Source organism: Taurulus bubalis (genome assembly GCF_910589615.1).
Source record: "Taurulus bubalis genome assembly, chromosome: 14".
Lineage (NCBI taxonomy): Eukaryota > Metazoa > Chordata > Actinopteri > Perciformes > Cottidae > Taurulus > Taurulus bubalis.
The window spans coordinates 19960798-20061732 of record NC_136602.1 but is presented as its reverse complement, the minus strand read 5'-3'; the positions used below and the strand labels follow the sequence as shown (position 1 = coordinate 20061732).

At 42.9% G+C, this 100935-nt stretch overlaps 8 protein-coding genes across 8 annotated transcripts; 6 read left to right on the top strand and 2 right to left on the bottom strand.

Annotated features, from left to right (window-relative positions):
• Positions 1–5683: 5683 nt before the first annotated feature.
• mocos (molybdenum cofactor sulfurase) lies at positions 5684–11411 on the top strand. The gene is made up of 15 exons (XM_079230286.1): positions 5684–5854; positions 6047–6136; positions 6227–6293; positions 6408–7049; positions 7168–7244; positions 7396–7595; positions 7701–7817; positions 7916–8302; positions 8412–8574; positions 8717–8804; positions 9208–9332; positions 10597–10693; positions 10807–10948; positions 11048–11152; positions 11279–11411. Exons 1-15 carry the CDS (start codon positions 5743–5745, stop codon positions 11384–11386), a joined length of 2520 nt encoding a protein of 839 aa, XP_079086412.1. The 5' UTR covers positions 5684–5742; the 3' UTR covers positions 11387–11411.
• On the top strand, positions 11409–17441 carry LOC306747249 (lysophosphatidylserine lipase ABHD12-like). The gene is made up of 13 exons (XM_079230287.1): positions 11409–12554; positions 13734–13849; positions 13948–14053; positions 14217–14336; positions 14466–14496; positions 14602–14647; positions 14951–15080; positions 15502–15539; positions 15629–15708; positions 15812–15894; positions 16356–16434; positions 16553–16674; positions 16777–17441. The coding sequence occupies exons 1-13, from the start codon at positions 12463–12465 to the stop codon at positions 16796–16798; spliced, it is 1065 nt and encodes a 354-aa protein (XP_079086413.1). The 5' UTR covers positions 11409–12462; the 3' UTR covers positions 16799–17441.
• Positions 17442–18702: 1261 nt separating this feature from the next.
• tm9sf3 (transmembrane 9 superfamily member 3) lies at positions 18703–28955 on the top strand. The gene is made up of 15 exons (XM_079230126.1): positions 18703–18810; positions 19789–19984; positions 20152–20274; positions 22019–22179; positions 22284–22361; positions 22870–23001; positions 23120–23286; positions 23644–23738; positions 23866–23996; positions 24344–24483; positions 25325–25393; positions 25484–25630; positions 26298–26381; positions 26470–26546; positions 27510–28955. Exons 1-15 carry the CDS (start codon positions 18718–18720, stop codon positions 27575–27577), a joined length of 1761 nt encoding a protein of 586 aa, XP_079086252.1. The 5' UTR covers positions 18703–18717; the 3' UTR covers positions 27578–28955.
• A 4552-nt stretch (positions 28956–33507) lies between these two features.
• Positions 33508–39092, bottom strand: prdx3 (peroxiredoxin 3). The gene is made up of 7 exons (XM_079230131.1): positions 39051–39092; positions 36705–36807; positions 35927–36068; positions 35591–35726; positions 35268–35371; positions 33829–33994; positions 33508–33667 (listed from the first exon to the last, which is right to left on the bottom strand). The coding sequence occupies exons 1-7, from the start codon at positions 39084–39086 to the stop codon at positions 33617–33619; spliced, it is 738 nt and encodes a 245-aa protein (XP_079086257.1). The 5' UTR covers positions 39087–39092; the 3' UTR covers positions 33508–33616.
• A 572-nt stretch (positions 39093–39664) lies between these two features.
• Positions 39665–42616, top strand: sfxn4 (sideroflexin 4). The gene is made up of 14 exons (XM_079229445.1): positions 39665–39794; positions 39937–40002; positions 40091–40147; positions 40244–40270; positions 40574–40628; positions 40895–40920; positions 41056–41109; positions 41224–41286; positions 41425–41493; positions 41606–41696; positions 41855–41970; positions 42057–42142; positions 42219–42336; positions 42415–42616. Exons 1-14 carry the CDS (start codon positions 39756–39758, stop codon positions 42490–42492), a joined length of 945 nt encoding a protein of 314 aa, XP_079085571.1. The 5' UTR covers positions 39665–39755; the 3' UTR covers positions 42493–42616.
• A 348-nt stretch (positions 42617–42964) lies between these two features.
• dennd10 (DENN domain containing 10) lies at positions 42965–46638 on the bottom strand. Its single transcript, XM_079229444.1, has 10 exons — positions 46534–46638; positions 46395–46449; positions 45920–46116; positions 45753–45832; positions 45497–45645; positions 45087–45198; positions 44897–44997; positions 44667–44774; positions 44492–44586; positions 42965–44395 (listed from the first exon to the last, which is right to left on the bottom strand). Exons 2-10 carry the CDS (start codon positions 46438–46440, stop codon positions 44228–44230), a joined length of 1056 nt encoding a protein of 351 aa, XP_079085570.1. The 5' UTR covers positions 46441–46449; positions 46534–46638; the 3' UTR covers positions 42965–44227.
• Positions 46639–47774: 1136 nt separating this feature from the next.
• eif3s10 (eukaryotic translation initiation factor 3, subunit 10 (theta)) lies at positions 47775–56878 on the top strand. The gene is made up of 22 exons (XM_079230007.1): positions 47775–47915; positions 48456–48646; positions 48735–48871; positions 49380–49543; positions 49901–50100; positions 50301–50509; positions 50597–50768; positions 50945–51049; positions 51151–51249; positions 51368–51484; positions 51617–51802; positions 51990–52337; positions 52430–52534; positions 52613–52726; positions 52841–52963; positions 53230–53383; positions 53536–53717; positions 54245–54348; positions 54449–54804; positions 54928–55048; positions 55240–55550; positions 56019–56878. Exons 1-22 carry the CDS (start codon positions 47867–47869, stop codon positions 56177–56179), a joined length of 3708 nt encoding a protein of 1235 aa, XP_079086133.1. The 5' UTR covers positions 47775–47866; the 3' UTR covers positions 56180–56878.
• A 2472-nt stretch (positions 56879–59350) lies between these two features.
• On the top strand, positions 59351–63523 carry emx2 (empty spiracles homeobox 2; the record flags this gene model as incomplete). Its single annotated transcript, XM_079230016.1, has 3 exons — positions 59351–59735; positions 60830–61014; positions 62325–63523. The coding sequence occupies 3 exons, from the start codon at positions 59351–59353 to the stop codon at positions 62496–62498; spliced, it is 744 nt and encodes a 247-aa protein (XP_079086142.1). The 3' UTR covers positions 62499–63523.
• Between the last annotated feature and the right edge of the window lie 37412 nt (positions 63524–100935).

The following is a 100935-nucleotide window of genomic DNA, read 5'->3' as shown; positions in this document are numbered from 1 at the left end:
TGTGTACTTGTGTGTGTATGGGGGGGATAAGCCTATCGCTATGTGCAATCTTCACATGGGACCGCATCTTTATTTCCGGCTAAAGTTGTGTCCCTCGGATAAGATAAGATACAAAGGGAGCCACTTGGGCTGTGGAGGCCTGAGGATCAAGTGATGTGTGTGACCGGTTAGTCGCTTAATATCACACCACACAATGTCGGCTCTGTTGTGGCCACGTAACCAATTCGTTGTATTTGCAGGAAGAAAAAAAAAGAATGTCTTGATGCAGTTATAGGAATGGCAGCTTATTGCACCATAACTGACAGAGAGAAGACTTCAAGTCCACCAAGGACCACGGTCACTATGCACTATGCAATACTTTTGACATTTACCTTTCACACTGGGCTCAGTGTTTGAGAGACATTGTGCACAAAGAATTGACTCAGATGAAGAACTCATATCTAATAAACCAAATTATCTCAACTAAAGAGGGTCATTTAAGAAGGGAATGTTTATATGGACAGAGTAAGCGTGTTTTACATGTCAAACTTCATCTAAAACCTTTTGGCTCACTGCAAACGGTAGATCGAGGTTCCTTTCTGAGACCTTGATGATAAAGAGGAAGGAACATGGTGTGACTGCACATGATGTTAACCTAGTAAATCCACAGTTTGATTCCATCCTACTCCACTGATTTAACAGTGTCCACAATGACCTTTTTGAGAAATATGCGTATGTGCTTAGATTTCTGCAGAAGTGAGTAGATCGATACCTCTCTCTGTGCGGTACATATTGAGCTGCAGCCAAAAGGCAGTTTGCATAGCTTAGCATAAAGACTGAAACAGCTAACTCTGTCCGAAGGTTATTCGTCTACCAGCATGTCTTAAGCGCACTAATTACCAAGTTATATCTCACGGGTTTAATCCATTTAAGCGTAGAAAAGGTGTTGATGGTGGGTTAGTTGCTGGACTCTTTCCTGGCTCTGAACAGCATCCAAGCAAACAGCACAGACTCCTGGAAGTTATTGCTGCAGCTAAAATATAATCTGGCACATAACCAACATGAAACAGCAAATTGTCATTGTTTTCCCTTTTATACTTAATCTCTGAACGGACTACACAAACAAGATAAAATGTGTTTAATTAGTGAGCTTTAGAGAGGCTGGATTGTGTCCCCAGCGCCAGGCTGACTGTTTCCAGTCTTTGTGCTAAGCTAAGCTAACCGCCTGCTGTAGCTTCATATTTAAGAGACAGACATGAGGGCGGTATCGACCTGCTCATCTAACTCTCTGCAACTAAGCAAGTAAGCATATTTCCCATAATATCAACCTATCTCTCCTCCCTCAGACCCCTGCTTAGATACTCACACAAACCAATAAATACAGAACTCTCTGACGCCGCTCCACACCAAAAGAAAAAAGGTGGCAATATCAGTAACTAACAAGTAAATAATAAAAAATTGTTTTCCAGGAGCAGAGACAGATTTACAATAAGATATTGTTCAAGTACATTCCAATGTTGATAATACCAGTCGGAGCCGAAGGACTTACTCCGATCGGCACATGAATAAAAGGAGGGTGTCTTACTGCTAACAAGACTCGCAGCCATTCTTCCCGCCGTGTGTCATTATAAAGTTAGAGTGAATACATCAAATAAACAGCAACATCTCTGTCTAATCCTATAGGCCGGGATTTGTTTAGTTAATGCTAAGACCCCTTTGACCCATTTCTGTCACCTCTAGCACGTCAGCGCCCACTCAAGACTTACGAACAAAACACTGGTGCACAACAGCACCCTCCGAGTATACATGATAAAACAGATCATCTACAGGAACCAGCTCCCAGAGCACTGCAGGCAGAGATGTGCTTCAGACAATGAAAAAGTTTAAAAAAATAAAACCAGGGCATTAATCCTTGAGGGAAATGAAGAACAATGTCTAAGTGGATTACTTGAGGGGTTTCATGTACTCCAAATGTGAGGGTAAAACAAAGCGTATTTTTTCATTCTGAAGATTGTAATGCAACGATTTTTGTATTTTACGATATTATTACATACAATAGTGCTTCCAGTTTAGGGAGCAAAGCTTCTAAGTAAACAAGTATTCATAAACAATGTTCTATACATTTTTAAATAACGTGTTTAATTACATATCTTTATCATAATGAAAGAAAGCCAGAACTAATCACTTCTTAAATATCTCAAGTCACATTCTATTTATAACAATCGCATATCAGACTATAAGCATGGGTCCCGGCGGCATGGCGTTCCTCTCTCAACACAAAGGTTACACTATCAGAGATGCATGTCTGGTTTAATGTGATAATCCATCTCGCCCAAACTATCTCTGCCATCAAGAGTGCAACAAAATGCATTCACAACACAGCAGAGTACTGAAAAACCACCAGCACAAATCAACTAATGGGAGTCAGGAGATGCGCATTAGACTAAAGACGCGCATACTTAGCTCCCTGTAAGTGAAGAGAACAAAAAAAGGAGGGCTGGATTGAAAGCCCCCTTAACTTAAAACTTCAACTTTGCATCTGGTAAAACCCTCCAACATTACTGTAGTCTGCAACATTGTTACCCGAAGAAACTGAGCTGTGACGGAGTCGGACCCTTCAGTAAAGGGCCTGTATTCAAGAATGATAAGTTTAAAGTACTGACCGTATGTACAAAATATTCCTCTTCTGTATTTCTGGTATCTCCTAAATGAGCGGCCTTTTTGTCTGCGGTCCGTGTTCAATGTTTGCCCCCTTTGTTGTCAGTTATCCACAGAGTGGACAGATGGTTCCCTGTGCCCTCAGACCGGCTGGAGCGGAGGCTGGCTTTGCTATTAGTCCCTCAGCTTAGCCCAAGATAAGCCCCTACGCAGGGCAAGTGAACCCGCATCTCTTGCCTAATTCTCCCTGTCACAGCCACCAAAGAGGCGTTCCTCCGCACGGAGATCCACAAGCTGAAGGGGCCTGAGGGCAGGGCAAAGAGGCTCTTCGGCTGGACACTGTCCAGCGCAGATAGAGCAGGCTACAGTTACAGCCACCACAACAAACACAAATCGGAGAGCTCTGGTCTTTTTCAGTCATCTAAAAACCCACATAGAGATGCTGAAGAGAGGCTTTGTTAACCGGTGTTGCTCTCATACTAACAACCCTGCATGACTGCTGTGTTCCTCATTAGATTTTCAGAGCGCTTCCTGCCTGCACAGGGCCGGATTTTCTCTAAAAATAAATCACCCTGTATGAAATCGGTGCTTTGTACAAGGACCCCACTAATTGAGGGCTGGAGAGGACAATGCGGTGTTTGAGGTATTTAGTGATGTTAAGCACAATGTCTTCATGGGGCGCTTCTCCACCCCCATCACCGCCTCCGCCCTCCCCCACACCAAGCCCTTCTGCCCTTGTAATGAGGCCATACTGGATACAATACAGCCCCACACAGAAAGAAAAAAATGTATTCAGCTGAGCTTCAAAATTGTGAAGGAAATGAATCAGTGAAGCATAAGTGGCATATTTAATTACTACTCACTGCGTTGCACGGGGACAATGATGGCTGCTGTGAGCCTCACGGCAGCCTGTCAGACAGCTAAGCAGGCCATGTTACATTCACTTCCCAACTACGATTTCAAACTTCCTAGCTTTATTTCTGATTAAGAGGGTTCAATGTCCTTATGAGATCACAAAGATGCACACAGTCCTTTAAAGCAAAGTTGTTTTGCCATTCTTAACTTTGTAAGGGACTTTTTTCAGGGTGAGGTTCGGTGAGGTTACGATTAGGGGTTAAGCAAAGGTCAAATAAAGTCCAGAACAGTAGAATACAACTTGTACAATAATGTGTCTTTCTGTTTCCAGACTGCAAACTGAGTCAGAACCACAACAAAGCTATCAACGCTGTCAAGGGCATGGCGTCTGACAAAGTGGATATTTCTATCCTTTCAGAGACCGTGAGATGATCGGGCATTTCATGCCAATCACTTGTGACTAATTTCCCCTCCTTCGCGTACCTTGTGTGTCAATGAGATTAAGGAGTCGGGGATTATATGTAAAGGGATTGCTGTGAAGCGATTACTGAGACTTGTTGGTGTAATCAGTTACAGTTACTGACAACAGTGTATATATCAAATAAAGAATAGCTTGAAAATTAAAGGAAAGGGGTTCATAGCTGCACTAAGTTTACCTAAACTGAAAAAATGGCTAACGGATAAATATAATATAAACATGGTTATTTCATCATTAGCTTTAATAACACACAGCAGGTCAAGTAGCCTGACATTAAGTAATCATTACACTGGAATGATGTGCACTAATAATGTTTTATTTATTTTTTATTTGAATGCCACACTTTGAACTAATTCATTCCACCATGTGCTGTGTGTGACAATAAGATAAGAGTCAGGGGAGTTATATTTAATGAGCTTACTGAGACGTACTGGTGTAATCTATTACAAGCTGTAAACACTAGTACAATTGCCATGATTAAAAGAAACAAATGATTATGATTATTTTTATTTAAAAAAAAAATATATATATATATATATATATATATATATATATATATATATATATATATATATACTGTTTCAGGTTTGCGATTGGGTTTACTGTGAGAAAGGGTTAGACAATGAAGATCAATACAAGTTGACCCTGAAAGAAATGAGAGGGGGAAGGGTACATTGAATACATAAAGGATGCATTATAATACTTACATGGTTATTTCACCATCATTTGTGCTTACCTTTTCGGGCCTGGTAGCCTGACATAACGTAAAAATCTGATGTACAACCATGAAAGTAGTTTATATTGCGTATTTGTCAATGTATGCCTCTCATCAATATCTAAAGCATATACGTCATATATGTGTATATGTGTGCATATACCACAAGTATCTAAAAAAAGTATTTTTTTTAAGTTTCATGTATGTATCTTATCATAAGGAGACAAATATTCCAAATTATGGAAAAGTGTATGTATGAAATTTCTTTTCTGTTTATGGATTATATTATCTTTCTGTTTTGGAGTAAATAAATAAGTTTAAATGCCGAACATTTTTCATACCTCACCGTTTGGTTGAACTGCTGCAGCACCTTTTACCCGCCAGTGTATACAACATTACCATATTACATATAATATAGACCCAACACAGCAGATGCTTTGTCTTTTCAAACTTTTTTTGACCCATCATTACCCCGATGCTGAACATGCCTATGTAAAGTGATGCATGACTACATTTTCACAATACATATGGCAAATACATGTGGGATATTTAAAAGGTATATATAATCAGGTGTATTAGAAAAACAAGTATATATATATAAAGACATATTAAACATAATACACATACGTTATAGTTGGTTAATGTGGGGGGGGAAACATGTTTATCAAATCATAAATGGCCATATCTCAACGTATACATTGGATTTTATTATATATTAATTTAATATAACGTCACACTAACATGTGAAATAAGCAACAACTTCGTGTGTTTGCAAAGTTAGCAGTTGTTGGTATTCCAGTTAATGTTAGCTGACGTGAAAGCAAATATGTGTGTGTGCGCGTCAAAACTAGCTTGTCACGTGATTGCAAAGTGGTTTTTAAAACCAGTACTGACAAACCAGTTTGGCAAAACTAAGAGGCACGTGCCTCTTAGTTTTGCCAAACTTCTCTTTTTTTTCCTTTGAGACGGTTTTCGCGAGGGCAGTGAAGGGAGGAGGACTTGGGACTTCGACCCTGGAACTTCGAGCCACTGTGAGCCCACGCGCTCTTTGCAGTCCATGGATTTCCAAACACTTTGCACGTTTGACACTTTCAAGTCGGCGTGGAGCCATTACGGTTACGGGGGAGACTTCCGGGACGTGGTCGAGAAGGAGTTCACGCGGATTAAAGGTAATAATGGTCGTGTTTCGGTAATGACATGCGCAGTGACAAAGGCAAGGCGTCGCTTGTTTTGACAGTTTACATACACGCGCACGCAAACAAACATGCGCGCGCGCACACACACACACACACACACACACACACACACACACACACACACACACACACACACACACACACTCACTTTCTCGTTGTTAACAGGAATAACGTATCTGGACCATGCAGCAACTACTCTGTACCCAGAGTCTCTGGTCAGGGACTACTTCCAGGACGTTTCAAGGAACATGTACGGTGAGAGAAGTCCCATGAAACGTGTTTAAACGTGTTCTTTATTCAGTCATAAAACTCAGAACTGTTATGGGTCATTATGTGTCCCAATAGGAAACCCTCACAGCCACCACCCGAGCAGCAGACTGACACAAGACACAGTGGACAGGGTCAGATACAGGTAAAGGCTGTTCATGCCCTCAAAGGGCCCCTGTGACTCTTTTTGAATAGTGCTTTCCTGGATGAGATGAGTTAAAAAATATATATATAAAAATACGGAAAATATTTCTTACAGGGTATTGCAGCATTTTAACGCCACCCCCGAGGACTACTCCGTGATTTTCACTTCTGGTTGTACAGCCGCACTCAAACTAGTGGCTGAGAGCTTTCCCTGGAGGCCGCCGTCTGAGAATGAGGCAGGAAGCCACTTCTGCTACCTCACCGACAGCCACACCTCCGTGGTTGGCATAAGAGGGCTGGCGTGCGGCCGCGGGGTGGTCGCCCTGCCCGTCTCACTGCTGGACGTGGAGGGCCAGGCGGAGCCTGCGAAAGGTGAAGGCGCCGCTTGCCAGACACCGCACCTCTTCAGCTACCCGGCGCAGAGCAACTTCTCGGGGAGGAAGTATCCCCTCAAGCTCGTGAGGGGCATCCAGGCGAGACGCCTTTACCCGGCGTGTGACCACCCGGGTCGCTGGTTTGTGCTGCTTGACGCGGCCTGTCATGTCAGCTGCTCCCCTCTGAACCTGCAGGAGTGCCCCGCTGACTTCATCCCCATCTCCTTCCATAAGATGTTTGGCTTCCCTACGGGGCTGGGGGCCCTTCTTGTCCGTAATGACGCGGCCGGCATACTAAAGAAGACTTACTTCGGAGGAGGCACAGCGGCAGCTTACCTTTCCGGGGAAGATTATTATGTGCAGGCGGCCAACATTTCTGACAGGTAAATAAAGCACACCAGCCTGCTAAGCCCTAGATATTCTCTGAGAGCCCCCAGTTGTTCTGTAGCTGCTCCCTCCTTCATTGTAAGATGCAATGTTTTTCTTTCTCCCTGATGAAAGATTTGAAGATGGGACCGTTTCCTTCTTGGACGTCATTGCTGTAAATCACGGTTTTGAAGCTCTTTACAGGATCACAGGTACCGTAACAGAGCATGTTAATAGAAGGAAGAAAAAAAACATGAAAGCACTAATTTAATAACAGAATAATAATACACACGCAAGTTATTTACGATTCGCTAAAGGTTACCGCGAACAGCCTCCCTGTCTTCATCCCCCTTTTGTCTTCAGGGGGCATGCACAACATCCAACAGCACACCTATGGCTTGGCACGCTACACTTACATGCTGCTGTCGGGCCTTTGCCATGGCAACGGGCGACCGGTGGCTCAGATTTACACAGAAGGCCAGTTTGAGAGTCCGAGCACACAGGGCGCAATCCTGAATTTCAACCTCAAGGATTCTCATGGGCAGATAATTGGATATTCTCAGGTGCATTCAATAGTTTTCGGTTTTCACAACAATTTAATTACCGCATGTTTTATGCATGGACAGTGTTGGCGCCTATTAAAACAGCTCCTCTGTTTTTTACCTCAGGTTGACAGAATGGCCAGTCTGTACAATATCCATGTGCGCACGGGCTGCTTCTGCAACACCGGAGCCTGTCAGTCCTTCCTTGGGATCACCAATCAGCAGATGCGAAGAAACCTGCAGGTGAGAGATTCAGTAATAGGAAAAATGTCAAACATCTGTGAAAGGCTTGTGCAGGGAGAATAAAAGGTGCTGTGTTTGTTTTTTTTCTTCTCTTCGAGGCCGGCCACGTCTGCGGAGACAGCATCGACCTGGTGGACGGCCAGCCGACCGGATCTGTGCGCGTCTCCTTTGGCTACATGTCGACATTCGACGACTGTCAAAAGTTCCTGAACTTTGTTGCCGAGTGCTTCGTGGAGAAGCCAGTCACAGTGGACCGGGAGAGACTGGAGAAGCTCATGACCGCCACAGCGGCATGCGAAGAAGGCTCGCGCGAAGAGCCTCCAAGCGACATCACTCCAGGAGGTAGAGTTGGAGTCGACGAGGGGGCGAGGCCTTTGGAGACATCGCCGAGGGGATTTGGACGCAGAGACTCAAGCGGCCACACGGAGGCGTATACTCTGACCAACATCTACATATATCCCATCAAATCATGTGGCGCCTATGAGGTTTGAGGACGACCCAAACTATCTTTTTTCCTTTCAATTTTGTTCTGTCCCTGTCTTTCCAATTTCTTTCCCGTATCCATCATTCGGTTTTGTGCTGTTCTTAATGCAGGTCCACGACTGGCCGGTGGGACCGCTGGGTTTGCTGTATGACCGAGGCTGGATGGTGGTGAATGGAAACGGCGTGTGCCTGAGCCAGAAGAGAGAGCCGCGTTTGTGCCTCGTTCACCCACAAGTCCACCTGCACTCGAACAAATTGTTCTTGCAGGCATCAGGTCAGGCCGTCTATCAGCGGCTCACTGGGGGGGAGAAAGAAAAGCAAACTGCCTAACAAAAATACATTTCAGTCCGTCGGATGTTCTGCTATAAATGATCTTAGTTTGAGGATTTATATATATTTTTCCCACTGGCCTGCAGGCACGGATACCATTTCAGTTCCCCTGAAAAACAACACTCAAATGCACGCAAGCTATCGAGTGTGTCAGAGTAAAGTTTGTGGTGACAGGTGAGCTGGCAATGTTGAAACATCTGAATGCAGCAGCTGCAGGAAATACTGTGACACATACCATTTGTGCCGCTCTTTTTTCCCCTCGTATCAGTGCCGTCTCTCGCTCCACTGTTCTTGACGCTATCTGTCGACACTGGATCGGCATTAGAAAGTCTCCTTGCTCTCAATTTCGTATGAAAGTCCACTTATTTACCACTCTTAATGGAAAAAAACTACTGTAATAATAAGCATGAGATGATATTGATCTCCTTGGATCCCTTCATGAAAAGTCATAAATTTAAAAATCTACTTATCTACTGATTCTTGGATTAATGTCGATGTTACCCAAAATGATAAGCAGCATCAAACTGTAAATTTCCCTCGTGGGCCTTCAGAAAATAATCCGCCTCCTTCTCCCCAGGGTGGAGGCTGTGGACTGTGGGGACGAGGCTGCATCGTGGCTCTCTGACTTCCTTGGACAGCCATGCCGCCTGATAAGACAAAGTGCTGACTTTACGCGTGACATGAAGAAGAGGCCGAGCGACGGTACATATTTAAGCATTCCACCTGTTCTGCCTGGCTCTTTTTATTTCTTTACGCTGGATTTAACTGTAAAAGTCTACATGTGCAATCCAGAGTCACATATCCTGCTGATACCACCTGGTTGTGGCTGTGACCTTGCATTCCCTTCAGCGGTTCACTTGGATTAAAAAAATAATAAATTATCCTTATCTGCTTTTGCAAGTTACTCCGTTTAAAAGAATCAGTTTATCGTGTAACACTTTATGTGTCAATTAATAGCTAAATAGTATCCACTTTATTACATTCAGAGGAACATATAGATGGGTGCTGTCCATGAAGATTCATCTGTCATACATACCATCAGACAATGAGGATTTGTAAAAGGGGATTGGTACCTCATCAGTTTGATACATCTAGTTCAGTTTTGGTGTGATGGTTCGTAGTATTCCGTCTGTGAAGGAGCTCTGTCAAGTCTGGGAAAATTATCCCGATGATGATTGAGCTTAGGCTTTTCATCTGAAAGCCTGCGTTACAATCTGGCTGTTGGAAAGACGTGGGTGTTAATCAGCCAGGGAAGATCTAACACAGATATCCTACCCAGTTGCATTATGGGAAGTGTGGGCTCCAATGTTTTTGGAGTTTGACTCAAACTAAGGAATAGAAATTAGGATATATCGACCATTGCTGCAGAAATTTTGTTCAGTCTTTTTGGAGAAATCTGCCTCTTGGGAGTCTCGTCTCTGCTTTATGGCATTATTTAATTCCTTTTTGCATTAATATGACAAATCATCTTTGTTGTTCAGGTCCTTCGTTCACTGGATGAGCCCGTTTGACTTTTTAATATATTAACAACTTCTCAATTGAATTTCTTCTTCATCACAAGCTGTATTGCTGTTTGAACAAAACAATCTTTTCACACGGTCCATGTAGCTGTGCTGGAGCTTTTGATCGTATCACAGTCTTTGTCAGCAGATGGAGTTTGCCCGGTTGTCATTGAATTGCAGATGTTAAAATTTACATTTTCAGAGCATTTCAAGGACATCTTGTTGCCTTTAAAGTTTAGATTGATGTTGCTGTATAAAATTACACTCGAACGTTTTATAAAAATCGCCAAAATGTAATTGAGGAGTGCACGTTTCAATTAGTTGCACCTCTTTCACTCTCTGTGTTGCAGCAGAACCCTCAGTCTTCAGGCTCTGTGAGGATGTGGGCTGCGCAAACCAGAGATCAGAATGTTTTCTCCATATTGAATAAGTCATTGGGGTAATATATAGTCTCTCCCTTCTAGCTGCCACCTCCGCGTCCCTCTCCCTGGTGAATGAAGCTCAGTATCTCATGATCAACCGTGCCAGCGTGGAGCTCATTCAGAAGCTAATGAGCAGCAGGTTTGAGCGCGCGATGTGAACGACGTCAGGATCCGTCGACGCATTGTACATTTACATGACGGGGGCGGATTTGACAAAATAACATGCAATTTCCACATTTCCCTTTTTCGCAGGCAGGGCGACACTGAGGGCGATCAGCTCCTTGACACACAGAACGTCATTAGCCGCTTCCGAGCCAATTTAGTCATCGCTGGAGTAGAACCATTTGAGGAAGATAATTGGTCACACTTGATTATTGGCAACACTCGATTTGTGGTGAGCTGACGCTTTGAGACACATGACGGAATGTTCAAATGTGTTGCAAACGGATCCCTTCAGAAATGAATATGCTTCCCTTTTGTGATTTACCCAAAGGTCGCAGGTCAGTGTGGGAGGTGCCAGATGGTCGGAGTGGACCAGGAGACTGGGAACAAAACAAAAGAGCCGCTAATGTCTCTGTCGGCCTACCGCAATGGAAAGGTCAGTCTAAAATGACTACTGCTCATTCATGTAGATGCTATCTGTGTGTGAGTTTTGTGGCAGTGACGGGTGGGTGAAATGCATGTGCATAAAAAGATCTCTTTCATGTTCCTAATATATTTGTAGGTCACTTTTGGAGTGTACCTGACCCATCAGCTACCAGAGGGCTCCAGTAACGCAGTCCGTGTCCTCTCTGCTGGGTCCCTGATACAGCCTGAGTCACACAGTTCCTGAAGTAAACATCTGCATCGTCCTCTTGATTTATTTTGGTGACATCCAAGCGGTCATTTCGGCGATGCACGTCCTAAAGATCACATGTCAAACACAGCGGGGGAATAGCTTGATGCCGCTCTTCTATTCATCCATCGTAATGATGCCTTTTGTCCTCTCAAGTCTCCATTTCATACCACGGTATTCAGATTGAATTCCATACAAGTCTGCTTTGATGGGAAATGCTTGAGATTTCAAGCATTTTCAAGCATTTTTGCAAAATGTGTGCAATATAGTGGATGTGAAAAAATAATTGCATGACAAAACTTTGAATGCATTACCGCTAATGAGATCAGAACATGTCAGGCTTGACGCACTAATCGCTGCTCATCATGTTAACCTCCCAGACATTTCTTCTTCTGTTTATTCCCATGGAGAATTGCTATGTATTCCAAACACACCCCTTCTGTTACTGCTGCCACAAATCTATAACGCATTGCTCCCTGAAATGGAAAAATCTACCAGACACTCTCAGTATACACGCTCTGAACGGGGTGCTGACTTTGACAAGAGATGTTATGCAAGATAAAGTAATAATGTATTGGACAGCAGAAATTATGTGCTCAGAGTAACATGCTTATACATACAGAACACATGTTACATCAAGGTTTAGTATGAGGGGGCTGCAAGGTTTTGAAATATATATATAAATGGATGATAATAAAGAAAGTGCCTCCATAAAAAGTCCTAATATATGGAAAAACCTACCAGACGTATGTATGTATGTATGTATATTTATATACATTTTATGTCCTAATATTAGTCCTTTTGTAAAATGGCAGAACATATTGGTTGGTGAACAGTATACTGCGTGCCGCTTTTAAGGTGGCGCCATGTTCAACGTCATGTGCTTTGTCATTAACTAACTATTTAAATTAGCGCTACCTTAACAACCCCGGGTTCCTCCCCTTCCGATTATCCTGTACTTTGGTCGAACTTTTTGATAGCCGATGACCAAAAGAAAAGAAAAAAAATGTGTAACTAGGCCGAAGGGTTCGCATAAATATTTAATATAACTGTACTCGGATAATACTGACGTCATGCCGAGGAAGAGGGTCGTCAAACGCGACGGTTCTTCCTCCGCTGCTGGAAAAGTTCAGGGCTCTGCCAAAGTCCAGAAGGAGGCGAAACCGTGAGTTAACTTTAGTATCAATAGGGTTGTGTTGTTGATGTTGCACGAACGTCGAAACCACTAAATTCCCGATCATAAAAGACATGTATTTGTGTTGATGGTTTTCTGATTGCATCTTTATTACAGTGATCAAACCCCACCGGCGTCAAAACGTGTGACCCCTTCTGTGACAAGACGTGTGTACGTGTACGTGTGTGTGTGTGTGTGTGTGTGTGTGTGTGTGTGTGTGTGTGTGTGTGTGTGTGTGTGCGCGTGTGTGTTCAGGAATATATAGCTACAGATGATTGACAGGTTGATGTTTGCCTTTCCAGTTAGGCTGTACACATAAACCATGTGGCAATAGCGAGATATAAAAGTAGCAGAACACCTAGAATAGCAAAGAAAATGTGTTAAACAGGTTGAAAGGAGACTTTAAAGGACAGGCAAGTTCCCACTGCAAAGCCAGGAAGTGTTGAGGGATTTGAACCTCTGTGGTCAAGATTGGATTGTACATTTCTCTCTCTACTTAAGTAAAACTCGTGACTTATTATCTTCATATTCAGAGTGTTGGTAGTGAACATGAAAGGTATTTGCAGAACACTACAAAACGGTAGTTTTGCCGGACAGTGTCTGTCCGGCAAAAAAAGGATACATTTGTAGGACATGGCAGTTCATCAATATGGCATGAGGCTTTTGGACATCTTGGAGAAAGATTTTGGAGGTGAAAAAGTAAAGTTAAGGCGTCAACTCAGAACAGATGCGGCGACAGCTGGATGGCTGTGGAAATAAATGACCTCCTATATGTCCCCCTCGAGCAGTGTGGAGGAATCAGCCGTCGACTAAAAGGGCTCTTCTGGCTGATTAGAGTGTAAATGGAGGGGCTGGGATGCATTGTCCATTAATTAGCAATAGTCTGAATAGCATCCTCCTTTCTGCTGTTGCCTCTAGGGAGTCAAGGCCAACTCTAATACAGCCTGCCCTTTTGATTAGACTCAGTTCTCTGTCATATTAATGCTGCAACCACAGACTGGTGGGACATGTGCGGACCATCTCTGCACGCGCCAACTGGCTTGGCCGTTCATTCCCGTGTACATCTGCTGTTTGGAACGACGATGCGTTCCCTCACTGGCGTACACGCTGAGGCGCAACAGTGAAGGAGCTACAGTCAGTCAGTGACTATGACTCTCTCTCTGTTCTCAGGTCCCGATGGTGGCTGAAAAGAGGCGTGTTGGCCATCTTTGTCATCGTCTTTTTGTCGCCTTACTTGCAGACAAAAGTCCCAGAATTAATCCAGCACCTTGTATACTCTCACAGAAGTAAGTGAATTCCCTCTCTGCCTCTGGAAAGATCTCTAAAGATCTCTTCACGTTGCTTACATAAAAAGGGCCCACCTCTCTTCTTTCCCTGTTGGTAGTCAGGGTGCCTTTCTTTGTTGACCTCAGCCAACCTGCTGATCTCTCTCTTAATCACACCATCAACATGTACTTAACATCAGAGGAAGGAATCTCTCTTGGTGTATGGTGAGTAAGCCAAGTTCAACTTATATATATATATATATATATATATATATATATATATATATATATATATATATATATATATATATATATATATATATATATATAAAAAGCTCCAGTGATCGGTTGTGTCTGTAAGCGGGTGTATTGTTCTAAACTGTTCAAGGCACACTGTTCCTGAAAGACATGGGAAAGAGGCTCACGGGAAGGACTTGGCATGGTACCAGAACGCTTTCAGGGACGGGAGTCCAGTTTTCATATATCTTCATGGGAACACCGGCACAAGGTACGATAAATAATGCATTTGTATTGTAATTGGCTCCCCGAAGAAGCAGAGTGTAAAAGCTCCGCACTGCTCGACGTATCTGGGTTTGTTATTTTAAGACATTTGTGTGACTTTGAATCATTCCAACAGGGCAGAAACCCATCGGGTGGGAGTGGCCAAAGTGAGTGATCGCCCCCCACAAACGCACTCATCTTTTGAAGGTCTAATAAAGACGTGCACGTCTCAGTAGCCAGTCTGATGACAAACAAGCGTTATGTGTCAACAGGTGCTGAGTGCGCTGGGTTACCACGTGCTGGTGCCCGACTACAGAGGTTGGTGAAAATGAAGACGAATGACTCCTCTTTGAAACACATTTTCCCATCGCTGGCCTTCTTTGCCTTCTTACTGATTGTGATACACAACCTTCTCGCATTGATTGAATATAATCTGGAGGCATAAGCTTCCTGTAGCGTAATGCACTTGTGCCTAATGAGCGGTTTGTTGCAAGGCAGTCAAAAGACCGGCGGTTCAATTTCAGGTCAGTGTCTAGTGCAGGTTTCCCTCTGAGTGGCTGCCACCTGGTGGCCACGAAGAGGCCCCTATGGGATATGTTAGTGAGCATTGCTTCATGGCAGGGTTCGGAGATTCTACCGGGGAGCCGACTGAAGCCGGCCTGACGACCGATGCCCTCTACTTATACAACTGGGTCAAAGCACGCAGCGGAAACAGCCGGGTCATCGTCTGGGGACACTCTCTTGGCACCGGGTCAGTAACGAAAGACTCCCGGTCCACAGCATTTTCCTCAAGTAGAGAGACACTCTTCACACGAGTCAAAATTATTCATGCCACTGTTGTAATATCTGTTTTGGATGTGCTTTGCGTGCTCGCTGGAAATATGAGACTTTTAAAACCTTGATGTAAGAGCTTGCAACACTTACACATTTTACCAGAGCAAGAGCTCCACACTCAGGAACACAAAATGCATCAACAGGAAGTCAGCGCATTGCTAAATACATCGGCAATCATTTAGTTTACATGGTAGGCCTGCGTTTATGACCGAGATGATTGAAATTAGCCCACAGCTACAATAAAACTGTTCCTGTCAGGAATAGTTGAAGAGGAAACTGTTTTTTCAAATGTATGCACAAAATGGAGAAACTGAGGATGCTGCTGCTTTTCTGTGCAGAGTGGCCACAAACACTGCAGTGAAACTGAGGGAGCAAGGTAGGTTTCACTACCAGTACATTTTTGCAAATAGAAACGAGAGGAAAGAAGTCCAACTTCTCGGTTTGACTAGTTTCTCTTGTTTCCAGGGGAGGATATTGACGGTGTGATGCTGGAGGGCGCATTCAATACTGCTCGACAGCATATACCGGCCCATCCTTTTACCTGGGTAGACCAACTCGTCACTTGGAATATTTGCTTTTATTCACTTCACGCTGCTGCTGCTACATAACGCGAAACCTTTCCATGTTTTATTTTCTTTCTGTTGAAAGTATTACTGGAAGTTCCCGGGCATTGGGTACTTTCTCCGCGAGCCATGGGCCGAAAACAAGATTGTCTTTCCGACTGAAGAAAAGTATGTTTTCATAGGACTCTAAACATGCTGCTCATACAAAACAGTTTATTATTAAATGATTCATCGAACATTTGACCAGCTATTCATTTTGTTTTCACCTGAAAAGAAGACAACTTTAGAAGTTAATCCACAGCTTCTTTATCGACAGCCATTGTTCACGACAGACTTCATGCACCGCAACAACAGAAACACTTCCTGTTTCTTTCTCAACTAGAGCCCTACTCCCTTCCAATGTGCACACTCGCATACTATATATATATATATATATATATATATATATATATATATATATATATATATATATATATATATATATATATATATATATACACATACACACACACACACACACACACACACACACACAGTACAACTAGTACAACCAGTATGAAACTATAGGCATGTTAACAGTTATTATTACCAGTAAAATGCATTAACTTGTGTGTTTTCTTATTCTGCAGTTTGAAGAAGATGAGATGTCCAATCCTGTTCCTTCACGCAGAGGACGACCACTTAGTGCCCATTCATATTGCTCAACAGGTACTACCGGCACAGAAAGAAGCTTTTCATCTGATACAATGGAAACCGAGGTGGTATTTTCCGTATCAGTGTAACTAAATGAGTGTTTTCTCTTTATGTCTTTGCTTTCCTCTCCCAGCTGTACGAGGTCGCAGCGAGTGCCCAGAATGCAGAGCGAGTAAAGCTGGTGTCGTTTGACGGCTCTCTAGGGTATCTGCACAACGGCTTATACCGCGACGCCCTTCTGCCCGACATCGTAACGTGAGAGACTCTATAACGCTTAAAGTCATTCTCCTCTGGCTTGGTAAACTGTGTTAAACTTTATTTCTACAACATGTATATGTCATCATGTCTCCTCTGCAGGAAGTTTGTGCAGTCCTTATAATATTGGAAAGACGACTGAAGAAGGAAAAACTTCATCCTGCCAGACTTCATCTTTTGGTTTGATCACACACTCCATTCAAATGTTTCACTTTTTATGAATCAAAAATCAAACCATGTGTCGAACCATGTTATCTTTGGAGCACCTCGGTAGCCGAATGGTTACGGTGCACGCCCAATGGCTGCAACTTCACACTGTTATCAGTCTGTCTCAGAAAAATGTAAAAGAAACACCATGATTTGAGAATCAATACAAAAGTTGATCAGGCAAACTGATTGTACAATGATTATTGTGGGTGATTTTATTATCAATTATCAGAACAAGAAATAGCAATTACTATTGTAAATGTGATTTGGGTGAGCCATTGTTGCAGCAGGTGCCCTCTACTGGGCATTGCTGTGTTGTGATAATGCTCGTCTGTAATACTGAATAATGAGTTTTGTAATCCAAGGCTTAAGATGCCTTGTTGTCAGTGACATCTTCTCAGAAAAATACAAGGAGAGCAGGAAATGTCTGTGGCTTTATAAAACAAATGTTTTAACCACAGAGTATACAGCACTGCATTGTGCATTCTAATGTGTGTCGGGATCTCGGTTCCAATTTCATTGCTGTTTCATTCCAATAAACTTGGTGACTCCCTGTGTTAACCAGCAGTGCATTGGGTCTGTCGGTCTTTTCACTTTTGTTCCAAGAAAGCACACATTAATATACTGGTCTCATGAGAAAACACTCGGGAGGAGATATCCACCTTGCAGAGCTGATGTAACTCATCTTTACCTCTCGTAAATTCACAATGCATTGACGAGGATTAATTCAGGTACATGCAGCAACGTTTCAAGTTGCCTTAAAGCAACTGTTCAACAACCCGGGTTCTTCTAGAACCGAGCACTCCTATAGTGAGTAAAGAGTAGTTAAACTCTCTGCATTGCAAATGTCACGGTTCTTTTAAATCTACTTGGTTATTATACAGACATTATATAGATTTTCATTTTCTTTGATGTATTAAAAATCTCTTTAGAATTTAAAATTCAGTTCTACATCCCATTTCTTGAGATGTTGAGTGACATGTTTTAAACTCAAGAGCATGTGTAAACAAGGAAGCTGGATCCGTCTCCTTCTGAAGACACGGTTTGACCACAGCTGTCCCACAGTCGCAGAATGGTATCTTGATAGACAAATACAATTGGATCACCTTTGATCCCTGCTGGAGACAGAGCATTAAATACAGCTCTTTTTTTATTATGCTTTGGCGTTGTAGTTCCGATAAGAAAAGTACAACCAACTTTATTAATGACTTACAAGGTGACACCTGCAAATGTCCCCATGGTAGATATAGATATATGTAACATATGTGTTATCAATAGTCAATGTATTCATCTGAAGGTCTTAACCGTGTGGTAGGTATTAAGTTATCAGCACAATCCTCAGAGGAGCATAGGAATGTGATCCAACACATACAATGAATGGCTGAGGTTGTCGTGAATGCTTTTCAACTGCACGTCAAATGCATGAAAAGTGAGATATTGTTCGGATAACTTCGGGCCCATTACGAGGCCTCCTCGGTGAATAGAGCCGTTTGTTGTGCGCGCGGTCATGTTGCACCCGATCTGTCAAAAGGTGAGTTGAAGCTCCGAGTCTTGGCAGTCGGATGACGTGGCTGAAGGTTGCGGACGATGCGCCGACAGAGTTTTTTTACTCACCGTTTGATCCATCGCCTTCTCCCTGTGACTGGAGGACGGGAGCCACGTGACTCAATTCAGCCAATCCGATGCGCGCGCGATGTGCGCGCTCGTGAACCGCTTACGCCATATGCGTACGAAGAGCATCCCTAAAATTGCCTCTGTCATACAACCAGGAAGAAGGTGGGATAGCCCTACAAAGCTAACATCCCCAGTCTTTCTGCACACTTTCTCCGAAAAATAATGGGATCCTCCAGGTGGAAGGTAGCAGCGGCTGCTTTTCTCGCCATAGTGGTCTCTTTATTACCTGTGAACGCAGATGAACACGAGCACACGGTAAGACGGCGTTTGGAGAGGCCGATTGAAAAAGGGGGAGCCTTGAAAATAATGGACGTTTGTGCTTCAGTGTAACCTGCTAGCTTTAGCTGCGACGGCTAACTTGCACACCAGAAAACAGCCTCGCGGACGCGACAGGGTGCACGGCTCGGCCTGTTGGGCTTGTGTGTCGATGCCCTGCGGGCTAGCGGACAGATACAGCGGCCTGTAGCTCGCTCACTCGTCCTCACTTATCGGCCTAAGTGCTTATGGCGAACGTGAAGGTTTGCCTGTTAGCTTGTTAGCACGTCTCTCACTCTGCTCTTCGCAAGCTTCCCTTGGGCACCAGCGGAAACTCAAGTTAGGCTAGCTAGCTAGCTAGCGTTAGTTAGTTACGTAGGTAGGTAGTTTTTAAACAAGTTCGTCATACATTTGCAGTCAATCCAGACGAACAGGGTTTCCCCCGAAGTGAAGTGATTGCTAACGTTACATTATGTCGAAACACCGGTCAAACGTCGGGGCCTCTCGTGTTTTCCCGTCTGTTTTCTCGCTTGTATTAGACCCAGATGCCTTAATTATAGATGACAAGTTAATAAGGTGTATTGTCCACATTGTCTCCTTCGCGTAATGCAGCTGTCTCATGTGTGGAAGTTAGTTAAGTTTAGTTGGTGGAAAAGGACGTTGCGTAAAATGTAACTTCTATAACTGTATGCAAACGGTTTACGTTGGTCAAAGCACGGTTGTGCCACACTCTCGTACACTGTTTAATGTTTGCATGCATTTGAATGCAGTAGCTGATTAGTTTCAGTGTAAATGTGATAATGGCATCTCCTTTTAAACACTCGGCGTCTGACTCCAATGTATCTAACTTCAGCTGTTTTGTTACTATTATGAGGGTTAACATGTATTTCAAACATGTGAAATTACTAGAACGTGAACCCATAACTGGTTATGCATTGCTGGATTTCACATTAGCCCCCCACCCCCCTTTTTGTGCAGTACACAGATAAAGAGGAGGTAGTTTTATGGATGAACACAGTGGGGCCTTACCACAACCGACAGGAGACATACAAGTACTTCTCCTTGCCCTTCTGCGCGGGCTCCAAGAAGACCATCAGTCATTACCATGAAACACTGGGAGAAGCTCTGCAGGGAGTGGAGCTCGAATTCAGCGGCCTCGACATCAAGTTCAAAGGTAATCTTCTGTTTTCACTTGTTGTGTACATATGAGCTGATGGGAGCTCTGAAATGACAATGTGTCACTCGTCACTGCAGTCTGTGGATCTATTCTTATTCCACACCTGCCTTTCTAACAATGTCTTTTATTATTATTATTATTATTATTATTTATAATCCCTGCAGATGAAGTCATGCAGACAACATACTGTGAAATTGACCTGGACAAAGCCAAACGGGATGCCTTTGTCTATGCCATAAAGAATCACTACTGGTACCAAATGTACATAGACGACCTGCCCATCTGGGGTAAGTGATTATTCCTTTATTTATGTATTTAAAACAGACCTTAAGAGACCTCTAAGATGTTGGGGGATAGTGAATACATGCCTGTGTGCTGAGTTGTCCTGCGAATTGGAGTGTTACTGCATTGTTTTCTGATTCACTCCATCGGTGTCTTTATTACTGTGTCCGTTACGAGTTACTCTTACGCTTATTAGCTCATCGGCCTCTTCCCAAGGTTTGCCGTGACACTAGTTTCTCGCATATCGGTGTGTTTATCTTAATGTTGGAAAAGTTAAACAGGGTTGAGACTGTCCGTTCATTCCCGGCCAACCTGCGATGGGTGTAACAATACACTCAACGCCATACGTGGAGGGACTCATTTGGAGTTCAGCATTTTTGTTGTTGCTCCGAATCTGTTGAACAATGTGGCGCTCTTGTTGATTAGCTGCTGTCTTCAGTTACTGTCATCTTTTCTGTTTTTTGTTGTGTTGTAGAGAGCTGTATATGGTTTGATGTATGCTGCTGAGAAACCGCTGCCCAATGGAACCCATAAAACTACTGTTTTTTTTTTTTGTTTTTTTTAAAGAATGGAATCATACATGTATGTTTATCAACTGAAATGCTATACTCACTTAAAAATGTGATTCTGATGGGCAGTCCTCATTTACACTCTACTGATAAGGTTTTGTTATATGAATGCAGCTTGACATAACAAAGCACAGTTTTCGTGACTAATTTACAGCATATTAATGAGCCATGACTTCACAGACTCTTCCTAATGCGGTAACACCAGATAGTCAGGATGTGGGGTAACTTACATACTTGGTAAAGTTATGCCGCTCAAACATGAATATGATGATGTTTGTAGTGGGTGGGGCCCTGGCATTTGCTTTGACAAGTCTCCATGTTTGTATCGTACGTACTCATGCCTAAATTCCAATGAATAAATATAGACTTTAACCTCATGTCCGGTTTGACAGCGTGGTTACGGAACCAGTGCGCTTATCGTGTCTGAAACAAAGATGTTTGGTCGGGCTTCTTTCACAGAGAGCCTGGAGCAGCACATCTGTAGTTGAGCACTTTCTGTCAACAACACATTTGCAAGACGGCTAACTAATGTTCCCTCAAATTAGATTCAGTAGACTAAAAAAAATGCCTGGCAGGATTAATTTGTTATCCAGAATAATGTACATTTGTCATAAAAGTAGATGGCCATCGCTGCTACTAATGCTTTAATCAGAAACTGTGTGATAGAGCCAAACATATTTTTGGAGCTTTATGGAAAACCTTCTTATTAGTGTCACATCTGTTGCCACAAGGGAATAATGCTATTTCTAGATTAAGATTTGAATTATTTGTTGTTTCCATGCAGTGGAGAAAGCGGAGGAATAATGTGCAGTGTGCAGACCTAGAATAATGGGCAGCCAGTCGGCAGTATATTCAGAGCGACTGTTCTGCATCAAACTGATTTGCTCACAGTCTGGAGATTGGTTATGTGGCCATCAAGGGGCAAACTTTGAGAACATCTGAAGCCTAAAGACCGAATGCTACAGATGATGCTGTTACAGCATCATCTGCAAGTTAATCTTCTTACAAGTTAATGAGCTGCGTAGGAACTAGCAACTGACCTTTTTTATTTGGCATTTACACACCCTGATTATTAGTTTGCCATATCCAAAGGCTCATTATTCACACCTGTCTGTTTGACCACTTCTTTAAAGGGCCGTTCTCTAATTCAATGTTTGTCAATTTCTTTTTTTTTTTAAAGGTATTGTTGGTGAGGCGGATGAAAACGGAGAAGATCATTACCTGTGGACGTACAAGAAACTGGAGATTGGCTTCAATGGCAACCGAATCGTCGATGTTAATCTGACCAGTGAAGGCAAAGTCCGACTTGTGCCAAACACAAGAATTGCAATGTCTTACTCTGTGAGTCGTGAATGATCCCCTCACTGGTCCTTTTATAAATGCTCATGCCTTGATGTCTCAAGGGGTTCTGATCATCTAAACATGTAACCCTTTTCCTACCACAGGTGAAGTGGAAGAAGTCAGATGTGAAGTTTGAAGACCGATTTGACAAGTACCTTGATCCATCCTTCTTTCAGCACAGGGTGAGCTGAATATTATATGTTTGGTGTTCCGAGGACTGTGCTTCATCATGCGAGCCTCAGTGGCTTGTTGTAACCGCACACTTGCGTATGACTTTCTAGAAGCTACGAGTTGAGTCTCGTACTTTGGTAAATAAGATGTAATTGACTGGTCTGGTAACTTTTGGCTGACTATTTGACTTTACCTGCCATTTACCTTGCCGAACAAAAGGAAGTTTGGAATCCACACCTGCTTTGACTGCCGGTGGATGAAAATGTGTTTCCTGCCCCGACTAGTACAGTCAAGCTGAGAGCATGGATTTTACAAACCAGTGTTTATGTGGTTTCAAATATCTGGAAATATCCTTAGTAATGCATCTAGCATTTTTCTTTTACTCAAAATGTTTTCACACCACTAAATAGTTCATTTGGTCTATTGAGCCTTTTAGTATTTAATGTTGTGTTTTGATGTAATAACTTTATGACATAGTTACTAACTATACTAACTGAATTTTATTAATTATATTTTTAGATTCACTGGTTCTCCATCTTCAACTCCTTCATGATGGTCATTTTCTTGGTGGGTTTGGTGTCCATGATTCTGATGAGAACTCTAAGAAAGGATTACGCCAGATATAGCAAAGAGGAAGAAATGGATGACATGGTACGTTTATAAAATCCAAGTATTTACTTCGCATTTTGTGCTTGAACATGTTTTTATTTGCTTAATTTAATTTTTTTTAATTTCTTCTGATTTTTTATTTTCTCACTGTGCACATCAGGACCGAGACCTGGGAGATGAATATGGATGGAAGCAGGTACATGGAGATGTGTTTCGCCCATCAAGCCATCCGCTGATCTTCTCTTCGCTCATCGGCTCCGGTTGCCAGATCTTCTCCGTCTCCTTCATCGTCATCGTCGTTGCTATGGTCGAGGATCTGTATACCGAGTGAGTGGTTGGCGTTTAACTGCCTGGTTGTAACTTATTGTGTGTTCGTGGTCGGGTACCGGCTTCCATTTTGAATCCAAATTGTAAAATAGGTAGATTTGTTCCGAACAAATGAATCCTCAGAATGAATGGGTACTGCTTTTATTATCCCTAAGTTTACTGTGTGTATCAAGAACCATATTCATGTGTTTTTTCTTCGGGTATTGTCCGGTGAAATCTAAGTTCTCTAGCCAATTGTAGCTTAAAATATATAATTAGCCATAAGTGTAGGAAAAGACTGTTTCAGAGGAGTAAAGCCCAAACCCCGACTGTGTGCTGGACATCACAGGGCTCCACTCATATCATTTTTTTCTGCAGGAGAGGGTCCATGCTGAGCACAGCCATTTTTGTGTATGCTGCCACTTCCCCTGTTAATGGATACTTTGGGGGAAGCTTGTATGCAAAACAAGGAGGTAATAAAAACACATACAGTCCATATATCACATTCTCTCTTCTCTGTATATGTCCTACTGGCTTTATTTCCTTTCAAAATCGTAAAGGTCTCACACAATGCTGTTTTGATTTGTCTGAATAATACAGGCAGAAGATGGATTAAGCAGATGTTCATTGGAGCCTTCCTGATCCCAGCCATGGTGTGCGGCACTGCCTTTTTCATCAACTTCATCGCTATCTACTACCACGCCTCCAGAGCCATCCCATTTGGCACCATGGTGGGTTTGGCACAGCAACACCTCCTTAAAAACCACAGAGTTATGAAGCCCGTCCTCTAAGCAAAAACCACTTCAGTTTATCCGTGTGACTGTGCTGCACTGGGGTGGAAGTGATTATAGAGCGTATCAGTCATGGAGCTGATAGGCGGCGAAGTCATAAGAATAGTGTAGAAGGTATTCAGTCACAAGTGTTTGAACTGCATCTCGCATGGTTTAGGTTACTGAAAATTAGTTTCTATCGTTCAGGCCAGAAAACTATGCTACGCCTCATCTGAAGAACAAAAGTCTAAAGTCACCCTGGAATTTTGACCACCCAATAGTATATTAATAATGTTTGTTTTGTGCAGGTTGCTGTCTGCAGTATCTGCTTCTTTGTCATTCTGCCACTAAACCTCGTGGGAACAATTCTTGGGAGGAATCTGTCTGGCCAGCCGAACTTCCCCTGCCGAGTGAACGCTGTGCCGCGACCCATCCCTGAGAAGAAATGGTAAGTGTGATTATGTCCCCATTATGTGTGGAAAATGTTTAGGAATTTGTCTCGAGCCGAGTCGGAGAGTCTTATGGTACGGTGTACAAAAATGTCACTTAAAATGTACTAATCAAAACACACTTTCTGTACAATCTGTTTATATTCTCATTATTGACAAAATGCTCATTCATTTTGTTAATGTAAAAATAAATAAATCACGTATACCTGTCACAAATAAAGAAAAGCAAATATAACATCTTACATTTGTTTATTTTGTTTGATCAAAACCCAAATAATAGTAATCTGAAATGACATGGAACACAGAAAAAGAAATATCCAGCTAATTTAGGGGATTTTCACAAGATAAATAAATGAAATGCATACTTGATGTGTTTTTAGTAATCATCTTGTGTACTGCTGTGCGGCGTGTCCAAACATGGCATCTAGTGTTTGTACCGCAGTGGAAAGTGTAACGACTGATCAGTGGGCAGCGGTGACGCTGCTCTTAAAGCATGAAATGACTACGGAGTGTTGTAGGGTCCGTGTTCCACAACTAGAAAATGCCATTGCTGACTTCACAAAATCTTTGGGTGATGAAAAAAACATCAAAGCAACAGACTGAGTGTATTAACATTTACAACAGTCTGCCAAGCTCGGTGGGCAGCTGCCAACAGGAAATGATAGATGTGACTTAAGGCCATTGTCAGACTTTGTGAGTCGTCATTGTTTCTCCTCCTTCCTCCTTTTTCATACCGCAATAAGTCATGTACACTAGTCCTGCAGGAATGGGGGGGATGGGATGTGTTGTCTACAGTGTTCTGTATATAGTCGCATTCATGTGTTGAACCTTGTCTGTCAGGTTCATGGAGCCAGCCGTCATCGTCTGCCTCGGAGGAATCCTTCCTTTCGGCTCCATTTTCATTGAAATGTAAGTCTGGGCTGTGATACTGAGAGGTCGGTATGTCGCGAGATGATGTTTGCGGCCGGTGACGTGTTTTTTGTCCTCGTTCTTCTTCAGGTACTTCATCTTCACGTCCTTTTGGGCCTACAAAATCTACTACGTGTACGGCTTCATGATGCTGGTCCTGGTCATCCTGTGCATCGTCACCGTGTGTGTCACCATCGTGTGCACGTACTTCCTGCTCAACGCTGAGGACTACAGATGGTGAGCGTGGTCACGTTTTGCCATATTCTCGACACTGCCCCTTTCAGCACAGTTAAAGCAATGTCTTTTATAAGTATAGCCTGGGGATTTGTAATAATTGCCGGGGAAATTAATATTTCTATGATGTTTGGTGTGTGGGGTTTTCTGCAAAGTTGTTGGTATTCTCCGTGCCGTTTTTCTGCCTGAGTCGAGAATTATGAAGGCTGGGTTGAAAATTATAGATTACATTTTTGATTCATATTCAGGAGGCTCATCTCACTGCACAGCGTGGAGACTAGGGCTGTATCAAATATCAAAAAAACATTCCAAGCTTCTATTGAGGTTTTTGAATGATTGTTTTGTTATTGCAGTTGTGGAAATGTAATTTATGGGTTTGTTAGATTGCTGCTTGACGGTCTCTGCTAATACAGATGCGTGCGGGAGAGTAAAGTGTTTCTTTTGAAAGCCAACAGATATGGATTGGCGCAAAATATTGTGTTAAATAAAAAAACATGTTGTGATTCTTTTGGAAACGATTACATATACTGTTTTTAAATACATTTTGCCGTGTACCTCTTGTTCACCTGCTTCAGTCCCTCATCATTCAGAGAATGATTAATGATTCAAAATGTGACTTCAACTCGTTGGGTCTCTCACTGTTGATTCACTTTTTCCTTTTCTTTTCTAGGCAATGGACAAGCTTCCTCTCTGCAGCATCCACTGCTGTTTATGTTTACATGTACTCCTTTTACTACTACTTCTTCAAAACTAAGTAAGTCTTATACTTTGTTAACAAGTCTCACAATGGGCAAAAAATGTCTATTGCTTTGCTTACATGTTTTATCCCTATTGTATTTCAGGATGTACGGCCTTTTCCAAACGTCCTTCTACTTTGGCTACATGGCTGTGTTCAGCACTTCCCTAGGAATCATGTGTGGTGAGTCCCATGTCTCGTTTAAATGTGACTAATTAGCGAAGAGTCACAGCTCCTAAATACGTTGTTGCAGCTTCCAAAAAAGTGGGCCTAGTGCAAGGACATTTAAGTACCCGTATCTGATAGGACCAGTGTGTTTGATTGAGTGCCATCTGACGGTGAGACTCCCAGTCCCTTCCAAAGAGTATAGAAGAACCTATCAAATTGATAACGGCATCTCAAGTTACCAAAGGGTAAGAAGAACTTCATGCGGCTGTCAGACGTCAGATGGAAGATAAGTAACAGTTAATAGTCACAGGGGGAGAGATGGAGAGATGGAGAGATGGAGAGATGGAGAGATAGGGAGAGGGGGAGAGAAGGAGAGGGAGAGGGGGAGGGAGAGAGAGGGGGAGGGAGAGAGAGATGCTGAAAAGGCCTTGCTAAAAAGCAGCTCGTAATTTAGATGGGAGGTAATCAAAGGGACAGTCATGGAGACGGATGTAAGAATATTACAGAGCAGGTGGCGCTGCGCTGTCGGAGGCCATGCAGACTGATCCCCCTGGGCAGCAACTTGTATAAAGACCCAAACACTGAACAGAATATTCATTTTCTATTTGTGTGTGTATAGCAACTTGTGGAGAGAGGCAGACACCAATTATAAATACGAATGAATGCAACAAACCTGTATGTGCAAACACTTCTGTATTCCACATGGGTTCTCCTGCTTTAGTGCCGTTAAGTAGCTGCAAGCCAAACTCATCCTTCAGCTTTAAACTTTAGTGGAGCTTTCTCTCCTCCAGGATGCCTTCTGGGTTTGTTGGATGTTTTACTGCTCATTTTGTGGACAAAGGATATTTTGTATTTTGTCTTTCTCAAACCTTGAGACCTCCACCAGTAATAATTGTTTCCTCTTTTTAAAATGAGAGGGTGATAACTTTCAGCTGCCTGCCCGCCTCAAAGAAACTCACCGAACACGTTTATTTTCAGGTGCCGTGGGATACGTGGGAACAAGTGCCTTTGTGAGGAAGATCTACACAAATGTGAAAATTGACTAAAAGGCAAAGTAGCAACACAGGGATCTTAATGGATTTGCCTACGTGTATCCTGATGGACGACAGGCACAAGTCATTCTTTATTACTTTTCTTTCTTGCAAAGAGATTGTGAGAATCTCACTTTGTACAATGTAGTTTTTCCATTTTCTGAATGAATTTCAACGCAGCGTCTAAGAACAAGAGCAAATCTGCGGAAGAGATATCAAACAAGGTTCTGTTTTTATCAGTTGCTTTTCAAACAAACATTAGGGCAATGTTTAAGGCTGACCAGGCTTCTCTTCTCCGACCCGGTCCCATCTGAGACCAGAGAACACAAATGTGTATGGATGGAATAGTGTAGCTCTCTTCAGTGAAGAGGCCTAAGTGTATTGAAAGCCTTTTGTTCTACTGGGTCAAGATATTGGAGAGTTGGGTTTTATGCACGTGTTCTGACTTGATTTCTATTTTGTATTCTTGAACTCACTCGAAATATCGTTAATCCACAGTTCAGTCGTTTGTTCCTGATTTACTTCCCACTGCAAAGATGATATAAAAAAAAAAGCTGTCACTCAAGAATCATTCCCCCGTTTTGACGATTCTTAATTCCCTATTACAGTAGCAATCCATCCAGATGTTGAGGGAGATTTTAGTCCTGCTGTAGTTTACTGTACAGACGAGAACAGAGGGACTGATCAACGGTTGAGGTACAGTAAGAACCGATTTTTAAATGGATGTTGGATGTGATCCAATTTCCCCGTTTGGTCCGGGTTTTCTTAATGTTTGGGTTTGAATGAAGTCTACTTGTAAAGATAATATATGGATGGGTGGGAGTGTATATAACCTTAATGTACCTTTAGACGTAGATCCCAAATGTATTTTCGTTGTACAGATTTACTACAGGGTGTTTTTTTTTTATGAATCATTTTAGTTATTTTTCTCTTTTCTTTGTTTGGTGCTTGGGATGGGGCTGGTGGCGCTGTTACATCTTGCCTGAAATTGCATGAAGTTTTCACCCAATCGGCTCATCAAATTCCACGTCAGTCAGCGCTGTCAGTTTTTTGTTTAGTTTTTTCTTCTTTTTTCAGTCATCAAAATGTAAAGGTACATTTTGATGACTAGTAGGCCTGCTTATGGCCACTCTTCTATTGATTTCATATATTATTTAAAGCTTTAAAAGGCTCCACATCTTCTGGTAAGCCATTCTCCTCGTGTTCTTTCATTTGCCTAACCTGAAACATAATTTGTGAATGTCGGATGGAATGAGGCGATTTCCGCAAACATACTGTACAAAGTGAAGTTTATGTACACTTAAAAACTAGATGTTTTCATAACCACACAGTGCTGCGGAGTGATTCAAACGCTTTCCTCCATTTTGTGTAAATACAGTATGTACCCTACTTGTATGAGAAGTGGCAATGCCTTTTTTCCTTCTTTTCCGTTCTCTAATTTCTAGTTTTCCCCCACTGAAGTTGATTTTGGCACCTCATGTTGTGTACCAATGTCTGATTAGACATTTTGAAAACCTGCATAATAACTTGCTGTAAAAAGAGAAAATAAACATGTTTATGTACAGGGGTTATTAAGTGTGGTTTTGACCTTAAAGGTAAATATTTAGAACTGAATTATTAGATCATGTTCTGTAGGCAGAATTTGATGTGAAAGGTGTGTTGGTGAGAGGACTGTTATTAATACAGGCACAAATCCTCACCTGAGGTCGCACAAAACACAAAGTGATTTAAATTATAATCTTTTTTTTAAATAATTTTGATGATGGTTGTAATAAAAATATAAATAAAAGATATTTTTAATACAAAACTCAATTTTCACACAGACAAGTTACTTCACTGAAGGTAGTGTATGTTGGCAGAGTTCAGGCCCTCACAAGAAACATTAGCGGGGGTGCAGTAAAGCTTCACGTGTAAAGTGAGGAGTAAAACTGATTTATTTTGTGTTAAGATATAAAAAAAATGCAGAAATCCCCTGTCTTTACAGCTTTCATACTTTGAGAGATATAGGATCAGTAAAATGGTGACCATTTAAATTAAGCATATAGGCTCTCGAACAACATCGGGGCCCTGAACTAGAAGCAGGATTTGGGCTTAACTTAACCCTCCCTGGTTTTCAGCCCTACGACATCGGAGGTTCACTTCTTACCTTGGTAGATCGCCATAGTAACTTATTCTGCACAACCAACCTGTTCTGGAGCAGGCTATGTCCGAGTTAAGAGGTCAAGTCGCTTAAAAAAAAAAAAGGCACCGCCTACCGACCAATTAAGGTGAGGCGTTAAACTCGTACGCTGATAATACACCAGCATGAAGAGGATCGTCGGGATCCAGGCTAAAAGCAACGCGCACTGAAGGGTTTATTGTGTAAATCACAAAAGAAAAAGTTTGTTTGAATGTGTAAAGGAATATCTTGTAATATCAATAACCATCGAGTGCAGAAATAGAGCCGACTATAATTACGTGTGTATTTCGTTAAGTTAATCTGTTGCAGATTGACAGCGGTAAGTATACTGTAATGTCTTAGTAGGGCTGAATAGTTTGAAACGTCATTCCTTGACATTGGAATTTGATAAGGGCACACTAATATTATGAGTCTTTACTAGGAGAATAATTAGATTAGTGGTGGCTGCAGGTAGGTTGAGATTCATGACAGTCTGCTTCAATGCATGAGTTCAAAAACATTTTCACTGCAAAAAAAATATGAATAAGTATCTTCTATTCTATAAGAGCAGATCTAAGCAACACATTAACTTAATGGAATATGCAAATGCAGTTATAGATTGGGCAATTATTAGTCTATTCATTTATGTATTCACGCAGTCGACAATTTCTTTTGCCAGATTTCCTTTTGTGCGTTTAGCAAGCTGCATTTGGGTTAGCCTGGGTTATATTTTGAACTTCTTGTATTTGTCTAATAATATAGTTTGCTCTTTTTGGCAGTAAAATATGATGCTCTGCTGACAGTAGACTTGTCCATGTTTGTGAACGCGTTGAGGTCACGAGTTGAGAACCAGTTGAACCGCTGAGTGGCAATGCGGCTGTTCGGTTATTTAGGACAGATGACCAAAACACACCCTGGGTATGTTGAGGCTCTTGGTCAAACACGCCCCTGCAGGAGGAAAGAAGAAGACATGGAGGGCAACGAGGGCTGATAATAAACAATACGCACAATTAGTGGAAGAAACTAATTAATTATTCACTTATTAGACGTAAGTGAAGGTGCCCAGGCTGTGCCAGCTGTGTGCAACGACTAAAAGACAAACAAAAAGCAAACCAAACAAAGTCACATCCACTCCTTTCCAATAAGATCCTCTACCACTGGTGGGGCAACATATTTCGTGACTGATTATACATTGATTGGATTATTCCTCCACTGTATCTGGCAGGAACACAGTTCTGAGTCGTTTAGTGTATTCTAAAATCAATTTAATGACAAAATAAATGTACGAACGATGGAAAGGTCTTCAGGTTGGTCCAGATCCGGTGTATTTTTGTCGTTCTATTCATGGACATTATGCTGTTCTCCACATTCCAATGTTAACGCTAACACAAAAGCAGCGTGGCCGCCTCTGGGACAAGATCCAAGACGAGCAGTGGATGATGGGCAAACTCAGGAAGGAAACAAGGAGTCAAGTGTATGATACGTACTATGTATTTGCCCTGGTTCCAATGTATGCCATCTATCAATAAAAAAGGCTAAAATGCCAAAGTGTCTTTTAAAAACATAATTCTAAATACTGAAACACAAATCAAAGTATCAAGTGAATATTTCCTGGTATCTCATGGTCCTGCAAGTTTGTCCAACATGGATCTCATCTCAGCTGAGCGGCTTCTGATGAGCTTCTCGTATATAAATCCTGTCATTTGACGGTTGCAGTTTCCAGCTGTGTACAGATGATAGAATATTTCAGGTCTCCTCACCTTGATGTCCTGGTCTCCATCAGTCCACTGCTCCTCCCCCGACATCTTGACAAATGATAGCACCGGTCTCAACATGCAACACAACTGATGAAGCGAAAGTAAAGATTACGTGGCATTAATGCACTTTCATAAGCATTTAAGGCTACAGTTAGCATTGATACTGGAAAGTGTATCACAGACTCAACAAGATCCAGCTTTGCATACTCCAACATAGGAGTGTTCATCAACACTATGCGCCTAAAAGTTGGCATTGCAATACCGCAAAAACGCACAGAAGAAGAAATAGAGAGATGCATAAAGCTCCTGAGTAAAATGACACACATACACAGGATTTGGACAAACCTGAAGACTTTCCCAAGAGCCGTGCAAACAAACAGTCCAAGTCTACAGGCTGCCGCTCACAAAATAAATAATGGAATCCGAATTTATTTATTAATCAATTGATTGAAGTTGAATCGCTGTGCCCACATTCAAACCAACATTGGTCTATAATTTAAAAATGATAAATCATTAATTATTTAATTTAATTTATATTCATTCTGTTGATAATTACTTCATAGTTTTAGGAAACACTAAATAACCTATTTGTGTGACATTAGGATATTCAATTATAGAAATACACTTTTAATTTTAAATAAAAAATATGCTGAAAACAGTTGCAATCAGTAAATTGCTTCAAAGACTGAGACACACAAATGAGGCTTGTTTCCAACTATGTTATTAATTTCGTTGATCAGCCATTCATCTATAAATAATCTGTCACAACGTCCCTTGAGTGGTAGAAAATCTTATTGAGGAAAAGATTTGACTTTGTTCTTGTAGCTTTTGTGTATTTTTTATTCTGTGTCTAAAGATAGTCAACATGAGCGCCCCCTGGTGGCCGGCTGTGGTGCCCCCTTTATTTTCAGCAGATGGGACAAACTAGAAAAAATACAATTCCAATAAATTTTCCCCAGAGATGGTTTCTGTCATTTTAGGTAGTTCTTATCATGCTGATATGGGCAATCACAATTCTAGAATGAAATGTTTCACAAACCAAACGATGGTTAATTCGCCACTTTAGAAACCATCAACATAAATCCACAATCAAACGATTATGCCATTACTTGCATATTTCTGCCTCCTAAATGAGGCAATTCTGCTGACAGGTGCAACGTTACAGTACGCAAGCCGTGGGCAATTTAAGGCAGTGACAGAAATAGGGGCAGCCGTTTGGGGCCCTTGTAGTTGGGCCCCTGGGTCCAGGTGGCCGACCTTGCCTGAGCGTTAAGTCTGCCCCTGGTGAGTGTTTTCCTGAACTACAGTGTATTTCACAGGCATGTTTTGAAAGGACCCTTTACTGGTTGAAAAGGCTTTTTCCAAAAGTCTACAATGTTACACTGATTAATGAGCATTGCATTTATCTTCAGCCGTTGCCTTCCTGCCCGTGAGTTGTCCATGAGTCTGCACGATTCTCGTTTTTCGCCAAGTACTCAACCACAGGTGGTGTTGACTTCCTCTGACAATAGATACATAAATAGTATAAAACAATGCGACATGAAACACCACGCTGCTTCTCACAGGAATTGTTAATGCCTCACATCATTTGGGTAAATTCGACCGTTTGTTTATTCGCCTCAAACAGCCGAAGACGTGCGCATAAGTTGGCTGTATACATTGAGGACTGGTGAGACGGTACCGGTTGAGAACCTTTACATAGAGCAGCTGTACATAAACCGCGAGGTTCAGCTTTTAACAGGCTGCACACACTCCCGCAAACGGCAATCAGTTTTACCGCAACGGGGCCAGCTGTTCAGCTGAGTTATCGTCACAATAAATGATTTCCCAAAAAAATAAATGACTGTCCCGTGTCCCTACTGTAAATTATGCCCGTGCGTGTGCTTTACAGTCACCTTGACCATGCAGATCATCCATCCATCCATCCCCTCTTATCCTATTCCCTACCTCTGACATTGGGAGAAGGCAGGGTTCCCCAGGACAGGTCGCCAGTATCTGGCACATCAATCAAAACAAAGAACTACCATTTACAAAGAATGGATTTATTAGTGCATTCAGCTGTATGTGAGTAAATACAACGTATAAACTATACACTCATAGTGTAAATATATCTTCAGGCGTCACGAGTCGTGAACTTCTTCAGTTTACTTGTTCAAAGTACTCCTTGGATCCTTCTGGGGTTGGTTTGATCTGAAAAGCAAACAGTTACACAGAATAAACTTTTTAAACTATTCCCACTTACAGAATACTGAACAGGAACACTTCATTCTCAGTGATGAACTGGTTGAGTAAAGTTCATTTTGAGAGACAGTTACGGATCAGAGGTTCAATCAGAGGTTGACAGAACTCACCGTTGGGGACTCCGGGGTCCAGCTGGCCGGACACACCTCTCCGTGGGTCTCCACAAACTGGAACGCCTTCACCAAACGAAGCGTCTCTTCTACACAACGACCTACGGGAAGGTCGTTCACACTCATGTGTCTCACCACACCGTTTGGATCAATGAGAAACAGGCCCCTGAAAGACAACAACGGACGGGAAATCAGCACCAGTTATGAAGTTATCTGCAAAACAAAACATAAATAAAAAAGGTAAAACAGACACACAAAAAAAAGTAAAGACCGTCAATAAAAGGCAATAAAATCAGCACCGTAGGAAATATACGTAGGATAGAAATAGCAACAGAAAAAGCAAATAATTAGCAGCAACTATGGTTTCTCAATGAGGTCAAATGACCTACTATTCTTCAGTAGACATATGTACGAGCTGGATCTTCGGTATTTCAGTATTAACAATGTGGATTTGAGAATGTGATCATTACATTGTGTACTGACACTGTGCAAACTCCTCAAATGCTGTCAGTAAGTGCATCTCACTTGTTTTATTACCTCAGTCAACACCAGTTAGTAACACACAGTTTATTCAATACAGCATGACATTCATGCAAAACAGTAAGTGACAGTAAGTGGTCCTCATTGTATCACTAAATGTAATTGGTTACAATCCTCGTCTTTGGATTGGCCGGACATCCCTCCCGACTCAGACGCTAGGTGACGGTATGAAGGCGGTTTTCAAATCGATCTCATTTGTGCGCGCAGATTTTGACCTTTATCTGCCTTCATAATAAACCACAATAATCAATAGACTGTACACAAGAGGTGGCCGTAGTCATCGGGACGGCCCCTACTGCCTTGTGGACTGTTGTTTTGAAGCCTCGATATTGGCAATTTCGCAGTCGCCATCTTGGATTACGGCTGTTGCCATATTGGCTTTTTGCAACCGGTGAATGAAAGTTACCATATTTGGAATGTGGAGGAGTGAGTAAGCATACCCTGCTTTATGTTCCATTTGACTAAGTAAACCATAATTGACTAAATGGACATCACGCTGTAATGAAAAAGACTTGAAACTAGAGATTGAGACATGAACTCATGTTTACAATGTTCACTGAGGGAATAAATAAAGAGAGGAGGAGCATCACTTTCTCATAGACTTTTATAGAATCTGACTTATTTTTGCAACCACAGTCGCCCCCTGCTGACCAGTGGAGAGAATGCACGTTTTAAGTCACTTCCTCATTGGCTCCACTGGGCAGAACCGCAGGTTGCCGCCTGCAATAATCGCAGCGGTAATCTTATCTCACACACACACCGCTCATGTTTTTTTTTTTATTTCTGTGTTTCTTCACTGTATTTTAACCAACAAGTTCTAATAACTTTACAAAATTGTAAAATAGTGCCATGTCCTGTAATACCAGTTGTGAGTAGCATGGAGCACATAATGAACGTACCTAAGTGCAATGCCTGGACCCTCCAGCAGCACTCCGTAGTCTCTAGAGATCTGCTTGTTGAGGTCAGACAGAAGGGGGATGTGGATGTGGCCCAAGCCTCCAGTCTGAGAAAACACCATGAAACCTGTTAGGTCAACGCCGACACAATGACTGCTAGTAGCTGTTGATCATAACGCGTTTCAGACGCACAGTATCTGCAGGTCAGTCATTTACTAAAGACTTGTTTATAGCCCACATCAAAGGATGAATGGAAAAAGTCCCAGAATTGAACTTTGCACCATGGGTTTGTTAAATGAATAATTATTAAAAATGAGGTGGAGAACCTTGCGTGGCGTGTTGATCCATGCCAGGTGGGTGAAGTGGGAGTCCACAGACACACCCACCACCTCACAGTTTATGTCGTGGAACTCGCTGGCCTTGTCACTGAATGAGATGATCTCCGTTGGACACACAAAGGTGCTGCAACATGACAAACACAGGGGGAAATAAAAAAGACTGAGTTAAACATTTACTGAACCGGATCCCCAATCTGTACATCTGCAGAGGCTAGATGAGCATTTGGATTACTGTCATTCAACAATGACGGGAGGACAAGTGCCTGTGTCACAGGGAGAGGGATCGTGTCGCTCTCTCTCTTTGTGCGCGTCACTAATACTCACAAATCCAGTGGGTAGAAGAAGAGGACCAGGTATTTGCCTTTGAAATCAGCGAGGCTCATCTCCTTGAACTCCCCATTGTGGACAGCTGTGGCCTGAAAGGCAGGAGCCGGCTGAGTGACAGCAGGGCTCCATCTGGAAGTGCCTGATGTAGTCAAAGACAAACGCTATTCAGTCATGCATACCATTTGCTTTGTGAAACCCAGGTTACCCGAGACTACTTTGTACAAACCTGACATCTAAAGTGAAGATAACTTCAATGGAACATGGGATCTATTCACAGGGATATTGAAAAAGTTGTGCAATGAGACATGCAATCAATGTGACCCACTGTACAGTAATTAAACGCAAGAAAGTCAACTTAACTGCATAATACCTTCAGTAGAATAAAATTATGATGATGAATATCATTATATAATATCAACTACAAATACCATCTAAGAACACTTTTGGTTTGTATATATGTGGATAGTTGCGTTCCCAATCAGTTCATTGCCCTAAACATCCATTTGAATATTACACATGCATATGGTTAGCCTGATTGTAACACAATCGCAAAAAATATATACAATATTGTGATATTGCTCAGCTACATCTGAGGTTGAACTTTTATAACCACATCCAGATCTGCCAATTATTTTCTCCGTTAATAAATAATCACATGGTCTATTAAATGCAGTTATCAAAATTGTTCCAGATTAATATTCAAGTCAATCATTTATGCGCAGGCCCTCTCATCAAAGCTCGACAGGATATCCTCTGACTTTGGTTTTGAACGTACCGGTAGAGAAACAGCTTCTCTGGAGCGACGGAGCGGAGAGGATTCTTGCAGCTCCATGTTGACCGGCTGCTGTGACTTTTAATCCTCCTGCTGCAACCTTTGCCTAAAAAAAAAAAAAAGACATCAACAGAACATGAATAATCTAATACAGTGAAAACAGAATTTGGTTAAAAACTTGACAACATTTGGAATTAAATTTCAAACCAGCCATGTGTTTAGTCTTCAGCATGGGTTCTGAAACAGTGTAGTCAAAGAGATGTTGTCCTCCATGTAGTAAAAACATGTGCTTCCTCTATTATTTGTCCTAGTTTTTTGTTGCTGATACCACCAAGACCAAGGTCTTAAAGCACACAGTCTGTTCTGCTGCTTGGTGTCTCTTTATCAACACAATAACAAAAGATGGACTTTGATGATGTCATAAAGTAGCTAGGGATCATGGGAGTTGTGGTCTTCATTGTTTAACAACCACCATTAACAATACAAATCTATCTGACGTGACTCGGGCAGAAAACGTGTACACGGACGAGGTAATGACATTTAATTTGAATTTTTAATTAAAAAAAGTTAAAGGCTTCATTATTATTGCCCTAAATAATATACTAATATGCCATATGTAAAATGCAACAGAACATCCACAATGTTTAAAAAAACACTTTTCTTTTTGCAGAAGTTAAATAGTCCCAGAAAATAAAACTGCAACTCTCCACTTGTGACCTCCACCCAAACAGTGATGTCACAGCAGGTGGTTTTCCATCTGCTGGCCAGAACACCTGCTGTGACTCATTACTACGACTAACAGGAGTGAAGACAAGCACAGCGCCTGCAGGTCTGATGTGGGTTTCATGCTGTAGACTAAAAGACAAAGACAGTGGGTGTGAAGATGATACGTTTCTGTTGATTGGCTGACAGGTTGGTCAACAAGTGTGCTCACTTTCTCGAAGTGAATTAGGATTTCTTTCATTTTAACAAAATCATTTTAGTTCATTATTTAGCAAACATTTGATGTTTGTTCAAGAATGTTGTTCAAATTCGGACAAAAAACCTCACAAGCAACATAAACGAATCAACAGAATCATATTGGGTGTATGTGTACTGTAACATTTCAATAGAACCAAAAGGGTAAGAGTGCCATCCACTGGACATTTACTGTAAGTCTCAAAAACAAGTACTAAACTTGCACATGAAACTAAATAGTCAATAAGATTCAGAAAACTAAATGCAAAATATCACACACACAAACGGTACCAGGCGCCAAACACCAGACATGCATCAACATCAGTGACGTTAGTTGGTGGCAAAGTGTAAAGATTATCCTGATTTATAAGGATCATTAACTAACTTCCATTTTATAATGAGATCACTCCTTTGCCTCAGCAGAAAGCTTCTCTTTATGTGGGCTTTTGTCTTTTGCGTGTACTTTATACATATTGGCTGATGACAGATGACAGCTACCGAAGCTGAGTAGACTATCCTTGAATAAAGGCAGCGCAATGCACCGCGATTCCCATGTGTGATTACAAAAATAATGTATTGCATTTCATTTTCATGTTTTAATTGTATTATTGTTTTTTTTATGTTTAATTCTTAACTCTACATTTTTGCCTTTAATCATTTTTTATTTACTTTTCATTCATGTGTTTGTATGGTTATTTGTATTTTTTGTATAATACTTTTTTCATTTTATTTTACATAATGCCATATGATCTATTTGGGAAGAGTTCTTATATGTAAGTTTGTTAAAAGTGTCAAATCAATAAACTCATTTTTTTTTAACTAAACAAAGAACAGAACAGCAGTAATTCATGTAATAATTCCACTGGTGCTTTTCCCACTGTGACAATGTGCAGTGAGGTCCATGATAACAATGTAACATCTACATGACACAGCAGATTTAACAAACATCCTCAAACTATAGGTTAGTGACTCATCACTATTGACTATCATAGACCCACTACAAGTCATTGATGATACAAGGTTATGGCAACATGTTCTTATTTTTTATTTATTTATCAATTATTGAGTAACCAACCAGGCAGAGCTACTTTTGTTGTTGTTTTGTTCGCAGTTTAGACGGAAATCTTTCCTCACTGCTCAAAAGACTGAACTAGGTTACTTGGAAGTGAGTATTCTGTATTGGTCCAAACCAGCGGCCGCGGACCAGAGGTTTGTCCCCACAGTGTCAGTTAGTCCTGTGGTTTAAAGGTGCGACACGCCGTGCAGACGTAGCTATATAATTATTCACCACCTGCTATCAACAATAGATAATTACTGACGACGGAATACCAAATTAAGGAGAAACAGTGTCGGCATCAAATGTTCCGTTGTGTCGCATGAAGGTACACTTACAGAGGTCCTGAGTAGTCTCCCGATGGTTGCTGCCATTTTGGATTATGCGAGTGGGGAGGGGCAAATTTGGCAAGTTATTGCGTCATTTACGCACGTGCTCAACTCAAACCTGTCCGCACATAGTATATACTCGCAAAGTGTAAAATGAGTCACGTGTGTGATATTCAAGACGGTTGCTGACACCAATGATGCCTTTCAAACTAAAAGTAAAAAAAAAGCTGTCATGCTGCCTTCAGGTGCTCGTGAGCTTAAAAACATATTTTTGAATCGGGTTTAAAGTTTGGAGATAAAAAAACACGTTATTTTTGCGAGCAATGAAAAAATAACATGCTGACAATTGTACCTTTTAACATCTCTCCACTCTTTTTCAGATGTTTTGCTCAATCTTTATTTTTAACAACCAAAAGCCAATGAGAGACAGCGTTATTACCTCATAGACCAAACCATAGACTGTATCCAGACGCGTAGCATCAACTACGGCCACTTTGGCCCTCAATGTCAACTTGAAGATAGGATTATAAATTCCTATATTTCCGGGATCCCTGAAAGCAGCATCGACACCACGTGGTCGAAGGCGGAAGTGGTTTGTAAATAGAACTTGACCTCAAAAGCGTGAAATACATGCTGGTGAAATGTGTACTGTGGTAGTAGTGTGGTAGTGTGATTGTACTTAATGTATGAGAAGTAAAAGTACTCGCTGTTCTAATGGATCCCAATCTGTTGTATTGGAAAAGCCAGGGACAGGTAACTGTGCTCACAGCAGTGTCTGTACATGCAGAGCATCCTCAGTGGTGTATTATATTCAACCAGTCACAATGAAATCGTGTTTGTATCTTGGTGTCTCTTCTAGATATTTTTTTAAATATTTTCCTTTCCTCTTTCACAGTCTCTCCTCAGTCGGCTACGGATCTGGGTTAATCTCCTTGATCCAATTTCCCTGCTTTCCTCTGATGTGAGTAGCAGTCACTAGAGTGATCTTCTGAGATGGGTAGAAGATATGTGATGTCTAATTGGTTAATTGGTGAAACTGCTCTCCTCAGGCTGAAATAGAAAGCGCCCACAGTCTTCTTGGAAGCGGACAGCCACTAGATGAAAAGGTTGGATTACGTCTAAGAATCTCAATCAGTCAGTCTTCTTTCTGAACCTGCCACAATCTGATTTAAAGCCACGGTCTGTTCTGTTTCTTGCTCTAGGACGGACCAGCACTGACCCTCTCACTTGTGAGTGTTGCAGGAAACAGAAACAAATAATGCAATACTGGAAGCAAATAACGTAGAACTCGTCTCTGAGTAAATCAGAAATCACGTCTGTATTTCTGCATTCACATCCACCGCAGTAACGTCTGCCCCTCTTCTGGTTTGTTCAACCAACAGGGTTTGACATTGTTGTGTAGATAAGAAGCCAATTTGGGCTTTTTGATGAAAAAACACACATTTGTTAACGTTAATATCTTATATCAATGTGTTATATGTCTCCATATGTTGTGATTTGAAGCGGTTTAATGTGCTGCTCTGTGTTTGCAGTCGTCTGTCCACGCCGACTCTGGCACGGTTCTTCCACTCGTCTTCCGCTCCGCAGGTTCAGTGAAATCTAGACATTTACACATTTCTAAAAGCTTCCATCCATTATTTACGTTAACTTGGGGAGTAGTGCATTCATATCATGTAACATCAACAAGTATTACAACTGTTCATATAGAAACTATAAAGACAGTAATCAAACCTTTAAACATGAAATAGAATTTTTGAAACTTGCACATATTCAATGTACCACCATGAATATTCTGACTATGCAGTTGTATCACGCACATGCTGACGCCATCACTTCTGTCATTTTCTTTCTAGCATTGTTGCCAATATCAGCACCTCTGGTACGTTTGTCACCTTGTGAACCTGAACTGTGTTAAACAGTCTGCTGGTGCGCTTTATATTTGCAGTGAGTATTATTCCTACATGACACTTAGTTCTTGACGATGTTGTGAAACAAAAACAAACATCTTTTTCAGGTGGTTGCCAGCTTTCTGCCACACAGCAGCGTCAAACCCGCTCTGTTTTGGCAGGTATGGAGATATGTTCATTGTATTTAAAACATATATACAAAAAATAATAATCTGTATATTAAATGTGGCTATAACACAGTATACATTAATGATTTAAAAAAAAATGCATTTCAGTTTTTGCTGCAGACTTACAGTGCTGGATTCAACTATGCAAACAGAAACTCTTCATCAGAGCAGGTAACATACAGTACATGTATGTATAGGTATATACATATATAATTCATATTATGCCATGTCGAAACAAGTCAGAGTAAAGCATGTCTAGAAAAGTATATCATCCTAGATACACCCTCAGTCTTTATCTCTCCCCACCAGAGTAAGAAGACGTCTTTGAAGCAGCTTCTGTTGATCGCTGGAACAGTTTCCTATGCAACATGTGCAGGGGTGTGTAAAACCTGATTGAACTAGTGTGCCATGTTGATTGTAATGTTTCAAGTGGACTTTAGTAAAACAATGAAAGAAGTTGCTTCTTAATTTCCCTTATCTTTTATTTCAGGCCCTTCCTCAAATTTTTATTCGCCAACTTGGTGTAAGAAGCTCACCAATCCAGACTTTCTTTAGGTCGATATTACCAATCCCACTCTCGGGTGAGTATTTACCTCCGGAAGTATTACTGTATATCATACATCTGAACACTTTGTTTTACATGTCAGGCTTGCTTATTTTCTTGTGATTTAATAGTGGGTCAGATCCAGTTAGGACTTTTTCCTTTTTTTTAACTTGCATGTTGTGTCACTCTCTCCAGCTGCTCTGGCCTTCTTCAATGTGTTGACTGTCAGAAGTGAGGAGTCAGAAACTGGGATCCAAGTGTTTGATTCCAATGGAAATCCCGTCGGCCTCTCTAAAGCAGCGGGAGACAAGGTAAAAGGAGCAGAAGTACAAAAATAAGTCTTCTCATTGAAAACAAACAGCGTTACACTTGATTTTTTTTCCCCTTTTCTGTTTAGGCTGTGAGGGAAACTGCAATATCAAGAGCGGTGCTGTTTGGTACCACCGCTGCTGTTCCTAATCTCCTGGTTCTGCTGCTTCAGAGGTCAGCCATGTGTACATGTAGCTCTACTTACCTGCTCAGAACAGTCAGGCTTCACCAAATCCATTTTCCTTCGCAGAACAAGACTTTTCCAGAGGAACTCTCTGCTGTCCGCTCCGGTCCGTCACATAAGCGTCGCGTTGGTTCTGGGCTTGATGATCCCCGTCTCTTTCAGTCTCTTCCCTCAACTGGGAACGGTGAGTTTCACCATCCTCCCGATGCTGCCATGTTTTCCTTGTGCTGATCTCGGCCGACATTGATCTTGTTTTTTGCAGATAAGGAAGGAAAACGTGGAGGAGCGGCTGCGTGCTGCGGCGGACGGTGAGCGGTTCTACTACCATAGAGGACTCTGAGGAGCGGTTCTACTACCATAGAGGACTCTGAGGAGCGGTTCTGCTACCATAGAGGACTCTGAGGAGCGGTTCTACTACCATAGAGGACTCTGAGGAGCGGTTCTACTACCATAGAGGACTCTGAGGAGCGGTTCTGCTACCATAGAGGACTCTGAGGAGCGGTTCTGCTACCATAGAGGACTCTGAGGAGCGGTTCTGCTACCATAGAGGACTCTGAGGAGCGGTTCTACTACCATAGAGGACTCTGAGGAGCGGTTCTACTACCATAGAGGACTCTGAGGAGCGGTTCTGCTACCATAGAGGACTCTGAGGAGCGGTTCTGCTACCATAGAGGACTCTGAGGAGCGGTTCTGCTGGAATTACCACGCATGTGATTACATGCGGCCTCTTCTCCCATTTTTCACACAAAATCATTTGTTGTAAACAGTCTGAGACATTAAAAACAGGGAGGACAATACTTTTTGAAAGTAAATTTATTTAGCTGGAATATTTACATGTTTCATAGATATGAAATATTACATAAATTCCTGAAAATACATTTAGTTTTCAAAGTTACATATTACATTACATCTGCTATGTATTGCACTCTGTCTGATCGGAAATACTGAGGCACAAAACCGTCCTTTTGGCAATGTTGTTGATACTGTACCCAGCTGTAAAACAACAGTGCTAATCATACATAAAGAAGAAGAAAAGACAATAAAAATCTAAATCACTGCACATGGAAGCACCGGTTGTTATTTGATCAGTTGCGGATTCATGAGGAACAGGTCTTTTTCTACCAATCATCTTTTTAGAAAACAGTTTGAAAAAGCCTCTGACAACACAACTTACTTGAGTCAATAGTAAAATACAAAATGAGACATTGTTAAAAAGAAAAAGAAATACATTTACACTGTCTAGTACAGTTGTGATCTGATAACCATGTATAATTCAGTTTCTACCAAACTCATTAATAATAACAGCTGTTCGTTACATCTGGGCCATTTCAGCTGCTGTTGCTGTGTATATATTGAGGGCCGGATGTATGTATGCATGATGTAGGTATGCTTTACCCTGGAGTAGGAGCTTACATCTAGAAAGCACTATTGGATGTACCAACTGAAGAAGTACCAGCTTATTTGTCACCACTTCACAGTTGGAGACAAATACTGTGGCTCCTTATTGTCCACAACTCCTGCTGTTAAAGGACAAGACTGGCATTATCTAGTGTTCCTCTGACTGTCACCAAATCCAATAAAAAGACTCACATCAACAGCAAGTCAGTCCGTCCTGCTGAAGATCACAAATATATACTTTCATTGAAAAAAGGCCATTTCTAAAAACAGCTGGGCACTGTCATTTTTAACAAACGTAAATCTCAGACAATGCATTTGCTAAGTACCATTTTCAGCTGCAGATTAATACAAATGTGTTGCTGTAGTGAGAATCTATGGCAGCAGAACTGACTCAAAATTCACCACAGTGCCCATGTAATGAAGCAACATGTCGGCCAGCGCAGCAGTGTGGCTCATTGGTTTCTTTAACGTTTTTGTTGACTCAAATGGAGCACAAAAGGAATAAGATTCCTACCCCACGTGAAGGAGATTACTGTGAGAAAGGGCCGTGTGCACACGTGGTGAGAGGGAGCACAGGCCTTCCAGACAACAGTAATCATCCCGACACACATACAGAACCACACAGCTGGAGGCCGTACAGTACCGCCACCCTGCAGCACGGCGTCTGAAAACAGGTTTCATATCCGTAAGAGCTGCTCGGCAGCTGCCAAATGAAAGAGGAAGTTCTCTGTCGCCGGAGGGAAATGATGCTGCTTTAAACCTTCCAGTGTGATTTTAGAGTCTTCACATTTGTCAGCCAGGGCCACCAAGTTATCAAGGATCTCTTTTGTCTTGACAGAAATATCCTGTGGATTGACGTGTGGTTGTCATGTTCGATCCAGGACTACATTTGTATTTCATTTGTTTTTGATTACGGACACTTGTGCTCCAAGTAAACTCACCTTAATGACCTGACTATCTGACCTCTCAGCATCCTCTGCAGACTGGACGATGAGGTGGCCAATGTCCTTGTGCAACTTCCCCATGGCCATGGACTCTGTGTGGGATACTCAACATCAGTCTGAGGGAAATGCTGTCTGACTCAAGAATCAAAGCTCTCTTTGAAATATACTGTACCTTTGGCACTCTGAGATACCGTGATGACGCTGTCTTGGAGGTTCACGTACACATCAAACAAATCCGATCTGTTGCTCACCTCCGGATCTACAAAACCTGCGACGTATCCTGTGGAGAAAACGAACATATTGGCGCATAAATAATTAATTTCCCCACCATGAGATATCACGGCGCAGATGGTGTGCTGAGCACCAACTGTGAGGAGGAGAAATTAGAGTGAATGGCCTCACCGGGGCATTTCTTGAGATCCTCTATTTCAGTGTCAGTCAGGTGCACGTACGGGTGCAGGGCGGACCAGTCTTTCCTGTGCCATGTCAGAGTCGGCAGAACTCTTGGGGGGCAGACAGAAAAAGAGATGGATGACAATTCTCTCCACTCCAGAGAGTTAATTAAAGTTGAACTTTTGAGTCTTCAAAGCACCTTGTAAACTCCAACAATGCTTCAATCCGCGGGTGATGGACAATGATTCTCTTCTTCAGCATGAGAGCGGTATACAGGATGACGGTCTCCATACCAAACTGAGACACCACGTCTGTAGATGGAGACACACTTTTACTCTGAATGTTGTAAGAAGCACAGTCAGTTTGGGTTGTCAGCATTAACTAGATTACGGTTCATCACTGAAAACGAGGAATAAAACATCTACCGTTTCTGTAATGACACCCTGATTAACTTGCTTATATAAAGGTTTCTTTTAATGTCCCACAAAAGGAAACTACTTTGTTGGATTCAAAGCAACTGCTGTATGAAAAACCGGACATGTCTCCAAGAGGACATACCTTTCCACGATGCTGGTTAGTTTTCCTGTTACGACGACTTTGACGTCTTACCTTTGACTGAACCAGCCAAGTACGCTTTCCGAACATCATAATCCTTAATTAGAAATGAGCCGTTTTCATCACTCTGGCAGATTCCTTGAGTGAGGACAGTGACATACGCCTCCATCATCTTCACTGGACTGCCATGTTTGCTGTACATCCTGGGTAATAATAACAAAACACACTGCCACTCAAATGAAGAAGAAGAAAAAACACACTCTTAAAAGGAAAAGTGTATAAGCATTTTGATTTGAGCTGAACACTGTACCTGCAGAGTATTCTACTAAGTGCAGCGTACTTTTCAGGGTTGAAGTCTTTCGCTGTAACAACTATTGAAAAATGAGTGACCTTGAACAGAGAAAAGAAGAGACAAAAAATTAAACTCAGATATTCAAATGCTGGATAGAAATGCCTCAGAGTCGCAGGACACAGTACCTTGTGTAGTGCTGTAGGTTCCTGCACCTCCACGGTTGTGATGTAGTACCAGGTGCGACAGAACTGACCAAACACGAAGGTGTGGAGATCCCGGCCATCCTGTGTCAGGCAGCACTTGCTGAGCAGGACTTGCCTCAGGTCTGAGCTCACGGAGGGAAAGCACCACACCCACAGTGTGTCTCCATTCACATCTTTCTCTGTTTGAGGTGGGGAAATAAAACACAACTGGACATCATATATTATGATAACCTATTAGAAGATGGACAGAAGTATAACATCACATCAGATAGGGTTCTCTGGGGTTCTGTTAGGAACGCCTAAAAAATGTCAGGAACCATGAACCAATGGGGGACATGCAGCACTGCTGATTTGACACATTTGGGTCACACTGATATCATGTGACTCTCCTGCGCATGCCCGAGAAGTCAAACATCCCAACCGAGCAGCAAGAAACGACCTGTAAACGGAAACTTACCGATTAATCCGACGCTTAACATAAACTGCGTTTCAGTTGCTGCCATATTCCATACCTGAAAGAGTTCAGAGTCACAAATTAACTGCACATGACACACCAGCCATCTCCGTCTGTGGACGCTAGTTTAACCGTAAAGTACCTTGAGAGCTCCCGCTTCGTCCGAATGTGATGCTAGGCGGATTTAATAAGACAGTGCATATGTGAAAACTTTTCAGTGGCCTGGGTGTGATTTCTGCTGTCAACAGACTTTCCTCTCTTTTACGAAACCTCTTCCGTCTTCCGGGACAGGAGGAGGATCGTGTGGGAGGGGACACGCTGCTGGCAACCAATCATTTAGCCCGCGATACTTCAGACGTAATGGTGCGTTTATGGTTACAAAAAGTATACGACTGCACATGAGCGGCTTAAAGAAATCGCGAAATGAAAATATATGGTGATGCCTGAACTTCTAAATTGGATCTATGCCATTGTGTACATCAGCCGATACCTGTGCGCTGGTTAAAATAATATATTAATCTATCTATATGTTGGTAATGTTAAAATCCTTTCTTATTTGAATGAAACTGGCTCAGTAATATCCTGATCAGGTTTCTTTCAGCCTGATCCTTTAATATTAAGTATGTTTTACTACTGACTCTAATATGAAGTTCAATATAAACCTTTGCTTATACAGTTGGGTTCATGAAACCTATATAGTTTGATAAAATGCATATTTAACGAAGGTTACACGAACACACCACTGTGGAGCGCATACGGGAACTGTATACACCCAAAGCTGCCAGGTTTGTAGAAACCCCGTTTTTAAATTGTGTGAGGTTATGGTCCTCAGTAATATTTAACACACTTTATTCATTTGATAGTTTTTAACAACACCCATGGTCACTTATCAGTGAGTTTTGTGGCAGCACAATTAACAATAATGTATCAAATACAGAAAATTCAACAAATTCATGACACTCCGACATAGTAACTCGTAGCTACAGAGGATCAGTGGCTCTCGTGCGACAATGTGTAACCATGTATTAAAAGTATGATACAAATAATGTGTCCTATACCTGTATTAGTTAAAGTAACACTTATTCAAACAAAGAAACACATATAGAATCACCCAGAACAATTGATGATTGTAGAGTAGTTTACAAAGTGTACATATTAAGATTGGATCAGAAATTAGAAATAACTATATTAAAGCCCAGGATACGGATACATTAACCTTACATGTATTGTAGCTTTTGGCTGAGACAGAACTGCAATTCTTAATAATGAGTTTTCAAAGTGGAGGGTTGGGATAGAAGCGGACACTGTGAAAGGGGGATATGCTTCGAGGCAACCCTAGCTAGGCCGCTCACGAGGTTCATCCTTTCTCAGCCAGCACCGTTGGAGCGGGTGAGTGCGTGGCGTGGATGGACTGGTGAAATTGATCAAAATTCACTCAACTCAGCCAACTTGAGTCTCACGAAAACGCCGCCAACATGCCGGCCTACTTCCAAAGGCCAGAGAATGCTCTGAAACGAGCGAACGGTGAGTAGAAAGGCAACTCCGTGTTTCACAAATGTCCGACATTTGTGCTAACGAGCGGACGTTAGCTGCGTTAGCTCGAACGCGCCGTCACTATGCGGCGACGCAGTTAGCCATGCTAGCTGATAGCAGCTAGCTTGAATGGCGGGGGAGCACTGTCGTACTGCTACGTTAGTGTTAAGCTAACAGACTGGGCCTTTTGGGGGGGGGGGACTGAGCATTGAATACGCCAATGACATTTTTAGAAATGTAGCTTAGGAGGCCATTAGATAATCGTAAGGACGCTTCATAGCTTTGACACGTCATTGACAACGACTCCTTGCTAACATTACTGTGGATTTGTAAGCGCTCTGTTCTGTTCTTGTAGCGTTAATGCTAATGCCACGATCACCAAGCACCCTGGGCCTAACACAGTCAGGCTCCTTCCGCCAACCACGGCTGTGGGAGTGGTGCGAGGTGTTCAGGTTTTCTGGTGAACGTATACGGTTACTGTCAACCGGCCGTGGAGCTTATGTGGGTCCATTTACCAATGTGTTTACACAGAGTTCCTTGAGGTCGGGAAGAAGCAGCCAGCTTTGGATGTTTTGTACGATGTCATCAAGAGCAAGAAACATCGAACATGGCAGAAGATCCACGAGCCCATCATGCTCAAGTACCTGGAGCTGTGCGTGGATCTTCGCAAGAGCCACCTGGCTAAGGAGGGTCTCTACCAGTACAAGAACATCTGCCAGCAGGTGTGTGAGGAGAAATGGGGGATGTTGCACAGATCGGGTCTTTGTTGTAGTTTTATGGAGTTCGTTGAATGTCTGTCTTTGCTTTCAGGTGAATATCAAATCTCTGGAGGATGTGGTTAGGGCTTACCTGAAGCTGGCGGAGGAGAAGACTGAGACTGCCAAGGGGGAGTCTCAGCAGATGGTCCTGGACATCGAGGATCTGGATAACATCCAGACTCCTGAAAGGTGAGACTGCTTACCTAAAATGCAGAAATGATGTTTTTCTGCAGCATGAAAAGTGTCAATTTTACATGATAGATAATCTAAATTGATGTCTTATTGTTGTTGGATGATTGTGTGTTATACAGTATAGTGATGCCACAGCTGGAGGTCCAATATGAGACGAGATATCATAATGTTCTAATATGGCACAATATTTGCAGATTTTGTGTTTTCATGGTTTTTAATGCTGCATTACAGAATAGTGATGTAATTTACGAAACCTGCCAGACTATTCTAGCTGTTTTATTATTTGCCTTTACCGACTTCAGAAGTCATAATATCCATAATAGTGAAGATTATTTATCATAACTCTCATTGTGTAAATATTTACTGAAATATTGATGTCCAGGTATTTGGTCAACATTTTTCACATGTTTTGGTCCATATTGCCCAGCCCTAGAGTTTAAGATGATTAGCATGTCATTGTACATTTTAAGATAGATCATTAACGTTGAGCTTGTTGTGACTTCAGTGTTCTCCTGAGTGCTGTGAGTGGAGAGGACACTCAGGATCGTACCGATCGCCTGCTTCTCACTCCCTGGGTGAAGTTCCTGTGGGAGTCCTACCGCCAGTGCCTGGACCTGCTGCGGAACAACTCCAAGGTGGAGCGCCTGTACCATGACATTGCCCAGCAAGGTAGTGACTCACACTGAATACCTTGTTAAGAACGGAGTGAGATATTTTTTAAGGCAGTATTGTCAAAATGTTTTATCGCAAATCTGTTTTCATGTAGGTAGATGTTATTGAATGACAACATGATGAACACTGTAAATTTCAACCAGTCATAACTAATGTTTTACTAGGTCGAAATATATAAGATAAGATAGACATTTACATTTCAATGTAAATATTGCTTTTATCTTTTCTTGTTTCAATACGATTATACTGTGTTTTATAAAAGGCCACACAGAAAATCATTTGAAAACTACAAATAAAAACGTAAATTACATGTTACAAAAGGCTGTATATAATGTCTGGTCGTCTTTTCTGCAGCATTCAAGTTCTGCCTTCAGTACACCCGTAAAGCAGAATTTCGCAAGCTGTGCGACAACCTGCGTATGCATCTGGGTCAGATCCAGCGCCACCACAACCAGAGCACGGCCATCAACCTGAACAACCCCGAAAGTCAGTCTATGCACCTGGAGACCCGTCTGGTGCAGCTGGACAGTGCCATTAGCATGGAGCTCTGGCAGGTCTGTCCATCAAACTCTAAATCTCTCAAAGGACACTATTAGCATGCATGCACATTTCCATGTACTTAGTAGAAATTTAAATGTATAAAATGTTTCTGAAATTCTTTGGACAGTAGTTGTAGTTTGTCCATAAACATGTGATGCATGGTCAAAGGGAAGATGATATTGTAACTAATGTAGCACTGTTTGTCTTTTTCCAGGAAGCATTTAAGGCTGTTGAAGACATCCATGGCCTGTTTGCTCTTTCCAAGAAGCCGCCCAAACCCCAGTTGATGGCCAACTACTACAACAAGGTGTCTACTGTGTTCTGGAAATCTGGAAATGCTCTCTTCCACGCCTGCACCCTCCACCGGCTCTATCACCTCTCAAGGGAGATGCGTAAGAATTTGACCCATGATGAGATGCAGAGGTATAGTCTTCATTATCTGTAAATAAGTGCACACATTTGTCTCTTGTAGTGACCAAATGGTTAATGATACTTGCTTTCGATCTTTAGGATGTCCACCAGAGTCCTCCTGGCCACACTGTCTATTCCCATCACCCCCGAGCGCACTGACATTGCTCGGCTGCTGGACATGGATGGCATCATTGTAGAGAAACACCGCAGGCTGGCCACCCTCCTGGGCCTGCAGTCTCCACCAACCCGGCAGAGTCTCATCAATGACATGGTACATTATCTGCACAAGAAAGCTTTGTTAGGTGTTTTAGGTTTGAACAGTGCACATGAAGATCTTTCTTAGTACAAAAACAGCTTGCGAGTGTTTTAACTTTTAGCTTTTAACCTGATCTTGTGAAATTATTAATTGCTTTTAAATGTTTTCACAAATTTATGTTTGCATTCTAGGTGAGATTTAACTTGCTGCAGTACGTTGTACCTGATATAAAAGAACTTTACAACTGGCTTGAAGTCGACTTTCACCCTCTGAAGCTCAGCGGAAGAGTGACCAAGGTAAATAATCGTTGTAGTGTGCATTGTAGTTTTTATAATATTCACTTGATTCATCAAATTGGGCGACCAAGAATATGCTAACACACTTGCTTTCCTATTAGGTGCTGAACTGGGTAAAAGACCAGGCTGAGAAGGAATCTGATCTGCAGCAGTATGTCCCTCACCTCCAGAGTAACACCATCCTGAGGCTTTTGCAACAGGTAATTATCTTCAGTCTGTTTGATTCTCCTAGAATGCTGTCCTTAATCACATCTACAATGTTGTAGAGACATTGTATAATTGTAGAGATCTCTCATTATTCTTCATCCATTTTATTAGGTCGCACAGATTTATCAAAGCATCGAGTTCACTCGTCTGGCCTCCCTTGTTCCATTCGTGGACGCCTTCCAACTGGAGCGCTCCATTGTCGATGCAGCCCGGCACTGTGATCTGCAGGTGAGGCCAAGATCAGGAGAGAGTGCATTTTGGATGCATTAACTAATTGATACAATAACTATGTATAAACCAACAAAAGTGTTATTACCGTTAAAAATGTTTACTGATCTAACATTTATTTTTCCCCTGAAGGTCCGTATAGACCACACCTCTCGAAATCTGAGCTTTGGCTCCGACCTGAACTACTCGACCAAAGAGGACGCCCCAGTTGGTCCTTTCCTGCAGAACATGCCCTCAGAGCAGATAAGGAACCAGCTGACTGCCATGTCTTCTTCCTTGGCCAAAGCCATCCAGGTCATCAAGCCTGCCTCCATCCTGGTGAGTTACCCTCTGTCTGAGCCCCCGAAGTAGACACCTGATCCGTGACCAACCTTCGCTTTGTTCATACTCCCACATAATGCTAAAAGACCCATAAACGTATTTCCATGTAGTATTACACTCTAGTTCATGATTAGTGTCTTTCTGCAACTCAATGCTGTATTTTGATGTTTTTATCGTTTCTCAGCAAGAGCGCGAGGAGCAAAATCAACTGGCCATTGCTGCCTATTTGAAAAATTCCCGCAAGGATCACCAGCGCATCCTGGCCCGTAGACAGACCATTGAAGAGCGTAAGGAGCGCCTGGAGAGCCTGAACATTCAGCGTGAGAAGGAGGAGCTGGAGCAGCGGGAAGCTGAGCTGCAGAAGGTTCGCAAAGCCGAGGAGGAGCGTCTGCGCCAGGAGGCCAAAGAGAGGGAGAAGGAGCGCATCATGCAGGAGCATGAGCAGATCAAGAAGAAAACTGTCCGTGAGCGGCTGGAGCAGATCAAGAAGACTGAACTCGGAGCCAAGGCCTTCAAGGATATTGATATTGAGGTACAATGTAGATTGCTCTTTAGGTTGAATTCCATAGTGCAGAAATATGTCAATGTAATATAAAGTTAAACTAACAAATCTGTTTTGTACAGCATCTTGAGGAGCTGGATCCTGACTTCATCATGGCCAAACAAGTGGAGCAGCTGGAGAAGGAGAAGAAGGAACTTCAGGAGCGTCTGAAGAACCAGGAGAAGAAGGTAACTGAGTGATCATCAGTGAAAATATCGGTCACCTAGGTATGAATTAGACACTAATCTATCGTTCTTTCTTTCTAGATTGACTACTTTGAGAGAGCAAAACGTCTCGAGGAGATTCCTCTTATCAAAAAGGCTTATGAAGAGCAGCGCATCAAGGACATGGAACTATGGGAGCTCCAGGAGGAAGACAGGGTATTTAAACACAATAAAAAAACAACACTGATTTAAAAATGACATGCTTGGATCAAAGACATTGAAGGCACCCAGGGGAGTATCTCAAATTTGAATATTTTCTTTTCATTGTAGATCAGTAACATGAAAGTTGAACGGGAGAAGGCACTGGAGCACAAGAAGCGCATGTCTAGGATGATGGAGGACAAAGAAAGCTTCTTGTCCAAAATAACTGCTGCCCGTAGCTTCATTTATGAGGTAAGACCATCAGCATAGTAAATGCTGCCTGAATTCCACTATGTTACATCAGCTCAAATGAGAAACCAGTATGCCGAGGAACCGGTATGCGTCAGTTGTCTGCCTGCCGATCGCGTTTCGATAGTTTGAGGACACGCCTTGCAGATGAACTTATGTGATACTGCGGTAATGACTTCTGCATGGAACCAATAGTGTTTCTAGAGCAGACTGGCAGAATAACTGTATGACTGACGGTGGTTTCAAATGCACGATTCTGTCTTATGAAGGAAAAATTGAGTACTTTCGAGGAACGCATGGTGGAGGAGAGGAAGAAGCGCCTGGAAGACAGGAAGAAGCAGCGCAAAGAGGACCGGCGTAACACTTTCTACCGCCAGAAAGAGGATGATGCACAGCGTATCCACGAGGAGTCACTCAAGAAAGGTAATTCGTGTTTGAGTTGGACAAAGTGAAAAGTCAGGAAAATATTTTCTGATCGTGGCAGCCACTCCAAGTGGCTTTTACTTATCGCAGTATAATGCAGGAGCTCTTATTCTGTCAAAGTTTGAACATGTTATCTTCTGCTTTTGTTACAGAGCGTGAGGATCGTGAACGCGTTGAACTGGAGCAGCGAGAGGAGGAGGAGAGGGAGTACCAGGAGCGTCTGCGCAAACTCGAGGAGCAGGAAAAGAAGCAGCGTGCTCGTCAACAGGAGATCGAGGAGCGAGAACTCCGTCGTCACGATGAGAAAAGGCCTCCCCCTGAGGAGAAAACCAAGGTACTCATTTTTATTTTTAGCCGATGGGAAGAACCTACAGTTCTTGAGTTTAACATTCAGTTGAATTTTCATGCCAATATGAAGAAATGGGAATTATAGGTAATTCACTCAAGATGTATTGTTATTGTTGTTTATATGTTACCCAGGATAATTGTGATACCATGGTACCTAGAATAGAAAAAAACAACATATGTAATATATTTTACTGCATTGTAAACTGTATTTAAATCCTTCAGATGTAAAACGAGTTAAAGGTTACACGTGGGTATACATATTACAATGCAAGAAAATGTATCCAAACAGTTTGTCAAAGTATTGTGATGCATTATAATTGTGTCATTCCTAATATGGCGGTGTGATGGAAGGGAGCCCATATATATCGGCATAAGTTCAAGGACTGAGTGCAGAGTAATGGACTACAGGCTAACACTTTAAAGCCTTGTAGGGACCAATCAAGTCTCCAGACCTCTGAGTGTCACCGATGTAATGAAACAATGTGTCTTGATTGATTTATTTTGCTTACGCAGGATTGGGCCGATAAGGAGAATGAGAAGGAGAGTGAGAAGGAGGAAGGGGGATGGAGGAAGCGTGCGGAGGGCGAATCAGAAAGGCGTCGTCCTGTGCTTGACCGGTAAGTTTTGGTGACTATTTGGAGTATTTAATCCTACCTTTTTATTGGTCACCCCATTAAACCATGAGGCTACTGTTAACACTAGCTGTGCTCTCTCTAGGGAGTGGAGAGGCGGTGAGGAGGAAAAAGAGGTCCGAGCACCCCGTCGAGGCTTTGAGGACGATAGAGGACCGCGCCGTGGCGCTGATGAGGACCGTGGTCCACGCAGAGGTTTTGATGATGGCCCCAGGCGTACCTTTGATGATGACCGTGGCTTCAGGCGTGGCTTTGATGATGACAGAGGTCCCCGTAGAGGCATGGATGACTCCAGGGGCGCCAGGCGTGGGGTTGATGATGACTGGGGTCCCAGGAGAGGAGGAGAGGAGGAGAGGGGTGGACGGAGGGGCATGGACGATGGGCCGCGACGTGGTGCCGATGTCGACGATGAGAAACCCTGGAAGCCCGTGAGCCGACCTGGTAAGACTGTGATGGAGATGTCTTCTATAATCTACCTGGGCAATGGTTTATTTAACAAGCAGACTGCTGAGTAGCTTAGTGCTTAAATGTGACGTCCAGCATAATGATCATCAAATTCTTCAGCTGCAGGTGGTTGGCGTGAGCGTGAGAAGGCCCGAGAGGACAGCTGGGGTCCTCCGCGTAACGACGCGGAGAAGGAGGTGGTTAAAGAGGAGGAAAAGAACAGCGACCGCCGCCCAGTCAGGTGGGCCTGATAGACCTAGGACCTTTTTCTCTATATATATATATCTCTCTCTCTCTCTCTCTCTCTCTCTCTCTCTCTCTCTCTCTCTCTCTCTCTCTCTCTCTCTCTCTCTCTCTCTCTCTCTAAATGGAGAGTATCATAGTAATGTTTTCTGTGGTTGGTCAGTTATATTAATTGCTATCTATTCACAGAGAGGAGAAGGAGAATACTTGGAGGAAAGCAGGCACAGAGGAAGGAGGAAGCTGCTGGAGAGACTCTCGGAAAGAGAACACTGACCGCGAGGAACGTCGTGATGATAATCGCAGTGAGCGCCCACGAGAGATTGAGCGCCCACAAGAGATTGAGCGCCCACGAGAGATTGAGCGCCCACGAGAGATTGAGCGCCCACGAGAGATTGAGCGCCCACGGGAAATCGAGCGCCCACGGGAAATCGAGCGCCCTGATAGAGAGCCGCGCCGGGATGACCGTGAAGTCAGAGCCCCACCCAAAGAGCAAGAGGATGGTAAGCACAGTGTGATTTATGTTATAACCATAACATCCATGTCACGGTTACACGCAATGGTTTCCGTAAAATATGTGGCATTGTTAAAGGCTGTGGGACGCAATTTGAGTTCTTTGAGTTGAACAAAACCTTCATTAACATCCAAGCTTCACATTTGTCTAATTTACTCTCGGACCAATGACCGTATGATCCAAACATGGTTGCGGCCATTAGGCACACTTGTCACAACTGTGTTAATTATCCTGAGTCTCCGAGTAACTAAATGGAAGAAATTTGTCGAACAAAACAAATGGGATACACTATGTGGGAGGTGTTGTATTCAGCCAGCAGAGGGCGCTGTTCACCTTTATTCCTGCTATGGCAAGTGCCTTAAAAAGACACCAGGGAGGGTAAATGTACAAACTCCTGAATTAGACTTAAACTTCATGTATAATCAATATGTTCTAATAAGCATAATGTTTTCCTTAGGCGGTTCTTGGCGTCGTGGAGGCGAGGAGAAGCGGGAGGAGCCGCCCAAAGACCAGGAGCAGGAACGTGAGCCCGACAAAGACAACCCTCGTCGCATCAAGAACGAGAAGAACGAGAAGAACGAGACGGACGATGACGGCTGGACCACAGTACGCCGCTGAGTAGCAACCTCTCAGCCAGTTAGCCAGAGTGGTGAATTAATGGCCACACACTTCTGATACTGATGTGAATTATTCCTTTGTATGACATCTTTGTAGCCAGTAGTTTTCCTGAGGGTTAGCTTTCATTTGATTTCCAGCTTCTTTTTTTCTAGGGTTTCTTTCATTTGATTTCCAGCTGTTTTGAACCAGAGGCTCCTCACCACCTAAAACACCATCAACTAATAAACTTGTGTGCACTTTGGACTCATGCAAACTATCAATGTACACATGACTGCGCCCAGTGGTTAGGAGTGTAATTACCTTCCATTTAAAAGAAAAGGAAAAAAAAATGTAAAATGTAATAAACTAAAAACCAATGTACCTGCGCCATCTTTCTGCAAACTCTGTGCATCACCAACTGCCTCTTTTAAATATTTGAACTTGACATAGATGATGGTATATTATGCCACAGAGCCACATCTCATAATAGCAATGACTATTCTCATCTGCTTCAGTGACCTCTGCTCTTCAGCTAATGTTTCAGACGCTTCCTAACCTGAACCAGTGGAATTGACATTTTGATGTGCATGCTTAGAGTATTCCATTGGTCTCGCCTGATATCCAGTGTGTGGTTCTATCTTGCTGCAAGTAATGGTATCAAACCATTAATTGCATGTGTACAGATAAAGCCTTTATTAATAAAGATGTTTGTTCACCACCTATTGTTAAGTTGGTCTCAAATTCTCTATCAACATTGAAGATTGGAGCACACTTATTAGCTATAGTCTGGTATACAAAACTAAACCACTGAGCCCAATGTTGGGGTCAGAGGACACAATGGGTTCAATAGGTTGGCTTGAATGGTTATTCTACAACTATCTTTGAGTATCTATAGTAGGCCATATTGTTAGAATGTAATCATTTGACAAACGAAGTTGGGAAGAAATAACTAGACAGCTTAAAGAACAGTGAGGTCCTAACAGTTACAGTATTACTTTCACCAGTGAACCCTGAAGCTGCTCAGACCCCCAGATGTGGATCTGTTATCACACTACCAGCGCGTGGCCACTAGAGGGCGGTAAAGCTCCGTGGACAGGGCGCGTGAGAGCAGGAGGTGTGTTGCTTCACGTCCACGATCAGCAGTTAACTCGGTCTGAAACTCAGTGGTCAGTTTGCAGTCAGTTATCAAAACAAGTAACATGATGTAGAGTTATAAAAATAAATAACCCTGATCAACTTTTCCTTTAAATGTGTATTCGTTCCGTAACAAACACATGACTTTGAATTTGGCTGACCTGACGCGACATAGCTGCGTGGTAGGTTACAGTAATAATGATGCTATAATAATAATAACAATAATGGTAATACTGATAATAATAATAATGTGCTTCATGGGTCAGGTGTATTGGGTATTATTACAGAAAAGGCAAAAGCAAAAGTGGGTTCAAATAAAACATCTAAAACAGGAAACCCCTCATGATTCTGGATAACAACAATAATCTAGAATGACACATTTTTAGATGTCACATCAGGATGTTATTTGTTGTGCAGCTGTTGCTGCTCTGACGGCTTTGCGAAATCATTTTATTCCACTGTGTATTTTATTCCATACACAGACCCTTGACCCCCCCCCCCCCCCCACACACACACACACACACACACACACATAAACCTGAACCTGTCGATAAGCTTTGCATGGACCCTCGACGTAAACTACGATACTTTATTAAAAAAATAGCCTAATAATAATGAAAATAAAAATACAAGTATTAATAATAATAAGGATCTCACACTATGATTACCATTCACGACCCTCTGGCCCCTTAAAATGCGAATTGTTTTGTAACGTCTGAAAAAGCATGCAAACAAAAAAAACATATAAATATATATATATTTTTTTTAATTCAAATATAATATAGAACAGAACATTGACGTGTTCATTTTCCGGGCTGCATCTATTCAGTTCCGAGCCTTGTGACTGTGACTCTGCGTGCTATTAGTGTGTGCTATTTCTTTATGAAGGCCCCTTGTGCGCGGCACACACGTGCACACACACGCACACGTGCACACACAGAGGTGACAGCCTGCAGACCCAGGTACTCCAATAAACACCTGAGCATGTTTGCATTGAGTAACAGTGAGTGACAGCAGCGACTCAGACGTGGAGATGTGTTATTGAATGTTGAAGACTGTCGGTCCTCTGCTCCGTCTCCTGTTTAATAAATGTAGAGTATAAAGCGTGTTCGGGTCTCCGGGGTCTCCCAGACATCCCAGACAGCAGAAATGTAGAGTCTTCAATAGTGGAATCTAAAGAAAAATGAAAAAAAGAGCAGGGAGGAAACAAGAGCAGCTTCTCGAATCCATTGAGAAAACCAACAAACAGGAAGAAAAATGGAGAAAAGAACCGAAGGCCGACTGATGAAACTGATGCTAAAAGCCTCCGACAATATACTTTAATATGGAACGATTTGATGTTTGCGCAACATTGTCGCGCATAATTAAAAATAATCACTAACCAACACTAACACCAAATGCACCCCCCACCACCATAAACAAATGAAATTAAAAAAAACACAGGTTGAAGCTGTCATAGCCTTAAAAATGCACAAAAATAAAATAAAAAAGCAGGCTATACCTTGAGCTTGCTTCAGACGAGTGTGCTAAATGTCCTGGAGATATATGTGCGCGCGTGAGTCTGTGTGTGCGCGCACGCGCGTGAGTGTGTGTGAGTGTGTGTGTGTGTGTGGGGGGGCTCCTTCTCTGGACGAATCCGTTCCGTGTTGCGTTCGAGTCCGCCTCTCCGCGCCCTGCTTCCCCATTGACGCACTTTTTAAGCGTCTTCCTCTCCTCCAGCTTAAGGCGAGCAGCAGCGGCAGCGCCAATCACCATGCCATTACAGAGGAAGCTGTTTATGGGACTGCAGCGCTAATTAGGCTCATGAACTAACACATCTGCCTGCACCGAACCCGGCGAGGAAAACGATCACATCCATGGATTAGTCGGGGAGCAGCAGCCGAGCACTTTTTATTTTTTGGGCTTTCCCCCCTGACGCGGCCGCCTTTTTCTCCCCACAACTTATTTATACCGCGCACAAACTTTCCCCCTTTTCTTTGGGTGTGGAGTATTTTTTTTTAAGCGAGAGCGCCGAACGACAACTTTAAAGTTAAACTGGGGGAACTGGACTATCAGACCATGTTCCAGCCGGCACCCAAGAGGTGTTTCACGATAGAGTCTTTGGTGGCGAAGGATAATCATGTACCGGCGTCCCGCAACGAGGAGCCCATCCGGCCGGCAGCGCTCAGCTACGCGAACTCCGGCCAGATGAACCCTTTCCTCAACGGCTTCCACTCCGGCGGCCGCGGCGTGTACTCGAACCCGGACTTGGTGTTCGCCGAGGCGGTCTCTCACCAGCAGAACGTCCCGGTGCACTCGGTGGCCCCGCAGCACGCGCTGGCCGCTCACCCGCTTTCCTCCTCGCACAGTCCGCACCCTCTTTTCGCCAGCCAGCAACGGGACCCCTCCACGTTCTACCCCTGGTTATTACACAGATATAGGTACTTGGGACACAGATTTCAAGGTAAGTTCTCACGACGCTTCGTTTGGCTCTCGTGCGCCAGTTGTTGTTGTTGTTTATTTTTTGTATCCCCCTCTCTCTCTCTCCATCACTTCAGACAGCAGGATAAATAAGGAATTTAAAAAATATGAGAAACTATAGCAGAGCCGTTTTAAAGACAATCCTCAAATGACCAGGCCACAACAGACACTTATGTAATGGATTGTTTCGTTTATAAATATTGATATTTCCTCATTTGCAAGAAAGTAACAACAACAACAACAACAACATATAAAAAAGCAACGCTATTCGTATAAAACATATTGTTGACTTGGCTTCTCCTGCCTGTAACGTGTTGGACACTCGACCCGCTGACATGTGCGCTCACTGCTGGCCTGCAGCTTAATCGGATATAAGAGCAGATCCATGAACCAAAAGCGTCTCGCGGCCTGTTTCACAGACGGATTTCACCGGTTAACTAAAATGCGTGTTCTTGTATTTAGTGGGGGGAAATACAAAATAATTGGGTGGTTATTTGACAGTCTATTGCTAATTTTTGAAGGCTGACATGAGTCCAATTTTGGGAAATTCAAATTGTATTAACTAAGCTGCGGGATGTTTGACTAAGAGAATTCGTTTATAATATTTTTTTCTTGCGGTCGCTTATTTTCATGCATTTATTATTGCGATTTTTACCCCTGAAAATATAGGTACAATTAATACATTTTATAGGAAGTAATTCAAAATTAATTTCCTACGATATTTTTTTGGGGTTGCTGTTTATTTAAACGTCATCATGCTATTTAATTGTACCTTTTGTTTACAAAGGCTAATTTAATTAGGCCCAGGATTAAAGCTCTTTCCTGCATGCGGTGGTCTCACACGCGTCAGCTGGAGAACGTCTACAATAAGCAGCTATTAAAATGCATAGGTATTCGGTAAATTACCAAATGATAGACTCGTGTCAGACATGATCATCCTGCTGCATGGACAGTCTGCCCTCAGTCCACCATTGTTTCTAGCTGTGCGCAGGCCTGCTGTTTGTGATGGAAATGTTAACATCTTATCGAATCAGAGAAAAAGCTCCTGACGGATCCTGGTTTTCTTCCCGCTCCCAGGTAATGAAACGAGCCCGGAGAGCTTCCTTTTGCACAACGCGCTGGCCAGAAAGCCCAAAAGAATCCGGACAGCTTTTTCACCTTCGCAACTCCTGCGGCTCGAACACGCGTTCGAGAAAAACCATTACGTGGTGGGAGCAGAAAGAAAGCAGCTCGCCCACAGCCTTAGCCTCACAGAAACTCAGGTAAGAAACACCATTTCATCCTCAACATTAAAACTCTACATCCGGTCATTTTTCTAACCAAAGAGTACAATGCGCTCATTTTATTATGAAACGCATACAATATTGCTCCCTGTGTGTTGAGACCTATCCTTTTATTTGTTATTATAAAAAACATATTGCTCACATTATGGCTGATGCAGTGGACTATATGTTATATATTTGTATGATTTAACATGACACTGTACGTCATGGAGCCTTTAAAAAAAGCAGGCCTCTATAAATTGAATGTCTCGTATATGACAAAAGAATAGACATGTAGTTAGCATAGCAATAACTTTCAATAATCAGCCATGAATTGTTTCTACACAGCAGGCTCCATAAATGCATGTTGTCACTCGAAGACAGGGGCTTTCTGTTGGATCGGATCCACTGTCATTGTATAGGCCTAACCTCATTTCAGGAGGGGTTGAATTACTTTGTTTTGGGGGGAGAATGTTGCCTTTCAAAATGGAGGGCAAATTAACCAGTTAACCATTTTATGGGATAGGCGACACAAAGCGCGAGGCGGCTCCCGTGGATTCCCTCTGCCATATTTAAGATGCTGTTTGAGCCCATCAGCCGCTGCCTTTTGTCCGCGGTGTCTCCTTTGGACGGCGGGGCCTTTGGAGCGACTGAAGGGAGAAATGAACCGTCACCTACTTTAATTAGCCCACTGAAGGCTTATTAAATGCACCTCAGTGGCCGTTTAAGAGCAAAAAAAGAAAAGAAGGGTCTGCAGAGTGACAAAGCAGGAGCAGACCATTTATCGATTTAGAAGTTGTTCACTCCCAACGCGTCCATTTAGAGGAGTGTGTGAAAATCTGTTTAAAAAAAAAAACGTCTGGGATGCTGGCAGGAATACTCACACTGAATTAAAGTGCTGACATCAGATGTTTCAGAGCGCAAATAAAATACATTTAAAAAAATACTTTACTCTATTTAATTTGATATTCATTTATATTATGTCTAAGGGCGTTCGTGCGTTGAATGGATATTGGACTGACAATTGTAATCGGAGGATTAAAATGCATGGATTCATACTTTCACGAGGATTTCACGAGGATCTTTGTTTATCCCGGAGGTTGTTTGCTCACTGCTCACCAACTACAGGTCACAGTTCACCTTCTCATTTCTACTTAGCCCCCGCTCCAAACCCAACGTGTCCCTTTTACGCGTGCTTTTTACGCACTGTGCCAACGCGGTTTATCTCGTGACACTGATCCAGGTTGTTGTTGTTTTTTTTCGACGTTTTTTTTCTAAACCTTTCTCTTTTTCTTCTTCTTCCCTTTCAGGTAAAAGTGTGGTTTCAAAACCGGAGGACGAAGTTCAAGCGACAGAAGTTGGAGGAGGAGGGCTCGGAGTCTCAGCAGAAGAAGAAAGGATCGCATCACATAAACCGGTGGAGAATGGCGACTAAACAGGGGGGTGGGAGCCCAGAGGAAATCGATGTCACTTCGGACGATTAAAAAAAAAAGGAAAGAGAGAAAGACTATATAAGCGTCCGAGTGAAGGAGGACATGGATAACGGAAGCCGTGTAGAGACAGTGAGGGGGTAAAAAGCCAATGTCACATTTCAGCTCTCCGGAGAGGCAGCTGAGGGTGAGAGAAACCCGACTGGTGGCTTTGCTGTCACCGCGTGGGTCTCGATCCAAAATGACCCGGGTTGAGTGTCTCAGTCCACCGACCTGAACCCTTCCACGCACCAACCACCACCACAATCTCCTATCTACCACCGCCTCATTTTCTCTCTCCAATTCATATTGGACGTTTGCACTTCAGAAGTTTTTTTTTTTCTTCTTTTTTTTGGAAAACGTTTCCACTCAAGATACCAAAACACCAAACTGCTTTTGTAAAACTTGAATTGCATGGTATATTTTTTTCCTTCTTCCTCCTGGTAGTTGTTTTTAATTTGACAAGTTTTTTCTCAAACCAAGAAAAAAAAAATCAATTTTGTTTTGAACTCTATTTTCAAACAGAGATGTCGTGCTTCTTCCTTTTTACAAAGTGTGCAGTCTTTAATTAATGATTCTCGTGTAAAAGTGATTGTGAAAACATATGAAGTAGCGGTGCTGCGATATAGTGTATTTTCTTTTCTTTTTTTTTTGGAAAAAAAGTACAGAAATTGAATTTCAATTTACAAAAAAAAAAAAAATTCTAAAAAGTGAATGAGACTACAGATCAAGTACTTAAAGGGAAGGTATCAGGACATTCCTTTAACCTAAAGCTTTACACACGTGTCGCTGTGGCCCCACGCAGCCTTCTGTCAGGACTCACCCTCCAGTGAAAGTTGCCACGAAGGACTAAATGCAACAAATGAGAGTTTAAAAAAAAAGAACAAAAAAAAAAACTTCAAGCACTGAGCGTATTCCATGTACAGAAATGCTAAAAGTTAATGTTTCTGTTAAACCCTCTTTTACAGAATGTAAATACTTTTTGTGTTTGTGTTAAGTTTGCTACAATTTTAACACAAAGTATACTTCCAAGAAGTATGTAATTGTCAATATTTTGTCAATAAAGTTTTATCAATATGTTGCGCGCAGTAGAAGTAAGACTTTTGATTATATAGAGCGGCTGAAAGGAGGCTACAAGGCGATGATCTTTATTCTTACTTTGTGCCACCAAACAGAATCACGTGGAGGTTTTGCTGATGTGGCGTTCGGAGTTGTATTTCATAGCACAGCCTAACGTGTTGTTTCTCGGGCTGCTTGTGTTCTGGAGGGGCTGCAGTCTGCTGCGCTGCGGCTACAAAGAGTCCCTGCGAGCTTTTGTGAAAGTGCAAATCAGTTTGGGCAATTATCATGCGAGTAATATGAGGGGGAAAGGGGATGCATTGCCCAGTGGTCCACTTTAATCTCTTAATCCACGGATCCAAGGGGCCTTGGTTGGACATAATTTAGTACAATCTGACTACCCCTCACGATGCGATAAGGGAAGGTTGCAATGTGCCGCAAAATGGGATCTTTGTTTAAAACCTTGTCTTGTGGCTCCATCGTGCTGCAAGCTGCTGCTTTGGACTGAGCGGGGACGTTAGGACCTCTCCAGGAGCTGTAGGCTGCGTGGAGATGTTATTTACAGCAGGAAGACACGCTCTGTTTACACAGCAAAACAATGCTGCCACTTACCACAAAAAAATCGGACAAATTTAAACTGGATTATGATTTTTCTTTTTTTGTGTGTGTTTGTGAATACATAACAAGCACAACCTCGGATTTTATTTTCTTTCTGGTGCCGATGTGTTTGTTTAATTGTTTCTAAAACTAAAAGGAGCTGTTTTTGTGGTTCGGGCATAGGGGGGTAGGAGGGCTATATAGGGAATTCTTAATCTTATAACTGCAATAAAAATCTTTAGAGAATACCATTAGCTTTGAAAAAAAAAACTAAAAGCTTTATTACAAACCCAGCTTTGAAATCGGGGGGATTAGAGGACTGAAAGGGTCCCACAATAGTTAGAAGAAAAGGTTTCATGCTAATGAGGTTAATGCCCTTTGTATCTCCGGACTCCACAACTTCATTACTCCTATCTCGGGCAACACCGAGCGGCTCAGAGCCTCACAATCCACTCGAGCTTTTCCCTACCCGGCCTCTAAAGAAGGATTTGATAGCAGTCCTGTTCAAACTAGATAATTATATCTTTTCAAGTTGGAATTAAGATAAAGAAAGTGCAGTGGAGGCGGTGAGCCTTGATCCGCCGCAAACAAATTTGGCGCACTCTCCCCCCCTCTGTGCGCCTGTATGGACACACAGGAGACGGGACGGGCTTCTCATTAGAGCCTGGCACAGTTTGATTAATTTAAACGTTTGTTTTTAATCTGGAAATATCTATGTTTTCTTCTTCTTTTTTTTATTGTAGCGGCAGCTCCGTTTATGTAAAAGACACTATTGTGTTTGTTGCGGACATGAGGAGAATTTAGCAGGTTGAGCAACACAATTCTAAACCCGGATTTAGCAAAATATTCTAAAACCGCTAAATTATTCCTTATTCTGAAGGCACCGTGCCACATATTTAAATGAGAAAAAAAAAAAGTTGGAATAGGCATTTTAGACATTACTCTGAGGCTCGTTCCAAATAATCCAAAATGCAAAAAAAAAAAGAGAAAATAAAATATTTGCACATATATGTTAAAAACAGATGGGTTAATATTTATATGCCTTTTTCTGCGTTTAAAAAAATAAAAAATCCACGCGTTATTTATTGCCCGATCTCGGACGATCAAGCGCAATTTGAGACTAAGGTCACATGGATATTATCGTTCTGTGTGTATGTGTGTCTGTGTGTGTGTGTGTGTGTGTGTGTGTGTGTGTGTGTGTGTGTGTGTGTGTGTGTGTGTGTGTGTGTGTGTGTGTGTTGACGTGAAGTGGGCCCTCGCACATCAGATCCCTCTCCCGCACGCTCGTGCTGTGCGTGGAGGGCCCGCTGCTGCGGGGACCTTTGGTGACCCGCTTATCTAAACTTAAGCTGCTCCGCTCCGTCCAGGGGCCACAAACTCTCCACAAATCATCACAGCTCCTGAACAGTTGGATTATTCCTGAAAATATTCACAGCCGAGACAGTTTTGGGACGTTTTGGACCTATAAGCCCCGCTTGCATGAAACATTTAGTCCAATGTGAAATGATTATCCGCCATTGAAAAGAGTAGTCGCTCCTATCAAGTGACCCCACTGACCCACAACCTCTAATCTGCAATTAGTAGGTATAATTACGTCCGCTGACACCACTAATGTGCGGAGGGAGGGCCTCGTGTTAGTGCTGCAAGTCAATAATTGATCGAGCTGCAATCTCTTAAATTGGGAGAAGTGGCTGCTGAAAAGCGTGTCTGTTTGTCCACATGTTTCTTTCTTATTTTTTTAAATTTCAAATAGCATCTCATCAGGGTAAAAGAAAAGGCTCGTGAGGGGGCGGAGCACCTGTAGGACGGGTCACGAAGACCCGTCAGGACTAACTTGATCTGTCCCGTTCCTCAAATTGCCTCTGAAATGGATCCTTGAAAGGAGAGAATGAAGCCCACACAACTCCCTTGGCCTTGACATAAGGTGCAGCGATAAATATACAAGACTAATGAGCAATTACTATACAATCACCCCTCAAATGGCTTACATAATAATAAATTAAACATCGGAGCCTCGGATTGAGTTTCTTTCTTTATTATTAATAACGAGGGAGGGGCGTTAGCAGCCACGATGTGCTCTGATGATGATGATGGGTTCCGATAGCAGCAATTTTTTTCTCCAATTCGCCATCAGGAGCAGGGAGCACTTATTGACTCGGACTGATGAACTAATTCACTGATCATCTTCTGGCATCTACACAACTGCGCAGACGCGAAAATAATTTTAGTTGCACGTTTTTTTTTATTGTTATGGATTCGCTATTATTTCTAATTTAGATTTTGAAGGAGATGACGCGTTTAAATGCACATTTAAAAACACAGACACTCACACGGAGATCTTAAACGCAGCATTTATCCGCCTGCTGCGTTCAATGACATACATCGTCGTCGTGAAAGCATAAACTCTTTACACCTTAATTGAGTGAGACAATAGATTAGTTCATGTTGCGTCTAAAATAAACTAAAGTCAAATTAAGGCAGTGATATGTAAATAATATAAAGTTACTTTTGAATATTATTTATTTGGCTGACCTGACTAGCTTGCTAAGTGTCCCTTTTTTTTTTTTAATCCTCCATCACAATTAATTAATTCAGAGCAGGGTCACAGTTTGTAGACACACACACACACACACACACACACACACACACACACACACACACACACACACACACACACACACTAAGAGGCTGGCACCAACATGTGATTGTTAATAGATGAACGAAGCCCAAGAGCCGCATTACAAGCCTCTCTGACAGACCCATAGCGGCTCCATTGCCCACATTCACTGAGGTTACCACGCAGACAACACGTGACCGAGAGACGTCACAGAAGTGATAAATGGCCGTTTCACAATGAAATATTCACCGTGAGCTGCAAATCAGGAAACACTCAACTCTTTCCACCTGCACAGACGTCTCCTTCTCCTTCTCCTCGGCCCCAGAAAGCCCTGAGTATCTGCTGCCCTCGCGGCACAGTCTCAGCTCCGTTTGGGAAGCCTCAGAAAGTTTCCTTCATTAGCTGTGTTTTTCCCTCTTACTATCCAACTGGCCGACAACAGCAAACATGCATTTTCAATGCATTCTTATTCTTATGACCTACTAGCCCAAAGATTCCTACGGTTTATTTTCTTTAATGACAGGGGGAATTTGGGCTGTAATGTGATGCAGTTTCATTTGCATATAAGTGCTTCCCACACATGCACCAGCTCTGAAGAGAGCAATTGTTGACCCCCCCCCCCCTCTCCTTTCCCCTTCTCCTCTGAAGTTCCAAACATTTTATAGGTTGTATCTGCGACCAGCATTCCCCTCAGTGGACTAATGTGTAACATATGGCGGACTGTACACCTGATAAAATACCTCAGGGGCCCTGCAGTTTGGAAAATCCTCAATTCGCTCCCTAAATAAAACAAACAATGGCCCCGCTAAATATATCACATGTGCCCGCTGAGCTGTTCTGTGTCTCTTGACCTGCGAGTCCCCTCCCACATCATCAGCACTGATACGGGTCTATCTGCTAGCCGGCCGGTGCATACTGAGAACAATCCTACGGATCTGGGAAGCTCCTCTCTTGACCTGCTGCAGGCTAAACAGGTTGGAGAGCGCGGCCTGCTCTCGTGGGTCTGGCTCCGGTAAACCCACGCCAAGGCGTCCGTGTTCTGTGTCGCCCCATGTCAGGACAGGATCACATCCAATGACATTAGCTCACATCTAAAACTGGAGCCTGAGTCCACTTCTCTTCTGCTCTTTTCATCTCTCTAAATGTGGCTACAATTAGAGCTGAAATGTAATATAGCTGCTAGTGTGCGGGTTATTGAACAGACAGGTAAAATTGTGGGCACCTGTTCCTCTGGCCCTGCGTTGCACCCCTCGGAGCTTCGCTGTGTCTCCCTCTCTTGGTAGCTGGGAGGGAGAAAAGTTACCCCCCCCCCCCTCCAAAAAACATGAAATATCAAGTTTCTGTTGGCCGAGTCTGACGGCAGTTTGAGTGCTTAGTGTCTGGAAAGTGAGGCTGCATAAAATACTAGTGGTGGACTTCTTGGACAGAGGCATGTAGCTCATGGAGGGAGCATCGCTTTCCCTTATTCTTTTTCAACATTAGAGTCATTTGAGCCTGTGACACATATTCAAATTGTAATTTTAGATATTTGTGATATTCATCAAGGGCTTTTTAATAGATTGGTGTTGACTTAGTGAAACATAAAACTAAAATAAACCCAGCACCAGGAACTACTTATTCTATAGCCATATGTTCTATTTATTTGGTTATTGATGTGCTTGTGATAAGTTATACATACATGATTTTGCTGATGCTTTTGGTTTAAATGATACAATGCTAACATATTTTTACTGTGATCTTGTTTATATACATATATACATATGTGTGCATAATTAATTAAAGCAGCACTAAACTCTTGTAATATATGCATATAGATATCTTATTTTTAGGGACACGTATGGGCCAATGACTCATAACCCAGCGGTATAGATGGAGTACATCTGATCTAATATAACATCTAGTTCATCTAAAGCAGTGGAATACACAAACAATACAATAAGACAACAATCATGTGAAAACACAATGAAAAAAATGTGCAAAATGACTACATTTTTGACATTTCCGTGAACAAACAAAAAAAGTATGCAGAAAATATTGCGGATAATGATTTTTTTAAATACACGCTACAATGTTATGACTGAAAACAAAACCAAAGACTGAGATAGTGCAGAAAAAAAGTAGCCAACTGCAGACACATCTCACTATTTAAAAACATTACTCTTTCCCCCCCACACAAATATAAAATATTGACCAGTGATTTATATCATGTTCTATTTTGAAACGTGGATGAAGACATTCTTCCCTGCATAAACTTGAGAATGACAAGTAACACTGAGCAGAGCACTTAAATCTCTCTGAAGCCTAATTTGCAACAGACAGCATTCATAACACACAAGCAGGGGTTTTTATGACGTGACATGATAATTCATGAAGTTTCGGCTTCGCCACAACTTCATGCAGCGTCTCCACGAGCACATGACCCAAACTCTCACGCCAACTCTCGTTAGCCTTTAATACAACACTGAAGTTATTTGTGGCGTTGACGCAAAGCCGCGCCAATTCTCTGGTCAATGCGGCCATCATGCCATACACACGCACACACACACACACACGGGCTTGACGTTGACTAATATTCACAAACAGTATTTTCCTTGAGGGTTTCCGGAGGCATCTCTGTGTAATCTGCTCGTCGCGTAAAAAGGCTGTTCAATAAAATAGTTTGTTTCAAGAAATTGGAGGCCCTCAGGGTTGTGGCGGCAAAACATTTCGACTGCATGTTCCGCTCAAACACCTCACTGAAGAAGTGGGTCTGTCGTCGTGACCCCCAAGGACGGAAAGGCCGCAGACTCCAGTGGAGATGAAAGCAGAAACGTTGGACACAAAACATGGAAGTAACACACGGAACGTGACGTCGGGGAAAAACAAGAAAGAGTCTATGTAGCTTCTTTCCTTGGGCGGCAGATGTTCTTGAATTTCCTGTCATAAAAAAGAAAAAAAAAGCGCAGCCATGTGTTCAAAATGTGTTACAGTGCGCTGATGTGCCTTCCATCTAAACACAGCGACGTGGAAAGAGAAGAAAAGCCGACCAGTGCATAAACATTGGGGTTTCAACATGGCGGCTCCACAGAGTTGGAGCATTGCTTGACAGGCGGGTGTAAATGATTGGTAGTAGTAATTCAGGTTGTGACATCTATTATGGGCCAGTGAACACCTTAACACCTCCACAGAGAAACTAACCCAAATTATACTCGCTAATCATTCACTCCCATTCACTCATAATGTTCTTCCGCCACGCTGCAGAGCTTAGCCATTGAAGGGAAAGGGACACCAACATCGTCTAACGATCTCTAGAAGAGTTTTTCCGAGAGCGGCCTTCTAATTAATAACAAGCGTAACTTATTGCGGAAGGGTTTATGTAAGCTTCAGGTGAAATAAGGACTCGTCCTCGCACACCGGGGGGCTTTGGTTGGGAGCTCTCCAACATCCGGTCGCTCGGTCGGTCGGTCGGCACTCCATTATGCATGAGATGTGCCCTGCGCCTCACCTGCCTCTAACTGCCGGTAATGCTCACTGGCTAAAGTGCCGTCTGCCAGTATAATTGGACGCAGTGTGAACACATGTACTCCAAATGCATGTAATCCCACAGAAATGACTGGCAGGTGACTTTGATGACACGCAATGATCTGCGTCACCTTCTCCGATTAACGATTCGGGACTATATAACACAGCAGTAAGAAGAAAAGAGCTGCGCCTTGAGTGCAGAACATATAAACAAGGTAATAGCAATATATGTCTTTTCAAGTCCTGCCTCACTGTAGCTTTTCTCCCCACCTCACGGGCAGTCCTATGTGTTTATAAGCGAGCTGTAATGGCAGTGGGGTGTGGAAGTGCTGCAGGTTATTTTGTATTTGGAGGTGAGGACATGGCAAATCAGACCACTTCACACATGAAAGGCAGTAGCAGGTCCATTTAATTCTCTGTGCCTCTCTTACCCTGGATCTCACTGTCCTTTTAGGGGGACTCCAGAGGCTAGTTAAAAGGTGTCTGATTCTCACCATGAATCTAATTAGATCTCTGACTGAGGTCTTAACATCTCCTTTGAAAAAAGAAAAAAAAAGAAGAAGAGAAAAAAGAAACGCACGGAGGAGTAAGGTGCTAAAGCCCCCTACCCCTCGCCTCCACCGCACCTTGGCCCGAGCCGTCCCCTGCTCCCTCCTTTTCTGCTGAAAAACAAAGTCCTGCAGGCTAATGAAGTTTGTAATTAAGGAGATTCTGTCAGGCTGAAGGAGTAATTAGGACGCGGGCTCTCAGGGGTGTTAATGGTGGTCATGCTGGCTGCATGGATGGCCAAAGAGAACCCCTTTCATACCTCACCGGGAAATGAAAGTGAAAGAAGAAGAAGGCTCTTTTTTTCTCCTTTCCTTTTTTTTCTCTGATCTGTTTTCTCTCAGAGAGAGGGTCCATCTTGCTGCTGGTGCACTTGCTATACAATAACATTCATGTTAAATATGTGAAGTGTCATTTTAGATCAGAAACAAATGCTAGCCGGACTGCATGCGATGGCTTTCTTGCTTATTGCTTCCAGATGAGCATGTTTACATACGTCTACGGGAAACATGACTGCATTTGTTAGCCCACTTAATTTGCTATAAATTTCTGACGTGTTGTGAAATCAGATATCATTTGAGGGAAACGGCTGCGGGACAGGACCGCGCTCTGTTCTCGGTGAAGACATCTCCGTTCTAATTATCACATTTACTTCAGATTGGTTGACTGTGCTGCTGATAAAGAAAGTTCACCTGGCCTCAATTAACTATATTTATCTCAGATTATCCCTCCACGAGATTTCTGCTCTGGCGAAAAGATTAGCGTTATTAAGAGTCGCATATGCAGGATGAATACATTTGCAGACAAAGTGACATCTCTTAAGGATGAGAAATTAAATCAATGAAATGGGAATCAAAAGGAAGAAGCTGCATGTTCTTGGGATTCTCCAGCAGCGCCCATTTTTTAAAAATTCCGCTTCAATATGACAGTTTACATCAACCGATATGCTCTTCATTTGGACAACAAATTGAAAAAGACATGAAATAATTGTTTAACTCTCATCTGAAACTATCTGGAATTACATTTGTTCATCAAAACGTGGTAGAACAGTGGTGAGATTTACTTAAATTTGCTATTTGGATTTGCAGTAATCTGCACAACTAGTGTGTTCAGACACTAAGATAGATACCATTATTACCTCCAAAGTGAGGACACCAAATGAGTGCACACACACACAGACACACACACACACACAGAATAGGAGCCAATTAGTGTGTTTCCAAACCTATGTCTTTGACAGATACAGTGGGACGAGCCTCTTCTTCAGAGGTGGATCTCTGTGATCTCGGGTTAACCTCGACATTCTCTCAAATCATATACACTGTTCAGACTGGGAAGTGTCCCGCTGCGAGGCACAACACCTGGGCTTTGAACCCATGACCTCACATCTGAGTGCTCTCGCTGAAGCCCCTGCTGCCTCCCGGTCAGCTGGAGGATCAGCGTGGACAGACAGGCCCAAAAGTCTTCATTTCCTGTTTCGCCTGCAACCAACCCTTCCAAAACTACAAAAAAAGAAAGAAAAAAAAAAGAAATGCTACCTGCGTTTCAGGTAATATACATCAACATAACCAAGGTATGAACTCTGTGAGGACAAATCATGTTTTCATTGCAAATTCACAAACCAGTTTTGTAAGAAAACCACCAGAAGCCAAATACATGAAGGGGATTTTAGCAACGCTCAATTCATAGCTTTTGATACGGTCATTCCAGATTTTGTGCTATATATATATTTGTTCTTCACAATGTTTTCATTGCCGTTTCACATTCTGCTCCCTCAGACACAAGACAGATCTGAGCTGCAGACTCATTACAGGTTCAGTAGAACAGGTGTTTGTCAGTTTCAGGCAGACCTACGTGGATGAGGCCTTTTCATGTTGCCTACTTCCTCACACATTAGTCTTCTGCCAAATTGCTGAGAGTGGAGGCTTTGCCCGGCCCATCCCTCACAGTCCAACCTGACCTCTCTCCCCTCCGCGCTTCAGGCAGGGCTGGAGATAAAAAAAAATAAAAAAAGGCTGAAAAACGGCTCTAGGAATCCTAAATATTAGTGGTTGTAAATCAGCCCCCAGTGGCCTATGAATAGCAATTATCTTTTTTTGCACTAATAAATCCCCCCCAGTCACAGATAAGATGGTTTCCCTTACTAACCTGCCGTAAAAACAGCTAAGTATTGAGCAAGCAAAAATGGGAGGGGTGCAGCAAATAAATGAGGGCTCTTTAGCTGTGGATTACACTCAGTCATGAGAGGAAAATATGTAGTCTTTTGTGCTGGCGGTGCCACTACATCTCGTATAAACCGAGAGGGGAAACGGCGCATGATCACAGAACTTTGGGAATTCAGATGATATCAAGCCAGAGCTCTTATCAGCCTTATCAATACCTGCTAAACATGACACACTTCAGTGCACAGCGACTTTCAGCTGGCGGAAGTGCTGAGGTTTCTCGAAAATGTCACGGTAGTGATGCCTATATTGATCTGATAGCAACATTCTTTGATTTCTATCTACAACAGGTCAAGGTTTAGCTATTGTTGAGCGCCACTCTCAACCTATTGAACTGACCGTCCTTCAAGCAGAACTACAAAACAACTCCTCCGCTTGCTGCTACCACAGAGAATAAGTTCCTCTGTACCTCTGCAACTCCACTGGGATTTACGAGGCCTCCTGGTCATCATCTATAGAGGAGAAAAACATGGCAATCAGCAGCGATGGAGCTTTTTTCTTTTTTTTCTTCCTCCCTCTACGAGGTGACTGAACCCTTATTCCATGTAAAGACTGAAGTTAACCTCATTAAGCTCGCTCACACACAAGATACATAATTATCCCTGGGAGGATAGCCGGCGCTAATACAAATTAGAAAGATAATTAAGCCACTGAGACTGGCCATTGCATCTCCCAGAGCATTGGACCCGTAGAACCATTATGGTGAATTAGAGCCTTTGTTTATAGTCACAACAGCAGCCTTTTACCAGTGGCCGTGTTTGTCAGAAGTCCCATATAACCTGGGTTCAAGTTTACTGCACTTCCTTGAGACACATGTGATACTTCAGTTCCGGAGCAAAGCTCGCACAGGTGTTTAAGTTGCAGAGGAGACGTAAGATAACGTGAATTCCTTTCTCTCCAGTGTCGGGCAGGATGACGTCTCAACACCTCGCTGAAAACAAAGAACCTTAAGTCAGCTGGAGAGAAGGGCCTTTGGGCACTCATAAAAAAATCAATCTAAATGACAATTCACCTCTGTAGAGTGCATTGCATCTGGTCCTCTGCGTAACATGTCTGTTTAGTGCCCTGAGAAGTCCTACAGCTACTTCAAAGACGCCTTAAATGCCTCCTCAAGCTAGAGGAAACATTTCTCTCTTTGCCTTTGCAAACGCTCAGTCACACAGGGGCAATAAATCGGGCTGATGTCGACATTCCTCTTCAGATCATATGATACCTGAACGGCGGAGTAAAAACTCAATCCGCTCCAGTCTGTGCACAACAAACATACGCGTGAGCCGCTCGCTCTGGTCTCTCTGCAGCGTCACGATTAGATCAGGGCCCGGACGTTTTGTTGAAAGTATGTCAAGAGAAAAAGTCAAGCACACACAGCTGGATGCATTTTAGAGCGCAATTCTCTTTTGTCATAGGAAGAGTGCACGCTGCGTATAAGGCCTATATGAAAATGCTTGTTGCGTTTGAGTGCACGTTGGGAATTCGAGGGAAATTGTTGCGCAGACTTCAGCTATGCTTAAAAATAAATACGTACAAAAATGCCGCGATGCAGCGTTTGGACATGTGTACAGAGGAGAGTTTTCTTTTTTCCCCCGAGCCTTCATGGTGAGGGGAGTATGAAGTGGAGGAGCACGCTGCTGGTTGTGTGCCAGCTCTGCCTCCTATGGTTTCACACATAACAACCTTGCATGTGCACAGCTCTGAGTAAAGCATTGATTTAAGAGGGCACTTCTTCTTTCCACAGCTTTAGCAAAACAAGCCCCTATGTTTGGATAGACCCAGTAAGCAGCTCACTGACCTGAGCAATGGGTCAGATTAAGTTAGACCAACCCCCCACCTCCCTCCCTCCCTTCTTCCCTACCGGCCCAATGCAGAAGGAGGAAAGGGAAAGTGCTCTTGAGTGTAGGCGGGCCTGCCAGCCAGGTCAGAGGAGTTGCTCAGGAAAACAGGAAACTGACAACAGAGACAAATGATAGGTCTCACCCAAGCATTTTGCCATAAAGGTTGATCAACCATAATTGCTCTAAGAGCAGTACTTAAACAAAAAGGTCTGATACACGTCATGTGAGATTTAATTTGAAAACAGATTAGTTTCCCACAGCACTGTCTATTCTCTGTTTTCCACTGTTTAACCACTTTGTTCAGAGTAATCCCAGTCCAGGTAAATCTGTTACCACTACGCCTAGTCCGCGATGAACCCTGGAAATTAACCGATAAACGAGCTCGTACAGTTTGTCATAAACACAGCAAGCCATCCGCTTTAATCCGCAATTAAAAGAAACATTAACTTGTGTGTGTGTGTTTCTGCAACATCCCAAAGTAAACACAACTGATATTATCTATTGACCCCGCTGTGAGACTTTTCACAAATAAGTTAGTAACATATTTTCTCTGGATACGCTGGAGTGAGGATTATGTGTGTGTGTGTGTGTGTGTGTGTGTGTGTGTGTGTGTGTGTGTGTGTGTGTGTGTGTGTAAATAAGGGGAGGTGGTTCGGAGCAGAGAAGCTGCTTTTGGCCAAAGGCAAAGATAAGCGAAGGGGAGTGGAGGTGGTGGTGGTGGTGGGAGGGGGGGAGGGGTCACAATGGATTGAGCCAGGCAATCAGTGAGCGATCTGGGGCGGTGTTTAGTGGTGCTGTAAGATCTGCTAAACTAGCCCTAATTTCCCCTGTTGTAGGAGATGTGTGAGTTGAGGTGGAAAGGGGCAGGAGGAGGGGAGGCCTTTGGTCTGTCAGAGTGGAGTTAATCTGAACCTGGGGCAGCACGTTCACTTTTGATGGAGGCCAGAGATAGGACTCTGAGGCGGAGGAGGAGGAGGGCTGGGAGGATGAAAGATCACCCACACCTGCGAGGGGCTGCCGAAAGTTACAACTCACTCAAAGAGGCCTTTCTACTGCTGCTCCATTTGTCAAGGGGTGATGGGGGCAATGGCAGTGAGCGCTTCCCTCCGTTCCTGTTTTTACTGGTGGCTCATCACATGCACTCGCAGCCACGGGATACAGATTACATTGATTTGTCTTCTTTGCCCGTAAATCATTTCCAAATGCAAATAAATTGTATGTTTTTTTTCTTCTTCTTCTTCTTCTGCACGTCCTGTCTGTAAAGCAGCTGTGAATAGAGTCGTATTGACTTCTGTACATTCCAGCCGTTCTCTTTTTAATAACACTATCACAACAAAATTAATGTAACACACGGGACAAAGAGCTAAGCAAATATAATTTTTTCACCAGCACTCCATATTTGATTCACCGTGGCCCCTTTTTGGTTTCGAGAGGTGTCTGTGTACAAAATCCACAGTAATCCTCTTGGAGAGAAATATGAAGCACCAGCCCTTGAGGTTTGCACTCTTTGGCCCTGCGTCTTCCTTTCAAGCACTATAAGATTCATCTGTGCCATCAGGAGCTTTCGCTGAACTTATGGAGCCGGAATGATTAAAGCTCTCACTTTCTTGCACCATAAAACGCAGAGGGCCCGAGCAGTCTGCTCTGTCTCCGCGAACCACGATATCATAAACAATTATCATAAACATAAATTCACTGACTGCGAGGATTTATCGCGCAATTTCATCAGCTTTGAAAGGAGGATGAACACCACGTCTAAATCAATAATTGTGTCGAAGTACGCATGGTTCTTTATTAAAGTCAGCGACTAGCCATCTTTTAAGTGCATTATGGGTCGGTCACGCTGTACATGGTGAGTGGTTCTCAATAAGGATGGGAGGAGAGCATTAATCCCCCTCTGTCTGTTTCATCTGGCCTTTTTGCTCTCTGCCAGGGTAAAGCTCTCGCCTCAGCTGGCAGCTCAGACTGCGCCGGGAGCACAGCACATCTGGATCCGAGGCTGAGGGAGGGACACTGTGTGTGTGTGTGTGTGTGTTATGTATATAGACGGAGAGCGTGTGTGTGTTGGGCAGGTGGGCAGTACTACATGTATGGGCATATCCTCTGAACTATGAAGAAAATGCCCTCTGTGTCCCGACATGACGGGGTGAATTCCCAGGGAGAGGTAACTGCTCATAAACATAAACATATGGTGGAGCGAGGAATCATAAAGATTTTGTGTCCGCAGCGCCAAAGTCCCACCGAGACTTAAGTATCAACTTAAGTCAAAGAACGAGTGCACTCTGTGAGACAGCGAATCTGTGAATTATTATCCAGACAAGGGGGAACGAGAAGGGGAACAAGGCGAGCTCCCAGTTGGCAGTGCAACCGATTGGGCTCTACATGCGTGTATATTGTAAGTGAGTCATGCTAATCGTGCACTCTTGCTAACATATTGAGATGTTTTACAAGCGAAACACGCTCGCTCTGACGTTCCTGCTAAACACATTCGCTTTCAGGATCCTCTCCTTGAGACCATTATTTTTGAGGAGTGCTCTGAGCAGGACCAGAAATTCAAGTTTCTTCTCTCAGCTATTCTAATGAGACTCTGTTCAAACATAGACGGGGGAATTGCTCGTGCCATATATAAACAAAGCCAAAATCATTGTGTTTGACAAGTGAACTAAAGGAGGCCTGTGTATGCACATCGCTGGTGGCTCGAGGCTCTTTTTGGATAGATGGGAGAGAAAATGTCGGACAGGATTCAGAACAGGTCGGCGACTGTGAGAAGCAGCTCATCGATCACGTTTCACGCTCTGGGCCGATTAAGAATGCTTTAAAATATGTCAAGAGCTATTGGCCAAAAAGGTCAGAGACGGATCCGTCTCGACCCTTCTCACCAAAACCGTGGAAGTACGAGCGGCGTCTAGCCAACAGATGTGACAAAGGGGAGCCTTGCAGTGGAAAATAATGGCCGCATCTTTACACCCTCTAGTCCTTCACACCTGCATGCCATGTCTTTAGTTCTAAACAGGTGATCTCAGCAAGAAACAGCATTCAGGAGGCTGTGTTCTGGACCGGATCACCTGTAGGAAGCGGCTCATCATTTCGGTTGTCTGTGTTTCTGAGGGAGGCACCGTTTCCTAGTGATTGTGAGCGTCTAACTGGTGGTGCTAGGTGTGAGAAAGTGTTGCTGGGGTATTTCGCCACATGGAGGGCAGACCAATTGTGTGTACAGCACCGTCTCTGCAGGGATTAGTGGTGCCATTAAGTGGCGATGAGTTGCGGTGGGGGGGCCACATCCCCGGCTCCCTCATTAAATTGCCGGCAGCTGCCCTTTATCACAGCTCTGCTCCGCCACCATACTGTACCATCAGCACCCATGGTGCCAGTCTAGGACCCTTGACCTTCATGAAATCTCTTTTGGTGGCTTTCAGAAAGTTTAATTGCCGGCTATTGTGGGGCTCACACTGGGTTTGTCTTACGGTTTGCGTGCATGCGCACTGTTTGGTGTATTTCTGAACATAAAAAGTGATGTTGTGCATGTTTTGTTCGAAAAGCCGAGGATGTGGGCGAGGAGAGGCAGGGATAGCAGAAGATTATTAAAATTGAGAAAACTGAGACGTAAATGGTGCAAAAGCAGTTGAATAGTGGATGAAATATTTTCTACCCTTAATATATTACGGTACAATGTTGGCAATGCTGTTGTTCTCTATTTCTTCTGTTACAGATCATTTATTTAGTCTGGCATGTCTCACCACTCAGCAGGTGATTTGTTCTGTCCACGCAACGACGTGACAATGATCATCACAGCGAAAAGAACTGTCAAGAGCAGCTCCTTCTCTTAAAGACACAGCGCTCTCGTAGCTCTTTAATCCATTTCAAAAATGAATCCAGCGACTTCTGTTTTAAGTGCGGATGAAAAGACTAAGAGTGTGTGCTCCTGCGTGTGTGTGTGTGTGTGTGTGTGTGTGTGTGTGTGTGTGTGTGTGTGTACCACACAGCGGTATATGCAAAGAAATCAAAAGGAATCCATAAATATTCCTGGGATCTAAACAACTTTTGAACAGTGGAGAGGGGCGTTTGTTCAAACACAACCCAGAATGCATTGCCTTAGGCTGTGGCCGTGAGGTAGAGATGGGTTGCTCTGTAGACAGAGGGGGAAAATAGTGGGTGGGTCAGGCAGTAATGACAAGCTCTACAAGTTTCCCCCGAAAAACACCCACTTTTGGGAAGTTTGTCATTTCCTTAAGGCATAATTAATTTCTGGAACCAGCAGGCTGTGAATTTCCACCTTTTTTAGAACATTTTAGACATGGTAGAACACATACATACACTATCTGTACACCTGGAGGATCTCTCCATACAAAAGGAATTCAACATTTCCGCCGTAATCCCTAAGAAGTACCGTAATAAAGAGACAAGCAGTCGAGTCTGAGGCCGTTTAGTCTCAGTACAGTGTTACAGAGTACAGAGTAACCCTGCGCCGGCCTCGGCCCCTGAGGCGCCGGAGCCGAGGTGAGGTCTCAGAAATACAATCATACACACATGGATTTGGGAAAATTAGAGTTTCACGTAAATGTAAGCATTTACAGGTGGTAAATATCCTGTTGGATTTCACGAATGTAAAAGCTTCTCAGCATTACACCCGCAGGCTACGGGGCAGAGGAGACGAGCTCAAGCACGCACATTAATGTCGGAAGTGATTTAGTTTCCAGTGTTAAGCGATTCAGTTGTAATTTTTTTTTGTTCACACCTTTAGTTAAATAATCGACTACATCTTGAAACAAAACACAATTTCACTGATACGCCATATGAAGAAAAAAATACAAACTGTGATGTGCAATCTGTGGCAATCACCAACTCAACCGGTGGGTAAATAACTGAAATCTCTAACCTATGTCAATTTCTGATATCTGCACCATGGAATATGAGTGCAATTTCAAGCTAATTAAGATGATCTCTTTCCTATTTATTTTTTCAATTTACGTGCCTTCTCAGTAACGTTTTCCATACATCACCCCTGGAAATAGTTAAATCAAATTTGTATCCCTTGAATCGGGTATATCACAAACCTGATTGCATCTGCAAATCCACCTTTTTTCTGGGGTTTGACTTTAGTCATGCTTCTGTGTAATTACATGGCCGAGGACGGCGGCGACGTTTGAGACAACAGAATTACAGCGGTGTCGGCTGAAGTAATCGCTCGTTCACAGTCTTCAAGTTTCTGCCGCCGCTGGAATTTTGTGACTTTTTCATTGTGGTGGAACAGAGATAGTGAAGATGATCGCTGCCACTCAGCCCCTCTAATTTGTTATTGAGTGCGTTGCCATTACCTGGAGAGCCGTCGCAGTTAAAAGAGAATCACAGCCATGATGGATATCTCTATCCAAGGTTACATATCTTATCGAGGGGCTTTAAAGATCAAACAGTGAGTGAAACATTTGGCATTCCTCACCGGGTTTCTTTTGATCTCCAAAGGTGTTGTCTTCCTATACCACCATGAGGATGTTAACATCAACACTGTCAATGTGATTGGTCATATTCTGTCCGCCTTCAAGGCTAAGGCCATATTCATGTTCTGCAGAACAGCCCGAAGAAAGGCTCAGACCTTTTCGTAACATTGTTTAAAAAAGGGAAAATGTATCAATTGTGTAGGAGTTTACAAGATGTAGCTGCATGGCTAAATGCGTTTCGCTTCACTGGAGCTGCAGCAGGTCCAGACCATAAAATGATGTGTTCTGTTAGCTCACTTGCATTAGTTCAGTCTGACAATAAAAGCTGTTCTCTACGTTCTTTTTTTCTTCTTCTTGATTTTTTAAATACAAACAATGATGATAATGATTTTCACAATAACTTTATAAAAAAAACTTGTGTTACCCACTTTTTAAATAAGTAATGTGTGTAAATACATAAAAACAAAATGGCAATGGCTAACAATTTGACAGAAATAGGTCTTATCATTGACTTGGCTTGCATCACCTTGCTTCTGTTCAGAGGGAAGCAGCTATTATCTGGCAAATGATTTTTCTGAATCGTGGAGAGTATTAATGATGACTGTAACGCATGCCCAATCACTTCACAGGAAAAATTATAGAGGCTTATTTCTGAAAGGCAGAAAAACATGCCGCTTATTAAATAATTTCTCTGCCCCCCCCCCCCCCCCCCCCCTCTTCTTCATGCTTTTCATGGGTGGTCAACAGTAATCAGTTTACCGTCGGGCTCTTTCAGGGTGTTAAGACATCCACTTTTCATTTGCACAAACACTATGATAGTTTTAAGCACCCATTTAAATTAATCCCCCTTAAAGTTTTGTACAGTCCCTCTAGAAAAAAAACAAACCACCCACTTTTAATCGGAAACCTATGGTGTTTTTTTTTTGTGAAAAAGGATTTGCCCATAATTCTCATTGCTTACAGAAAACACATCTGCACCCCTTTTGTGCACACACACACACACACACACACACACACACACACACACACACACACACACACACACACACTGTATAATTTATAAAGCCAAAGCTCTTTCAATACTCCAAAATGCCAGATAAACTTTTCTCATTTGCTCCTAATTTGGTCACGCAAGATAATGCCAACATCTGAAGGCTTTTTAAACTGCTTTTTAAAATGCATTCCTGAAAGGAGCTGGCACCGGCACCTCTGCACCTTGTCAGCTTCAATAATTATTTCCAATCCAGAGCTAGCCCTTAATGTGCTGATTAATCCAGCCCTCTCCTTGCTGTGAGATGCATTCAGCTCCATTAATTTTTCAAAAAGGCCTCACTCTCCTTTTGCTGGGAGCCCTGCAGATGTCAGGGCCGTGGCAGAGAAAGCCATTAGAAGTTAACACCTCCCACTCCCCAGAGACTGGCATGGACTTTCCCCTCCCTCATTCTAATGCCAAGCAGCCGTATTATGGACGTCAGCTGCCAGGCCTGGCATTCCCTGAACTTGGACATTACCATCTAAGCACCTCCCCCCCAAAAGAAAACAGGCCTAATAAGAGCGGTTTAAAGAACCCAACAGAATGAGAAACGAGGCTGTGGCTCACAAGCTTTGCTTTAATTTTTCTTGGGGATATTTCGGACTGCTGGAGGTCTCATGTCGTGTGTGTGTCACTGTTCTTATCCAAACTCTCAGCTCAGAGACTCCCAGCCAGGTTTCAGATCAGCCTCTGTGAAAAACGTCCTTTAGAACAACTCGCTCACCAGCGTGTTCGAATTCAAAGCGATTTGAAATCTGTGCTCCAACCTCCTCTCACTCCAGAGCTTTGTGCCGCCGCCGCAGCCCCCCCTCTTCTGCAGACTGGTTACAAGCTGTCTCAATTGAGGAAATCCCCCCCTTCAACCAGCTTTTATCTGCCGATAGGTAGGTGAATGGTGGAAATTAGGATTCCTGGAGAGACTTGGGATGGAGAGAATAGAAACAAAGACTTCCCCATGTCGGGAACCGATGTCTCTTTTTCCACTGCTTTTCCCTTTCATCCCAAGGGCTCCTGTCAGACAGAGGGAAGGAGAACGAGAGCACATATAATACCTTTTAAGAGGCTGCCAGTTCTCTCCCATGCGATAAGCTCTGCTCAAATCACAATGGAGTTTCAGGACCCTGCAGTCACCCCACTGTAGGCCTGAGAACACACTCCAGCATACACATCAACACCGATTTGCCAGCCACATTGAAATATAGCACTGTAACTAACTCGACATACAATGTTGGATCCAACTCGCACTAAAAGCTATGTGTTCTGGGGATCATTTCTTCCAAAGCATCTTTTAGGGTCTGACTGTAGCCTTTTACGTCACGATAGAGCAAAGAAACATTTCAAACATTCAGCATTAGTTGGACAATCATCTGTCGATGCCACAATGCTTAGGCTGCCAATGTGGAAGTGTATAACTCCACTCAACAGTGGAGATACTATGTATACAGTATTCTGTATACAATCCCTGCTGCAAAGCATTACAAAATCTGTATAAACAGAGGCAGTGTCAAAATCCTAGCCCTTTTTGAATGTTAATGAAACGGAGGTGTTAGGATGTCAGAAATCTGTCCAATAATGATAACGGTACAACTCCTGTTTACACTGAGCGCGCTTCAGCTCCCAAAACCCAAAGTGCAGCCTCATTTACGTGCTAATGTGGGGAGGCAGATAAAGGACGGAGGAGCGATCACATGGCCTGTCAGAGAGTCACCCTTTGAACCATCCCTCATGCCGGTGAAGAGGGGGGAAATTAAAGAGCCTCAGCAGGTTTACCACCTTTCAAACACAACTCACACTCCACTCAAGTCCTCGCATTTGTGACAGAGAGAAAAATAACCGCACACTACCGCCGTAGTACACACACACACACACACACACACACACACACACAGGGCAGGAGTTCACTGTCGTGTTTGTGCACGGGAGATTTCCTTTGACAATTAATCCAAATGATTGTTTGGATGGAGCAGAATTAGGCTCCAGGTTGATATAATGTGCATGACAGCGCCAAACACAGCTATACTTTGCACGAGGCTTTCAGTATACACCGCTATATTAAATGCGTTTTTGGTGTCATATAGTCAGAGCGCTCCCAGATTGTTGGACAGTTTGACTTGTAAGCATGCTAATTTAACTTTCCACTTCCCTAAAAGAGCAATTGTAAAAACACAGATAACGTGGTGTTCAGAAGCAGACCTGCTTCTCGGCGCATTTGCTTATTAAAGATGCATTAATACATATTTTTACATTGACAATGGGTCAAATGGTTACATTTAATGTGAACGGTGTTGCTCGTAGGCAACTTGTCTCTGCAATTCCTCTCAGCTCTTCAGTGCATTTTAGCGTTTTTATCTCATTGTAATCAATTTTGATTGAGTCTTACAGCTCTCATCCGCGTCGTTATGGAAGCATAGCTGCCGAGTTAGAAGAGACTAAAAACAGAAGGAATAGTAAATATTGAACATTCATCATGTGTCAGAAACTCCATATAAATGCTAATGTTGCTTTGCATCTGCTGACTGTGTAAAGACAAAACTCTTCGCGAAGACGCTTGTAACTTAAACTGTGTTTACTCCTTGTTGTGTTGCCCTCAAGTGGTACAAATTATTTCATGTTTGAAGTCATATGATGACTAAGCTCCGAATCTTTTTTTTTGTTGTAGTTTCCAAACAAATGATTTCTTTATTATATTTTCCTGTCACAAGGCATGTGGTGTGAAATTGTCCATACTGTATTAAAGCAGTGAACAATTTCACCAAGGGTGGATTCTGAAAACTGTCTCCAAAACTGTCCACCGCAGAGAACAATACAATTAACTAAGAGGAGGAAACCCTCCCAAGACTTTCTTAGTTGTGGTGCTGGAAGTGATGTCGCCACTAAAATTAAACATTTATTGCAGCACGCACGTAATTGTAGACCATTCTCATTTGAATGTTTCATCTTCTGACCCTTGGGATGACATGTGTCTTGTCTTGAGGCCAGATGAGGTGAGAGATGACACATTAACAACGTAATACCAAAACGTGTTTTGACTATTACAGGAAAGAACTGTGAATTAAACCCTTTGTGATGCTGTCTGGACTGTTCCAGTGGAGTAAACCCCACCCATCTGGTGTTCTCAGATGGTCAAAACAAATGAACGACTAGCACACATCGTGACCCCGATCTGTTTGGGGTCAAAATGAGGTAACGGAGGACGGATGGAGCATGTGCGTGATCCGAGCTGCACTGCCTCTTGAAGGAGTGTCTTTCTCGGAGCAGGAAGTGAATTCCCAAAGTCGTCATGTAACGTTTAGGTGCGCTGAAGTCTTGAACAAATAGGCCTGGATGTTCTCCATCACCCCGCTCCCCAGCCAGGGCCGTCCCACTAATGAGAGCAGCCAGCTAGGCCACATTAGTGGTGCAGCATTAACTGTTCCCACATGCTGCTGAAATATAAAGTAAGGCACCTGTAATTTTTCCTCCGTTTGTTAATACTTTACATGCGGGTTCAAGGTTGACGTTACTGAGTCTAAAAGGGTGGCGCGTACGCGGGCCTGCGGTCACAGTTTGAAACTTCTGTTTGGTTTTCATTCACACCTGCTTACAGTTTTACAGATTTCGACTGCTGTAACTTCTAGTGGTTGTGTAATGTGTTCACATAACTTATAATAACACCCACATAAAAGCATGCAGTCTGACTCGCAGGGCATTTTACGGTGTAATAAGTTTCCGTCTGTCTGATTTAGTTCATGTAAAAAGAATACTGAAACTATACATGACTGATTGAACATGTCTGTTACAGTCAAGGCTTTTTATTTTCATCCAACTACGCCTGTTTGCTGTGTTTGGCGCAATACAAAACAAAGTGGTTGTGGAAACATGCATACTTTCCTGACTCCAAAGGAAACTGCCCACATGGTAAAACGAAGGTCTGATTTGTACGATTTTACTTCCTTTTCCTGTAATTCCTGGAAAAGGATCAGTCTCTAAGAGCCATAAATGTGAATAAAATTTCAGTGTAATTATTCAGGGGAGATTTGGAACAGTGGAACATTTAGCCCTTTATCCCATGTATTATGCAGGGAATTACCAGCTAGAGAGCTATCTGCATTTGGCAAGAGGATCTAAGTAAACACCCCAAATGGAGGAAACAGACAACCCAGAATCTGACTAAAGGAAACTTCCCCTGTATTTGCATTCACTTTTGGGAGCTCAGGTTCAATCATGGATGTATGACGAGTAAACAGAGATGGATACGGCGCTGGAGACGGCGCACTGTTCATTCTTGTTGCTCAGTTGCGCAAGAAACAAAGAAAGTTCAGGTGTGTAAAATTCTGGATCTTCTGGTAATGCTCTGCATCCATGGACCCATAGAAGAAGCGCACTAGCGTTAACCCCGCCTCCTGGCCGCTTGGTCTCGGTCTCATTAATATGAATGAAGAAAGTAAAAAAAAACAATTGGACTTTTGGTGGTTTTTTTTTACAACTTTAAGGACGTATCCGCTGAGTTATAGACATCTCTTTCTCAATGTAGGTCTACGGGAAAAAGTCTGTAAACAATAAACACAACATCTGTGTCCCAAATGAGTGATTCACATGAAAAATCATTTTATAAATATAGTCTTTTTTGCCTCCAAATACCTGGTTCATTTATACGTTTCACATGTGAACAGCCTATCAAGTCCTTGTGCATCATCCATATTTACAACATTGATATCCACACACACACACACACACACACACACACACACACACACACACACACACACACTACTTTGACCACAGATCCCTCCCAGAGCGCTACGTGCTGTAATGGGAATCCAGTCCACATTGTACTGGTATGATGCATATAACAATTACTATACTGGGGGGAAAAGCAAAGGTGACTTGGCTTTGCCTGTATTTTGATATTTTGGCGGGGACAAAAAATAAAAAATGAACCCCTAATGGCTAGAGTTCAGAGAGGGGGCAAGCCAGATTGCAAAAGAATTGCTTTGAGTGGTGGATCGGCATTGCAGGAATTTTTTAATTTCCTGTTACTCAATAATTCTGCTCTAGTTAGGTCCTTGGACAACATCCTGCACTGTACTTTGTCTGATCAGCTCAATCCATTGGACAGATGCAGGGGAAACATGCTTTAATCCTTTATCATTGGTCCACGACATGGTGGCCCTGTGTGACTGGCCTGGCAGGTAGAAGACTGGGTGTAGTTCTTTGGTCCGGCTCAGTGATGTCACACGCTGGGGATGCACCTCAACTCCCCCCTCGCCCGCCCCGCCGCACAAGCGACTATTTTAACCTGCAGGCTTTTTATGAGCTCATGGTGATAAACGGGAACAATTCTGCCGTCCTTTACTGGGGAAATAAAGAAAACAGTCAGATGAGAAGCAGAACGAAGTGAGCCGTAAGTGCTTTACTGTGGGGGCGTTAACTTCCAGGCCTCCGGGGCTATGGAGCTGCTTTTCTGGTGAGGATCTTCCCCTCCTTAACCTCCACCCCGCCTCCCTTCTCACTGCACGTTCGTCATGGCTGCTCAGGGTCAAATAAATCACCTGCCATCGCAGGTGCTGACCTGTTGTTTATTAGTAAATGTCTAAAGGGAGGAGCTGGAGAGAGGTAGTCAAGGGGTTAAAGCACTAGTCTTAGGTCTTAAGGTTGATTTAGCAGCCCCTCTGGGAGGCTGCTGTACTACCCTGAAGAAATGAATGCCAATAAAGCCGGCAGTGACTGATGTTTGAGAGCGTCTTAATTGTCTTGTTAAAAAGAAAGACTACGGTATGTCGGAAGAAAATGTGCTCTTGGTGCTGGGAGTTTTTATAGCAAAAACAAACAACACATTTAAGGTGTTATGAAGACATTACAGTGGAACAATGCTACTGTCACCCAGCTTTTGGATTTGACCAGTGTTATTTTAAATGTAAATGAAGATGAGCATAGCATTGTTAAGGTGGAGAAATCTCTCCTTCTTGGGTTTATGATCATATATAAAACCCATAACATAAACTCACACATCTGTGCTTTTGAAGAAAGAATAGAGAATAAGTTGACAGTTAGGGGTTACCTGGCTTTCATTTTGCATGAGTAACTATTCCATAACATTTAATCATATGTCATGCATTTAAATGGTGGAGGATTATAAAGGGATTATTATATTATGAGAACGCTGACTGTCAGAAATGACATGATACAAAATGACTTCAATCATTGCTTCATAACTGAAACAATAAAAGCGTATAATAGTACAACCTTTGAGACGAGCCAGGAGTGACAGCAGAGCCTGATCTTCAGCTATCTAATAAATGACACGTTTGTCTCCTCACTCTTGACTTTGCTTCCTGAAGCATGTGAGCTTGAAAGACAGCAAAGCACTGGAGGCCAAAGCATAACACTCACGCTGCCTCCATCCAACAATGACAGGCACCTTCCACCAAAGACAAGTCAACCTTAACATTTTTAAATTAAAATAATGATTGTCTAAACATTTATACACCCGATTTCTGTGTACATACGCCTTTGTCTAGACAGTGCGTTGCAATAAAGCTGGCAAAACAACATTAGCCTGCAAGAGCGGCGCAAAATATCTGTATCAAGTGATGTCATCTGCCCATGTAATGTAAAGCTAAGATTGAGCTCGATCAATTAGGATTTGCAGCGGAGCAGAAAATAGCTTATGACAGAGCTAAGGTGGAGGAATGCATGAGGAAAAATAAACTTTGCCTCTGACACACACTCTGCTTTTGCAGATTCACAATGTATGCATTCATGTACTGTACTTCCTAATAGAAGAAAAGTCTCCTCGTATTTGTTAAACTGAGATCATTTGTACAGTTTCTTGCAAATAATAATTGCAATGGATCGACAGTTGCATATTTTGTGATGTCAATGAATCGATGAACAACTGCTCTTTTGCTAGTGAAGCTCCTTGAGGAAAAGTTCCATCTGTGCCTCTGATACACTAAAGCTGTGAGATTAGAACCGTCCGGTAATTTTGAATAATTTCAGCCTCAGTTCTGGTCACATCGGAGCTGCTTGAGTTGCTACAAGTCCTCGCTTATCTTACTGGATTGTAACAAGTGGAGCATGATGAGGTTTGACTACAGGAGAGCTTGCCAGCTTCCCCGAAACCTTCTATTCATATCAAGCTTGCAACTCCACAGAGGAATACTCAGTGCAACACCCATTTACCGGCAAAACCTGCAACCTGACACTGGCTTCGTAACAAAAACTAGAAACTACAAGCAACTACTGCTGCAGGAAATGCACTACTATTTTCTGTGCACTAAATGTTTGCACTTTATAAACTATATAAAGTTCTATCAACTGTACAAAATGTGTGAAAACAGAAGTCCCATGTATACTTTTGGGTTGCTTCTTCGTGTAACCTGCATGGATTATCTGTATTTTTCAAACACTGTAAAGTTTGTCCAATAGTTTGAAAATAAATGTGGTTGAAAGTACGTGTCGGTTAAAATAACAATGCATTATATTTAAAAGTTACCTCACTATACTTGGTTGTGCACTTGAGGCCTAAATATTGAAGTCTCCATCTCATCACGTGGAAAAGGAGAAAAACTAACTTTGTAAAATAAAAGGGTCAAATATTCTCATTTTTTTCATTTTTCATTTTTAAATGAAAAACTACACTGCCAGGAGAGCATAGTTGACTACATGCAGCGAAGGAAAATGTTTAAATTGTGACCTTCTGTAAACTGAGGTTGAGGCAGAGGCATAGCTGCGCCTTCATAATCTGCAGGCAAAATCTCTTACTGTCACATCAGTGAACCTGTATAGTTGATCTTTTCATACCCTATAATTTGTAGCAGATATTATCAGTATGGATATCAGCACGTCAGAATGAGCTAACTGATGAATCAGTTTAAATGACTTATTACCTGCTCAATCTGGCTTATCACCTTCATCTGCTTTCAAAAGAGCCGTCTTTAACAGAAAACTTCCTCTTGGTGAGCAAGTCTGTGCAGCGGGTCATTCCCAGTGACAGCTCGAATCATGTTTGTTGTTGAGCAAGAGGTTGAGAGTTGAGGCTTGACAGGCAGGTGTAATAAGCCAGGGAGTTGAGATGTCACCCGTGGGTGCAGCCTAGGGCAAATCAGGCCGAGTGAGCGACTGAGGATTCCTGGGCAATAATGTAACTCTTTGTTCAAGTTGTTCGGCAGAAATGGGAAATATGTCCGCGCTTGACGTGTCCTTGTAATACCGGGTAATGAGTGTCAAACAGCAACGGCCGTTCCAAATACCTTTTGGCATCATGCGTCACGTTGGTGTCAAAACCACAGGCCCAATGCAGGTGTAGCTGGAATTACTTCCCCTGAGGAAGATGTAAGTCCTGTCAGTTGTGAGCTTTGAGGAGCAGGAAACAGTAAAAAAATTAATTAAAACAAATTATTAGTCGTTATATCAATATATTTGATCTGGCAGAAGAACTGGATAAACTCTGAGTGACTCTGATTGTCCTGTGTCTGTAACTTCTCTCAGAAATATACAGTGATTAGTACAGACAGCAGTTACTGGCAGCTTCTCTTATAGTGTGTGTGAGTGATCCATTAATGACTGACTCATTTTTTTTAACAATTACATAAACATGCCAAGCAGCATTTTCCCAACACAAACTCATCTATCCATGTTTTTTTTTTTTATCTACCCTATTCAAGGAGGGCGGGGTACACCCTACAATGCTAAACGCTGTTAATCCTGGCCCGAGGCCTCAGACGACAAAAATACAAATTTGCAGCTGCCTTAATTACCAGATTTAAAAAAACAAACAATAAATCTGCCTTAGATAGAGATGCTGGTGGAAAACAAACAACCTCTGGGCTTACAGACAGTTATCGGCGTATTCTGATGTCTTCGGAAGATTAGCGTAAAAAGCCTCGTATATTGCAGAAAAGGCTCCTATGCAGGGGGTTGTGACACTTAAAAAGTGTGTGAACCATAGTTTCCTGAAGTGAATTCATTCTTGTCTTTTTTTTGGAGCATCGGTCTGCAACGGCACTCACTTTGAAGGGCGGTTGTTTTCCGAGTTGATTGAGAGAAACATCTCAGTCTTTTGGAACAAGGTGTGTCTGTTTCCCGCATGAGTAATACCTCCCGCGGGACAAAGTGAGCTCTGTTCGGTCCCCCGACCACCCGAGTATCGCAGCCCGGCTTTTGAGGTTTTGATTATATTTTATGAGTCCTAATTGTGAGTGACCTGGCCCGCTGGAGGCTTCATTGCATCTGAGGGAAGAAGGGTCCGGCCCTTCCTGCTGACTGGGGCATCTCGGCCCATCAGCGCGGCCGTCTGATGACCTCCACCTTCACAGGACGGTGAGGGACACGTCTCAAGTTCATCCTCCCCTTGGGTGGTACGGCTCTCAGCTTACCTCCACCTGTCCGCTGGGGCCAGCGTCTCCCTTCACCCCTCGCCCTCCAGCTCCTCTGTGAGACTACTTAACATACCCCGCTCGGCTCCTTTTACCGCTCTTAAACAAAACTCTGCCATTGTTTACCAACACTAGTCCGGGCCAAACACTGCTTTCAAGTCTCCTTCTGCAGCGACATCACATTTTGAGTGGCTGACTTTTTATAATAGGATGTAAATGGAGCCATGACTTAACTTAAACCTCATATTAGTTCGGAAAACTAGGCAACACTGAGACTTTTTCCCCTCTGAAGTCCAGTGGCTGGTGCTCTCTTTAGGTTGTAACATAAGAATGTGAGTCTAACCCTTTATTATACTGCAGATTCCTCATTGTTTGTATAACCTCAAAGTGACTCCAGAGTCACATTTGTTCTCTAGGCCTCCGTACAGCAGAAAATGGCCGCTGCATGACCAGAACCTCTTTGATGCAATAATGAAAACAAATGAGTGTAACATGATAATATATTGGGGAGCGCCGCAGTTTCAAAGCTGACATCGCGGGGAATTGAGGTGCAACCAGGGAAACACTAAGCTATGTTTGTCATCACTCTCGACGTTGTCTCTCGCACAAATGATTTCCTCCAGTTCACTTCAGAGTATTAGTCTTCTTAGGGGTTCAATTAATCAAAGGAAGCACGGCTCCATATGCCTCTGCCGGCCGGCTGTGACTGACCCCGGCGTCACTGCTGACTTGAAGCCGTACTTCATTATTCTGCTCCTGCTTTATGCTTTCAGTAAATACCAGAGAGAACTGCAAATCACGTTGGAAAAATACCATCTGAAAAAAAGAAAAACATTTTAGCCATCTCAATTGTGACTTAAATAGAACCCTCTGTAAATGATGACTATTGTGGTGCTAAATACGGTGTTAGGACACAACCCAATTCATCATGTTTGAATTGAGTTATGGAGCCTTATCCTCTTTATTTACATAAACATCATTTTATCTTTATAGACTCGGTATTACCTGCTATTTAGGCAGAACCTGAGTTATTTTCTCCAAGCTCACCTGTTGTTCTCATAAGGAAACCAATGCCTCTCTCTGGCAGTATAATAACATTCCCGCTGGAGAGTAACAGCTTAATTCACTCTTATCACTTTTGGTTGTCTGGCTCGCAGTCGAGCTGGGGTCCAAGAGGTGAAATGAGTTTGGCAACCTCAACTCCAGGCGCGACAAGAGAACACACATCATGGTACAGTTAGTGGAAAAAGAGAGGGAAAATTGCCTGCATAAGCAGGAAAGATAGAGTTTCATCGTCGTCCCACTAAAAACGCACACTCGTCTTTGGCAGACTTCAAACACGTAATCGGCAATCATTTTTCAATGAGCCCCAGAGGAGCACATTTTAGTGCTCCACCAAACAGTCTGCTGCTTTGTGCTCTCTAATCCCTCACGGTTATGCATCACGGGGAGCCAGTGGTCGTTCTTTAGGCGGAGGTAAACCCCCACCTCCAGACGCACAGACGCAACAGACAGACAGGCCCGCTCCAGTCCTCTGCTCCGCCTCACCCGCAACGTCTCTATCCATCAAGAAACACTCACTTTCTATTGGTGCAGGCCTCAAATTAAGATTGTCTTTTGATCTGGAGGCTGGACAAAATGCAAATGAAACAGGATCCCATAAATGGCCTTCTCATCTGCCTTGTTAGGCTCTATGAAGAGGTTTCACCAGCCCCTTGGATTGAGCCCTGCCTCCTCTGGACACACACACATACACACACACACACACACACACACACACACACACACGCACACACACACACACACACACACACACACACACACACACACACAGCTGGCGTCCCTTAACCCCTTGCTTCACTCCCATCTCATCTTTTGCTTGTGCTCACAATCTGCGACATAGTGCTCGGGAAAAATCATATGCAAGGAGGCCAATAATCTAAACAGCACTTAACCTGGCCGGTGGAGGAGAGTATTTGTGTGATGAGAAAAATCTCCAGGCTCCGGCTCCATCTCATTAATAAGAAAAGATGAGCGTTCCCCACTGCAATTAAGAGTCAATCTCCTGCATTAACTCACCGCCCCGCGGCCACACACACAGCACAAAGACAACATGCCATCCCCTGTCACTCATGTTCCTGGGGTGAGCAGTGCGGGGAGCAACTCCTAAAATGTATTAAATTAGATGCTGCGTCCTTCTGGGCTGAAACCTAAACTTGGAGAACGTAGTGCTGCAAGGAAATGGTACAAATGCAGCTCTGACTCCGGTCTGACATTTGATCATATTGCAGAGATCATTTTAGTGTCGCGCATTACAATCCAACATACACGGTGAGGCCTGCAAACTGTAGAGCATGAAACAGGTGACAAAATATCAAACTTTAGCCAGATAAGGGGTAGGAACATTTTAGTGATTTCAATACGCAAATGAAGGCTTTTGTTGCATTTTGAGATTGGAAAACGACAAGAACACAACATTTTGTTTTGATAAACAAACACGTTTTATTGCATTTCTGATTCTTTTTATTACAATGTAACAACAGATGGGTCACAGGATAAACAGGATAAAAGTGCCAAAAGTAAAAGTACTCAATATGCCGAGAGGGCCATTTAAGAATAGTATATATTATTGGATTATAATTATTGATGCATTAGTGTGTTTACCACTTCAATGTTGCAGCTGGTAAATGTGGAGCTCAATTCAATTTATTCAATTCACTACATGGCTGAATGCTCGAGTCAATCAGTGCATTCTCCAATAATGCGGATGTAGTTCGGATCTCCTAACTGAAGCAGCTGAAATAATAAAACCATTGTAAAATCAATAAAATCATTCTTAAATCAATATTCTGTGTCACATTATTGATTTCACCTGTCGGGATTCATTTCTCAAGAATGACATGCAACGTACATTATCTCTGACATATTTTATATATTACACATTTCAGTTCTATTGTTAAATAGTTCACAATAAAATAGGTCCTTCAGGGCTGGCTGCCAGCACTACTGAGGCAGTTGCTATGGAATGTAGCCTACACTAGCAGCTCGCATATTTATTTTCACAAGCTAGCATTAATGTCATTATTTGGCTCTTTTTTATTTATTTTTGTAGTTTGCTATTTATTGGGTACACTGGGAAGCTGTCCAGCATCAGTGGGATGACTGATGACTGCTTGTATGAGGCTTGTCTTTGATGTGAAGAGGAGGTGTGCCGCTTGTAGTCACGACGACGTCTCTCATCAAATTAAAAAAAGCCGACCTCAGCATATTTTAAACTGTGTAACACTCACTAAAAAAAGCAGGTTTGGACAACTCACCATTTTAATTTGAACAGCAAACATCATTAGGCACTCTAAGCGCAATATTCATCAAACAAGATTACTGCAGCACTCAAAAGGAGCGCAATGGCGAGCGACAACGAACAGACAGACGCTCATTTCAAAGAACACTCTGTAGGCGTGGCGCGAGGACATCTCAGCAGAAATACAGAGGATAAACACTCCACTTGAAAACCCTTATTATGTTTATTATGTTACATCATCGTTTCAGCGTAGGACCAGCAGACCAAACAGGGCCAATGAACGAACGTGTGTGTGTGTGTGTGTGTGTGTTGGTGGTCATGGGGGGTGTTCAAGAGTCTGACAGAAAATAAGAGACGAGTGGAGGGATAGGAGATTGGGTTGGGATGTGGGGGGCGGGGCTGGCATAATGAGTGACATATTGTGAAATCTTTACCTACAAAGCAGAGTCTTCTTCCATGCAAATGAGACTCACTCGATAAGGATCTGTTTGATGGGACACATGCGGAATATGAGGCAGTTAATTCCCTCATTAGTATTCAACAGAGCTGATTGGTAAAGACCAGGGAGAGCCAGCCGGAGAGCATGTCTGCAAAACCCAATATTGATTTGTTTAATGGTGTCAGGAAGTCAAAAATCGCAAATCTCCTGTCAATTGTTTATGAGGCTGTTTAGCGGGCCAATAGATGCCCCTCGCTTAATTAATACCTCATTACGGAGATGTGATTATATGCTTGAACTGTTAATGGGGCCCCTGAATTTCAAAGACCACCATAAAAGGTGTTTTGACAAACAGAGCTGGGGAAAACGCGATATCTGATGAGTCTCAGCGTGTTTGTTGATTTGGGACTGTTTTGTTTGTTTTTCTTCCCTTTTTATCCTTCCATTATTCACAGGGCATCCGCGCTGGAAGGCTCATTCTCATTTTCCTCTGCTTATATCCAATTTAGCGTTCGATGGTTTCGCAGCGTGATGTTATTTCACTGCCGTTGAAACTCGCTGCTTCACACGTCAGGTGGATTCATGTAATAAATAGGAAAGGAGTAATAAAGTAATACACCATCTTGTGAAGATGGTGGCGGGAAAAAGCCATTGAATAAAATTTAACTTCATGAAAAAATCAGTGCATGTGAAACGCATTCAGGATACCATCTGCAGGAAATATATTTTTTTAAATCATCATCGACAAAAGAGGTCAATCCAAAGAAATGTCTTGTTCCAAGCGGCAGAAAAGCGAGGGGGGCCATGTTCACCTCGCCGAGCACACATGGCTGATCTGAAGGGCTCTCTATTTAAAGGCCCATAAAGAGAGTGATAATGGCATAGGTTTATGAGGACTCAGCCCAGTGAGACAGGCGGTTACTGCTGTTGTTGTTATTCCCACTGTTCCTCGATGGCCACTAAAGCGGAAAAATGGATCCCCACTTTGGGTTGAAATATGAAGCTGGGCTTATTCTCCCTCTCTTTCTCTTTTTGTGTGAAAGGCGCCCAGGCATTTGCCTGCATGGTTATGGAGTTAAATGCTCAGCTCCATGGCTGGGCTTCTGCACGGTTCCCCCCTCCGTTTCACTCCCCCTGACAGGATTAGCAGGTCTCCAGTGTTAGAAATACATTAAGTGGACCTTTGCAGTCACTTATTATGCCTGATTATGCAGCTGGAATGGGCAAGGTAGGCTCTGTTTGTAGTTAAATAACTTCTCAGATGCTTCTTTTTTCTTTTTTCTTCTTCTCTACAGCAGCAATCTTCAAAGCATGAACGGGTCAGTGGCTCAGGCACAAAGCTGAGATTGATTTCCACCCTCCTACTCTTTGTTCCCGTGGTTTAAAGAGGACAGGTTCTACTAAATTAGTTTGCCCGTGTTATTAATGGAATAGCCAATTAAACTCCCATACAGTGGTGTCATGGCAAAACAATGCAGCCGCACGGCCTTCCCACAGCAGCGGTTCCACTGCCGGGTTAATGAAATGGTTAACTTATGCTGATGTATAGATAGGATTAGGCTCCATCTGGGCGGTGTGCCATCCCAAGTCCCAACAGCTGTCCATTTCCTACATCAGTACAGCAATCCTCCGCAGAGCGATGCATTCTGGGATCTAATCAGGTCGAGGCGTCACTCATATAAAACTAGGCATCGACACCACCCGAGACTGCAAACGTGCCGAATGTTGACTCCTCTTGTTTTGACAGCTGGGACAAAACAACCTGAGAGTTTTGAGCTGAAACAAGTGGACGATTCAACAGTCTGAGAGAGTTTCCATGAAATCAGCAGAGAAAGTGAGATTGACAGGGGCAAGGGGGGGCGGGGGGACTTCACCAGGAAAGTCTACCGAACAGGCGATAAGATATGTGTGCGTGAGGAAATTGGGAGTGTTTAGGCAGCTACAGAGGCTGGCTTAGTGTCAGCTGCGTCAGTGCTCAGATCGTCCAAAAATGAGAGAATATTCCCTGAAACCCAATCCCGTGTTCTTCCTACTTACTCGCGTTGGAAACATTTGCCGTTTTGTTATTCATTCATTATCTCTGACAATGTAAACGACTCATCACATTTAGAATGGCTCCCCGAGGTGAACAGACCCCAGGAATGATGTGAATGGAATCATGGGCATTTAGGCTACACGGCCCGGTTCCCCTCGGCCCTGAACATCCAAGTTAGAGTAAAAGGGCCGACCAGGGGGAGAATTAGTCTCCCCCGCTTGATGGCTGTTATACTTGGTCATTTCCTGGCCCACTGTGAATAAAGCTCCAATTTATGGCAATTATCCTTGTTAAGGACGGCACCCATACTAATTAGCAATAATGCCAGAGGTGATGAGAATGTGGGAGCTGGAGTCGGCGTTATCACGTTCCTCAGCTCGAATACCTCACATGCGATCGCAGATCTCAGCTAAAAACGGCGCACGTTATCTGTGAGTCGAGTTTTTGCCGAAGCTAAATTGATAATATTTCTATTTATGTGCTCCTGAGAAGCAGCGTATTTGTGGCGACGGGGAGGACAAGAGAGGACCCTCCCCCCTCCCAGAACAGCTGACACAAGTGATCCGTTATTTCTTGGAAGGGAGGTCAGGCACATGGGGCCTCCTCACATCACACACCTCGGGCCACGACCACTCAGCAACGCCCTCCCCGTCCCGGGCCGGGCCCTGTCACATCTGGCCCGGGACGTTTTTCTTTCCCCTGTTCAAAATGCACCAGTGGTTCCCATTTAACACCTGTTCGCCTTAATTTCCATTTTCGGGGACGCTGTGGATTTCAAATCATTTATCACTTCCCAAAGTGCTTCCACATGTGCGCTGCCTTTCCCAGTGTGCGGGGTTCCTGCCTCCGGGCAACCTTTTCCAAATGTATTAAAATTCAGTTTGGTCCAAAGAAGTTCAGACACTGATGTTTCATTGTAGTGATGTCTGGTAATTATTAGTCTAAATTACGGCTCCGGCATGTGACTTGACAGGGTGGACTCCATGTTTAAGAGGAGGGATGGGGCGAGGAGGTAGGGCCGAGGTGGTCTGTCACGCTTTGTGCACTTCTATAACTGTGTTCCCCAACACTGGGATGTCAGTCAGACTGAAACAGTTTCGCCACCGTGGAAACACTTGTGTGGTTAGGGACCTGAGAGGGTCCACAGGGGCCCACTGTGGGGCAGCTGGGTGAAGGCTGTGTCAAAAGCACTCCACTTTGAGGGGAAGACTCCCACATCGAGCTCTGATGAACATTAAATACCCACTGCAGTCCGGTTGATATTCAAGGTCAGAGTTCATATTGTGAAACCGGGATTAGATCTCAAAGTGGAAAACGATTTGAATGAAAGTGAAATCAGATTATGTCTCGGGGCTCCTGGGTCAACAGTCCCCAAGCCTCAGCAGCTCACCAACAGTGTGTAATTGGCTTTGACAAAATGGGACGGGAGACATGCAACCTATTTGGAAACCTGTGTGATTTATGTTGCGGATGTTGCTTAAGAAACTTCAGTAGTTCAAAAAGTTAAGAGAAGAAAAAAAGAGAAAGATGTAAAAACACCAAACATATTGTGTTGTCATCATTTTAAATAATAGGCACAAATCAAGGGGGGTAATGAGAAGCTTATCACCGACCACAGTTCTCATGTTCAAGGGCATGTGCTGCAGTCGTGGAAAAAAGAAAGTGGAGAAATACTTCCACAAACACACGCAAAAAAAAAGAAATGCATTTGAATTGAATCTAATTTAAAAAAGGATTTTGCAACATTTGTGTTTACAAAGTAAATGTTTTTTTTCTTCCAACGTGCTAAGCTCCATCCATCTTCAAGTGGCGAATGTTTGAAACTGTACTGTAAGTGTGCTTAATTAAAGTGGGCTGTGAAAATGTGCGCTAATCAGATATGGTTGGTTACAAAGTCCATGAAATTACTAATTAGAATTTCATTAAAAGGTACTGCTTTATCATCTGAGGAAATCGTAACCTTTAAAACGCTTTCAGGAAGGCAGTGTGCCTCTTTAAATGGTCTACAAGAGAGAAACGGCTGGCTTTTGATGTAATATCTAATTTAGGATTGGAGCTAAATTGGACCATTTAAACATGTCATTGTTTTGGACGTAATTTATCAGACTAATTAATGACAGTTATTGCCTGCGTTGGGCGGCCGACAGAACACCAGGCTCCTGCAGGAGATCACAAAGACAGACGTTGGATGAAAACACACCATGAGGAAGCATTTGCCAAGAACGAGTCACCGCTTCTTGATTTGCTGTTTGGTTAGACTACCTCAGATGATTAACAATCACATTTCAAAGTGTCGCGGTGAACACAGACCACGTGCACTTGTTTCGGTGCTACATTTGAATCCATGTGTGTAATTTACTGTTTTATGACAATGGCTTCCGAGCTCATAAACCATCTTCAGATATTTCTTAAGATTTATGCGACGAAGCTTAGGTTTTTGCATTCCACCCCGTGAAGTAGTTTAAAGTTTGCATCCTTTCGGCCCGTTGCGGTGTCGTCCCCCTGATTACTATTCCACCCATCAGTTGGTCAGGATGGGCCGTGTTAGTCGAAGGGATCGTATGTCAGCACTCAGGTCTGTTTATCTGAGAGACAGACGCAGTGGAAGAAAAGACAATCTGTTCTCCCTCTAATGACTGCCTGATTTAAGCGCCACAGAGTTCACTCCTTTCTGCACGGACTCGCAAGAGTATCGGGCAAACTGTCGACGTCAGGCAGATATGTGCAGAAAGCTGATTAGTTGATAGTTCACTCCGCTAACAGCCCATGAGTCAGAGGTGAGTACGAGTGAACAGTGAAAAGTAATACTGTAGGCTTCCCCTGTGTCATGCCCTCTGCAGAGGTGCTGGCCCGCTGCAGATGTTGAAGCAGGGAAAAAGCAGAGAGGTGCATTACGGAGGCAAAATTGTCAGTCTGACTTTACAGTCTGATCAAGTTCAATTGGAATCAGGAAACTGATGGAGTCCTGCTCAAAGCGAAGGGAACTCAATCAAACGCAAGGCTCCCATTAAGTTAACTGCCAGAGTGGTGCAAAACAAGGCATGTCGGGAATGCAGCTGTTTAATTTGCCCTGCAGGCTTCATAAACCTTTGCCTTTGAAATACCAACCACGGTGGCAACATTCTGTCCTGCCGTCTACATGTGTACGCATGTAACGTGTGTTGCTCATGCAACATCAATTCTCACAGGATGAACAACTGCACCTGCATGCAAGGGTTTTGAGGAAGTAAGAGTAAAAAAAAAACACACACCTATCTTTATTTTTTATTCATGCAATTGTATTTCCATAAAGAGTCATCAAACTGACGGAAAATGAAAAGGCCAGAACACTGATTAAATTGATAATCACAGACACTTTAGCTGATTGTGCTTGATGCCTGAGGCCAAATGATGTCGTTAGTTTGATTTGTGGCACACCCTGGTTCCTCAAGTGGAAACTAATTTGCACCTTCGCACGGGTGACACTTAGGCATTAGCTTGTGAGTGTGTCAGTACCTGTAATTAAGGCAGATGGCCAAATAACACTGTCAGGGCTGTTAACAAAGTAGGGCCTCTACAAGGTCCTAATTCCCTGCCCGTTTGCAGAGCAGAGCTGCGCCCCGGCCAATTCCCCCTGCACATTATTACAGAGGAGTTGTTTTTTTCCCTCGGTTTGGCCCTTATTAAAGCTGTGGCTACAATTAGGGCATATAGTAAATAGACTTGGTGGAGAACAACAGAGAGGATATTTGGGCGATAGTCTCTGTGACATGCCAGATATTGCCTTAAATGACTTGAAATGAAGCCTGCTAATACCAAACCTAATCTCCACAGCACAGGTACTTGGTTTGAATGACCTTCAATCAGCCCCCGAAAAGAAAGGGTTATTTCCCTAAATCTTTGGAGTTTTTTTTTACCCCGGAAGCAAAGAAAAAAAAAAGAACAAGTACACCATGGGAGGTCAATAAATTAAAGCTGTGACAGATCTGTAAGTTAGTGTGCGGTTGGGCTTATATTTGAAAATAACCCATTAGCCCATTTCCTCTAAACTAGTTCCAAATTTTTGGTCCGTCCCCCTTAAATTGTGAGACGTGTTTAAAAGCACCACACTGAGATATGTGCTAAATACCAGCTGTGCAAAAAAATCACACAAAAAAAAAATCCCCATATCTGTCATTAAAAGGATCATAGAGTATAATCATGGAACAAATGCTGTAATAGCGCATTCAGCAGTCCTGTGCAGTCACTATACTTTCCGACATGATACTACAGCACATAATGCAGCCTGTAATTATCTGTTTCCTGAAGGTGGAGGGCTGCGTAAAACTGCCATGAGCTCCTGTGTGCCTCTCATAAAACGCTTCTCTCCTCTTTGGCAATCACCCGCGTGGACTGACTCACCGGGCTTCAACGGGGAACTTAAGCAGGTTCACACCAGGAGGGGCAGCAGTACAGCAGCCATCTGGTTAGGGGAACAAAGACCAGTAAAATATAGTG

What these genes read in the sequence shown, in the direction of transcription:
- mocos (XM_079230286.1), top strand. Translation starts at nt 5,743, where the DNA reads ATGGATTTCCAAACACTTTGCACGTTTGACACTTTCAAGTCGGCGTGG. An exon ending in GGAGTTCACGCGGATTAAAG is followed by an intron (nt 5,855 to 6,046) that starts GTAATAATGGTC and finishes CGTTGTTAACAG; the next exon opens with GAATAACGTATCTGGACCAT. An exon ending in AGTAAAGTTTGTGGTGACAG is followed by an intron (nt 8,805 to 9,207) that starts GTGAGCTGGCAA and finishes CCTTCTCCCCAG; the next exon opens with GGTGGAGGCTGTGGACTGTG.
- LOC306747249 (XM_079230287.1), top strand. Translation starts at nt 12,463, where the DNA reads ATGCCGAGGAAGAGGGTCGTCAAACGCGACGGTTCTTCCTCCGCTGCT. An exon ending in GGAATCTCTCTTGGTGTATG is followed by an intron (nt 14,054 to 14,216) that starts GTGAGTAAGCCA and finishes AAACTGTTCAAG; the next exon opens with GCACACTGTTCCTGAAAGAC. An exon ending in GTCTTTCCGACTGAAGAAAA is followed by an intron (nt 15,895 to 16,355) that starts GTATGTTTTCAT and finishes CTTATTCTGCAG; the next exon opens with TTTGAAGAAGATGAGATGTC.
- tm9sf3 (XM_079230126.1), top strand. Translation starts at nt 18,718, where the DNA reads ATGGGATCCTCCAGGTGGAAGGTAGCAGCGGCTGCTTTTCTCGCCATA. An exon ending in CATCCTTCTTTCAGCACAGG is followed by an intron (nt 22,362 to 22,869) that starts GTGAGCTGAATA and finishes TTATATTTTTAG; the next exon opens with ATTCACTGGTTCTCCATCTT. An exon ending in TTCCCTAGGAATCATGTGTG is followed by an intron (nt 26,547 to 27,509) that starts GTGAGTCCCATG and finishes GTTTATTTTCAG; the next exon opens with GTGCCGTGGGATACGTGGGA.
- prdx3 (XM_079230131.1), bottom strand. Translation starts at nt 39,086, where the DNA reads ATGGCAGCAACCATCGGGAGACTACTCAGGACCTCT. An exon ending in GGAGACTACTCAGGACCTCT is followed by an intron (nt 36,808 to 39,050) that starts GTAAGTGTACCT and finishes TTTTTTTTTTAG; the next exon opens with GCAAAGGTTGCAGCAGGAGG. An exon ending in TTCTTCTACCCACTGGATTT is followed by an intron (nt 35,727 to 35,926) that starts GTGAGTATTAGT and finishes GTCATGTTGCAG; the next exon opens with CACCTTTGTGTGTCCAACGG.
- sfxn4 (XM_079229445.1), top strand. Translation starts at nt 39,756, where the DNA reads ATGGATCCCAATCTGTTGTATTGGAAAAGCCAGGGACAG. An exon ending in TTTCCCTGCTTTCCTCTGAT is followed by an intron (nt 40,003 to 40,090) that starts GTGAGTAGCAGT and finishes TGCTCTCCTCAG; the next exon opens with GCTGAAATAGAAAGCGCCCA. An exon ending in TCTTCCCTCAACTGGGAACG is followed by an intron (nt 42,337 to 42,414) that starts GTGAGTTTCACC and finishes TGTTTTTTGCAG; the next exon opens with ATAAGGAAGGAAAACGTGGA.
- dennd10 (XM_079229444.1), bottom strand. Translation starts at nt 46,440, where the DNA reads ATGGCAGCAACTGAAACGCAGTTTATGTTAAGCGTCGGATTAATCG. An exon ending in GTTAAGCGTCGGATTAATCG is followed by an intron (nt 46,117 to 46,394) that starts GTAAGTTTCCGT and finishes CACCTCAAACAG; the next exon opens with AGAAAGATGTGAATGGAGAC. An exon ending in GGTATCTCAGAGTGCCAAAG is followed by an intron (nt 44,587 to 44,666) that starts GTACAGTATATT and finishes TATCCCACACAG; the next exon opens with AGTCCATGGCCATGGGGAAG.
- eif3s10 (XM_079230007.1), top strand. Translation starts at nt 47,867, where the DNA reads ATGCCGGCCTACTTCCAAAGGCCAGAGAATGCTCTGAAACGAGCGAAC. An exon ending in AGAGTCTCATCAATGACATG is followed by an intron (nt 50,769 to 50,944) that starts GTACATTATCTG and finishes TTTGCATTCTAG; the next exon opens with GTGAGATTTAACTTGCTGCA. An exon ending in GAAGCCCGTGAGCCGACCTG is followed by an intron (nt 54,805 to 54,927) that starts GTAAGACTGTGA and finishes CAAATTCTTCAG; the next exon opens with CTGCAGGTGGTTGGCGTGAG.